Source organism: Oncorhynchus masou, chromosome 32 (genome assembly GCF_036934945.1).
Source record: "Oncorhynchus masou masou isolate Uvic2021 chromosome 32, UVic_Omas_1.1, whole genome shotgun sequence".
Lineage (NCBI taxonomy): Eukaryota > Metazoa > Chordata > Actinopteri > Salmoniformes > Salmonidae > Oncorhynchus > Oncorhynchus masou.
Window position 1 is genome coordinate 62,237,666 of NC_088243.1, and position 142,161 is coordinate 62,379,826.

The 142,161-nt window shown below is 43.8% G+C and overlaps 8 protein-coding genes and 2 pseudogenes across 20 annotated transcripts in view; 2 read left to right on the top strand and 8 right to left on the bottom strand.

Annotated features, from left to right (window-relative positions):
* Positions 1 to 25,013: 25,013 nt before the first annotated feature.
* LOC135526396 (E3 ubiquitin-protein ligase RNF38-like) lies at positions 25,014 to 32,802 on the bottom strand (annotated as a pseudogene).
* A 4,948-nt stretch (positions 32,803 to 37,750) lies between these two features.
* On the bottom strand, positions 37,751 to 39,232 carry LOC135527064 (uncharacterized). Its single transcript, XM_064955715.1, has 4 exons — positions 38,836 to 39,232; positions 38,578 to 38,635; positions 38,316 to 38,398; positions 37,751 to 38,147 (listed from the first exon to the last, which is right to left on the bottom strand). The coding sequence occupies exons 1-4, from the start codon at positions 39,097 to 39,099 to the stop codon at positions 37,872 to 37,874; spliced, it is 681 nt and encodes a 226-aa protein (XP_064811787.1). The 5' UTR covers positions 39,100 to 39,232; the 3' UTR covers positions 37,751 to 37,871.
* A 4,584-nt stretch (positions 39,233 to 43,816) lies between these two features.
* On the top strand, positions 43,817 to 55,721 carry LOC135526399 (signal-transducing adaptor protein 1-like). Of its 3 annotated transcripts, XM_064954742.1 has the most exons (10): positions 43,818 to 44,193; positions 53,374 to 53,445; positions 53,546 to 53,656; positions 53,785 to 53,841; positions 53,996 to 54,168; positions 54,259 to 54,390; positions 54,594 to 54,663; positions 54,848 to 54,950; positions 55,077 to 55,249; positions 55,360 to 55,721. In XM_064954742.1, exons 1-9 carry the CDS (start codon positions 44,092 to 44,094, stop codon positions 55,241 to 55,243), a joined length of 987 nt encoding a protein of 328 aa, XP_064810814.1. In that variant the 5' UTR covers positions 43,818 to 44,091; the 3' UTR covers positions 55,244 to 55,249; positions 55,360 to 55,721. The 3 variants fall into 3 exon arrangements, with proteins under 3 accessions (XP_064810815.1, XP_064810816.1, XP_064810814.1); XM_064954743.1 differs by lacking the exon at positions 55,077 to 55,249 and having other exon boundaries at positions 43,817 to 44,193; XM_064954744.1 differs by lacking the exons at positions 53,374 to 53,445; positions 53,546 to 53,656; positions 53,785 to 53,841 and having other exon boundaries at positions 43,817 to 44,193.
* An 85-nt stretch (positions 55,722 to 55,806) lies between these two features.
* On the bottom strand, positions 55,807 to 65,713 carry LOC135526398 (ankyrin repeat domain-containing protein 13D-like). Its single transcript, XM_064954741.1, has 16 exons — positions 64,577 to 65,713; positions 64,328 to 64,463; positions 60,078 to 60,202; positions 59,927 to 59,972; positions 59,646 to 59,789; positions 59,372 to 59,561; positions 59,213 to 59,279; positions 59,011 to 59,092; positions 58,868 to 58,929; positions 58,625 to 58,755; positions 58,320 to 58,477; positions 58,020 to 58,133; positions 57,186 to 57,358; positions 56,972 to 57,060; positions 56,630 to 56,863; positions 55,807 to 56,421 (listed from the first exon to the last, which is right to left on the bottom strand). Exons 1-16 carry the CDS (start codon positions 64,658 to 64,660, stop codon positions 56,358 to 56,360), a joined length of 1,899 nt encoding a protein of 632 aa, XP_064810813.1. The 5' UTR covers positions 64,661 to 65,713; the 3' UTR covers positions 55,807 to 56,357.
* An 84-nt stretch (positions 65,714 to 65,797) lies between these two features.
* Positions 65,798 to 77,327, bottom strand: kdm2ab (lysine (K)-specific demethylase 2Ab). Of its 2 annotated transcripts, none has more exons than XM_064954740.1 (23): positions 77,149 to 77,327; positions 76,264 to 76,302; positions 74,009 to 74,109; positions 73,704 to 73,782; positions 73,505 to 73,551; positions 73,210 to 73,388; positions 72,921 to 73,027; positions 72,639 to 72,732; positions 72,284 to 72,437; positions 72,078 to 72,193; positions 71,768 to 71,894; positions 71,383 to 71,693; positions 70,769 to 70,846; positions 70,381 to 70,632; positions 70,161 to 70,301; positions 69,850 to 69,939; positions 69,466 to 69,708; positions 69,307 to 69,339; positions 68,144 to 69,201; positions 67,859 to 68,022; positions 67,623 to 67,769; positions 67,161 to 67,376; positions 65,798 to 67,035 (listed from the first exon to the last, which is right to left on the bottom strand). In XM_064954740.1, the coding sequence occupies exons 3-23, from the start codon at positions 74,079 to 74,081 to the stop codon at positions 66,854 to 66,856; spliced, it is 3,891 nt and encodes a 1,296-aa protein (XP_064810812.1). In that variant the 5' UTR covers positions 74,082 to 74,109; positions 76,264 to 76,302; positions 77,149 to 77,327; the 3' UTR covers positions 65,798 to 66,853. The 2 variants fall into 2 exon arrangements, with proteins under 2 accessions (XP_064810812.1, XP_064810811.1); XM_064954739.1 differs by having other exon boundaries at positions 73,971 to 74,109.
* Positions 77,328 to 78,161: 834 nt separating this feature from the next.
* Positions 78,162 to 104,117, bottom strand: stx3b (syntaxin 3b). Of its 7 annotated transcripts, none has more exons than XM_064954752.1 (11): positions 103,694 to 104,113; positions 89,102 to 89,176; positions 88,927 to 89,026; positions 88,770 to 88,844; positions 88,594 to 88,664; positions 88,359 to 88,467; positions 88,194 to 88,267; positions 87,989 to 88,123; positions 87,283 to 87,393; positions 86,836 to 86,946; positions 78,162 to 79,063 (listed from the first exon to the last, which is right to left on the bottom strand). In XM_064954752.1, the coding sequence occupies exons 1-11, from the start codon at positions 103,721 to 103,723 to the stop codon at positions 78,986 to 78,988; spliced, it is 969 nt and encodes a 322-aa protein (XP_064810824.1). In that variant the 5' UTR covers positions 103,724 to 104,113; the 3' UTR covers positions 78,162 to 78,985. The 7 variants fall into 7 exon arrangements, with proteins under 7 accessions (XP_064810824.1, XP_064810822.1, XP_064810821.1 ...); XM_064954750.1 differs by lacking the exon at positions 86,836 to 86,946 and having other exon boundaries at positions 78,162 to 78,855; positions 78,973 to 79,063; positions 103,694 to 104,109; XM_064954746.1 differs by lacking the exons at positions 78,162 to 79,063; positions 86,836 to 86,946 and adding exons at positions 85,340 to 85,429; positions 86,076 to 86,187 and having other exon boundaries at positions 103,694 to 104,107.
* A 13,667-nt stretch (positions 104,118 to 117,784) lies between these two features.
* Positions 117,785 to 122,637, bottom strand: ran (RAN, member RAS oncogene family). Of its 2 annotated transcripts, none has more exons than XM_064954753.1 (7): positions 122,556 to 122,637; positions 121,569 to 121,635; positions 121,366 to 121,450; positions 120,811 to 120,936; positions 118,670 to 118,857; positions 118,328 to 118,498; positions 117,785 to 118,163 (listed from the first exon to the last, which is right to left on the bottom strand). In XM_064954753.1, exons 2-7 carry the CDS (start codon positions 121,599 to 121,601, stop codon positions 118,119 to 118,121), a joined length of 648 nt encoding a protein of 215 aa, XP_064810825.1. In that variant the 5' UTR covers positions 121,602 to 121,635; positions 122,556 to 122,637; the 3' UTR covers positions 117,785 to 118,118. The 2 variants fall into 2 exon arrangements, with proteins under 2 accessions (XP_064810825.1, XP_064810826.1); XM_064954754.1 differs by lacking the exon at positions 122,556 to 122,637 and adding an exon at positions 122,008 to 122,031.
* A 279-nt stretch (positions 122,638 to 122,916) lies between these two features.
* LOC135527065 (NADH dehydrogenase [ubiquinone] iron-sulfur protein 8, mitochondrial-like) lies at positions 122,917 to 125,464 on the bottom strand (annotated as a pseudogene).
* A 3,925-nt stretch (positions 125,465 to 129,389) lies between these two features.
* On the top strand, positions 129,390 to 138,773 carry LOC135526403 (ecotropic viral integration site 5 ortholog-like). Of its 2 annotated transcripts, none has more exons than XM_064954755.1 (10): positions 129,390 to 129,757; positions 131,691 to 131,836; positions 132,442 to 132,541; positions 132,639 to 132,746; positions 132,885 to 132,991; positions 133,143 to 133,257; positions 133,364 to 133,429; positions 133,597 to 133,786; positions 133,978 to 134,135; positions 135,893 to 138,773. In XM_064954755.1, exons 2-10 carry the CDS (start codon positions 131,697 to 131,699, stop codon positions 138,647 to 138,649), a joined length of 3,741 nt encoding a protein of 1,246 aa, XP_064810827.1. In that variant the 5' UTR covers positions 129,390 to 129,757; positions 131,691 to 131,696; the 3' UTR covers positions 138,650 to 138,773. The 2 variants fall into 2 exon arrangements, with proteins under 2 accessions (XP_064810827.1, XP_064810828.1); XM_064954756.1 differs by having other exon boundaries at positions 133,367 to 133,429.
* The window catches only part of rad9a (RAD9 checkpoint clamp component A), a 4,526-nt gene continuing 1,136 nt past the window's right edge, over positions 138,772 to 142,161 (bottom strand). Inside the window, exons 2-13 of one of the 2 annotated variants that reach the window (XM_064954757.1) lie at positions 142,019 to 142,161; positions 141,670 to 141,740; positions 141,440 to 141,513; positions 141,245 to 141,293; positions 140,815 to 140,929; positions 140,586 to 140,685; positions 140,386 to 140,492; positions 140,126 to 140,232; positions 139,935 to 139,999; positions 139,739 to 139,843; positions 139,414 to 139,645; positions 138,772 to 139,314 (exon numbers count right to left, since the gene is read on the bottom strand). The exon at positions 142,019 to 142,161 is cut by the window's right edge and continues 92 nt beyond it. In XM_064954757.1, the coding sequence (XP_064810829.1) occupies positions 139,192 to 139,314; positions 139,414 to 139,645; positions 139,739 to 139,843; positions 139,935 to 139,999; positions 140,126 to 140,232; positions 140,386 to 140,492; positions 140,586 to 140,685; positions 140,815 to 140,929; positions 141,245 to 141,293; positions 141,440 to 141,513; positions 141,670 to 141,740; positions 142,019 to 142,073 (1,203 nt within the window). In that variant the 5' untranslated portion in view covers positions 142,074 to 142,161 and the 3' untranslated portion in view covers positions 138,772 to 139,191. The remainder of the gene's footprint in view (positions 139,315 to 139,413; positions 139,646 to 139,738; positions 139,844 to 139,934; positions 140,000 to 140,125; positions 140,233 to 140,385; positions 140,493 to 140,585; positions 140,686 to 140,814; positions 140,930 to 141,244; positions 141,294 to 141,439; positions 141,514 to 141,669; positions 141,741 to 142,018) is intronic. The other variant, XM_064954758.1, reaches the window with a different exon arrangement.

Here is a 142,161-nt window from a genome sequence, read left to right on the forward strand (position 1 = left end):
TTTCCTGTTTCCCCGCTCTTTCGCTCCCGCTGTGAAAAGGAAAAATAATACCAGAGACAGCACACACCAGCGCGTAATAAGAGGGTAACTTAAGGTGTCATTTTAAGTCATTGGTATCCGACGATCCCGTTAGTTTGATAAAGGGGGAGGCTTCAAATCTCGTTACTAGGCGAGGGTTGTTGAGTCTTCCCAGATGAGGAGGCTTGTTTCTGTCACAGCGCGTCTGAGCGTGTCCAATCCCCGCCAGTCATGGAACTGCAAGAACTGCAAGAGCACGGCAAACCGGGGGTGCAGAAACGGAGTCCATAATTACACTTGAGTATTAAAATGTTATTTTTCCCAAAATTTTGCGGCTATGAAGATGGATGGCGAGTTACGGGAGATAAGGTAATCCCGTTGACGGTAGACTGTCCAGCCATTGCCTACTGTAGATAAAATATTAAAGCGGTCGTCCTCACTTTGCGCATGCCAGTCTGGTGCGCTCTCCGTCGGGCGGCGGAAGGTTCCGGTCTCTATCGCTCAGTTTTGATCTAGCCTACACAGTTGCTATTTGTGACAACAAATAGAAAGCAATTACAGTAGAGATCCCCGAGGCGATCGGCTATTCTAATAGACTGCATTTACTTATTTTAATGGAATGGGGATTAATCCTTCGAAAAACACATTTTGTTTTTAAGTAAAACCCCATGGGTCTCCACTCAAAAACAAAAACAAAACAAAAAACGATTTTAATGTGAAAAATAAAATAATAAACTTGTACTTTTCAGGCTTCACAAGCAGTCATCGCCATAACACATGATCATGGCAGAGAAAAACACCTCGTGCCCTTAAAGATCTAAGTAGAGAGAGATTGATTGCGCATGCAGAATTTAACCATGCTGGCGCCATGATTGCCTGATATCAAAGTTATCAGCATTAAACACATTAGACCCGGGTGCACCACATGGAGCAGTCCCATCCCTCTAGCCTGAAGAGAGATGCTGGTTGGGGAGAGGTGTGCATCATGGGGCAGGGCTTTGGGTGTGGAATAATCTTCAACCCATAACAGAGATGTCTGATAAATGAATGGTTATCTAAGAAAAATGAGCAGGTTAAATGTTTGGGCGCTTCACTGAAGGTGGATATTCAAGGGCCCAAAACGGGGCCATTTAGAGTCCTTGTTGAAAAGTTGACTCACTGTGTTCTGGTCCCAGTCTGGTTGAAATGTCAACCCCCACTCTGGTTGAAGGTCAACCCTTACTCTGGACAATGTCTGTAGTGTAGTATATCCCAAAAGTGAATGTGGCCCTTAGCACTGAGCATAGGCCTACAGTGACACATACATATGTAATATATAATTTTACACAGAAAGAGCAGGCCCACTTGAGTCAAGCCAATTGTGAGTGTAGTGAACATCTCTATAACACGAAGCTCAGACCCATACATGGCTCTGACTGTATGAGTATGCAGTATGCTGGATAGGGAAATAAGGAAATAGGTCAATGCTGAAACCATGCAAGGTGTTTCATTTCATTACCTGAGAATAAACACAACTACCTCAGCCTCGCGTTGCAGCCCCAGCTGGTAACCATGGGCTCCGTAATAATTACAGAGGGAGATTATGCAATTAACTCTGTGTGAACTTAATTAACAGTTCAAATCCCCCCCCCCTCCCTCCCAATGCGCTACACTCTGAGACCCATGCTAACTACCCAGGGATACTTCTGTAAAGTTGACAGAAGGGAAGAGGGGGGAGGGATGGAGGGTTTGGGGGGATGGTCAAAGGAAGAGGAGGAAGGTGGGGTAGAAAGGGGGTGGTAAATAGAGAGAGGAGGAGAGGGATGAGAGGGAGGAGACACAGCTACCCACTCCCCTCTCATCAACTCCAACCCTGAGTCCACACTTGCCAACATAACACATACATTCACAGGATAACAGTATAGATATCCAGTTCCCTTAACAGCAGGATATCTCAGTTCCACCTTGCCCGTTAATGTGGGTATGTCATAACAGAGCCACATCTCTGCTGATGACCTAATCAAATTAACATCCATCACCCCATACACGCCCCCCTGGGCCCCGCTCACCCCACCCCTCAGACCAGTAGGCCTGCTTGTAAAAGCTGTGGTGTGTGTGTGTGTGTGTGTGTGTGTGTGTGTGTGTGTGTGTGTGTGTGTGTGTGTGTGTGTGTGTGTGTGTGTGTGTGTGTGTGTGTGTGTGTGTGTGTGTGTGTGTGTGTGTGTGTGTGTGTGTGTGTGTGTGGAGGGAGGTGGAGGGCCGAGGGTGGAGGGAGAGTGGAAACAGCATAAATCTAATCAGAGCTACTTAGAGCTCACTGACGGCTGTGCCAAGAGAGACTGAGACCAGGCCCCTGAGATGAGCAGCCTCCGACAGCAAGCAAACAAACAAGCAAGCAAAAAAAAATGGAATATCCATGGCACTTTGTCCTCCTCTCTCCAAACACTGGCATTAATGACACAGGATGGAAACGATGACTTTTCTCCCCGACGTGTGGCAATGACAGTTTAATTACTACTTATCCACTCACCGCCTGCAGTAGTATTTCAACACCAGTGCCAACTCTCTCCTCAGCCTCGTCAACACATTCCCCACCAACCTACCCTGGCAATATCTACCTTCCTGTCTCTTGCCACACTCCTAAACCCCTAACTCTCACACCTCTCCTGGCTTCAGATAACTCTTTTCTCCCCAGACTCCATTCTGGGGAGAATCCCATGCTTCTCTACTCATTCCTTTGTCACACTATTGGCCTGTTTGTAGGTTTAAATCCTGTTTCTTTACCTTCAAGTGCTCATCGACCATGCCATTATGTAGGAGGCATTTCCCATTGAAATTCAGTTGGTGAAAGTGTAATATAATCAGTTCATATGACTGTGGGACATTTGTGCTCCCATATGATAGGCAGGGACAGGGATTTCCCTAATTCCAGAATGGTGGTCTGTCACAACCAGACACTGTCCTACTCTGATGACTACAACTCACCCTGATGGCTCAGTCTCTGGACGGGACCTCATACTGGTAGTCCCCCTCCCCTGACAGATCCTCTACTATTCTTTTCCTCTTTCCCTCCCTCTCCTCCTTTCTCTCTCCCCTTCTTTTATTATATCCCCCTCTCTCTTTTCTCCATCTCCTTTCCCCCCTCTCTCTCTCCTCTGTATATCTCCCTCTTGCCCTCTTCTCTAGTTCTCCCTACACCTTCCCTATAGGAGTTAATAATGGACACAGTCCTCCCTATAGGAGTCAACAATGGACACAGTCCTCCCTAATGAGTCAACAATAGACACACAGTCCTCCCTATAGGAGTCAACAATGGACACAGTCCTCCCTAAGGAGTCAACAACAGACACACAGTCCTCCCTATAGGAGTCAACAATGGACACAGTCCTCCCTAAGGAGTCAACAACAGACACACAGTCCTCCCTATAGGAGTCAACAATAGACACACAGTCCTCCCTAAGGAGTCAACAATAGACACACAGTCCTCCCTAAGGAGTCAACAATAGACACACAGTCCTCCCTATAGGAGTCAACAATAGGCACACAGTCCTCCCTAAGGAGTCAACAACAGACACACAGTCCTCCCTGTAGGAGTCAACAACAGACACACAGTTGTCATGACTGTCCTGTGAGGATCTAAATGCATCAGATCAGCTTGGCAATGAATGACAATAACCAGGCCCTCTCTCACCCACAGAGGGTTGACAGTTCACACCCTGTCATAAATTACAGGAGAAAGGCAATTTCTCTCCCCCTCCAGTATTTAACCCAAGGAATGTTCTTTGTTAACAGACTTCTCCCCGCCAAAACTCTAACACATTCAAATAGTGAATACTGGAACAATATTTCTAACATAAGACAGTGGGGAATGGTCAGAGATGATCTGTAGAAAACTAATGTCATATTGGTTTTTATTTTGTGATGTCATTAAAAAAGCTTATGAAGGAAATACTGTACCTTGAAAGGTATTTACACCACAGGTATGAAGTCTCCATTCTTAATGTTGTGTATGAAATATAAAAAATGATGAACACATTGTTGTTAAGATATTAATGTGATTTTAGAAGTTATAAGATAATCAATCTCCTATAAACTGTGCATAGTAAGTAGGCACGGCCCAATTGAGGTCAGAGAGTGTGTCAGACTGACGGAACCGTCCCCTTTGGCCAGAATGCATAAAAGGCTTGGTAAAGAGATTAACATGAGACCAGAAAAGTGTGGAGCGTAGCTACACGTTTGAAATGGTTGGAACTTTAAACCTCAACATGAGGTGAAGAAATAAACTCACCTCCCAGACTAGACCAGAAAGACGGCAAGCTGCAGCTCATGTCCAAAGTGTTCCGACTCCTGAATACCAACACCTGGGGGTAAATAAACTCCCCTCTCAGACAATCACTGGTACAGCTGATTAGCTGTCCTGAGTCAAATATCTAGAAAAGTGAACTCTTCAAACCATCCTACTATTCTTGTTAAATCACCATTGTACACTAGTCTCATCACCCCACTGGAGCCAACGGCACATCTGGCTAGCCTAGATTCAAATAAGCAGCTTCATGACAGAGTGGAACAGAGTGAACTCCGTAGTTCTGTTCAGGACACAATGGACAAAGACATTCACACATAAATACATTCATGATTTATTATTCCAAACAGGGGTGGTTTGTGTGCAAGTATATGATTACTGTGAGAATAGTTTCGGAATGTATAGAAGAAAAGTGTATTTTCCTCTCTCTCCCTTTCCATGTAGTTGTGTAAAAAGACACCACGTTGTCAGTCCGCTAGAGAACTTTTTATCATGTTTTAAGTGTGTATGTTTATTCTGTGTTATTTTTAAAACAAATCAAAAATGACTAGGCAAGTCAGTTAAGAACAAATTCTTATTTTCAATGACAGCCTAGGAACAGTGGGTTAACTGCCTGTTCAGGGGCAGAACAACAGATTTTGTACCTTGTCAGCTCGGGGATCTGAACTTGCAACCTTTTGGTTACTAGTCCAATGCTCTAACCACTAGGCTACCCTGCCACCCCTATTATTTAGTTAGATAGTAAATAAATAAATACATAAATATATTTGTGTAGTACTGAATCATGAGTAAGACTGTTTAGAATGATGATATGATGAGGTAAAGTTAATAAGAAGACTGCTTATCGACGTAATAGATTTTATAGAGTTTAATTCGGGAGATGGTAACTTTTAAACAACCTTTTCGTGGTGCCCCAAATTCCTAATGAGTTAATTGTCACATGATTAATTTAACAGGGTAACAATTAAACATAGTTAGTTGATTCGATAAATAACAGTCATCAGATTAATGAAAGTAAAGTCACGACACAGTTGTTGACTCCCATAAGGAGGACTCATGACTCATATAGGAAGGACTGTGTGTCTGTTGTTCACTCCTATATTGAGGACTGTGTGTCTGTTGTTGACTCCTTTAGGGAGGGCGGTGTCCGTTGAACACTCATATAGGGAGGACTGTGTGTCTGTTGGTGACTCATATAGGGAGGACTGTGTGTCTGTTGATGACTCCTATAGGGAGGACTGTGTGTCTGTTGTTGACTCCTTTAGGGAGGACGATGTCAGTTGATGACTCATGTAGGGAGAACTGTGTGTCTGTTGATGACTTCTATATGGAGGACCTTGTGTCAGTTTATGACTCATATAGGGAGGACTGTGTGTCTGTTGAGGACTCCTATAGGGAGGACTGTGTGTCTGTTGATGACTCCTATAGGGAGGACTGTGTGTCTGTTGATGACTCACATAGGGAGGATTGTGTGTCTGTTGATGACTCATATAGGGAGACTGTGTGTCTGTTTATGGCTCCTATAGGGAGGACTGTGCATCTGTTGTTGACTCCTATAGGGAGGACTGTGTGTCTGTTGATGACACATATAGGAAGGACTGTGTGTCTGTTGATGACTCATATAGGGAGGACTGTGTGTCTGTTGATGACTCATATAGGGAGGACTGTGTCTGTTGATGGCTCCTATAAGGAGGACTGTGTGTCTGTTGATGGCTCCTATAGGGATGGCTCCTATAGAGAGGACTGTGTGTCTGTTGATGACTCATATAGGGAGGACTGTGTGTCTGTTGATGACTCATATAGGGAGGACTGTGTGTCTGTTGATGGCTCCTATAGGGAGGACTGTGTGTCTGTTGATGGCTCCTATAGGGATGGCTCCTATAGAGAGGACTGTGTGTCTGTTGATGACTCCTATAGGGATGGCTCCTATAGAGAGGACTGTGCGTCTGTTGATGACTCCTATAGGGATGGCTCCTATAGAGAGGACTGTGCGTCTGTTGATGACTCCTATAGGGATGGCTCCTATAGAGAGGACTGTGTGTCTGTTGATGACTCATATAGGGAGGACTGTGTGTCTGTTGATGACTCATATAGGGAGGACTGTGTGTCTGTTGATGGCTCCTATAAGGGGGACTGTGTGTCTGTTGATGGCTCCTATAGGGATGGCTCCTATAGAGAGGACTGTGCGTCTGTTGATGACTCCTATAGGGATGGCTCCTATAGAGAGGACTGTGCGTCTGGAGCAGGATTATGTCATCATGATTCGTACTGTACTGTGTCCCCAGCCAGACAGTACACACCTGACTCAGACTGCACCACGGCGCCAACACTTCATCACACACACACACACACACACACACACACACACACACACACACACAACCACACATATCCACACAAACACACGCATGCATGGGCACACACGCAGGCGCATGCAGACACACACAAACCTTGTCCTTAATCACCATCTCAAACAAAACACAAACACAAGCTTTCTCTAACAGACTTTCTAATGCGCCAACAAACACCGATTTGCAGCTAGACACACACACACACACACACACACACACACACACACACACACACACACACACACACACACACACACACACACACACAGCGTGACCCGTCCTTACAGACTCTCTCAAACGAGTACACAGATGGTCATGATTTTTGAGGTCTCCTCTGAGACTTCTGCTTTTTCTTTCCTCACATTTTTACATTTTCCCATCATCCTTGCTGTTGTTTCTGTTTTTATCTCTCTAACAGACTATGAACAGTACAGGCCACTGGCATCCACAGATGCCTGTTTACTGTGGCCGGGATCAAACTGACCAATTAGAGCGAATCAAAGCCGACGGGACAAAAAGACAAACAAGGCTGCATCCTGTGACTCTGCTCCTACCTTCACAGTCACTCTTCAAACACCCTACTGCATCTACCAAGAACATCTTCACAGTCACTCTTCAAACACCCTACTGCATCTACCAAGAACATCTTCACAGTCACTCTTCAAACACCCTACTGCATCTACCAAGAACATCTTCACAGTCACTCTTCAAACACCCTACTGCATCTACCAAGAACATCTTCACAGTCACTCTTCAAACACCCTACTGCATCTACCAAGAACATCTTCACAGTCACTCTTCAAACACCCTACTGCATCTACCAAGAACATCTTCACAGTCACTCTTCAAACACCCTACTGCATCTACCAAGAACATCTTCACAGTCACTCTTCAAACACCCTACTGCATCTACCAAGAACATCTTCACAGTCACTCTTCAAACACCCTACTGCATCTACCAAGAACATCTTCACAGTCACTCTTCAAACACCCTACTGCATCTACCAAGAACATCTTCACAGTCACTCTTCAAACACCCTACTGCATCTACCAAGAACATCTTCACAGTCACTTTTCAAACACCCTACTGCATCTACCAAGAACATCTTCACAGTCACTCTTCAAACACCCTACTGCATCTAACAAGAACATCTTCACAGTCACTCTTCAAACACCCTACTGCATCTACCAAGAACATCTTCACAGTCACTCTTCAAACACCCTATTGCATCTACCAAGAACATCTTCACAGTCACTCTTCAAACACCCTACTGCATCTACCAAGAACATCTTCACAGTCACTTTTCAAACACCCTACTGCATCTACCAAGAACATCTTCACAGTCACTCTTCAAACACCCTACTGCATCTACCAAGAACATCTTCACAGTCACTCTTCAAACACCCTACTGCATCTACCAAGAACATCTTCACAGTCACTCTTCAAACACCCTACTGCATCTACCAAGAACATCTTCACAGTCACTCTTCAAACACCCTACTGCATCTACCAAGAACATCTTCACAGTCACTCTTCAAACACCCTACTGCATCTACCAAGAACATCTTCACAGTCACTCTTCAAACACCCTATTGCATCTACCAAGAACATCTTCACAGTCACTTTTCAAACACCCTACTGCATCTACCAAGAACATCTTCACAGTCACTCTTCAAACACCCTACTGCATCTACCAAGAACATCTTCACAGTCACTCTTCAAACACCCTACTGCATCTACCAAGAACATCTTCACAGTCACTCTTCAAACACCCTACTGCATCTACCAAGAACATCTTCACAGTCACTCTTCAAACACCCTACTGCATCTACCAAGAACATCTTCACAGTCACTCTTCAAACACCCTATTGCATCTACCAAGAACATCTTCACAGTCACTCTTCATACACCCTATTGCATCTACCAAGAACATCTTCACAGTCACTCTTCAAACACCCTACTGCATCTACCAAGAACATCTTCACAGTCACTCTTCAAACACCCTACTGCATCTACCAAGAACATCTTCACAGTCACTCTTCAAACACCCTACTGCATCTACCAAGAACATCTTCACAGTCACTCTTCAAACACCCTACTGCATCTACCAAGAACATCTTCACAGTCACTCTTCAAACACCCTACTGCATCTACCAAGAACATCTTCACAGTCACTCTTCAAACACCCTACTGCATCTACCAAGAACATCTTCACAGTCACTCTTCATACACCCTATTGCATCTACCAAGAACATCTTCACAGTCACTCTTCAAACACCCTATTGCATCTACCAAGAACATCTTCACAGTCACTCTTCATACACCCTATTGCATCTACCAAGAAAATCTTCACAGTCACTCTTCATACACCCTATTGCATCTACCAAGAACATCTTCACAGTCACTCTTCATACACCCTATTGCATCTACCAAGAACATCTTCACAGTCACTCTTCATACACCCTATTGCATCTACCAAGAACATCTTCACAGTCACTCTTCATACACCCTATTGCATCTACCAAGAACATCTCCCACTTTGCTCCTACCTTCAGTCACTCTTCATACACCCTACTGCATCTACCAAGAACACCTCCCTCTCTACTCTCAACAACCGCCTCCTTCTCTTATCTACATACACACTTGCACACGGACAGACACATAGACACAGAAACACACAGACAGAAACACACACACAAACATAGGATTAGGGCCAAAATAATCCGTGTCCTTGTTCCACCAGGCTTGTGTTCTGATGGTGTCCTTTCCTCTATCCATCTACTGGGAGACCCTGGAAGCTTCTTTTTAAAATTAAGACCATTTGAAATTACTAACAAAAGTTGGTCCTTTCAACATCAGAGCACTTGGGAGGGAGGCTAAAGCAGTTTCATTTAAATGTGAAAGAGAATTGATTAAGTTCATACAAGTTTTTGCCCTTAAAGTTAAAATTATGGCTATCTGGCTCAGAGTCTGAGATGGCCCTGCTGGACTTGAGTTGAGAAGTAAAGCTCAAGGCTTTAAGTTTTTTAAACCTATTATTGGTCCCACTGGACCAGTCTGATAATACTATGTCTATATGTCTATGCCCATTTCCCAGCACAGGCCCATTAAGAACAAGGAAACAGATGCTGATCAATATGATGAAAACAACCAGAGATCATAGAAATAGGAGTTCAGGAAGGGCACATAAAATAAACACATAAACACTTGAAACGAAGCCACAGAGAACAATAGCAATGAGACAGAGAAAAGATAGGAGAAAAAGAAAAGGGGATAAAAGGATGAAAGAGGAGACGGGTAGAAAAACGAGGGATTCTCAGGAGGAGAGAGTAGAGATGGTGGGAAAGTTATACAGATACAGGTTTAAAAGTAGAGAGAGAGAGAGAGAGAGAGAGAGAGAGAGAGACTGAAACATTACATGCTGAATCCTCACTGTGGAGCAAATCTTGCTCTCTCCACATATTATTTATTCATTCTGTTTCTCAAGAATTACCTCCATTAAATCTCCTATAAACTCACTCAGCCAGCTTACTGGCTATTGCATAGACTTTGAGTTTATCCTTCCAGTATGTACCTTGTGCAATTCGGGATTCTAGACTGTAATATTTCAGAATCTGCCTCCATTCCCCAGGTCAAGGTGATGAGCTTTATAAATTGATATTGTTGGTCTGGAAAAACATGAGGGAAGCCAACATTGTTGAAAGTTATTTAACTTATATAAGTGGTATCCCCTTTATTTTGATGTTGTCGTTATGCTATGAATATCTGCTCAGTGCTGATGAGCCCGGTTATAAGGATTGGCTCTACTCTTCATCCTCCTCCTCTTCATTTACACTCGATTACACCGGTGAATCAGCATTTTAACCCAACACACACACACAGATTTCGCTTCGTCCCCTGTCTACGGTATACTCTTCTGCTCCTCACGGATATCACTGGCAGAACATTCCAAATACCCAGAAAGAGGGTGAGAGTGGTCGGATATAAAGATAAAGCCAATTTGTTCTTCACTCAAATGAGTGAACATGAGCATACAGGCATACCCGGCTAACAGTTCTAGCGAGGGAGAGAGAACATTTTTGTAATGATCCCCTAACATTCCAGTGTCCAGTTTTCCATCAGTTGGGGAAGATTTTATGTACATTAGCAAAAACCTCCTGAGAACCTATGTAGCATGTTTTGGGGTTGAAGTTAAGAGAACATTGCCTTGTCAAACAGAACTTACACAGAACATGGTTGCCATGTTTTCAGAATATAAGATATACATGTTCTAGACATGTTTCATTGGAAGGTTTTAAGAATATTCCTGTTCCAAGGACGTTTAAAACACAGGACATTCTGCCATGGTTCCCGGGAGGTTTTTGTCTACTTCCCGGCTTTTTCCTGGGATGTCCCTAAAGACATTTTTAGGACGTCGCCTGATGTAATGTATTTCATTGCACATCACCCCGTGTTACTATTGACAAGTACTTCAAGGTCCTGATTGGTGAGCCACTCATCCTGTAACGTAGATGCTGAGAGTCGGGAAGCAAGTTCAGGGAGTGTATTTAATAACTAAATGAACATGGACAAAACAAGAAACACGAGCAGTGTACAGACAAGAAACAGAAAAAAGAATGCCTGGGGAAGGAACCAAAGGGAGTGACAGATATAGAGAAGGTCGTCGGGAAGGTGACGAAGTCCAGGTGAGTCTGATGAGGCGCTGGTGCGAGTAACGATGGTGACAGGTGTGCGTAATAACGAGCAGCCTGGTGACCTAGAGCACCGGAGAGGGAGTATACGTGACACATCCATTCAAAGCTCTTTGCCTGTTGGCAAGTTTAAGGACACTCACACACACAAACAGCGCTTTCAACATACAGTGTTTTCAAGTTATATATTTGAGAACATTTTGACACACATGATGACATTGTGTATGTTTATTTATACAGTAATTATTATTCAACATGTCCTCACCTGAGATTTGCCTCAGACAAGTCCAAAGGGGGAGGGGTGATCCTCTTCATAAACAACAACTGGTATGCTGCTTGCAGTGTGAAGGAAATCTCTAGCTTTTGCTCACCTGATATATAATACCTCATGGTAAGCTGCAGAATTTTTTATCTACCAAGAGAGATCTCATCCTTAAATATCACGGCTGTCTACATCCCATCACAAGCCAATACCACTTTGGCACTCAACGAACTGTATGGAGCCATAAACAGACAAGAGACCTCATACCCAGAGACAGCATTTCTTCTGGGCGGAGACTTTAACGCAGGGAGACTTAAATCCATTCTACGTCTTCTACCAACACGTCTCCTGCTCCACAAGGGACACTACAATTCGAGACTACTTTTATTGCACCCACAGAAATGCATACAAGGCCCTCCCTTGCTATCCATTTGGGTAGACTTACCATGACTCTATCCTCCTGCTTCCTGTTTACAAACAAAATCTCAAACAGGGAGAACCAGTGACTTGCTCAAAACAGAAGTGGTCCGATGAAGCAGGCGAGAGACTACAAGACTGTTTTGCTAGTACATATGTTCCGGGATTCACCCAATAACATTGAGGAGTTTACCACATCAGTCACTGGGTTCATCAATAAGTCCACTGAGAATGCATTGAGAATCCAGGTAGCTGTACTGACTCCGACAGTATATCCCGAGAGAGCCATGTTTCTGTGAAACAGAGTATGTTACAATCCCTGATGTCTCTTTGGAAAGCAACCCTTTCCCTGATTTGTCAACTTTGTTATCTAGGGACTGGACATTAGCGAGTAATATACTTGGAAGCGATGGGTGGTGTGCGCACCTCCGAAGTCTGACATACCGACGCCACATATACACACACTTTCACAATCATCATATGCTGTTTTTCATTTGACTCTTATTATTATCTATTCTGCTGCCTAGTCACTTTACCTTGCCTTTATGTACATACCTTGTCCTTCTGCACATTGATCTGGTACTGGTTGTATATAGCTTCATTCTTGTGTATTTTATTCATCTTGTGTTACTTTTGTGTTGTATTTTTCATAATTTATTCTTTTTAACTCTGCATCGTTGGGAAGGGCTCGTGAGCAAGCATTTCTCTGTAAAGTCTACACCCGTTGTATTCTGTGAATGTGACAAATACAATTTGATTTGAACTGACAACCTCTTATTTCACGGCATTACGATCTCCCTGCTGTGCTACCATGGCTGTGTCAATGACTGAATTCACCTGTATTGCTACACTTTGCACTTTGAAGTAAATCTCATGTCTGTTAAAAGTACCCTCAAGAAAATATTTTATTTATCACAGTAATTAAAGAGTAACATTAAAACAGATAAATATTCCCCACCAACATGAGACAACTATACAGAAAACCCTAAAATAGCTTAAATACCCTGCATAACCATAAGTATGTGAACACCTGCTTGTCGAACATCTCATTCCATTAATATCAAGTTGGTGTCCCCTTCGCTGCTATAACAATCTCTTCTCTTCTGGGAAGGCTTTCCACAATATGTTGGAACATTACTGCGGGGACTTGCTTCTATTCAGCCACAAGAGCATTAGTGAGTTCGGGCACTGATATGTTGGGCGATTAGGCCTGACTCGTAGTCGGCTTTCCAATTCATCCCAAAGGTGTTCGATAGGGTTGAGATCAGGGCTCTGTGCAGGCCAGATCGATTCTTCCAAATCGATCTCGACAAACCATTTCCATATGGACCTTGCTTTGTGCATGGTGGCATTGTCATGCTGAAACAGGAAAGTGCCCAAACTGTTGCCACAAAGTTGGAAGCACAGAATTGTCTAGAATGTCATTATATGCTGTAGCATTGAGATTTCCCTGAACTGGAAATAAGGGGTCTAACATAAACCATGAAAAAAGTACCAGACCATGATTCCTCCTCCACCAAACTTTACAGTTGGCACTATGCATTGGGGCAGGTAGCGTTCTCCTGGCATCCGCCAAACCTAGATTAGTTTATCGAACTGCCAGATGGTGAAGCGTAATTAATCACTCCAGAGAGCACGTTTCCACTGCTCCAGAGTCCAATGGCGGCAAACTTTACACCACTCCAGCCGACGCTTGGCATTGCACATGGTGATCTTAGGCTTGTGTGCAGCTGCTCAGCCATGCAAACCCTTTTCATTAAGCTCCTGACAAACGTTCCTTCCAGAGGCAGTTCGGAACTCGGTAGTGAGTGTTGCAACCAAGGACTGATGATTTTTACGAGTTGCTTCAACACTCAGCAGTCCCATTCTGTGAGCTTGTGTGGCCTACCACTTTTTGGCTGAGCCGTTGTTGCTACTAAGCATTTCTACTTCACAATTACAGCACTTACAGTTGACTGAGGTAGATCTAGCAGGGCAGACATTTTGACGAACTGACTTGTTGAAGGTGGCATCCTATGACAGTGAAAGTCACAGAGCTCTTCAGTAAGGCCATTCTACTGCCAATGTTTGTCTATGGAGATTGCATGGCTGTGTGCTCGATTTTAAACACCTGTCAGCAACGTGTGTGGCTGAAATAGCCGAATCCACTCATTTGAATGGGTGTCCACATGCTTTTGTATATACAGTGTGAGTAAATCCAATCAATTTTGAAAATAGTGAGATTGACCGATAACTGACACAGACATGGTGGCGTAGCAGGAAGATCGGAATGCCGTGACTTTAAATCCCAGGTGAAGACATGTTGAATAGTAATTACTGTATACATTAACATGAACAATGTAATCATGTATGTCTAAGTGTGTCAAATATAATAAGTTGAATATATTGTACGTTAAAAGCACTGTTCGTGTGTGTGGGAGTCCCTGGCATTGGGACAAAGACAAAGAGCTATAAATGGATCAGTGGTTCATTAATCAGGGCCTCGATGGACTCAGCAACAGTAATAAGGGTTGGTGAGTAAAAATAAAAAAAATCAACAACAACAAAAAAGTCTGGCAACGTCCTAAAAACACCTTTAAGGACATCCCAGGAACAAGCTGAGAACTAGACAAAAAACACCAGGGGACCATAACAGAATGTCCTATGTTTTAAACATCTTTGGACAATGGAATGTTCTTGCGAACATGGCAATCCTACTCTGGGGACGTTCTGTTTGACATTAAGGGAATGGTCTCTTGGAAACCGTCCTTGTACATCACAGGAACATTCTCATGAAAACGTTAGGTAATGACCCAATGAGACCCTGAAGGCAATGTTCTGGGAACGTTTGTTGCTCGCTGGATCTGCACTTCATTAGCAGAGAAGGAGAGAAAGGGAGGAAGAAAGAAAGAAAACAGAGTTTTTTTAATCCCCCCTCAGACTTATGCCCTGGGGTCAACTGAAAAACAGAAAGAGAATCATTCAGAAAGAGAATCAAGACAGATACTGTAGTTCACCACTCACACGTGTGCATGCCACATACAGACCCACAGGCTCACACACACACATTAGTTCTCAGACAAACCATTTCCAGTCATGGGAGACTACATCCTGTCAATGAGTTCACTGCAGATGCATTAAATTACTTCATTTGAATAGCAAACAGACAGACAAAGACTAAGAAGTTCACCTGGTATAGAGAGAAGAGAAATGTGTGTGTTTGTCAGGGGCAGATTGTAGGGCTGTATGGCCTTCTGTCACTTTGATCAGTTTACAGTTTCACCGCCTGAACCATGAAAACCCTCTGGCTGAGCAGAGATTCAGCATGACTAAGTGCACAAACACACACACACACACACACACACACACACACACACACACACACACACACACACAGACATGCCCCATATGACCATGCAGAGATGAGGTGTGACGATGGGCCTCATGCTTTTGGCTTCTGCTGCACCTGCTCTCCTGTGTGTGTGTGTGTGTGTGTGTGTGTGTGTGTGTGTGTGTGTGTGTGTGTGTGTGTGTGTGTGTGTGTGTGTGTGTGTGTGTGTGTGTGTGTGTGTGTGTGTGTGTGTGTGTGTGTGTGTGTGTGTGTGTGTGTGTGTGTGTGTGTGTGTGTGTGTGCGTGCGTGCGTGCGTGCGTGCGTGCGTGCGTTGGTGCGTGCGTGCGTGCGTGCGTGTGCGTGCGTGAGTGTGTGCGTGCGTGTGCGTGTCCTTGTTTGATATTATTCCAGAACAAACACATTCTGCCAAATATCGACCAAATAGCTGGGAGGGTTGGACATGGTTCATGGTGTCTTCACTGTAGCATGTGACTATCAACATATGTACATGTGTGTGTGTTAGTGTTATGTGTATTACAGTGAACAGGGAACGGGAAAACACACAGTACTCAAGTATTGTCCTGTCCCCAATGCAGAGCCTCTTGAACTTCTGTACCCTGACAGTAAGTGCAGCAAACTCTTAGCATTATATTGATGACTATATTTACACAACTACAAATGTGTTACAGAAAGCCAAACAGCCTCCTTAGCTGGACCTAAACACATTTTGCGTCATACTCTGGAGCCTCCAAATATAATATCAATAAATAAAATATTACATTGTTTTTTATTGCCCGAGGTGAGGAATAACAGCTTATGATCGAAGCTAGCAAAATGCCCTATCACACACACATACACAAATACAATTCACATATTCGCCAACTGTGTCACATGAAATACAGTGATGAAAAGTTGTGATGAATAGCTGTCGCCCAACTGTCTCTACCCTCTGTGGAGGGAGGGGGTGCAGAGGAGGACTGAGGGGTGCAGGGGGGGGGGGGGCAAGAGGGAAGCAGAGGGGATCATAGAAGGGTGGGATGAGTTTAGAATGCGGCCTCAATACCCTCCCTCAGAAAACACCGGAGGCGAGACATTGCCTGTATGCCAGCTGACCAATCATATCAGTCACTGTCAGAGGAAGTGGTCACGAAGCAAAGGGCACGGACAACACAAACACACTGTGAAATAATATCATACACTTCTATACCGTCTTAAACACAGTGTGCAATGAGTACAGATAAGATGCCACGAATAGCACACACACGATACAGAATCCTCACAAATAACACACACACAATACAGAATCCTCACAAATAACACACACACAATACAGAATCCTCACAAATAACACACACACAATACAGAATCCTCACAAATAACTCACACACAATACAGAATCCTCACAAATAACACACACACAATACAGAATCCTCACTAATAACACACACACAATACAGAATCCTCACAAATAACACACACACAATACAGAATCCTCACAAAAACGCACATGGTGAATAACAAAAAATAAAAATCACAAACCGCATGCACCCACACTCACAAAAACATGAAATGCACAACGATACAAAAGGAGAATAGGATTAGGAGAGCGAGTGAGAGAAAACAAAACCATCCCAGGACTGTTATCATTCTCCAGAAATACACATTCATCCAGTCATCAGAGGGATTGTATTGCTGTTTTGCACAGAAGTAACAGACTAAAGTGTTGAGGCAAAGCGGTAAAACCAAACAGGAACAAAGAAAAGCCGAGCTGGGCCCATTGTGGATCCCAGGGGGGAGCTGGTGCATCGTACCTCTGTACTCGTTCTCATTCTGGGGAGGTGGAGGTAGCACAAATATCTCTCCTGGCCACTTTGGGTTTGTTCAGGATTCACACCATGCCTGTGAATGGACACATCTTATCTTGTGGCAAAATATTCATAATAATGTTATATGGACACCACCTAAAAAAAAAACACAGTCCCCTACAGGCCCCCGCAGGCCCCCACAGTCCTCTACAGGGCCCTCGCAGGCCCCCACAGTCCCCTACAGGGCCCCCGCAGGCCCCCCGCAGGCCCCCACAGTCCCCTACAGGCCCCTGCAGGCCCCCACAGTCCCCTACAGGCCACTGCAGGCCCCCACAGTCCCCTACAGGCACCATGTGATAAGCTATATTTTAAAAAATGTTGCCTTGCTCCCTTCTGCTGCAGCAAAATGCATCAAATTGAGACTTCTCCTAACTTTCCTTCTCCCCTCCCTCTACAAACACACACACACATATACTCACCTCATGTCCTGGGGGTAACAGTGATGGCTTGTGACAGCTCAGAACATGATGACATGGACAGCAGTCACAGAGCATCCAGTGGGGGAAATCCCCCTGAAATAAATATTGCACACACACCCAAACACACGGTGAGATACACACACACTCACACACACATCATACACTCCTCACTCTGGGAGATGAACACACAGCTAAGACTGGCAGGGAATGAAGCATCATAGACCATAGACCACCATAGACCATGAAGCACCATAGACCTGCACCACTGACGGATGTACTGTTAACTCTGAAACTGGTGTGTGTGTGTGTGTGTGTGTGTGTGTGTGTGTGTGTGTGTGTGTGTGTGTGTGTGTGTGTGTGTGTGTGTGTGTGTGTGTGTGTGTGTGTGTGTGTGTGTGTGTGTGTGTGTGTGTGTGTGTGCGCGTACGTGCATGTGTGCGTGCATAACAATACTTCTGGGGACCAGAAGTCCCCACAAGAATAGTAAACAAACAAAGATTTGACCAAATGGGGACATTTTGTTGGTCCCAACAAGGTCAAATGTTATTTCTAGGAGCTTTAGGGTTAAGGTTAGAATTAGTGTTAGTGTTAGGATCAGAAATAGGTTTAGGGTTAGAAGCTAGGGTTAGTTTTAGGGTTAGGTTAGGTTTTTGGGTTAACTTTATGGTTAGGATATGGGTTAGGGTTAGGGTTAGGGTTAGCTTTTTGGGTTAAGGTTAGGTTTTCGGGTTAAGGTTAGGGTTAGGGTACAGGTTAGGGTTAGGGTTAGACTTAGGGGTTAAGGAAAATAGGATTTTGAATGGGACTGAATTGCATGTCCCCACAAGGTTGTATGAATTGTATGTCCCCACACACAACTGCACAAGACTGTGTCTTGTCTCTGAAAGCACGAACCACCGCATTTAACCATGGCAAGGTGAAGCGGAATATGGCAGAATACAGAGGAGTTATTCCCTCCGCAAGGCAATCAAACAGGCAAAACGTCAGTATCCAGACAAAGTGGAGTCGCAATTCAACGGCTCAGACACGAGACGTATTGTCACGCCCTGGTCTATATTTATTATGTTATCTTCATTTATTGGGTCAGGCCAGGGTGTGACATGGATTTGTTTGTAGTGTGTTTCGTCTTGGGGTTGTGTGGGGTGTACAGATTAGTCTATGGCTGCCTGAGGCGGTTCTTAATCAGAGTCAGGTGATTATCGTTGTCTCTGATTGGGAACCGTATTTAGGTAGCCTGGGTTTCACTGTGTGTTTGTGGGTGATTGTTCCTGTCTCTGTGTTTGTTGCACCAGTCAGGGCTGTTTCGGTTTTCGACGTTTGTTGTTTTGTATTGTTCGTGTTCTTCATCATTAAAGATGTATCGAACGAACCACGTTGCATTTTGGTCCGATCCTTGTTCCACCTCTTCGTCAGAGGAGGAGTTGGAAGAAACCCGTTACACGTATGTGGCAGGGAAAACCAGTCACGTCACGGACACTGACGTCTTGCTTCCAAATAACACAGTGCCACCGACGCGGCCAGCTACCAAGGACTGTGGGCTCTCCTTCTCCGTGGCCGACGTGAGTAAGACATTTAAATGTGTTAACTCCAGACGGCGTCCCTAGCCACGTCCTCAGAGCATGCCAGACCAGCTGGCTGGTGTGTTTACGGACATATTCAATCTCTCCCTATCCCAGTCTGCAGGGGCCCATACGCTTCACGATGGCTAGCATTGTTCCTGTACCCAAGAATGCAAAGGTGAACTGAACTAAATGACTATCACACCGTAGCACTCACTTCTGTCATCATGAATTGCTTTGAGAGACTAGTCAAGGATCATATCACCTCCACCTTACCTGTCAACCTCGACCCACTTCATTTTGCGTACCGCCCCAATTGGTCCACAGACGATGCAATCGCCATCACATTGCCCACTGCCCTAACCCATCTGGACAAGAGGAATACCTATGCAAGAATGCAGTTTATTGACTACAGCTCAGCATTCAACACCATAGTACCCTCCAAGCTAATCATTAAGCTCGAGGCCCTGGGTCTGAACCCAGCCCTATGCAATTGGGTGCTGGACTTCCTGAAGGGTGGCCCCCAGGTGGTGAAAGTAGGAAACAACATCTCCACTTTGCTGATCCTCAAAACTGGGGCCCCACAAAGGTGCGTGCTTAGCCCCTTTCTGTACTCCCTGTTCACCTATGACTGAGTGGCCATGTATGCCTCCAACTCAATCATCAAGTTTGCAGTCTGGGTATTGCAGTCTGCACAATGCATCACTGGGGGCAAACGTCCTCCCCTCCAGGACAGATCATCAAGGACAACGACCACCCAAGCCACTGCCTGTTCACCCCGCTATCATCCAGAAGGCGAAGTCAGTAAAGGTGCATCATAACTGGGACCAAAAGACTGAAAAACAGCTTCTATCTCAAGGCCATCAGACTGTTAAATAGCCATCACTAGCACAGAGAGGCTGCTGCCTACGCACAGACTTGAAATCGTTGGCCACTTTAATAAATGGAACACTTGTCACTTTAATAATGTCACTTTAATAATGTCACTTTAATAATGTTTACATATCTTGCATTACTCATCTCATATGTATATACTGTATTCTATACTATCTATTGCATCTTAGCCTTTGCCGCTCTGAAATTGCTCATCCATATATTTCTATTTTATTATTCCATTTCTTTACTTAGATGTGTATGTATTAGGTACTTGTTATGGAATTGTTAGATATTACTTGTTAGATACTGCTCCACTGTCAAAACTAGAAGCACAAGCATTTCACTACACTCACAATAACATCTGCTAAATACGTGTATGTGACCAATAACATTGTATGTGTGTGGGTGTTCATGCATGTAAGTGAATCGGGCAGAGCTTGGCGCTTCCTCTACTTTATAAAGAGGCAGGATGGAGATTCCCTGTAGCCTATCAACCTGAGACACCGCAGACAGAGGCACACACACTCACACACGCACACACACGCACACACACACACAATGAAGGCAGTAGGATGCATAAAGGAGAAAAATAAAACCGAAGAAGGGAGACGGAATGAGAAGGATGGAGAGAGGAATGGAGAGAGTTGAATGAAGAGAGTTGAATGGAGAGAGTTGAATGGAGAGAGTTGAATGGAGAGAGGTATGAGGGATAGAAGAGAGATAGAGAGAGAAAGGAGGAACACATCCGTTTGTCTAGCGTGACATAAACCATGAGTCATAGACCCACTCAGTGACATGCCATCCTCAGTGCACCCCTAACAGTGCCAGAGGGTCTGCCCTAAAGGGTACTGTGACATCATACCATGTGCATCACGCCCATAAATACAGCATGACATCACCAGTGACAGTATTTACTTTTAATCAACATTTCGATTCTTTGGGAAAGACTGCTGCACATGTGCACAAGCATGAACACATACGCATGCACACCAGTGGAGGCTGCAGAGGGGAGGACGGCTCATAATAATGGCTAAAATGGAGTGTAATGGCTGGAATGGAGTAAATGGAATGGGATCAAACACATGAAAACCCTCAAAAATGTATTTTATTCTCCATTCCGGCCATTATTATGAGCAGTCCTCCCCTCAGCAGCTTCCACTCATGCACACACACACACACTCATTCACTCCTATATTTACACACACAACCAAATCTAGAACATGACATAGACAGAACGACAGGAAAAGTGCTTGTGTGAGGGACTAGCCGAGGAATCCAAGGTCATTCCGTTCATGTGTCTTCATATGGTGGTATGCCACCAATCAGGAAGCAGCTAGAGGACATACAGCAAATCAGTGAACTGCTTGAGGAGAGCCAGCCAACCAAAATCTTATGAGGAGGATCAGTAATTGGAAGCTGCATGTTGCAAGTTAATGTTGATTTCTCTATGTGTAAAACAGAGATAATGTATCTGTGATAATGCTGCAACGGGGCAGTAGTTTGAAGGACAAAGTGACAACGTTTGAAGGTCTGGTCTGCACTGTTATTTGTGTCTATGTCTGTCAATGTGTTGATCTGCGTCTGAGTAACAGAGAGAGAGTGCTTCTGTCCCCAACCAAGGAGGGCCTACAGCAGCACCTAGATCTTCTGCATAGATTCTGTCAGACCGTGCATAGATGGGCCCTGACCGTAAATCTCAGTAAGACAACAATAATGGTCTTCCAAAGAAAGGTCCAGCTGCCAGGACCACAAATTCCATCTAGACACCGTTGCCCTAGAGCACACAAAAAACTGTACATATCTCGGCCTAAACATCAGCACCACGGGTAACTTCCACAAAGCTATGAACGATCTGAGAGACGAGACAAGAAGGGCTTTCTATGCCATCAACAGAAACATAAAATTCAACATACCAATTAGGATCTGGCTAAATATATTTCAATCCGTTCTAGAACCCATTGTCCTTTATGGTTATGTGAGGTCTGGGGTCCGCTCACCAACCAAGAGTTCACAAAACGGGACAAACAAAAGAATATCCTCTGTGTACAACATAGAACACCAAATAATACATACAGAGGAAAATTAGGCCAACACCCTCTAATTATCAAAATCCAGAAAAGAGACATTAAATTCTACAACCACCAAAACGGAAGCGATTCCCAAACCTTCCATAACAAAGTCATCCCCTACAGAGAGATGAACCTGGAGAAGAGTTCCGTAAGCAAGCTGGTCCTGGTGCTCTGTTCACAAACACTAACACACCCCACAGAGCCCCAGGACAGCAACACAATTAGACCCAAACAAATCATGAGAAAACAAAAATATAATTACTTGACACATTGGAAAGAATTTTAAAAACAAAGCAAACTAGAATGCTATTAGGCCCTAAACAGAGAGTACACAGTGGCAGAATACCTGACCACTGTGACTGACCGAAACTTAAGGAATGCTTTGACTATGTACAGACTCAATGAGCACAGCCTTGCTATTGAGAAAGGCCGCCATAGGCAGAACTGGCTCTCAAGGAAAGACAGGCTATGTGCACACTGCCCTCAAAAGGAGGTGGAAAATAAGCTGAGCGTCTAACCTCCTGCCAAATGTATGACCATATTAGAGACACCTATTTCCCTCAGATTACACAGACCCACAAAGACTATTAAAACAAATCCAATTTTGATAAACTCCCATATCTACTGGGTGAAATACCACAATGTTCAATCACAGCAGCAAGTGTTGGGATCTGTTGCCACAAGGGCAACCAGTGAAGAACAAACACCATCGTAGATACAACCTAAATTTACGTTTATTTTCCCTTTTGTACTTTAACTATCTGCACATAATTGCAACACTATATATAGACATATGACATTTGAAATGTCTTTATTCTTTTGGAACTTTTGTGAGTGTAATGTTTACTGTTCATTATTTATTGTTTATTTCACTTTTGTTTATCATCTATTTCACTTGCTTTGGCAATGTAAACATATGTTTCCCTTGCCTATAAAGCTGCCTTAAATTCCAAATGAATTGAGAGACAGACACAGAGATATAAGCGCGGAGAGTGACACAGAGAATGTGAAACCGTGCTCAGTGAATGCATTCGGCTTTAACTGGAGAGACAGTTTAGGCAGAAATCCCATATCTCTTCCATCTCATTACTCTGCGAGGGCTGGAGGATGGTTTGGACGGGAGGATGTAGGGATGGGCAGTGGTAACAGCGGAGGGAGGGATGGAAGGATATTTAGGGTGAAGGACGTGGGAAGGGTTGCATCTCCTCTGCTTATTGTTCTGAGTCATCAAAGTCGGGCCAAGAGGCCTCCGATTCCATTAAACATGAACTCAGATTCGCTCTCCTTTTGTCTCTCTTGCTGTCACACACACTCTCCCTTTGCTGTTTTGTAAGAAACTGTTTCTTATACCATTGTATAATTGGTGAAAGTTAATTAAAGATAGTTGATAGAATGCTAATTCATCTTTAGACCTGCTCCTGCTCAGAGCGGAGTTGCATTCCTCCGTTTTAAGAAATAAACCTGCAGTTACCGTTGACTATTTGTCTCCCCATCCCCTACCCCTCTTTTACCGACCACTCCCCCCCTCTCTCTCTCGTTCTCCTTCTGCACATCCCACGACACACACAAGTCAAATGCAACGGTCTCCTGTGTCCAGTGTGTATGTGTTTAGATCCGTCTGCATCTGGAGTTGACCCAGATGACCCCTGACAGTGTCTGTGACAGAGAGGTGTGGATCCGTGTCAGGGTGTCTCAGAGGAAGGCTTCTGTTCCACAACAGGCCAATAGGGACAATATGCTAAACAGATATTCACTCTCCATGCATCAGGCTACTTAGAGCCAGGGCATTCAGCTTGGAATAATAACCTCTCTCTCTTTAGCTGGTGAAACAAAATGAGAGGAAGCAAGGGTAGAGTAAGGGAAATGCCCGAAAGAGGGAGAATAGAGAGAGCGGAAGAGAACAATAAAATTAAAGAGTTTAAGGAGTCAAATGTGAGTAATCCTGTATGGTTACATTACGCAGGTCAGAGGTCACATTGCCTGGAGACAGCCTGTTGAAAGGCTCACCATGAACAGACAACCCCTTCCATGTGATGGAGCTAACAGCCGTGCACGAGGCAACAGGCCAGACGCATGGCTATGTCGATTCTCCATATGGGGTCAGAGTAGACGAGCATAAGTGGGTCACCGGCCAGGGTAAATAAGTTAATGTGTTGATCGTTGCATATATCATAGGTCAGACTGTGGAAAAATGTGTTGGTTAAAAAGTGTTAAAAACACATCATATGCTGCCTTGTAGAACCGGTTCATTCTTGTCTTTTGGGACTAATTTTATTATTTTGATCAAGTGCCTAGTCCTTAACCAAACCCTAATCTCTACCCTACAACAATCTGAAAGAACTGGATGGTTGTGTCATATTATTATAGCCTGCGTTTACACAGGGAGCCCAATTGTAATATTTTTTTTTCCCCAAATGGCAAAAGAACACATTGGGTTGGTCAAAAGACAAATAATTGAGCAAAAGATCAGAATTGGTCTCTCTGTGTAAATCACATCCTTCTGGCTTCCATCTGTACCCAGGAGTGAACCTTATGATGATATAAGGAGAGGAAGCCTCTGAAACATTGAGCCATTCCTCCCTCTCTAAAATAAACCACCATGCCTTAGAAAGAACTGTGACACCCTATGGCGGTTTGCAGTTATTACAGTTTAAAAGGTGCAAATAAACAAAGCCAGCCACCAACTGAGAAGAAACACAGCGGAAAGATTAACGGCTGAAAGCAGCAGGTGGCCGCGGCGTGCCAGCGATCACCTGGCGGGTGTTAACGGACACATGTAGAAGCGACAGGAAATTGATGGATCATGTTCTGTGGAGAGGCGATAGGATTGCCTGAGGGCGGGTGTCCTATACTCTGGTGCGTTTCCTCAACATGAAACAGACAGCAGACAGCTCAGTGTATAATGTCTTTTATTAACGAACCACCACCTAAAGTCTAACACATCCAGAACACCAATCAATTGAGCACAATCAAACCTAACTGCACCACAGCTCATTAAAAAAAAGAACCTGTACAAAATGTGATTTTTAAAAGTTAATATCAAGCCTTTTATTTGGTATACAGATATTCATATATTTATACAGTATATATATATATGTGCCACTGCAGTCAGACAAACTGATCATATTTAATAAGGAACAAAAATAAAGAGAAATAGAATAAGAGAAACTTCAGAGGAATACAGTGAAACATGTTGTCGTGGTAACAATGAGCAACAGGAATGACTAGGTAAACAGCCAGGCAGAGAAACTAAACAAAAACAAACAGAAGTTCTACAGAGAGGCAGCGCAGTGGCATGGACCTTTACGTGTCAACTACATGGAGAGGTCCGTGTGGACACCCAAGTCTAAACACACACACACCATCAGAAACACTAAAATACAGTATCACACACACACACACACACTCAACGCTGGTACATGCCAACGCCAGGAATCATACAGATAGACACGTTCCTGCGCACACACTACACACACACCAGCTGAAGGACATTCAGAGCTAGAGAAATGCAATGGGTGTGTGCTGGACCAGTGGGAATGGAGTATAAAGAGAGGACAGAAGGGCAAGAGCGCTAAAGGAGAGATGGAGGGCAGTGCTACAACTGTCAGCGTGGTTGTCCCCCCCTGCTGGTCACTCCGAGTCTCGCTGGACCTCGGAGGCATCAGCCCTACAGATGGGACACGTCCTGTTAGCCTGGAGAGAGACAACCAGAGGGAGGGAGAGTGACAATGTCAGTTAACCCGCAGGGATGACTTGATCATTACAGGGAAACAACTCCAGATTTGAGGGAACTAAGAATGAAGACGTTTCATAGCATCTAGGAAAGTACGTTTGCCAACTAGTTGATCCTGAATTGTGAAATACTGGAGCGAGAGAAACTCACCCTGAGCCACTTGTCCACACACTTCCCATGGAACTCGTGACTGCAGGGTAGAACCCGCAGCAGCTGACGAGACTCAAAGTCACTCATACACACCACACACCTGCAAATCAACAGTACAATTTTATTACAACAGAAACGCCAACACCAACAGTATGCTCCAATTGATAAATGCGGAGGATAATATCCTCATATTCCATTCTGATAGGGGAAGTACTCACAGCGTCTGTTCTGATTGGTGGTTGTTGGGGTTGAACCTATAGGAAGGCAGCTGTTCAATGTCTCCCTTGGTCAGTCCTCTGAGTTTGGCCTCTCCAAGACGCTCAGCCAGGTTGAGAAGGGCCTCATAGTTCTCCACCTCTCCGTCATCTACGTCCAGCTCCAGGCTGATGGCAGGGCCTGTTGGCTGGACTGGCAGCATGGAGCTGACAGAGGGAGAGAAACCCACTTACCTACAGACACTGTGTGCCTACACAGCGCATTAGAACTGAGGAGAGTGGCAGATACATGCTGTACATGAAAGCTCAGCAGTATTTACACAAATATGCTGTGCCACAAGGGTAGGTTTCTTCCACACAATATGGCAGCGTCTCCAGATTCTATAAACTACAACTCCCTGATGTGGAACTAGAAGAGGAGGGTGGACTTACAGGAAGTAAGGCAGGAAACTAGGGTGGTAAGGCGAGGGTGGCAGTGGCTGCTGGGAGCGGTAGCGTCGTCCTGGGATACGTCGTGGCATGAAGCTGGGATACGACTGAGAGAAGATATGTGGCATCGTCAACGTCGCTGGCAATACCAGATTTTAAAATAAAGCCAATAGGCTTTTAAAATGGCTTAAAAGATAATGATGTAACCATCACCCTGATGTGTGATAAAGGTGGTTTGAAGAGAATGGCAGAGAGAGACACTCACCACTCCAAAGAACTCCTGTGGTAGTGGATCATGGGAAAGGAAGTGGAGCTGTGTGGAGTGGGGGGGCAGCCCGGGGTGGGCTGCGGGGGGGTAGTGGAGACCCGCCCCTAAGGACAAGTGTTCCCCCAACAGCTCCACGTCATTCTCTATCCTCTGTAATGGCTAGGAGGGAAGGAGAGAGAAGGGGGGGGGGGTAGATTACATGAGAGCAAGTGGAGCTACCTAAATAGTTAAATGACTACCTACAACTTCAATTACTAACTGAAATTCTGCTTTAAGTCGCTAATGGAGGTTCAAATTGCTAATGCCACTCACCGATCTGGCCTGCTGTGTGGGGTAGGGTCCAAACTGTCCAGGCTGGGGGAGGTGAGGGGGATGGTGGGGGAGGTGAGACAGGTGGGGAGGGGGCAGGAGAAAGGTGGGGTCACTGGACAGCAGGGAGGGGAATGGGTAGGGCATGGGCAGGTGCTGCACAGAGCATGTCTGCAGAACCTGAGACCGAGGTGGAGCCATTTAAAATACACGATTCTATTACAATATAGATTACAGATAATGACGCATTATGTACACATGAAAATACATGCTGATGGAAAACAGAGGGAATTAGACCCATATGAAGTAGGCATACCGTGCGAACTATATCAGACAAACAGACAGGGTAGTTGAACTCACCGATGGAGGAACACTGCAGACAGGGTAGTGTTGTCCACTGAAGACCACCGAGCATGTTGGGAGCTGCGGGGGGGCAGAGCGGGGAGACAGGCCAGGGGGTGCGCGAGGCGGAGAGACCGGGTACGACACCTGAGAAGAACCCTGGGAGCAGAAGTCAAAAGGTCAGAATTCAAACCACCCGAAAGCCCACATAGAAGGATAGAGATGCCTCTAATCACATTCAATAATGTTTGATTGGCAACTATAGAAAGAAAATGGCTTCTTGTTTCCCCACTGACCTGGTCATGAAGGTCCAGCACCACACTGCTCTGCTGCTGAGGGGGTGCTGTGGGTGGGCGGCAGGGTGCATCAGCCTGGGGGACAGGCGTGGGGATAGGTTGGGGGGGTGGTAGGGGCGCTCCTCTGGCCCCCGGGGGGGTTGCTGGTTGTAGGGGTAACTCTGAGGGGGGACGGGGTGGCGGTAGTTCTCATCCTGAGGCCCTGCTGAGAGGCCGTGGTGGGGGTGAGAATGATGATGGTGCGGGTTGTGGTGATGGTGGTGGTAGTGGTGATGATGATGTTGTTGTTGTGGGTGAGAGTTGTGATGAGGGTGGGAGGTGAGACGGTCACGGCGGCCACGCTGGCGTCTCATTGGAGGACTGGGGAGAGAGGACGCTTGACATTATTACATCACAATTTATACCAAACATCCTCATCCTATCACAACAGATAATGCCCCAAGGAAAAATTACTACACACGGATTCTGTGTCATTGACACACACACACATACCTGCGGCGGTTGCGAACAGGAGTGTGGCATCGCTCTGGCAGGTAGTGGGGGTGTGGCCTGCGACTTGGTGGGGGTGTGGCCCAGGTAGTGGGGGTGTGGGGTAGCTCCCAGGGACGAATGGGAGAGGATGGGGTGGAGGGAGGGGCAGAGCTCAGATCTAACATAGACTGCTGGGAAAGACGCTGTCGCTTTGGGCTAGGACTGTCCTCCATCTATAGATGAGACAGAGAGAGAGATAAGGGAGTAAAAAGACAGCATGGTGTTAAATAAGGCTACAGCATTCCTACTGCTGTGTTGGTACAACAGGGAGAGGTTAATATCCTCACCTTGTCCCGCTCATCACTGCAGATGTTATCAGGGTGGAAGTGCAGGACACCTACAGGCCACAGAGAATAACAGGAGGGTCAAGCCAGGCTATAGGCCCCACAAAACCTCAAAGCTCAGACTTGGGTGGGCCTGGCTAACAGGTACACACCAGTAGTCATGCTCCTTTAAACCATGTCTGCAAGTACCATTTGTAGAAAAAGTAGCAGCCCAAATTGTGTCTACAAATATGCACGTATTATAGCTGGATAAAGTCTGCAGGGTTTCCCCAAACTCGTGTTTTTTTCTAGCACTACACAGATGCTTCAAATCTACACGTTTTGATCATTTGAATCAGCTGCGTAATGCTAGGGGGAAGAAAAAAAAAAGTGCACCCCTTGGGGACCCGAGGATGAGTATGGGAAACTGGTGTAGGGCTTCAAATTGCCTGGTTCAGTGTCTGCCACTGACAAGAGGGAGAACCACTAAGACGTAACAATAATCTTGCTGTTCTCAAATATAAAAAACTACCCCCTCTGCTGCCTCAATCTTACACAGACACAATCCCCTCCAATCGCCAACAGGCAGAGATGCCCTTGAACTATGCGGATGGTGTTTGCTTTAAAACAGTCCTCTGAAAACACCTCCCTCCCCAGCCTCCCATCTCCAAACTTAGCCCCCTCCCTCCCCAGCCTCCCATCTCCAAACTAGCCCCCTCCCTCCCTCAGTCGCTTCAGAAACAACAGATCTGAGATCTCCCATCGCTCCTCTCTGCTGCTCTGTGAAGTCAGGGGAGAGTGACAGCTCAAAGACGCCCCGCCAGCAGAACAGAACAGAGCAGCCAGGCGACTGGCGCTCAGCTCCGACAGGGAGGGACAGAGATCCAGACATTGGGCTGGGTGAGGATTGCCAGGTTATAAGGCGTAGTCCTAGTATCTGGGCCTCAGCACAGAGCCAGCAGCTGCATACAATCCTGGTTCCAGGATTGAGACACTAGTCTAAGCTGCTCTTCCACGAGCCCAAAACACACAGTTTATCTGTTTGAGCTCAGAGAGGGAGAGAAACCGTTGAAAAATGCACAGACATATTTTCAACACTTCCAAATCCAGTCCTAACACATTCCCCTGAAAGTGATGTTCAGAGGCGTGACATGCTGAGAGCTCTGCTCACAGAACACACAGACCAAAAATCACACACAGGGTATTCAAGTAGAGGCCTCTGCAGATGCTTAGAGCAGGGAGTGTGTGTGCCACACAATCATGTTCAAAAGTGTGCGTATGCGCAAGTGTTATTTTCGGTCTGGATGGCAAACATGCTATTACAAAAGCGCTCCATTAAAAGCTTGCATTCATAGGCCTTTCTGCCTCTAGGGAATCCACTCTTATAACTGTAACCTGTTTCTTCAGAGGTTAGTGGAAGCCACGATAGTCTACTGGGTAAACACAGACTGACGTCACTGTTGAAAGCATGACAGAGTAACCATTACTGTTGAACATGCCATTATGGCTCACATGGGAAACTCTTCAGTGTGTGTTCCATCCCACCATAGGTGGCAGTATTCTCATAGCTCATTGACATCTGCCTCAGTGGTTGGCGATATCCAGATGTTCACAGTCATACCATTTCTGTACCACACCAGTGTATATGGTATTACCGAATGTGCACACAAGGGGCGCCATTTAAAAAAAATGAAATGCAAATGCAGGCACAAAAGAATTTAGGCAACAGGGATGTTGATCCAGGTGGTGGTTGAATGTCTCTGCTGTAACCAAGAAGCTTGATCTAGACATCTAGCCACTTCGCTAGCAAACTAAATGCATAGCTGGAACCCTGAGCTGGATATCATCTGACACGTCTTAGATTTCTTGTATAATTACTGAAAATATAAAACGCAATAAGTAACAATTTCAAAGACTTTGCTGAGTTAAAGTTCATAAGGAAATCAGTCAATTGAAATATATTAATTAGGCCCTAATCTATGGATTTCACATGCCTGGGCAGGGGTGCAGGCATGGGTGGGCCTGGGAGGACATAGGCCCACCCACTGGGGGTAAAACATGGGACCAACACTATACATTGAACAAAAATATAAAACGCAACATCAGGGTATTTCATAATACTGCTTGTGTACAGTATATCTCCCAGGCCTACTGCCTCGGACGTATATTACTACAACATAGAAATTGTGTAGCACAAAACATGAGTATTTTCTTTTCTGGAAAACAATTTAGGTTATCAAGCCATAACACACATTCTGCACACCTCCATATGCTAATTTACCTTGTCCACAACCGTCTTGTCCAGCTCCCTCACTCACCATTTGTTCAAAGCTCCCTTAAATGCTCTGAGAAGGTGGCATGAGCAATCTTTCAATAACTGAAATGTGTTCATGTTGTTTGGAAATCTAAGCAATTTATAGGTCAGGCAGACTGGATGGACGGGCCATTCGCATAAGCAGTGAGGAAACGACTAACTGAGTCACAGCCCATTCCTTGCATAGCCACCTGACCACAGACAACACTGGGGGTCCAAATATGGTTGTTGGCATCTTATCTTTTTAGACAAAAATCTAGAACATTGCACTGACGAGGAGGAAGACTGCACTGTTTACATGTCAAGCCTGGCACATGCTAAATCACAAAAAGGTACACTAATATATGCACGGGGTGTGCTTCATCTAGATTCGTATGGAAAGGGAGCATTGAAGCTTACCGGTGCCGGGGTGTCTGTGTGCTCCGTGGGAAGGGTGGCGTTGCGCCCCACCGGACAGGTAGTTCCCCTGGGTGTGCTGGTTCTCCGAATAGCTACCGCGCGCTCCGTGCGGAACCCAGCCGGGATTGTTCTGTTGAGGGTAATTCACCCCGATCCCTCCGCTGGCATTCATCATGTTCCCATTGTTGATTGTGTTATTGCCGTTGCCACCACCGTTCATGCCATAATGAAAGAAACCTGAACGTGACCGAGTCCTCGGCGGATCCATGGCTGAAGGAGGCGGTGGTAGGTGGGCGTAATGGAGGTATATCTGGGAGAGATGGTTTGCCGTAGCCTCCCTCTCGCCTGGCCGCCACTCCTTGCTATCTTCCTAATCGGCCTGTTCTAGAGAGTATCTTCCTTCGCATGAACTGCTTGGTTTGGGGCGTAGGTAAAACGGAAAGCGGCGGGTGTACGAGTAGTCCTCTACTGTCGTTCGTACACCATCAGCAGCGATGGGGATTTCCTGTCAGCTCTCCCCTCTGCCGGTGTTGCGCGTCACTGTCAGTCAACACTCCAAAAACGGCTTTATTTGTATCCCTAGAGGTCGATTTGGTATGTTAGTTTGTTCTGTCATTGCAATACACAGTGTGCAATCGAAACAAAACAAACAATACAGATAGGTACATTATAACAAAAACTTTAGTGAATGTATCTGGGCTGTACCCCTTCGGGTTTTTTCTATTGTCTCATCAGCTATGAAGCTTGGTTGGCGACTAACGTTACTGGCTTTCTACTTTTCCTGGTGAAATGGCACGCAAGCTAGCCAGAGTTCACATTCAGTTAGCTAGTTAGAGTATTTGCTAGTTTGATAACGTTAACACACAGCTGGCGTTGTAATAATATTAACTGTCTGTCGCTAGCTAGCCAACAAACTTAGCTTGCTGCTGTTTAGCATATTATAGCTAGCTGGATCGCGGGCTAGCTTACGTAAGCTAACAAAACCACGGTTCAGAAGTGCTAAATTCCTACATAAAACCTTCGTGTAATATTTCTCTGATTCTACATTACTAACTACGCTTTGTTACTAACATTTTAACTCAACCCGTCGTTAACGAATTTATTGCTAACATGAAAGCTATCTTGGTTAGCAGGAGGAAAACAATTTCGCTGCCGACATTACCAAGCCTTACAGAGAGTTCGCAAGAATGTCTGCTCATTGGCATGCATGCTGCTAACCTTTTTAGACGATGTTGGTTGATCCGAGATAGGCGCGGTCGAATGCCTTGCCTGATCTTCAAATAATGTTGTTCTTCATACGATTTAAATCCCCACCACGAAATGTACATTCAAGGCTGAAGCTAGTGGTGTTTTCTCTGGAGATGTCAGTGGGGAGCGTAAACGGAGATCAATCATTGGGATTTTCAGATCTCTGGTCAGACCGATCTAATCGAGTACATAAATCTCTGACGACACATTTGTTACATTGTGCAAAAATCCTCAAAGACATACCACACCTAGAATATATTTATTAGTGCATATGTTTTATTTAAAACCAGTGGTGTCTTTTTCAGGCCATATTGTTGATTATCCCGATAACAAAATAATACTGCATTGATTCGCTTTGTCTGGTAAACGACTGGGAAGAATCAACCTAGTTAATAATTCAGTAGTCTTGTTTCAGTCCTAAAGTATTGGGTTTGGTATCAGCCAGTCAAAAGTTTGGACACACCTACTTTAAGGCTTTTTCTTTATTTTTGGAATTACTGAACAGTAATCCAGGTGCGACAAAACCAGGGCCTGTAAGACCTGCCTTGTTGACAGTGTTGTTAAGAAGGCAGACAGCGCTTTATTATGGACATACTTCTCCCCATCTTAGCTACTGTTGTATCAATATGTTTTGACCATGACAGTTTACAATCCAGGGTTACTCTAAACAATTTAGTCACCTCAACTTGCTCAATGTCTACATTATTCATCATTATGTTTACATACCCTACATTATTCATCTCATATGTATACGTATATACTGTACTCTATATCATCTACTGCATCTTTATGTAATACATGTATCACTAGCCACTTTAACTATGCCACTTTGTTTACATACTCATCTCATATGTATATACTGTACTCGATACCATCTACTGTATCTTGCCTATGCTGCTCTGTACCAACATTCATTCATATATCTTTTTGTACATATTCTTTATCCCCTGACACTTGTGTGTATAAGACAGTAGTTTTGGAATTGTTAGTTAGATTACTTGTTGGTTATTACTGCATTGTCGGAACTAGAAGCACAAGCATTTCGCTACACTCGCATTAACATCTGCTAACCATGTGTATGTGACAAATAAAATTTGATTTGATATGTATTTGAGGTTTAGGGATTAGTGAATAATTCGTCCCAAATACAATGCTTTTACTTTTGGAAATATTTAGGACTAACTTATTCCTTGCTACCCATTCCAGAACTAACTGCAGCTCTTTGTTAAGTGTTTTCGTCATTTCAACTGCTGTAGTAGCTGACATGTATAGTGTTGAGTCATCAGCATACATATACACACTGGCCTTACTCAAAGCCAGTGGCATGTCATTAAAGATTGAAAAAAGCAAGGGGCCTAAACAGCTACCCTGGGGAATTCCTGCTTCTACCTGGATTATGTTTGAGAGGTTTCCATTAAAGAACACCCTCTGTGTTCTGTTAGACAAGTACCTCTTTATCCACATTATAGCAGGGGGGTGTAAAGCCATAACACATACGTTTTTACAGCTGCAGACTATGACTGATAATGTCAAAACCTGCACTGAAGTCTCTAACAAGACAGCCCCCGCAATCATTTTATCATCAATTTCTCTCAGCCAAACATCAGTCATTTGTGTAAGTGCCATGCTTGTTGAGTGTCATTCCCTATATGTGTGCTGAAAGTCTGTGTTGAGCACTTGTTGGCTGCTTTTCCTTCACTCTAAGGTCCATCTCATCCCAAACCATCTCAATTGGGTTGAGCTCTGATGATTGTGGAGGTCTGGTCATCTGATACAGCACTACATCACTCTCCTTCTTGGTAAAATATCCCTTACACAGCCTGGAGGTGTGTTGGGTCATTGTCCTGTTGAAAAACAAATACTAGTCCCACTAAGAGCTAACCAGATGGGATGGTGTATTCCTGAAGAATGCTGGTTAAGTGTGCCTTGAATTCTAAATAAATCACAGACAGTGTCACCAGTAAAGCACCATCACACCTCCTCCTCTATGCTTCACAGTGGGAACCACATATGCAGAGATCATCCGTTCACCTACTCTGTGATATCTCACAAAAACATGTCGGTTAGGACACATTAGACCAAAGGACAGATTTCCACCGGTTTAATGTCCATTGTTCATGTTTCTAGACCCAAGCAAGTATCTTCTTCTTATTAGAGTCCTTTAGTAGTGGTTTCTTTGCTGCAATTTGACCATTAAGGCCTGATTCACGCAGTCTCTTCTGAACAGTTGATGTTAGATGTGTCTGTTACTTGAACTCTGTGAAGCATTTATTTGGGCTGCAATTTCTGAGACTGGTAACTCTAATGAACTTATCCTCTGCAGCAGAGGTAACTCTGGGTCTTCCTTTCTTGTGGGTGTCCTCATGAGAGCCAGTTTCATCATAGTGCTTGATGGTTTTTGCGACTGCACTTGAAGAAACTTTCAAAGTTCTTGAAATGTTCTGCATTAACTGACCTTCATGCCTTAAAGGAATGTTGGAATGTCATTCCTCTTTCCTTATTTGAGCTGTTCTTGCCATAATATGGTCTTGGTCTTTTACCAAACAGGGCTATCTTCTGTATACCACCCCTACCTTGTCACAACACAACTGATTGGCTCAAACACATTAAGAAGGAAAGAAATTCCACAAATGGACTTTTAACAAGGCACACCTGTTAATTGAAATGTATTCCAGAATCCTCATGAAGCTGGTTGAGAGAATGCCAAGAGTGTGCAAAGTTGTCATTAAGGCAAAGGGTGGCTACTTGGAAGAATCTCAAATATAAAATATATTTTGATTTATTTAACACTTTTTTGCTTACTACATGATTCAATGTGTTATTTCATAGTTTTGATGTGTTCACGTTTATTATACAATGTAGAAAACAACACAAATGAAGAAAAACCCTTGAATGAGTAGGTGTGTCCAAACTTTTGATTGATACTGTATAAATTATATATATATATATATTATTTATTTTTTATTATAATTTCTTTTTATGAAAACGTGACATGGATGTCAGCCCATAGGCCTGTGAAATAAAACATAATAATATCTGTTATACTAATCTATAATGAGCCTTGGCTGATCAGTGGGCAACGGCCGCCTCCTCCACCAAGATGGGGCAGCCCGATTTTACGATGGGCTGAGCTCCAGTCGTGTAAACTCACGTTCAAAATCAAACGCGGCATCAGCAAAGAGACCTGCTCCGACTGTCATCAGTTACGCAGCCAAGATCATGGATCTTAAAAAACGTAAACTGTTCCTATAAACATAGAAATAACACATTCTATATTGTTACCTCAATCAAAAGTGTACAACATTGGGCAGCTAAAACCATGATTTGGTAAACCAGTAAGTGCATTATTCTCATGATTCCTGTAATGAAAGTGTGTGCCTGCTGCTGTAATGAGCGAGCCACTCTCCTTTCCCCCATGCACTCAAGAGAAAAATGTGTTCTGATCGTATATAATTAAAATATGCAATTGTGGAAAAAAACACAGCTTTGGAGGCATCGTCCACTTGTCGCTGTTGAAGAGGAGGGACTTAGATTCATGTAGGTATTACACTGAACAAAAATATAAACAGGATTATGTAAAGTGTTTGTCTCATATTTCATGAACTGAAATGAAAAATCCCAGAAATGTTCCATATGCACAAAAATATAATTTCTCTCAAATTGTGCACACATTTGTTTACATCCCTGTTAGTGAGCATTTCTCCTTTGCCAAGATAATCATCCACCTGATAGGTGTGGAATATCAAGAAGCTCATTAAACAGCATGGTCTTTACACAGGTGCACCTTGTGCTGGGGACAATTAAAGCACACTCTAAAATGTGCAGTTTTGTCACTCAACAGCACAATGCCACAGATGTCTCAAGTTTTGAGGGAGCGTGCAATTGGCATGCTGACTGCAGGAATGTCCACTAGAGTTGATGCCTGAGAATTGAATGTTAATTTCTCTACCATAAGCTGCCTCCAACGTTGGTTCTCAATCAGAAACAACGATTGACAGCTGCCTCTGATTGGGAACCATACCAAACATAGAAACCCAACACCTAGACATACACCATAGAATACCCACCCACATCACACCCTGACCAAACGAAAAATATAAACATACAAAGCAATCTAGGGTCAGGGCGTGACAGGATCATTGAACAAGCATGGGAAACAGTGTTTAAACCCTTAACAATGAAGATCTGTGAAGTTATTTGGATTTTTACTAATTATCTTTGAAAAATAGGGTACTGAAAAAGGGACGTTTGTTTTTTTGCTGAGTTTATTCAGAACTCGTGACTTTTTCCACATTATGTTACAGTCTTATTCTAAAATTGATGGTGCAAGGTTTCCTCCAGATGTAAGACTTGGCATTCAGACCAGTGAGTTCAATCTTGGTTTCATCAGACCAGAGAATCTTGTTTCTCATGGTCAGAGTCCTTTAGGTGCATTTTGGCAAACTCCAAGTGGGCTGTCATGTGCCTTTTACTGAGGAGTGGCTTCTGTCTGGCCACTCTACCATAAAGGCCTGATTGGTGTTGTGTTGCAGAGATGGTTGTCCTTTTGGAAGGTTCTCCCGTCTCCATAGAGGAACTCTGGAGCTCTGTCAGAGTGACCATCGGGTTCTTAGTCACCTCCCTGACCAAGGCCCTTCTCCCCCGATTGATCAGTTTGGCCGAGTGGCCAGCTCTAGGATGAGTGTTTCCAAACTTCTTCCATTTAAGAATGATGGAGGCCACTGTGTTCTTGGGGACCTTCAATGCTGCCGACATTTTTGGTACCCTTCCCCAGATCTGTGCCTTGACACAATCCTTTCTCGGAACTCTACGGACAATTCCTTCGACCTCATGGCTTGGTTTTTGCACTGACATGCACTGTCAGCTGTGGGACCTTACATAGACAGATGTGTGCCTTTCAAAATCATGTCCAATCAAATTAATTTACCACAGGTGGACTCAAACCAAGTCATAGAAACATCTCAAGGATGATCAATGGAAACAGGATGCACCTGAGCTCAATTTCAAATCTCATAGTAAACAGTCTGAATACTTATGTAAATAAGGTATATCAGTTTTTGTAGTGTAGAAAAAAGTAAAAATAGTAAATATAAAGAAAAACCTGTGAATGAGTAGGTGTCCAAAGATTTGACTGGTACTGTATATATTTATTTATTTACACCTTTCAAAATCTTCCTTGACCCAAATTTTGGTCAGTAGTGGAGAATCGCTGGATGAAAGCATTCTGTGGGCTACTTTTCATGTTAGGATACTTCAGGTAGGCCTACCCTCCAAATTCAGAATGTAAACAATACCACAAACATACACAAGGACATTGAATGTAAAATATGTAGCATTGCATAACCAAACAAAAACCTGTAAGAGGCAAGACATGATAAACTCCACACACAAACATATCAGTGACAATAGTGTGGAGGCAAACCACCACAACACCCATAGGGGGAGCCAAAGGATCTGGAGGAGCAGGGAGAGTAGAGACACGAGTGTCCAGATCACTCTTGGCAGAAAGAGACCATCATGCTGGGTAACCTTGAAGAGAAACAAAGATAGGATTATGGAACAACCAAGACATACTTCCATTCTTTTGTTATTTTCGTTCTCTCTCAACCCAACACACACAGTGTAACACAACAACAAAAAAGGTGTTTTATACTGCTCTGGACTGAATGTGGTATGTTGCTGGAGAGGGGACCAAACCTGGTTTGGGAGGTCTGAAGGGCGGATTTCCAGCTGCATCCGATAATCTTCGTCTGCGATCTTCCAAAGGAAGTACACTTTTACTGGGGAAAGAGTAAGAAGAACAGATTGAAGAGCACAGTCAGTACTGTGCTCTTACATCTACATAATAATTGATCTATCTTTCCATTTGTATATTTCCCCCAACTGTTTAAATACTATTCTTCGCTGTGGGGAGTATTGGAAACTATCATATCTTTGGTATTGGTTATTGTGTACTCACAGAGGGCAATAATTGTTAGGAGTATGATCATCAGCTGTAACCAGCTCACACCAGACGTCTGATAGGAAAGAGGGAGAAGTTCAGCAAACTACTGTTGGATACCAACATTTAAGAATTATTCATTGGAATTTTCATACAAATAAAATAAACCTGACTTTCAAGGCAACTCTCTCTGTCACATAACACCAGATATTCTTGAGTCCCATATATAAAGAAAGAGCAACCAAAGGTTTGGTGTCACCTCAGACCCGGACTCACCTCAGAGGCCCCTGTAACACTTTTACCCTCAGTCCTCTGTTGATGTTTGCGGAATGTGTTGGCAATGTTAGCCAGCCTATAGTTTCTGACGATATCACTGTTGTCTGTGAATTCTCTTCGACATTCAGGACAGCTGTAATTGTTGTGGCACCTCATGCTGTGGATGCAGGACAGGCAGTAGCTATGTCCACATGGGAACTGGTGGGGATCATTTAGTATCTCATAGCAGATAAGACAAGTCAACTCCGGCAGAACACTGTCCATTTTGACAGAGTCAAGTATCTAATCCAACACCGACTTTAACACTTCACACAGCAATTTGACAGAGAAAAGACAAACATAAAGAAGCAAGAGCAACTACTGCAAGCAGTCTTAAAAAACGAAAGCAAAAGGAAAGTTATTGAGTTATTTCCTGTGTGGGAGTGGCCTGTGTGCGCCTGTGTGTATGTGTGTGTGTGTGTGTTTCGGATTTAAGCAGATTCCAAGTCAACCTAATACAGGGACGGGCAACTTTTATGAGGGTGCAATCATGTCATTTTCATGAGAAGGGAATGCAAAACGCAATAATTATTTATTAACTTTGTCCAATGAACGCTGAAATGTGTCACGTTCTGACCTTTATTTCCTTTGTTTTGTATTTATTTAGTATGGTCAGGGCGTGAGTTGGGTGGGCAGTCTATGTTTGATTTTCTATGATTTGGGATTTCTATGTTTCGGCCTAGTATGGTTCTCAATCAGAGGCAGGTATCATTAGTTGTCTCTGATTGAGAATCATACTTAGGTAGCCTGGGTTGCACTGTTTGTTTGTGGGTGATTGTCTATGTTGATGGCTTGTTTCAGCGCAGCTCGCATTAGCTTCACGGTTGTTATTTTGTTTACTGGTTTTTGTATAGTGTTTCTGTGTTCAGTTCTTTCTTTAATTAAAACATTCAACATGAACACATATCACGCCGCATTTTGGTCCTCCGATCCTTCTCGCCTCTCCTCTTCAGATGAAGAGGAGGACGACCGTGACAGAATGCTTAAGTTACAAATGTTTAACAAGCACTACAATGTATTATTCTAGACATGATCAGAGGGAGAGAGAAAGCATAGCCTGAAAGGCCATGCCCCAAGAGTCCCTGGGGAGGAGAGAGACAGAAAGAGAGAGAGAGTATATCTCACCAGTGTCAGGAGCCAAATAGAAAGAGAGAATTAATCTACGAGCATTTAATAGGCATCTGACCTGTTTGGATTCAAAATCTGACTTGTTGACTAATGGCATTACTACTGAGTTAATCCGTTTTGCATGGGCTGCATCTCAATCGGTGGAAAGTGGCAGAGCGACAGCACTGCTTGTCAGACGAGGAGACATCACAAAAATCGGTCTTCTCGCGAAAAAGTATGTAGCATCTGACCGGTTTGGCCTACAAAACTAATATAATTCTATGGAAAGATGAGACTCTCATGAACAAGATGATCTTCTCCGTTTTGCTCCACGTCCCCCACAAGCCCCACGGGACTTGTCGGTACCGCCAACGTGCCAACTTCTGTCTGTAGCGTCTGAACCGTTTGGGCTACCAAGTACACTGAACTAAAATATAAACACAACATGGAAAGTGTTGGTCCCATGTTTCATGAGCTGAAATGAATTCTCAGAAATGTTTTATACACACAAAAAGCTTATTTATGTCAAATTTGTGCACAAATTTGTTTACATCCTTATTGCACAGGTGCACCTTGTGCTGGGGACAATAAAGGGCCAGTTTAAAATGTGCAGTTTTGTCACACAACACAATACCACAGATGTCTCAGGTTGAGGGAGCATGCAATTGTCATGCTGACTGCAATAATGTCCACCAGAGCTATTGCCAGAGAATTTAATATTAATATCTCTACCATCATTTTAGAGAATTTGGCAGTACGACCAACCGGACTCACAATCGCAGACCACGTGTAACCACTCCAGCCCAGGACCTCCACATCCAGCTTCTTCATCTGGGGAATGGTCTGAGATCAGCCACCCGGACAGCTGATGAAACTGTGGGATTGCTCTACCAAAACATTTCTGCACAAACTGTCAGAAACCGTCTCATGGAAGCTCATCTGCGTGCTCGTTGTCCTCACCAGGGTCTTGACCTGACTGCAGTTTGGCGTCATAATCTATTTCAGTAGGCAAAAGTTCACCTTCAATGGCCACTGGCAACTGTACCAGGCAGATGGCATTGTGTAGGCGAGAGGTTTGCTGATATCAACGTTGTGAACAGAGTGCCCCATGGTGGCGGTGGGGTTATGGTATGGACAGGCTTAACCTATGAACAACAAACACAATTGCATTTTATCAATGGCAATTTGAATGCACAGAAATACAGGGATGAGCCCGAGGCCCATTGTCGTGCCATTCATCCGCCGCCGCCACCACCTCATGTTTCAGCATGATAATACATGTCACAAGGAAATGTACACAACTCCTGGAAGCTGAAAAGGTCGCAATTCCTCCATGGCCTGCATACTCACCAGACATGTCACGGATTGAGCATGTTTGGGGAGTTACATTTTTTTATTCCTTCCTATATATTTATATGAACAAAATTATGTGGACACCTGCTCGTCGAACATCTCATTCCAAAGTCATATGCATTCATATGGAGTTGGTCCCCCCTTTGCTGCTATTACAACCTCCACTCTTTTGGGAAGGCTTTCCACTAGATGTTGGAACATTGCTGCCGGGACTTGCATCCATTCAGTCACAAGAGCATTAGTGAGGTTGGGCGCTGATGTTGGGCGAATAGGCCTGGCTCGCAGTCGACGTTCCAATTCACCACAAAGGTGTTCGATGGGGATGAGGTCAGGGCTCTGTGCAAACCACAGAGCCCTGACTAAGGGGCCTAGCCCATGTTCTTTCACACCGATCACACAAAACATTTCTGTTTGGACCTCGCTTTGTGTACGGGGGAATTGTCATGCTGAAACAGGATAGGGCCTTCCCCAAACTGTTGTCACAAAGTTGGAAGCACAGAATTGTCTAGAATGTCATTGTATGCGGCAGCGTTAAGATTTCCCTGCACTGGAACTAAGGGGCCTAGCCCGAACCATGAAAAACAGCCCCAGACCATTATTCATCCTCCACCAAACATTACAGTTCGCACCAGGATTGAGGCAGGTAGCGTTCTTCTGGCATTCGTCAAACCCAGATTTGTCTGTCGGACTGCCAAGCCTGACGCTTGGCATTGCGCATGGTGATCTTAGGCTTTTGCGCGGCTGCTCGGCCATGGAAATCCATTTCATGAAGCTACGAGCTTCAGCACTCGTCGGTCCCGTTCTGTGATCTTGTGTGGCCTACCACTTTGCGCCCAAGCCGTTGTTGCTCCAAAATGTTTCCACTTCGCAATAACAGCACTTACAGTTGACAAGGGCAGCTCCAGCAGGACGAAAACTTTACGAACTAACTTGTTGGAAAGGTGGCATCCTATGACAGTGCTATATTGAAAGTCACTGAGCTCTTCAGTAAGGCCATTCTACTGCCAATGTTTGTGTATGGAGATTACATGGCTGTGTGCTCAATGTTATACACCTGTCAGCAATGGATGTGGCTGAAATAGCCGAATCCACTCATTTTAAGGGGTGTCCATATACTTTTGTTTATATAGTGTCTTTCCTTGATATGAGAGACAATTCAAAACCTTGTTCTTTATGAATACAATTTTTTTACTTGCGGTTTTGCCATTAATTAACGTGTTATTCAATTACATTTTTTATATATTTTATTTTATACCTACAGGTGTCCTAAAATTACAAATCAAATCGCTAAATGATACACGGTATGGCCATTTAAAAACAATTCCAAATGTTAGTTTAGTTGAACCCCCTCGCAAAGGCTAGACGGTGTGGCTAGATGGTATGGCTAGACGGTACACTGTCCCTCTCTCAGCACATATCAAAGCTGCAGGCTAAAGTTAAATCTAGACTTGGTTTCCTCTATCGTAATCGCTCCTCTTTCACCCCAGCTGCCAAACTAACCCTGATTCAGATGACCATCCTACCCGTGCTAGATTACGGAGACATAATTTATAGATCGGCAGGTAAAGGTGCTCTCGGAGTGCCAAGACGTTCTTTACCATTTGGCCATCAGATTTGCCACCAATGCTCCTTATAGGACACATCACTGCACTCTACACTCCTCTGTAAACTGGTCATCTCTGTATACCCGTCGCAATACCCTCTGGTTGATGCTTATTTATTAAACCCTCTTAGGTCTCAGTCTTCCCTGTCTGAGATATCTACTTCAGCCCTCATGCTCCACATACAACCCCCATTCTGCCAGTCACATTCTGCTAAAGGTCCCCAAAGCACACACATCCTTGGGTCGCTCCTCTTTTCAGTTCGCTGCAGCTAGCGACTGGAATGAGCTGCATCAAGCACTCAAACTGGACAGTTTTATCTCCATCTCTTCATTCAAAGACTCAATCATGGACACTCTTACTGACAGTTGTGTCTGCTTTGTGTGATGTACACACTGTACATAGGTTTTTCCATTTTTCTTTTCTATTGTGTTATTGACTCGACGTTTGTTTATGTGTAACTCTGTGTTGTTGTTTTTGTCGCACTGCTTTTCTTTATCTTGGACAGGTCGCAGTTGTAAATGAGAACTTGTTCTCAACTGGCCTACCTGGTTAAATTAAGGTTTAAGAAAATAAAAAATTAATTAAAAGGCTTAGACTTTTCGGGGTTAACTTCCAATCAGATACAGTATCAGACCTCCAGGATGTAAAGACAACAGGACCTCTGCTACCCAGACGTGTGACAAAAATGGATGTTGGAGAGATAATGCAGCATTCCTGAGACAACACAAAGGAAAACCTTCCATACAGTTGATAAGAGTCACTTCGGAGGTTGGTCACAGTATCTAGTCATGTGAAGGTTGCAGTTGTGCCAGTTCCAGGTCTAAAGTGCTAAAGGACGCCCTAGTACCTCGAGGTTCTACTTTACACTCTGTAAATCACTGCACTGCTTCCTCATTCCCTAAGTTCAACCAGCCTTATACTGACCAAGGACTGAGGGAGAGAGAAGACGATAAGCTAAGTCAATGACTCACACAGACAGATAAAACAACACTAAATGTTCTGAGGTAATTAGATCAAGTGGTGGACAGAGCCACAGGGATCTGGATCTATATGTATAGTGGTTTAAACTTAAGTCGAACTTAAAGTTTATGTGTACTGAACTGGGCTAAACAACACAGAGTTGAGCTAAGCAGGACCAGGACAAAGTGGAAACATGACAACAACCACTAGACGGGTTTACAAGAGGAGGGAGACCATCACAGCCCTTCCTCTGTATTACTCAGGACAGCTGCTGAAGAAATACACTGGAGAGAAGGTAACGAACAGGAGACAGAGAATGGGGGATAGGCCAATAAGGACTGGCAGAGAGAAAATTACAGAGTGACCCTTACGAAAATAAAGTCAAAAAATTGATATATTTAACATCACGTAATACATGTAAATGCAATTAGCATTTTTGTAATGCCTGACAATATTCCTGAAATGCAAGGCTATGGCATCTAGTCTACCTGGTGGCCAAAGTGGTTCCTAATGCAGCTTCTTCAATTACTCTTTACGTATTGATCAATGGAGATATGAATTTAAATGTTTTATTTAACCTTTATTTAACTATGCAATTCAGTTAAGAACAAAAATCTTATTTACAATGAGGCTACCAGAAAGCAAAAGGCCTCCTGCGGGTACGGGTGTCACGCCCTGACCTTAGAGAGCCGTTTTATTTCTCTATTTGGTTAGGTCAGGGTGTGAGTTGGGGTGGGCATTCTATGTTATCTGTTTCTTTGTTTTTGGCCGAGTGTGGTTCCCAATCAGAGGCAGCTGTCCATCGTTGTCTCGGATTGGGAATCATACTTAGGCAGTCTTTTTTCCCTCTTTCATTTGTAGGATCTTATTTTTGCATTGGTTGTTATTTTGCCCTGCAGAACGTCACGTTCGTATTTTGTTTTGTTGTTGTCGGCGTTCATTATAAAATAAATAGAATGAACACGTGTCACGCTGCGCTTTGGTCCACTTCTTCCCTTGATGATCGTGACAACGGGGGCTTGGATTAAAAAGAAAAAAGAAATAAAAAATATCGGACAAAACACACATCACGACAAGAGAGACTCTACAACACTACATAAAAAGAGACCTAAGACAACAACATAGCATGGCAGCAACACATGAAAACACAGCATGGTAGCAACACAACACGACAACAACATGGTAGCAACACAACATGTCAGCAGCACAACATGGTAGCAGCACAAAAATAATGTACAAACATTATTGGGCACAGACAACAATACATCACACAAAGCAGCCAGAACTGTCAGTAAGAGTGTCCATGATTAAATCGTTGAAGGAAGAGATTGAGATAAAACTGTCCAGTTTGAGTGTTTGTTGCAGCTCGTTCCTGCGCTAGCTGCAGAGAACTGAAAAGAGGAGCGACCCAGGGATGTGTGTGCTTTGGGGACCTTTAGCAGAATGTGACTGGCAGAACGGGTGTTGTATGTGGAGGATAAGGGCAGCAGTAGGTATCTTAGATAGGGGGGAATGAACCCTAAGAGTATTTTATAAATAAGCATCAACCAGTGGAGATAATTGTTTTGCCCACCAAACAAAACTTTGGCAGTGATATAATTTAAATTGTACATTTTGGGGGGGGATTTCAACTAATTTAAAGATTCTGTCATAAAGAGCACATGTTTAACTTCATAAAAAACATCTTGAGAGGAGAAAAAATACAATAGTAAGTGCCTCTCTTCAGCTTAACGAAGTAATGAAATTGGGCATTAGGCTGTTTAAAATATATATATAAATAAATATTTTTATGGATTTAAACATGAACTATACATTGTACAACACTTCACAATAAAGTGCCTTCAGAAAGTATTCACACCAGTTGACTTTTTCCACATTTTTCTTTGTTGCGAATTGGGATTAAAATGGATTTGATTGTTTCTTTTTTCAACGATATACACAAAGTACTCTGTCAAAGTGGGAAAAAAAATTGCATTTTTTGAAAAAGATTAATGAAAATTAAAACACAAATATATGCTGATTAGATAACTATTCAACCCCCTCGGTCAATACATGCAAGATCACCTTTTGCCAGTGATTACAGAAAAAAAAGTATTTCTCCAGAGCTTTGCACACCTGGATTGTACAATGCTTGTCAATTATCATTTTTACACTCTTCAAGCTCTATCAAGATGGTTGTTGATCATTACTAGACAGCCATTTTCAAGTCTTTCCATAGATTTTCAAGCCGATTTAAGTCCGAACTGTAACTAGGCCACACAGGAACATTTAATGTCGTCTTGGTAAGCAACTCCAGTGTATATTTGGCCCTGAATTTAACTTCTTGTCCTGCTGTCTCCCAGTGTTGGAAAGCAGACTGAACAAGGTTTTCCTCTAGAAATTTGCATGTGCTTAGCTCTATTCCATTTATTTTTATCAACAACAAAAAACTCCCTAGTCCTTGACGATGACGAGCATATCCATAACATCCTTGAAAATATGAAGACTGATACTCAGTGATGTGTTGTGTTGGATTTGCCCTAAACAACACTTTCTATTCAGGACAAAAAGTTAATTTCTTTGACATTTTTTGGCAGTATTACTTTAGTGCCTTATTGCAAACAGGATGCATGTTTTTGATTTTTTAAATTCTGTACAAACTTCCTCCTTTTCACTCTGTTGATTAGGTTAGTAGTGTGGAGTAGCTACAATATGGTTGAGCCATCCTCAGTTTTCTCTTATCACAGCCATTAAACTGTGTAACTGTTGGCCTAATGGTGAAATCACTGAGCGGTTTCCTTCTTCTCCGGCAACTGAGTTAGGAAGGACACCTGTATCTTTGTAGTGACTGGGTGTATTGATACACCATCCAGAGTGTAATTCATAACTTCACCATGCTCAACTGGATATTCAGTGTCTGTTTTTTTTACACATCTACCAGTAGGTGCCTTCTTCTTTGCGAAGCATTGGACAACCTCCCTGGTCTTTCTGGTGAATCTGTGCTTGAAATTCACTACCTGGCTGATGTGTGGGGTACAGAGATGGGGCAATGATTTAAAAAAAATGTTAATCGATATTATTGCACACAGAGTGAGTCCATGCAACTTATGTGACTTGTTAAGAAAATGTTTACGTTTGGATGTATTTAGTCTTCCATAACAAAGGAGTTAAATAGTTATTGTGGCAGGTAGCCTAGTGGTTAGAGCGTTGGGCCAGTAACCAAAAGAGTTGCCAGATCGAATCCCTGAGCTGACAAGGTATAAATCTGTCTTTCTGCCCTCAGCTGAACAAGGCAGTTAACCCACTGTTCCTAGGCTGTCATTGTAAACAAGAATTTGTTCTTAACTGAATTGCCTAGTTACATTTTTTTTATAGACTCAAGATATTTCAGCTTTAAATGTGTATAAATTTCAACAACAAAAAATATCAATTTAAATTCAGGCTGCAGGCTAAAGTTAAATAGCCACACCGTCTAACTTTTTCCACAACAAAGTGTGGAAAAAGTTAAGGGGTGCGAATACTTTCTGAAGGCACTGTATTTCAAAGTGTAGGTCTAGGTTTTGTGCATCCAATGAGCGGTATGATACGGCCCTACAGTGTTGGGTTAGCAGTGTTACGGTGCGTTAGTAACCAAGTGAGAAGTGGGAATTTACCACATCTGGGAAAAATCCACTTGGGCGGCCCTCCAACTGGTAATTACTAGTTAAATCAGCCATGAATCCTCATGACAGGGAGAATGGAAGGTTGTTGTGTATTACAGGGAGGGGCAATTGAATGCAAGTTTCACAAAAAAAATGAACAATTTCTAGCCTGTCTATCTATGCGTGACAGGTCACACATCCTGGGTGTTATGCTGTACCTGCTCAGTTTTTCCCCACAAAACACCAGAAAATGGCCTAAAAGAGTAGAACCAGCTTACCTGGTTTTATACTATGATTTCACTATTAGATGTTCAATGTTTCTTTTGAAATAAATGTTTAAAAAGGAATAGTTTCACCATATTAAAATGAGAGTTCAGTTCACATAACATAACAGGGTTGACCTTCAAATGAGGGACAGAAGTAAATGAATCATTAATCACCTAATCTTTCATAAATAACTTTGTCAAAGCAACAAAATAACTAGGGTTTTACAGTGATAGTGAAAACTTGGACACATATATTCATTCAATGTTTTTTCTTTATTCTTACTATTTTCTACATTGTGATTACATCGATACTATGAAATCATTTACAAATTTTAACCTGGCCAAGATAAAGCAAAGCAGTTTGACACATACAACAACACAGATTTACACATGGAATAAACAAACATGCAGACAATAATACAGTAGAAAAAGTCTATATACAGTGTGTGCAAATAAGGTAAGATAAGGGAGTTAAGGCAATAAATAGGCCATGGTGGTGAAGTAATTACAATATAGCAATTAAACACTGGAGTGATAGATGTGCAAAAGATGAATGTGCAAGTATAGATACTGGGATGTAAAGGAGATAGATAAATAAATAAAAATACAGTATGGGGATGCGGTAGTTGGATGGGCTATTTACAGATGGGCTATGTACAGGTGCATTGATCTGTGAGCTGCTCTGACAGCTGGTGCTTAAAGCTAGTGAGGGAGATACTCTCCAGCTTCAGTGATTTTTGCAGTTTGTTCCAGTCATTTGCAGTGGAGAACTGGAAGGAATGGTGGCCAAAGGAAGAATCGGCTTTGGGGGTGACCAGTGAGATATACCTGCTGGAGCGCGTGCTACGGGTGGGTGCTGCTATGGTAACCAGTGAGCTGAGAAAAGGTGGGGCTTTACCTAGCAGAGACCTGTAGATGACCTGGAGCCAGTGGGTTTGGCGACGAGTATGAAGCGAGGGCCAGCCAACGAGATTAGTGTATGGGGCTTTGGTGACAAAACGGATGGCACTGTGATAGACTGCATCCAGTTTGTTGAGTAGAGTGTCGGAGGCTATTTTGTAAATGACATCGCCGATATCGAGGATTGGTAGGATGGTCAGTTTTACGATGGTATGTTTGGCAGCATGAGTGAAGGATGCTTTGTTGCGAATTAGGAAGCCGATTCTAGATTTAATTTTGGATTGGAGATGCTTAATGTGAGTCTGGAAGGAGAGTTTACAGTCTAATCAGACACCTAGGTATTTGTAGTTGTCCACATATTCTATGTCAGAACTGTCCAAAGTAGTGATGCTGGACGGGTGGGCAGGTGTGGGCAGCGATCAGTTGAAGAGCATGCATTTCGTTTAACTTGCATTTAAGAGCAGTTGGAGGCCACGGAAGGAGAGCTGTATGGCATTGAAGCTCATCTGGAGGTCAGTTAACGCAGTGTCCAAAGAAGGGCCAGATATACACAGAATGGTGTCGTTTGCATAGAGGTGGATCAGAGAATCACCAGCAGCAAGAGCGACATCAATGATGTATACAGAGAAAAGTGTCGGCCCAAGAATTGAACCCTGTGGCACCCCCATAGAGACTGCCAGAGGTCCGGACAACAGGCCCTCCGATTTGACACACTGAACTCTATCAGAGAAGTAGTTGGTAAACCAGGCGAGGCAGTCATCTGAGAAACCAAAGCTGTTGAGCCTGCCGATAAGAATGTGGTGATTGACAGAGTCGAAAGCCTTGGCCAGGTCGATGAATATGGTTGCACAGTACTGTCTCTTATCAATGGTGGTTATGATATCGTTTAGGACCTTGAGCGTGGCTGAGGTACACCCATGACCAGCTCTGAAACCAGATTGCATAGTGGAGAAGGTACGGTGGGATTCAAAATGGTCGGTAATCTGTTTGTTAACTTGGCTTTCGAAGACCTTAGAAGGCAGGGTAGGATAGATACAGGTCTGTAGCAGTTTGGGTCTAGAGTGTCTCCCCCTTTGAAGAGGGGGATGACCGCAACAGCTTTCCAATCTCAGACGATACGAAAGAGAGGTTGAACAGGTTAGTAATAGGGGTTGCAACAATTTTGTCAGATAATTTTAGAAAGAGAATGTCCAGATTGTCTAGCATGGCTAATTTGTAGGGGTCCAGATTTTGCAGCTCTTTCAGAACATCAGCTATCTGGATTTGGGTGAAGGAAAAATGGGGAGGCTTGGGCGAGATGCTGTGGGTGGTGCAGGTCTGTTGACCGGGGTAGGGGTAACCAGGTGGAAAGCATGGCCAGCCGTTGAAAAATGCTTATTGAAATTCTCAATTATAATGGATTTATCAGTGGTGACAGTGTTGCCTAGCCTCAGTGCAGTGGGCAGCTGGGAGGAGGTGTTCTTATTCTTCATGGACTTTAATGTCCCAGAACCGTTTTGAGTTTGTGCTAGAGGATGCAAATTTCTGTTTGCAAAATATAGTCTTAGCTTTCCTAATTGCCTGTGTACTGTATATTGGTTCCTAACTTCCCTGAAAAGTTAATGCCAATGATGTACGCCACAGGATGTTTTTGTGCTGGTCAAGGGCAGTCAGGTCTGGAGTGAACCAAGGGCTATATCTGTTCCTGGTTCCTGTTCCTGGTTCTACATTTTTTGAATGGGGCATGCTTATTTAAGATGGTGAGGAAGGTCCTCTACTGACGGGATGAGATCAATATCCTTCCAGGATACCCGGAAGGAAAGGCCTGCTCGCTGAAGTGTTTTAGGGAGCGTTTGACAGTGCTGAGCACTGCGGTTTCCTTCACTCTGCGGTCTAGCTCATCCCAAACCATCTCAATTGGGTTGAGGTTGGGTGATTGTGAAAGGCAGGTCATCTGATGCAGCACCATCACTCTCCTTCTTGGTCAAATAGCCCTTACACCGCCTGGAGATGTGTTGGGTCATTGTCCTGTTGAAAAACAAATGGTAATCCCACTAAGCGCAAACCAGATGTGATGGCGTATCGCTGCTGAATGCTGTGGTAGCCTTGTTAAGTGTGCCTTGAATTCTAAATAAATCACAGACAGTGTCACCAGCAAAGCACCCCGCACCATCACACCTCCTCCTCCATGCTTCCCGGTATGAACCACACATGCGGAGATCATCCATTCACCTACTCTGCATCTCACAAAGACACAGTGGTTGGAACCAAAAAATCTCAAATTTGGACTCATCAGACCAAATGACAGATTTCCACCAGTCTAATGTCCATTGCTTGTGTTTCTTGACCCAAGCAAGTCTCTTCTTATTATTGGTGTCCTTTAGTAGTGGTTTCTTTTCAGCAATTCGACCATGAAGGCCTGATTCACTCATTCTTCTGAACAGTTGATGTTGAGATGTGTCTGTTACTTGAACACTGTGAAGCTGTATATAGACTTTTGTTTCTACTGTGTTATTAACTGTACGTTTGTTTATTCCATGTGTAACTCTATGTTGTTGTTTGTGTCGCACTGCTTTGCTTTATCTTGGCCAGGTCGCAGTTGTAAATGAGAGCTTGTTCTCAACTATCTTACCTGGTTAAATAAAGGTGAAATAAAAAATAAATACAAATAAATAAATAAAAGCATTTATTTGGACTGCAATCTGAGTTGCAGTTAACTCTAATGAACGTATCCTCTGTAGCAGAGGTAACTCTGGGTCTTCCTTTCCTGTGGCGGTCCCCGTGAGAGCCAGTTTCATCATAGCGCTTGATGGTTTTTGCGACTACACTTGAAGAAACTTCTTCAAAGTTCTTGAAATGTTCCTGATTGACTGACCTTCATGTCTTAAAGTAATGATGGACTATCCTTTCTCTTTGATTATTTGAGCTGTTCTTGCCATAATATGGACTTGGTCTTTCACCAAATAAGGCTATCTTCTGTACACCACCCCTACCTTGTCACAACATAGCTGATTGGCTCAAATGCATAAAAGAAGGAAATCAATTCCACAAATGAACTTTTAAACTTCTTAGGGCTGAAATCCCGTTAACGGGATCGATATGACAACAGCCAGTGAGAGTGCAGGGCGTAAAATTCAAAACAACAGAACTCTCATAATTAAAATTCCTCAAACATACAAGTACCTAATACCATTTTAAAGGTAATCTTGTTGTCAATCCCACCACAGTGTCCGATTTCAAATAGGCTTTACAGCAAAAGCACCACAAACAATTATGTTAGGTCAGAGCCAAGCCACAGAAAAACATAGCCATTTTTCCACCCAAAGATAGGAGTCACAAAAAGCAGAAATAGAGATAAAATGAATCACTAACCTTTGATGATCTTCATCAGATGACACTCATAGGACTTCATGTTACACAATGCATGTATGTTTTGTTTGATAAAGTTCATATATAAAAAAATCTCAGTATACATCGGGCGCTTTATGTTCAGTAGTTCCAAAAACATCCAGTGATTTTGCAGAGCCACATCAATTTACAAAAAAAACTCATTATAAATGTTGAGTGAAAAGTGTTCTGCATGGAATTAAATATATACTTCTCCTTAATGCAACCGCTGTGTCAGATTTCAAAAAAGCTTTACGGAAAAAGCAAACCATGCAATTATCTGAGTACGGCCCCCCGACAACAAATACATATATCCGTCATGTTGGAGTCAACAGAAGTCAGAAATAACATTATAAATATTCAGTTACCTTTGATGATCTTCATTAGAATGCACTCCCAGGAATCCCAGTTCCACAATAAATGTTTGATTTGTTCGATAATGTCCATCATTTATGTCCAAATAGCTACTTGTGTTAGCGCGTTTGGTAAACAAATCAAAACTCACGAAGCACGTTCACTAGTTGCAGACAAAATGTCAAAAATCTTCAGAAAAGCAAAGGAACGTGAGATACCTCTCATGTGAAATGTGCGTGACCAGCATGTGACTGCTGGCAGACCTCTGACTCATTCAGCCCCCCTTCATAGTAGAAGCATCAATCAAGTTTCTAAAGACGGTTGACATCTAGTGGAAGCCTTAGGAAGTGCAAGATGACCAATATCCCACTGTATCTTCTATAGGGGCTAAGTTGAAAATCGACCAACCTCAGATTTCCCACTTCCTGGTTGGACTTTTTCTCAGGTTTTTGCCTGCCATATGAGTTCTGTTCTACTCACAGACATAATTCAAATAGTTTAAGAAACTTCAGAGTGTTTTCTATTCAAATATACTAATAATATGCATATATTAGCAACTGGGACTGAGGAGCAGGCAGTTTACTCTGGGCACCTCAGTCATACTGCCCCCCAGCCATAAGAAGTGTTTAACAAGACACACCTGTTAATTGAAATGCATTCAAGGTGACTACCTTCTGCAGCTGGTTGAGAGAATGCCAAGAGCGTACAAAGCTGTCATAGACACAAAGTGTGGCAACTTTGAAGAATCTCAAAGATAAAATATATTTTGATTTGTTTAACACTTTTTTTTGGTTACAACATGATTCCATATGTGTCATTTCACAGTATTGATGTCTTCAGTATTATTCTACAATGTAGAACCTTTTGACTGGTAAAGTATACTTATCAAAGTAAATCAATTCATTTGGGCATGTTTCTGCAAGTGTAGAGCAATGGACTTCATGTTGAATCTGGTTTGGCCTTTTCCAGGAATTTAAGAACTTTTATGCAGAGCTCCGTGGATCAACACTCTTTCTGTACACAGACGAGATGCATGACACAGTAAGAGAATAGCTGCACTCATCTAATCTCTTGGTTGTATTGTATCAAGTTTTTTAATCTATCTATGGCTTGACTAATCAGATACGTAATTCCCTATCAGTATTCAGAGAAACTGGACCTTCAGATGTTGAAGTCGATGGATTCTCCTTATCAAAACAACAGGTCAACCATCTACACTCTCACCCTGACCAATGAGGAAGTGCAGCTAAAGGTCATTTATGTTACATTCAGTCAAGTTATTTCCACTCCTAATCAGAACGTGTTACTGGCAAATAGCCATAAAGTGGTTGCACAATCCTGCAGATTTACGAGACAGGTATCTGTTGATATCTGATCTAGGTGGATAACCCCAACACAGGAGAGGAGTGGAGAGGCTTCATCATGACTGTGGCCACTGTATGTAACACACACATACATATTGGGCTGTCAGGGTTAAATACTCATTCGGACTCATTTTTCTGAGAGTTAAGTAAGAACAGAGAACTTCTAGATTAAACTAAAGAGCAAAGTAAATATAAGCTTGCAATTTCTTTGACGATGTGCCCTGTAGAAGGAGATCCCCAGTAAACTGCAGCTGCTCCCAGGTCAGATGCTGAGGCTGGAAGAGGTTTTGTCTGAGGAGAAGAAGAGACAGGCCCCACGTCCTCCCCTGCCTTACACCACCTACCAGATCCATCCCTCCTCAGACGACACATATGACGATGCCCTCTCTGGAACCCCCCTGTGAGAATTGCCATTTCTATTCATTATCTTGATACAAAATGTATTTCTATCTCGTCTCCTCTCACCCTCCTTTTCTTCTCCTCTCTCCAGCTGTTTCTTTCCTGTGTCTCGACAGAAGGCAGAGATGATGTTGAAGGAGAACACAGAGTACGGCAGCATCATTCTCCGCCCCTCGACTGACAACACTAACTATGCCATCACCTTGAGACAGGACTACCCCAGGTCTTGAACTTAAACATCTCACCCCTGACCTTTAACACTGAACTCCAACACCCTGTAACTTACAGGCCTCAAGTTTCTCCCCCCTTCACTAAACAAGCCTTTATTGACAACAGCACCCTAGCCCTATCATACAACAGTGTCTCTGGTTGAGGGAGTAGAGAGGAACCGAGTACTCTTGAGATTTACCAGACTCTATCTTTCAGTGGCCCAGTGATGAAGAACTACAAAGTGCTTTCCATAGACACAGGCTTCGTCATTGAACTAGATGCCCCGGTGAGTCCTGCTCCTGCAGCCTGATTCCTGTACTGAATGTCTGACTCTCATCCCATGGGCTCAAAACACAGCACTGATATGAGACGACACTCTGTATATGCTTAGTGTCTTGACAGCCTTTCAAGTTAGTCTGATATCTGCTTTTGATAGGAGGTAACATCCTAATGTCTGTCCGTTTCATCAGGTGACTGTCCCTTCCCTGGGGGCAGTGCTAGATCACATCCTGAAGGCAACAGAGTTCCGTCTGCACCCATACCTGGTTCCCCAGACCTACGACACCTGCATTGGTGAGAGAGCGTCACAACACCACAAATAAGTTGGCTCACCACTGAAGGCTAAACGTATCCCCATAACAATCATATCATTACTCCTGTATCGTACAAGGTGTGTAACTTGTGACCTGTGCCAATCAGATTTGCCACTTGCATTGCCCTGTTTTCCACCCAAAACGGTCCCCCGGGCGAGAGTGGCACCGATGATCCACACAAAGTCCCCGAAAGGGAGCACCCCTCCCTCCTTTCCCAAACTCCCAATCAAAGACACAGATACAGGAAACGAATATCAAGACGCAGATGATTAAACCCAGGTGTGTGGGTCACAATCAACTTCAGAGCATCAGTGTGTTTACAATAGACGTGGGTGCAGTCTCAGGCTTGTAAGTTCTCTTCAGTCCGTCTACTCTGTTTGTCTCTCCAGACCCCAGACCTGAAGACCTGAATTAGGAGCTCCGCACAGCATTACCGAAAGGGGATGAAACAGACCTACACAGGGGAACAGTTCACACACTACACAAAAATCACACACACACACACAGAGCAACAATGTCATGAATGAACACACTTGATCTATAGCATCTAGCAAGTTTTTATTTCTCTGTGGTTTTGTACCCAAATGTGACGTTGGCGAGGAAACATCCTGTCAATCATCCTTGTAAAGATGTGTACACTATAGTAAATGCACTTTTATTTGAGCTCATGCTTGGCTCCAGTTAAAAATTTGCCAATGAGATGTAGATTTGAAATAATACAATGGTGCATAAAGATTACTACTGGCCTAGATATCTGAATTGTCCGCTTCTGACCTTTGCACACACACACACACACACACACACACACACACGGAAATAAACTACCACACAAATGCTTCAGGATCATTGAATACATTTATTTTCCAAGTCACACACAGGAGTCATCCAGCATAATATATTTTTTATCAATAATTATCTTATATATCAGTATTTTATAAATCATATCACTATTATCAGTTTGTATCATAGGTGAAAGGTTAAAGGACTTATCACTCAATGACAGCTGGGTTGTGAAAAATAAAGCAAAATAAAAGTGTTCTCTCCATCCATTCAGGGCCTGAAGAGCGCTCTTACAGCAGCACTGCTAGTTTGACCATCTTTCCCTCCCACTACCCCTCATCTCTCAAAACAACCCTTCCCACTGGACAGGTGACAGCAAATACAGCAGGTGCCCTCTGGTGAATGGAAAGTAGTTTCCACCATATTGCTTTTACCCACCTTGAGGCCAGTACCATCTCTTCCTCCCTCCCTGCAGTCTGGTCCCATACTCTAATGCCCCATTATTAAGACATCATAAATTAAAACTAAATAATAATAATTTAACATTGCAGGATAAAAAAACTAAAACAATAAGTTAACATGTTTGTTCCCCAATCAAGACACGTGGCTACTTCTCTAAAAGTGACAGCTGAAGGATCCTTTCCAGCTCATCCTCTTCCTCCTGCCTCGCCCTGTAACAGGAAACAGAATTAAGTCATTAGATCCCAGAAACTGGCAATCAAGCTCCCCAAATGCTTTCCTCATCCATCCTTATAATCCCACTCTGCATGGCTGTGTTCAAATACTCTAGAACGGGTTCCTCTCCTCATCCCTTTCCCTGGTCAGAAAACAATGGACGATCAGAGAAAGAAACCCTACAAGCACTCATCCCTCTCACACCTGTCCATCTCTTCCTGTTCCCTGCACGAGAGGTCCATGGCGATGCGTAGCTGCTCGTCAAAGCTGTTTCCCCCGGGAAATGGCCCCGGCAACCGCGGCTCAGCCACTGAGCTGTAGGAGGGAGGGGAGTAGGCTCCGGGGTGCGACGGCGAGACTGACAGGGGAGGGGCAGGATCTGCAGGCTCTCCTTCCTTACCACCAGCCAATGAGATCGACAAGGACTCATGGATGGCCCTATCAGAGAGGTAGCGGGATTACGGTTTAAAAGCTAATGCCAGAGAGTGAAAGCCTTATAATATATTATCCGACATAAACAAGGTGAAAAGGATAGACGCTTCTCACCTCTCCAGCTGAGAGTCGTCCTCATACAAGGGTGACTGTATTTGCCCAGAAACAGGACGACTGTTAGTCAGAGCCTCCCATATAGTCACCTACAGAGAGATAGATTTTACTGAACGTCCGTGGCAATCGTCATGAAAACCTAAAGCTGATAAATATTTAATTTGTGGATCAATGACTTCTATTAAGAGTAAACATTGATTATTTCCATTCTCACCTGGTCGCTCTCTGTCCCTGCGTCCAATAGGCTCTGCTGGATGGCAAACTGCAGCAAGTTATCATCCTCATCTCTCATTGGCTCGCTGCGGCCCGGACCAAGCGTGGTGTAGTCTGGGGGTGGTTCAAATACGGAGGGGTCCACCTCGCAGTTAAATGGATGCAGGGCCTGCCCTGGGAGCAGAGGGACAGGGAGATACGTTTCCACACCTTTTTTTTTTTAACAACGTGCACCTTTTGGTAACATGATACCTCACCCATCCAGACTCCCAAATAGCAACATTCATAAGGGGGCAACAGAAGTCCTTGTTGTCTTCATTTGTTGTGAAAGCAAAAGAAGAGTCTTGTCTTCCCTAGCTAGCAAGTTGGCTAAACACTGCAAGATAGCTAGCCTTTTAGCTTCCCACATTGTTTCACATGGCATTTGATTTAATAATAAATCTGATTGACCTGGCAAATACTCTCAAAACTTGCCGGTGTAACCTATAACATTATCGAAATGTCATATGCTGCTCCTATGTATTCACTCAGCTAAAAATAGAAAGTCATGTTTTGGTCACAGAGAAAATAGTTATTACTTCTAAACAAAATACATTCTAATTAAGGCTACAATGTTGTTTGGTTAATTGTCTGAACAGTTGCTGAGATTATATACACAACACTTCCCCCATGGCTACGCAAGGAATGGGGCACAGGACTACGTAGAATATCGGCGCGCACTACAAGGAGCTGCCCCTTTTGGGGACGAAAAACGTCACTGACACTGCACTACACTCCGTACGGTCCGTCTCCGTAGGGTATAAATAGCCCTTTAGTATGTGTTGCGTGTGGTTACCAGCCTCGGGGGCCTCCTCAGGTGTGTGTACAGTAACCGAGCTGACAGGCTCATCACAGCCACACAGGTTACTGAAGGTCACTCTGGCATTCAACACATGGAACAGAGGGATCTCTGAGAAAGAGAGAGAGAGAAAGGGGAGATCTTCAAACTCTTGTCACTTTGTTTAAGCTTAAATTGTAAAGCATGTCCTTTTTCTTCTGATAGCACCTGCTCCTCTCCATGTCTTCTCTTTGGGTCTCTGTTTCAGATCCTGCCTAGAAGGTAGGGACTAGGGGTCAGTTTGGGATTAAGCCTCACCTATTTTGACTGGGAAGCCGGGGGGCAGGCTCAGAGTGATGAAGTCACGTAGTTTGGCAAAATGGGCGTTGGAGATGGCCATGAGGTCAATGATGGGCGTGACCTGCTCAGCCAATGACAGAGGGTGAGCCTCACTCAACCACAGATGGGCCTTAAACCTAAAGAGAGAGAGACAGAGAGAGCAAGAGAGAAAAATAAAGACACTTGCATTGCATTAAACATGGCAGTGATCTTGTGCTTTTCCAAGCTTGACTGTGCGTTGCTACGGTGATCCCGGCGAGATGTTGCCATGGCAACGGCGGTACCTCTGGACTTTGCTGGTGAGCTCCACGGGGCGTCCGATGTCTCGCTCATTGAGTTGGAACTCTGGGTCAAAGTATTCCTCAGCGGTGATGGCTGTGGGGTTATGGGGGCTGGCACACTGAGAAACATTACTCTGAGAGACATGGAAAGAGAGACACATTATTGACCACATCCAGTCAGTCAGTCCATCAAAGCATCTATCCACCACATATAATATGAGGTGGAGGTGTCTTTCTGAAACTCACCCCATTAGGAGCAGTATGCTGCTCAGCTATCCCCAGGAAGGACTGAAGAGGAGTCTTGGTGCCTGGGTGGACAGGAGGGATTGAACCATGCTGTGCCTGTACGTACACTATGACCAGATAAAACATAAGTGTTCTGTGTGTACCTTTGCTCTTTGACTTGTCCTGGTCCGACAGGTGCTCTGTTCTTGATCGAGTCACCAGCTCCACATTAGTGGCGCTGTACACCTGAAAACAAACCAAAGGGAAAAAAACATGATTCAATAAAAAATAAAAAAAAATTATAAACGCCAAGAAACACTTTCTATTAGAAACATTTTTCAAGTCCGATGGTGCCTCTGGGCTCACCTTTGCTTCATAGCCACTGACTGCCTCACTCTTCTCAGAGCGCCAGCCCCAAATGCCAGACTTGTTCCTGTGCAGCAAAGAGCAGGAGAGAAGAATTAGAAGACAGACCAGGTAGGTGAGTGTGTTGAGGTGTGTGAAGACGATGCGTGTGTGGGTTACCTCTCGAAGGCGATGTTGCGTGTGTTGAGGTGTGTGGAGACGATAGGGGAGGTGAGTCTCTGGGCGGTGTTCTCCTGGGTGGGCAGCATGGCAGCCAGGAGAGACGGAGCGTCCCGCAGGGAGAGAGACAGAGGCTCTGTGTACACCACCTGCTTGTCATGGTCCACCTCCATCACCACAGCGCCATTCTCTATAGAAACACACACATTACCATGGAGACAACACACATTCACCATTCAACCACTCTATGGAAACCATACCACCAGTGTTATACCTTCGCCCTTAAAGATGTAGCTGCGACGGCCCTTGAGCCAGGTCATGTGCTCAAAGCCCAGTAGAGTGGTGTCCACCCGCAGACACGAGCCACTCTTCCACACACGGTACACATCACTGGGACACACCTTGGAGACCAGGGGGACTGAGAGTATGGGGGGGGGTTAACCACCATAAACACTTCAGTGCATCACAGTGACAGTATAACTGGGAGCTGTTCATCTGGTGCTGAAACCGACCACAGTGAGCAGATAAGAGCCCTTCACGATCACACACACTCACCCCAACTGGTGAACTCCCATTTCATCTCCACGTAAAAATCCCGGGCCTGAAAGAGGTGACACAGCATCGTGAGTTTCAGATATGTGATTGACAGGTGTGCTACCGGTGTTTGTTATATGGCTGAAGCGAAGGCTGCAAAGCGTTACCTTACCCGTCTTAGCTTGCTGAGCAGTTCTGGGATGCCGGCCAGTCTCTCTGTGGCTCGCTTGAAGTCTCTATACTGCAGCACCAGCTGACAAAGCTCAGGGTCCCCTGTGCTCACTGCCTCCTGCAAAACTGGACATAGACATGCCATCAACCCACACACAGTGCCTATAGAAAGTCTGCACTCAATTGAAATTCTCTCACATTGTTACATTACAAAGTGGGAGTGAAATATTTGAATTGTAATGGTTTGTCATTGACCGACACAAAATACTCCATAATAACAAAGTGAAAATACATTTGACAAAATAATAAATTTGTTATAAAATAATTAGTTGCACAAGTATTCGCCCGCTTTGTTTCGGGAAGTTGAGCCGCACACTCAGACGCAATAATGTAACAATGTTTCGACAGCCAAGCGGTCTTCATCAGGGTATAATGACAAACACGGTGGGTCACTCGTTTATACCGAGTTTGAAAGCCCTTGCTCCCTTTGGTCTCAACGTAGAGTTTGATCTGAAGTCCTTCTTTCGCTATCCATTGTAAATAATGCATGTAGGCCTACGTAGCCACATTGGATAGGATCATAGATACATTCATGCTTTTTTTCCATCCATCTATATATCTGGAAATCGACCAATGAAGTCAAGCCACAGCTGGCCATGATTACAGACACCTGTGAGTGTACTTTCAAACTCTATATCAACTAGTGACCCGCAATGTTTGTCATTATACCACAATGAAGACAGCTTGACTGTCGAAACATTATTAAATTACGTCTGAGCTCCGAGAGTGTGATGCTCTCCTTTTCATTTTCAAGTGTTCTACTCCGCTAGCCAGCACCTTGACAAACCAGGTGTGAGTTTTAACCGCCTCCAGATTGAACACAGAAGTCAAATTTGGCATAACAAATAAGATAAATTATATGGAAATAATAAGAGTTGGCATGATTTTTTAATGACTACCCCCTTCCTCTGTCGTCCATACATACAGTGCCTTCAGAAAGTTGTCACACCCCTAGACTTTATCCACATTTTGTTGTCAGACTGAATTTAAAATTGATTACATTTAGATTGTGTGTAGGCCATTGACACACAATAACCTATAATAACAGTGTAATTATGTTTTTAGTAATATCTTAATAATGAAAAGGCAAAATGTCTTGAATCAATAAGTATTCAATCCGTTTGTTACGGTACGCCTAAATATGTTCGGGAGTAAAAATGTGCTTAAAAACCCACATAAGTTACATGGACTCACTCAGTGCAATAATAGTGTTTAACATGATTTTTGAATGACTACCTCATCTCTTTACCCCACAAGTAAAATGATCTTTAAGTTCCTTCAGTCGAACAGTGAATTTCAAACACAAATTCAACCAAAGACCAGGGAGGTTTTCCAATGCCTCGCAAAGGGCGCCTATAGATAAATGGGTAAAAAAACAGACATTGAATATCCCTTTAAGCATGGTGTAGTTATTAATTACACTTTGGTGTATCATTACACCCAGTCACTACAAAGCTACAGGGGTCCTTCCTAACTCAGTTGCCGGAGAGGAAGGAAATCGCTCAGGGATTTCACCATGAGGCCAATGGCGACTTTAAAACAGTTACAGAGTTGAATGGCTGTGACAGGAGAAAATTGAGGATGGATCAACATTGTAGTTACTCCACAATACTAAGCTAAATGACGGCATGAAAGCAAGGAAGCCTGTACAGAATAACAAATATTCCAATTCATGCATCCTGTTTGCAATAAGGAACTAAAGTAAAACTGCAAATTATGTAGCAAGGAAATTAACTTTATGTCCTGAATACAAAAGTGATATGTTTGGGGCAAATTCAACACAACGTTACTGAGTACCACTCTTCACATTTTCAAGCATGGTGGTGGCTGCATCATGTTATGGGTATGCTTGTCATCAGCATGGACTAGGGAGTTTTTTAGGGTAGAAAGAAACAGAAGAGCTTAGCAGTCAAAATCCTAGAGGAAAACCTGGTTCAACTGCAGTCTGCTTTCCAACCGACACAGAGACAAAGTCACCTTTCAGCAGGAAAATAAGCTAAAACAAGGCCAAATAGTGGTTAGAGCGTTGGGTCGGTAACCGAAAGGTTGCTGGATCGAATCCCTGAGCTGACAAGGTAAAAATCTGTCGTTCTGCCTGAGCAAGGCAGTTAACTCACTGTTCTCTGGGAGCCGAAGACGCGGATGTCGATTAAGGCAGCCCCCCGCACCTCTCTAATTCAGAGGGGTTGGGTTAAATGTGGAAGGCACATTTCAATTGAAGACATTCAGTTGTACAGCTGACTAAGTATCCCCCTTTCCCTTATATACATTGGAGTTTCTTACCAAGACGACATTGAATGTTCCTTTAGTGGGCTCATTACAGTTTTGACCTTAATTGCCTTAAAAATCGATGGCAAGACTTGAAAATGGTATTGAACAACAACCAACTTGACATAGCTTGAAGAATTTTTTAAAGAATAATGTGCAAATATTGCACAATACAGTTGTGCAAAGCACTTATGAGATGTACCCAAGAAGACACCAAAGGTGTTTCTAACATGTATTGACTCGGGTGGGGTGAATACTAATCTAATCAAGGTTTACAATGCATTTGGAAAGTTTTCAGACCTTTTACCACATTTTGTTACGTTACAGCCTTATTCTAAAACGGATCAATTAAAAATGTTTCCTCATCAATCTACACACAATACCTCATAATGACGTAGTAAAAACAGGTTTACATTTTTGCAAATGTATATAAATAAATAACATTTACATAAGTATTCAGACTCTTTACTCAGTTGACAGTTCATGTCAGCTCAAAAACCAAGCCATGAGGTCGAAGGAATTGTTCGTAGAGCTCAGTGACAGGATTGTGTTGAGGCACAGATCTGCAGCATTGAAGGTCCCCAAGAAAACAGTGGCCTCCATCATTCTTAAATGGAGGAAGTTTGGAACCACCAACACTCTTCCTAGAGCTGGCAGGCTGGCCAAACTGAGCAATAGGGGGACAAGGGCATAGGTCAGGGAGGTGACCAAGAACCCGATGGTCACTCTGACAGAGCTCCAGAGTTCCTCTGTGGAGATGGGAAAACCTTCCAGAAGGACAAAAATCCTGCAGCACTCCACCAATCAGACCTCTAAAATAGTGGCAAGACGGAAGCCACTGCTCAGTAAAAAACACATGACAGCTAGCTTGGAGTTTTCCGAAAGGCACCTAAAGGACTCTGACCATGAGAGACAAGTTTCTCTAGTCTGATGAAACCAAGATTGAACTCTTAAACTGAATGCCAAGCATCACGTCTGGAGGAAACCTGGCACCATCACTACGTTGAGCCATGGTAATGTTAGCATCATGCTGTGGCAATGTTTTTCAGCAGCAGGGATTGGGAGACTCATCAGGATCGAGGGAAAGAGAAACAGAGCAAAGTAAAAAGTGATCCTTGATGAAAACCTGCTCCAGAGCGCACATGGACCTCAGACTGGGGCGAAGGTTCACCTTTCATCAGGACAAAGACCTTAAGCTCACAGCCAAGACAACACAGAAGTGCCTTCGGGACAAGTCTCTGAATGTCCTTGAGTGGCCCAGCCAGAGCCTGGACTTGAATCTGATCAAACATCTCAGGAAAGACCTGGAAATAGCTGTGCAGCAACGCTCCCCATCCAACCTGACAGAGTTTAAGAGGATTTGCAGAGAAGAGTGGGAGAAACTCCACCATAACGATAAAGTTGGGTATTGTGTGTAGATTGATGAGGGGGGGAAAACTATTTAAGCAATTTTAGAATAAGGCTGTAACATAACAAAATGTGGAAAAGGTCAAGGGGTCTGAATACTTTCCGAAATTTTTGTATTTTTAATTTTACCTTTATTTTACTAGGCAAGTCAGTTAAGAACAAATTCTTATTTTCAATGACGGCCTAGGAACAGTGGGTTAACTGCCTGTTCAGGGGCAGAACAACAGATTTGTACCCTGGAATGCTCCGTATTAGGAGTTTTATTCTTCATTAATCTTAACATTAAAAAACATTTTAAAAAACAAAATTAAAAAAAATCCACTGAGTTGTGTGTAGGTAGATCCTTGACAAAACAAATTAAAAATGCATTTGAATTCCACTTTGTAACTTGTGAAAATGTTCAAGGGGGTGTGGACTTTCTACAGGCACTGTATCCTTCAAAAACTGTACAGCAATAGGTTTTAGGAAACAGGTGATTTGTATTCTTCCCATACATTCCTCTGTGTATCCACTCACCAGTCCAGCTCTGAGCGTTGCAGTGCGTTGGGTCTGCGGAGTGTCTGAGCAGCACACGGGTTGATTCCAGGTGGCCCAGACACACAGCCAGCTCTAGCGGGGTGCGCCCCCGCGGGTCCAAGCGATCCACATTCTCCTGTGGAAGAACAGCACTGGTGTGTCATGAAAGCTGGGACGCAAAGCTGTCAAACTCAAAACGTGAACGGTTGAAAAGAGAGAAACGTATGTTGCTACCCCAGGTTGACCTACCTCGTTTTTTTGTAGTTGCCGTTCAAGCTCAAGGTATTGGTTGTTCCAAACCAGAAAATGAAAAGGAAACGCCTCTTGAGCCATTGTTTATCAAATGTAGCTAGCAACTTGCTTATACAGCTTTCACCGATTCTCTTCCAGCAGCAGCAAAAATGTTCTCTCTCAAGAGACGTGTGAGGACGCGTGCACAAAAAAATTCCCGCAAGCTACTACTTTATAAAACGGGTAAATATTTAGCAATAGGATAGGAGTAGGTGCCGATTAAAATACATAGCTAGCTAGCCCTCGTATACCCATTAGCCAGGAAAGCGGCTAACTGGCTAAGAACATATGACAGCACTTATTTTCCATTCCATCTTGCTTGTTAGCTAGCTGGCTAACATTGAATGTCTAACCATGTCCATTTCTAGTCTAGCAAGGCCGTTTGTTTGTAACAAACGACGGTATCATGTCCTGCTGATGCGCTAACAAGCAAGCAACTCCCTATCATCACCCACTCGCTTTCGCGATGGGTTTTTTTCTGATCCTGTGCAGTCAAAATAATAGACCGAGATACGGCCTATTTCGAATACACATCCAGGTCACTCGAGTATATAATACGTCCGATGATAGCGATGTCAATTCGGATGCTGTCAATATACCTTGTCGGTGTTCATATTCCAATCACCAACATTCTGGAAACAAACCACTATTGCACAGTCCGGTATTCTTAACAATAACAGACTGCAGCAGCTGAGACAATATACACACCCCAGTTTGCATTATTTATTTATATTTCACGTCATTTTCAGCGTCGCTTTAGTTCCAGGTTATTGCTAGCAGCTGGAGTGGGTGAGGAAGGAAGGGCGCGTAATGCATGTTGCCATACAATCATTGATGGGTAAACAACTGTTCTATCCCCACTTCTAATGCCAGATGTCAAGTAGAGTTGTGGGGCAATGGTGAGAATCTCCAGCTGATGACCACGGGCTCTTTGCGCCCAATACAAAAAAATTGGTATTACATGTACACAGCGAATCACCTGACACCGTAACAAAAGCCTGCACAACCTGTAGATAAGATCCCAACACAGGGCTAAGACAAGCCGAGTACCATATTACTCAAGTATTCTTTATCAATTAACCAATTGTGAAATTAGGTTCTGCAGAGTGCACATTTGTGGACCCGTTCTCACAATCTCAGCACTCAAAACAACCCAAAAAACACATACATCTGGAACAGTTAACCTTTAATTTTCTTTTTAATTTATTTAATAACAAATTAAGTGAAAAAAGCTTCTGAAAATAATTACAATGCTACAGGATTTTTTTTGTCATCTAACAGAGGGAAACACATTTACACAAAAGTATATATTTATATTATTTTTTAGATGTGGCAAGGTGGGAAGAAGAAGGATCCCTCAGAAGCACTAGACCGAAGGGTAACAGGACAGAATAATGACAGCAAATATTACATTTATACACTGAGTCTTATCAAGTAAAAATAAACTGTAAAGGGAACTCACATTTTATCCATGGGAAACAGAAAATGCATCAAAGTAGGCTGAAGGGTATTTCCTAGAATAGAGACGGTTGTCATAGATTGATATTTGTACAAAACTGAGTTTTGGGAGTGATAGCACCTGAATTCTAATGGTTGTTTGAGATCGCGCCATTTACCCTGTCTCCGCCCCTTCCACCCCATTTCATTCATACTCCATCCTTATTTAGGAGTGGTCTGGTCACCATGTCGATTGCCCTCGCACCTTCCCCGAATCCCTTGTCTGCGCCCCTCTGTCTCAGGGTGGGGCGACCTGACCAGAGTACTCCTGGAGGAGTTAGTTAGTCCACAGCCAACACCTTTGGTTAAAGACAGCCTTAGAACTCCCAGGGTGAAGAGAAGAACCCAATCTGGGATGACTGACTCACCCCACAATCTCCTGCCACCCTCACAAGAACCCGTCTAACCTCTCCCCTCCACATATCATGGAATCCACTTCCCACCCCAACTAAATCATGCAGCGTAGGCGCCTAAACTCAAACTCCTGAGTCTCTTGTCTGGTTTAGTAAAATATATATATATATATACACACACACACACACACACACACACACACACACGCAACTGGAAAGAAATCCTGCTCCCACTAAGTGCGCAGTAACTAAGTGCTTTCCATTCCTGCTCCCTTCAGAGGCAGCAGGTGCTTTTAAGCCTCCCTGTCCTACAGTCTTTTCTCTTGTCACACAGATGTCCCCAACCTCTCCCTGTATCCCCTGTCCCAGACAGAGGAGGCGGGCTCTAGGATATCCTCTGGATCAGTTTGTCTTCAGATAGGCAGTAGAGGGTGTTGACAGACAGCTCAGAGATGAAGGCCTCACAGGCTTTGCGGGACACACTCTTGCATTCCCGCAGGTCCAGCAGGGAGAGGCAGGAAAGCCGGCGGAGGTACCGCAGACACGAGTCTGTCAGCTTACTGCAGCCTGGGAGATAGAGAGACCGGGGCTCAACACTAACAACAACTCAATATCAAGTACTAGTCACAATCGTGTGTGCACACTGCTTCAAGTCTCAGCTATGGCTGTGTATGCGTGAGTCAAAGTCTTACCCCCCAGGTTGAGCTCGGTGAGTGTGTTGCGTGTGGAGGAGCCCACAGCAGTGAGCAGGTTGATGGACTGGTCAGTGAGGGCTCCACAGTGGGACAGGTCCAGACGGGTCAGCAGGGGCATGTGTCTGATCACCAGCCTCAGAGTAGAGTCACTGATCTCCAGCCCCGCCAGACGGAAAGACTGCATGTTCCTCAGCTGACTGCGGTTATCACAACCTAGAGAGAGATAGGGGGTAAACAGTAGGGGTAAACAGGAATTAGGGTGAGAAGGGGGGGGGGCAGTGGAGAAAGAGAGGTGACAGGAGGAAGGTGGTGGAAGGGGAAAAAAAGAGAAAATATCTGTCTGCTGTGGACTCCAGCGGGACGCAGCTAATTCATTTGGTATCACAAGGGATTTATCCAAACAGTATTTAACTTAAAACAGAAAACGGTGGAGGAAAGGGGCAGGATGTGTTGTCTCACCTGGTGGGTTGAGCAGGTCCCTGATCTGTCCGTCTTTGATCCCGTCGGCCCATCGAAGGTCCAGCGTGCGCAGGAGGGGGCAACCGGGCGAGCTAAGAGCCGAAATTGAAGACCAGGAACAGCCAGACAACATGAGATCCTTCAACCCTGAGAGAGAATAAGTTACATCTCCAGAGTGAATCCAAGTGTGTGAGGACATGTTTGGTGGCATGACTGTGTGTGTGTATTGTGTGTACCAGGCAGGCGGTTGATGAGCCAGGTGAGTTGTTTCTTGGAGATGGAGGTCCAGGAGAGGTCCAGAGTGACTGGTTGGCGTTTGATGATACCTGACAGAGCTTGAGGACTGATGGATTTAGACACGCTCAGATCGACCCGCATCCACAGCCTCTTATCCAAGCTCCTACACAAGAACACACACACGTTTTAATTGGTTATCGAGCTCCTATACACTCTTGTGCATGCAGACGCATTCATGGTGTGTGTGCGTATAAAATGCATTCTAAATAGTTTTTGTCTCTTACCATTTGTGCCAGTTCTTGCAGACGGCCATGCAGACACAGAGCTCGGCACGAGTCAGGTAACGGAAGACAGAAACCCACACCTCCCTCTCACAGCCCGGCTCGCTCCCTCCATTCGCCACTTCCCTCCCCCCATCCTGTAAAGCCGACAGAGGGAGGCGTAGAGGAGGAACAGGAGAGGAGGAGGAAGCGCTGTTGTCTGTTCTCTCTGGTCTGCCTGGCCTCATTCTCCTCTCGTCTGGATGGGAGCCCCGTGTGTGTGTGTCTGAGAGTGAGGGTGCAGCGTAGGGGTCTGGGGCGTGGTTCCTGAGGGGTGGTCGGGCCAGGTTCTTGCGTTGGATGCAACTCTGGCCGGGAGGGGCAGGGCGGGGGGCGACTGCAGCCTCCAGTTTCGGGACAATGGCCCCCGGATCACGTTTGGCCCTCGACGGCTGTAGGGTTACTGTGAGATACGAGCCCTTCATGAGCTCGTCGCTAAGGTCCGACACTACGAGGACTGGTGGCTCCGTCTGTGCCTGTCCTCCTTCCCCCCCGTCTTCATCCATCTCTTCTTCTCCGTTTTGGTTGGACTCCTCACTCTGTTCCTCTTCCTCATCTTCTTTGGCTGCTCCTCTTCCTCGTCTCTGTGGTCGGTTCTCTTTGTTCCGTCTGGCCCGCACGCCATTCTCCGTCTCCTCATCACTACCACTACTACTACTACTACTGCTGCTGGTGCTGCTGCTGCTGCTACTACTGCTGCTATCACTCTCTTCCTCTGCTCCTCCGTGTCTCTGTCCTCTTCTTCCTCTCCCTGCTGCTCCTCCTCTGAGCCGTACTCCTCTCCCACTCCCTCGCTCCCTGTTCCCCTCTCCCCTGCCTGCAGGGGCCAGGCTTAGGGAGAGTTGGTGGGGGTGGAGGCGAGCCCCTGTAGGGGAGCGGTAAGGGGAGCCTCTGAAGGACCCACGGCCCCGGGACAGTCTGCCAACAGGGGAGCGGAGGCGAGAGGACACCCCTCTCTGGAGGTGGGCTAGACCCTGGGAGCACAGGAGCTTAGGAGAACGCTCCAGAGACAACGTCTGCTTCTGTAGAGGATAATGGGTAAATGGATTAAACAGTGCTTTGGTTTGAATAATCATGCACTGGTTTGGGGAATTACTGTGCTTTAAAATAGGACTGCATGTGCTTACCGATTGTAAGATTTTGCTGCGCTCCAGTTTGATCTGCAACAAAGAGTAGAAAGAGATTTAAGAGATTAGTTTGTGGTGAGGAATGATTGTACAATAGATGTAGAGCTTTAACACAGACCTCTAACCAAAAAGCACTCTAGAAATCCCCCCCCCCCTCACCCTCTTCCTGAGTCGAAGCTCCAGCGCTCCGGCTCTCTTCCTGTTTTGTTGTTGCTGCAGTAACAGCCTCTGAGAGGGAGGGGGCACTCTCCGCTGGGACAGAGAGGATGTCAGGGGGGGTCTGCCACGTCGTCCCTTCCTCACCCCACTGCCTGCCTCCCCATCTCCTATCCCCTCTCGGTGGGCATGATTTGACGTAGAGAGAGAACCTGTAGACGCCGTGCTGTCCTCACTGCTGGACGACTGAGACCGAGAGGGAGAGTGAGACAGGGGGCATCATCATGATCACTAAACGGGTATCAATAGAGTAGATGGGTATTGTCTTATAGGGACATAGAGGAAGAGAGACACAGACTGAGAAATGGAGAGGAAGAGTTGGGGTACCTCCGATGAAGAGCCTTCTTTGCCCTGGTAACATTTGGGACACTCCCAGCAGCTGGGCAGGTCCTTGTTGATCCTGCCCTCCCCAGGAACCTGAGAGAGAATTAACAGTTATAACACCTGCCATACACACAGAGGACTATTATATACAGCCATAACACCTCAAATCATCACATCAGTAAGGGCCATTTGAGTTTTGTGGAATACATACATTGTTAAGAAAATGTGTAATGGAAGTATGTTGCACAAGAAGGATTTTCCATGTGGATTGTAGTACAGCTATACATGTATCTGCTAGTGCGAGGCCTGGTCACCTTGATGCAGTCGGGGTGGGCGATCTGAGCACAGTTGGAGCATTCCATGAGGGTTGTGGAGGAGGGGCTTTCGTCTGAACACTCCTGTTTCCCCTGGCCCGCTCCACACAGAGCACACACCGCTGAGTTAGGCAGGCCAGGCTGGAGACGGGGAGAGACCAGGGTCAATATACTACACACACCTCTCTCTGAGTAGGAAGGCACTGCACTGGCTACTCACAGCAAGACACTGCCTCATCATGCAGCCCTTCTTCATACGTCCGGGTCCTCCGAACCTCCTCATATCTTTGCAGAAGTTGCATTCGCCGCACTCCTTCCTCTGGCAGGCTGCACAGTGTTTGCAGCGCACGCGCCTCCGCCTCAGAGCCGAGATAGAGGTGGGCTTGGCAGGGCGCGGGACCACGGCCTTGTGGGGCATGGCGAGACGAGGACGGTATACCACTGAGGGGGGAGGGGGCTGGTACCACGAGGGCTGTGGAGGGGGGAGAGGAGACTGGAAAGTTAGTCTGTGTTGTTGAGACCTTGACTCTGGTGAGTAAATGTATGACACCTGTATGTTAGGTGGATATTTGAATGTGTGTATGAGAGGCATGTGCTCTCTGGCTCACCCTCTTGGGCCACTTGACAATGGGCTTTCCGGTATAAGACAGCTTGGGGTCATCGTTGCAGTGTTCCTCCAGAAGAGCCTGAAAACAGCAGAACATTAGCCATGTCAGGATCATGTCTCACTGTATCACAACCAGCCATGATCGGGAGTCCCATAGGATGGCGCACAATTGGCCCAGTGTCGTCCGGGTTAGGGGAGGGTTTGGCCGGGGTAGGCAGTCATTGTAAAATAAGAATTTATTCTTAACTGACTTGCCTAGTTAAATAAAAAAACATGCAAGACTTGACTGAGCAGATTACAAATGGATGCAGACAGCTGGATACTAATAGGTACCATTCCAAAATCTACAGTAGCATACCATTTAGAATTAAGCTATTGGCCATGCACGGGAAGTTGTATGCTAGTGTGGATATTGAACCGTAGCCAGAGACTGATGTAAATAGCTAGTGCAGCCATAGACATCCTGTGTAGCTCAGTTGCAACCTCAGGATCATGGGTTTGATTCCTGCTGGGGCTAACCATACAATGTATGCATGCACTACTAAAAGTGGCTATAGATGAAAGCAACTGCTAAATAATATATTATTATATTGTAGACGGGTGTACTGTACCCACCCGTATGTCATGGAGCAGGGCGGGGGCATTACGGATGCCTGCGGGGACACACTTTTTGTGGGTCGGCAGCTCCTCCAGCTTCCCCAGCAGGTTCCACAGCCCCTCCAACTCCAGGGGAGTCAGGTTTACTCTCACCCCCGGCTTAGTGGCACCAGGAAGGAGGAAGGAATCGTCATCAGACTCTTCCATTTTGACCTTGGTCTCACTTTCCTCCTCCTTTTCTTCCTTATCATTGTCTCCCTCTTTCTTTTCCTCTGTGCCATTTTTCACATGGCCGTTGAGTTTGTTCTCCGAGTCTTCACGGGTCAGACCTGACAGAAGGATAAACTCAGAGGAATTAATATTGAGAGAAAAGATAAGGAGGGGAAACAAATGGTGTACTCACCAACACCAAGTGAGTGCTTCTGGAAGTCGGGGGTGAGGTGGGAGGTGTTGGTCAGGCAGTAGAGGTATCTTTCCAACACGTACCAGCACATCTCATAGTAGAAGGGGTATCGGAACTTAGCCGGGACCTGGAGAGGGGACAAGGACAGCAGTACACATGAGATATTGGAAGTCAACAATTCATTTTCCCCCTAATCAAGTAGTACTCATCCAAACTCATTGATCTGCAGTACAGTAGTGCATTTCCGTACGGTAGTGCGTTACCATACGGTACAGTAGTGTTACATTGTGCAGTAGGGTACAGTACTCACTCGTGTGCGGTCCTCAATGTTGTAGATGTTGAGCTGCATGGGGATGTTGAAGCTGTGGAGGAAGTTTCCTCCAAACACCAGTGTGTCCTCGGGGGTGTACACAGCATGGATCCAGCCTAGGCAGTTGGGGAGGTGAGATTATTTTTGTGTTGGAATGTCTGTGTCCGGGTGTGTCTGAGGGTACGTCTCAGTGTGTGTGTACATACCGGAGGGGATCATGAAGGTGTATCCCTGCTTCAGTTCTATCCTCTGACAGTCCTGGGCCTTGTCCCCGAGGAAAATGTCTCCCTGTTTCCCTGACAACACCCAGTTCTCATACAGCTCCAAGTTCTGGGGTGTGGGCGGGATAAGCCAAAACACCTACAGAAGGTCAGGGTTGAAGAGTGAGATAGACAGAGATACAATAAGATACTAAATTGGCATATGTCTTAAACCTTCATAACTCTAGAATGTGCTGATAATGGCAGCCATCTTGGTCAGGGATAAATTATGTTCTATTAAATTCTGTGGTGATTCCAAGGTGACACATCAAGGCTCTACTTCTCCAGGGTGTTGTCTCACCTTTCCCCCCCGCAGGATGTGGTACCAGACTGACGTACCGCCAAAGTCAACGTGGAAGTCTGTGAAGCAGCCCTGAACACTCATCAGACAGTACCTGAAAGAGAGAGATCGAGGGAAGAAAATACATCTTTACATCCAACATCAACCAGCACTGAAACAATGTAATAAAGATATTATAGTCAATCAACTCATGCTTCCACCCACAAACACTGCATGGGGTAGAATTAATCAGTGTGGTTGAGTACATGAGGAAGGAAGGCCATGCAAAGGCACGGGACTCACTTCTGCACTTTGGGATACTGCATTTCTATTATGGAGTTGGTTGAGTCTCTCTGTCTCTCCTTTAGGTGCCTTGGCCACATGTTGTCCACCCAGTCTATCAAATCCACCTGGGGAGAAAAGGTCAGTAAAGACATACATCACTGACTGTCCAGGGCTCTGTGGAAGTGATAGCCCAGCGTTTACAATGGTCAGACTCCCAAGCTTGCCATGTGATAGTTTGGTGTTATGTGTGTATATCTTTCAAGCTGAGGTGTCTGACAAGGTTTTCTGGTTTGCGTGTGTGTCTTACCGAGGCGGGTCGTTTCACCAGGTTCTCCAGCTTGGTGTGACTGAACTCCAGGCTGATGACGTTATAGAGCTTATCTCGCTCCGAGGGCGGGGTCTCGTAGTACCGCCGCCATTGGGCCATGGACATCTCGATGCCCTTCTGAGTGGTCACATCCATAACGTCAACCATCCTCCGACTGCCTATGAGAGAGTGAGACAGGCAAGGGGCAGGGAATATTGTTCACAGGGCTGCCGCACTTTTAAATCAGTTGAAATCAGCAACTGTGAGTTCATAGTGTTCATAGTTTGGACCTTACCTACAAACAGCTTGACATCACTCACACTGAAATCAGAGTCTGGCATCCTGAAAGAATGAGAGCGAGAGGGCGTGAGAGAGCGAAAGAGAGGGGTTATTAAATACATCTGGAAAATCAGAGTGAACCAACTGTTATATTTCTATCCAGGCACAGATATGCAGTGAGGTCGGTTAGATAATTAGAAAGAAGCGTGACCTACTCTAAGCCGAGGCCATCTTTTTTCTCAAAGACGATAGGGTCTCTCAGCCCCTCCCTCTGGATGTACTCGAATGTGAAGTCTGCAGAGAAACATGTTAGACAATGCAGGGTACGTACACCAAGAGTAATCAAAAAAATAGAATACACCATAATTAGGGACATGATTTTTTGCCAGATAAAAAAACATTTTTCCAGATCAAGATCATCACAACATAAGAGAAACATGGTTAATGCCTCTAAGGGATATTACAGCGTGGTTTGACCCGACCTTTTCCATCCATGTGTTTAACCAGGTAAGAGTTGAACCTGTCACTCTGCAGCTTCTCATCCAGGTCAAACGTCCTCTTCCCCTCAATCTCATCGTCCGAGATCCCGTCATCCTGGTAGCGCCGCCGCGTCCCTGTACGCTAGTGACACAAGGCAGAAACCCAACTTGTTGTATCATTTTGAATGAGTTTTCTCCTGAGACCATGCATATGTAAAATCTGGCAGTTTTTTGACCGTTCACTCTTCGGTCTGCATGGTCAATGCAGCAGATGCAACAATATGCAGGGTTTTTTTCTGGATCAAAAAGGGGCTTAGGTGGTGGGCGAGCAATGGGCCCGATCAGTCCAGCTGGACTTTAGAGACAATTTTAGAGGTCCCCATCTTGGCGGTGTAGAGACATTTGTAATACTTATGCAAATGTCCTTAAATTCTACACATTTCTCCATGTAACAGAGAAATTGTTTCAGTTTGAAAGCGAATATCCTGTATTCTACTTATTTTGCCATAGAGCTGAGAGAAAATCTTGCAGTTTTTAAGCTAATATTCTGCAATTGTAAATATGTCATTGAAGCTGAGAAAAATTAGCTGTTTTTAAGCTAATTTCCAGCAATTCTATGCATGTGGCCATGGCTAATGCGGTGTTATTTTGCTGTGTTATAATGTTCAAACATTATTCAAACGAGACAACATTCCATTATTATCTATAATTCTATGGATTGTTTTTAATGACAGCAGATGTTATTTTGTTAAAACATAATAACAAACATACTGCTAAACTAATTGTTTTAGGAAGTTTTGATTCTCCCCGACTTTCCTAGCTTTTATTTAGCTGATTGTTCATTTCTCAAAGATGATATTTAAAAAAAAAATTAAAAAAAATAAAACCTGATATGACGACAACATTGATGCTGCTTTCCACTCTGTACTTAATATAAATCCACAAACGTTCTATAATTACACTATTAGTTTGTGTATCTTTCGGTCACCAAGTAGCTAGTTGACCTTTTCTTAGCAAGTTGTGACTAAAATAAAATGTGTTAGCTAGCTAATAAATTTAGAGTCAGTCAGAGCAAACATAGCTAGCCAATACACCCGATACCAGTGCTGGTGTAGGCCTATATCAGCATGTTGTTTGTACAACAGTATCTTCTAAATCTGATACGAATAAGTGAAGAGAAAACATTTAATGTAGCCAAAAATTATAGGGTGCCACCCCTCTGGTAAACACGTCGGTTCCTACCCTGTCACAATTACACCTCCATAGAGATCCTGATTGTATGATTAAGAATTATAATACTAACGCCTCCCTGGCTTTTTCATTTTTTGTCAAACACTGTATTCGAAGTGCCCACTATTACATTCTAACTATAGAATTAGAATAATCCTTCTATTTCCATGATTTCAACAGTTCACCCAAGTGTTTTGATTTATACAGCAATTCCAATATTTGGTTAAAAATAAGGCCTCATTTATTTTTTGCCCATATCATGCAGCCCAACATGGCAGTGTGGAAATTAACTCAAATGAGATCAACTTTTGGTTGAAGTTTGATTGAACAGCATAACCCAATCAGAATGGCGACAGCCCCATTGAAATCACTTACAATGTATGTGTTGCCAACCTAAGTAGGGTCATGCACAACTTCAAGCTACTTTTATTATTCAAAAACATAACAAAAAAATGTGTAAGATTGTGATAATTTTTGCCCATATCGCCCAGCCCTATATAGATTCATAACAGTAAGATTTGCAGATGAGTCATTCGGTCACTTAATGGTCAGTGTGGGCATCACAGGAGGGGCTTATCCTACTACGACCCCATTCCCCCTATGCTCTCATAGTTTGGCTTGACAGATGGGTCCAGCACAACAACCCCATTCACCCGACCCCATTTTACTGAATGATGTCCTCTGCTCTAAATTCTTCACTGCACGAGGACAAAGAAAGTTAAACGTAATGTAAGGTACACGAGTAAGCATTTTCAAGTAGGACAACACTAGTGAACTTCAACCTACTGACACACATTCAGTATTTCGTCATGCCAACAAATAAGCAACACTATCTAATGATTGAGCTCGTTAACGAGGCAAATGTAGTTTTGATTAAGGAAACTATCATTTTCTTATTGTACACTTGCAAAATAGTGCAACTTGGCCAACTCCAGGATGTCAGAAGGTGAATTCACCAATTTGTAAGTCGCTCTGGATAAGAGCGTCTGCTAAATGACCTAAATGTAAATATTGGTTAAGTTAGTATGCCTAAACATATCTGGTAAAACGAACGTTAACTACTTACCAAGCGCTTGCTGTAACGAGGGTTTTGGTCTTCCATAACCTAGGTATGCAATGAGACAGGTTTAGGAATATGAAGATAAAATACCGGTAAGAGTTCTGGCACTTAGATTGACAGTTTGCCAGATAATATAGGACCAATAATGATATAGTTCTATAGTTGGCGACAAAATTATCGATGAATAGCGTAACTACTAACTAGCTGGTTATCAGCTACTAACGTTCTTTTGGCTACATTGCTAATATAGATTAGCTAGGGGTTTTGTATTTCACTAGGCAAGTCAGTTAAAAACAAATTCTTATTTACAATGACGGCCTACTGGGGACCAGTGGGTTAACTGCCTTGTTTAAGGGCAGAACGACATATGTTTACCTTGTCAGCTCAGGGATTCGATCCAGCAAACTTTAGGTAACTGGCCCAAAGCACTAACCTACCTAACCCTAGGAACAATCGATAACGTTGATAGACAACTAACGTTATTCTTTTACCTAAAACAGCAAAAATATTTAGCAACAAATTCGAATTTTATTTGCAACAAAACCAGTGAGTTCGATGGTTGTGCTTGGCTTATGGTACAGAACTGACCGACTTGCAGCAGACGCTGTTGTTAGCTGGCTGGCTAGCTATTGTGAATCTTAGCTGCCAGAACATTGCTGGCTAACGTTAACTAGCTAACTTTCGCGAAGACATGTGTGTGTCTGGTTGTCTCCTGTTCGAACGCAATAGCCTTGTTAGGCTACATTTATGTGGGGCATTTATTTAAAATATGTACAATAACTAGCGACTTCATTCACGGAACGTTAGCCCGCTAGCTAGCTACCGTTAGCTAGCCATGTAACTTACATTATCTAGCTTACTATTGGGAAAAAGCTATTATTTTCACTGTACCACTGAAATAACTCCTGGGGTTGTTGTGGTCTATACGTTGTCCTGTAGAACTGCTTTTATGGGTTATCCTTGAAGTTGGTATCCATTTTATAAAATTTTAGCTGTGTAGTTTGTTATCCGTGTTATTGTGCGATAAGTTAAAGCGATCGCTTCGGGACGCCATTTTCATCTGAGCACAAAACACACAGGGCGGATTCTATTAATCTGAGCGGCTGGGCACCGTCTATGGCCGGTGACGTCAACGGGCAAAAGCGGTGAGGGAGGAGCGCAACTCAACTCGAACAGTAATCTGAGCTGCTCGGTCATGTTGTCAACCAGTCAGCATGGTGCTTCGTTCAGAAACATACCACATCTCCTTTCCATTAAATATATGTTAGAATGTTGTTTGGGAAAGAAGATGAAGCGTTTTTATCTAAATCAATCCTACTCCACGTCCTAATTACGTTACGTTTGTTTTGAGACGGTTTTGAACGGGGCTCCTGGCTCATGCCCGGTTCCAAAACGAATGGAATCAACGTTCATCCATTCAAAACACGTCCGGGACAAATTAATCGAATCCCCTCACACGCACACCCCTTCCCGATCGAGAACGATCCGCCTCCAATTTACACTGACCTCCAATAGTAAATTGATAAATCAACATACGAATGTTGTAATTGGGCAAACGTTATGTAATTCCGTGAAGCAGGAGGAGACCACGTGGTGTGTAAACCTATGGCGGTAGAGACCACTGACGTAGGCAAAACATCTATTCGCTGGAGTGTCCAAATTGGGTCAACAAAAGAGCCTATCATCATACCAGTATGGGGAACAATTTATGTACATAAACCAATCATATCGGACTCGGACTATATTGAGACTGAAGACTCAGTAAAGACCGATTGATTCAAGGACAAGGGGACAATAGTTGTCCCATTCAACTCGTCTGAATAGCACCTGCCAACGGAAAAAAGCCATATTATTTCAGATGAGTACAAAGAGAGAATCAAAGACAAAGACAAGAGGCGCACTAATACGATGCACACACAATATTTTATTACGTAACAGATTGTACTAGGCTGACCCACAACCACACTGACTGAAACCCCTCATCACCAACAATTCAGCACAATACATGACACAGCATACCGTGAAAATTGTATGACTGACAACAACATACAACCTTACGAAACAAATACACATTCAATAAAAGACATGCCTGGGGAAATTAAGGATTTTGACGATGAATCACGGCTATAACTGTATTTATAACTTGGAATTTGGTGCTAAAATATATAATCTATATTTTATTATGCACATATTTCATTGATACCTTTAATTGCATCATTGATACCTTTAACCAAATATACCCCCAACATATTTTGCATACAGATGATACTCCTACAACGTCCTACTGTCATGGCCAGGGGCGGAAATCTCAGTTCATAGGTCTACGGGATTTTCATTTGAGTCCTAGGATGGAATATCACACTGACCATATGTCATCTGAATGAGAAATTGAAGCAGTGAGCTAAATAAATACACATTTAAAAAACAATAAAACATTTTACTACAGCAAGAGGACAGAGAGAACCAGGTCAGGGAGCATGGGAGGCGGAGTTAAGTAAAGGTTATTTTTACATTTATTTTTCAATTTTGAGTAATAAGGAAGAAACGGACACCAGTCAAAAAGGTTCTATGGGAAACGCAGGCCATTCTTCTATTCATCTGAAAGCAAGGGAAAGGAAAAATATAAGGAAAAAAAAGTGGAAACAGTTTTCCATTGATAGTCATGTGGACCATAATCTAAATGATGCGAGATGGATAACCATGTGTGTCTTTTACCTGTTGTAAACCTCTATGAGAAGAAACTATACAAATAGGAAAACCCAACGATCCCGATAATGGCACAGCACAATGTGATCATCATCTTCTTCTGTAGATTAAAAAAACCAACAGAGCAAAATAAGTGAGAAAAAAAAGAGGATAGGAACCCATCATAGCACAGTTAAAATATAACAGAACGGATTGCTGGTCCCTATTGGACTTAATCAAAAACACTTAAAAGTATTTAACAAATTTGTTATGTACAACCTACAGTGTGCATTACCGGTCAAAAGTTTGACATCACCTACTCATTCAAGGGTTCCTCTTTATTTTTACTATTTTCTACATTGTAGAATAATAGTGAAGACATCAAAACTGTGAAATAACACTTATGGAATCATGTAGTAACCAAAAAAGGTGTTATGAAACAAATATATTTGAGATTCTTCAAATAGCCACACTTTGCCTTGATGACAGTTTTGCACACTCTTGGCATTCTCTCAACCAGCTTCACGAGGTAGTCACCTGGAATGCATTTCAATTAACAGGTGTGCCTTCTTAAAAGTTCATTTGTGGAATTTCTTTCCTTAATGCATTTGAGCCAATCAGTTGTGTTGTGACAAGTTAGGGGGGGGGGGGATATACAGAAGGTAGCCATACTTGGTACCTTCTGTATACCCCCCATACCCCCGTTTTCTCAAATAAGCAAAGAGAAACGACAGTCCATCATTACTAACACAAAGGTCAGTCAATGTGGAACATTTCTAGAACTTTGAAAGTTTCTTCAAGTGCAGTCGCAAAACCATCAAGCACTATGATTAAACTGGCTCTCATGAGGACCGCCACAGGAATGTGTTGGCGTGGCGGAGATCTTTGTGGGCTATACTCAGCCTTGTCTCAGGATGGTAAGTTGGTGGTTGAAGATATCCCTCTAGTGGTGTGGGGGCTGTGCTTTGGTAAAGTGGGTGGGGTTATATCCTTCCTGTTTGGCCCTGTCTGGGGGTGTCCTCGGATGGGGCCACAGTGTCTCCTGACCCCTCCTGTCTCAGTCTCCAGTATTTATGCTGCAGTAGTTTATGTGTCGGGGGCTAGGGTCAGTTTGTTATATTTGGAGTACTTCTCCTGTCCTATTCGGTGTCCTGTGTGAATCTAAGTGTGCGTTCTCTAATTCTCTCCTCTCTCTCTCTCTCGGAGGACCTGAGCCCTAGGACCATGCCCCAAGACTACCTGAATGATGACTCCTTGCTGTCCCCAGTCCACCTGGCCGTGCTGCTGCTCCAGTTTCAACTGTTCTGCCTTATTATTATTCGACCATGCTGGTCATTTATGAACATTTGAACATCTTGGCCATGTTCTGTTATAATCTCCACCCAGCACAGCCAGAAGAGGACTGGCCACCCCACATAGCCTGGTTCCTCTAGGTTTCTTCCTAGGTTTTGGCCTTTCTGGGGAGTTTTTCCTAGCCACTGTGCTTCTACACCTGCATTGCTTGCTGTTTGGGGTTTTAGGCTGGGTTTCTGTACAGCACTTTGAGATATCAGCTGATGTACGAAGGGCTATATAAATACATTTGATTTGGAAGACCCAGAGTTACCTCTGCTGCAGTTCATTAGAGTTACAAGCCTCAAATTGCAGCCCAAATAAATGCTTCACCGAGTTCAATTAACAGACACATCTCAACATCAACTGTTCAGAGGAGACTGTGTGAATCAGGCCTTCATGGTCAAATTGCCACTACTAAAAGGATACTAATAAGAAGAGACTTGCTTGGGCCAAGGAACACAAGCAATGGACATTAGACTGGTGGAAATTTGTCCTTTGGTCTGGATTCCAAATTGGAGATTTTTGGCTCCAATCGCCGTGTCTTTGTGAGACGCGGTGTGGGTGAACAGATGATCTCCGCATGTGTTTTTTCCACCGTTAAGCATGGAGGTGGTGTTATGGTGTGGGGGTGCCTTGCTGGTGACACGGACTGCGATTTATTTAGAATTCAAGGGACACTTAACCAGCATGGCTACCACAGCATTCTGCAGCGATACGCCATCCCATCTGGTTTGGGCTTAGCGGGACTTGAATTTGTTTTTCAACAGGACAATGACCCAACACACCTCCAGGCTGTGTAAGGGATATTTTACCAAGAAGGAGAGTGATGGAGTGCTGTATCAGATGACCAGACCTCCACAATCACCCAACCTCAACCAAATTGAGATGGTTTGGGATGAGTCTCACCACAGAGTGAAGGAAAAGCAGCCAACAAGTGCTCAGCATATGTGGGAACTCCTTCAAGACTGTTGGAAAAGCATTCCAGGTGAAGCTGGTTGAGAGAATGCCAAGAGTGTGCAACGCTGTCAAGGCAAAGGCTGGCTATTATAAGATTCTCAAATATAAAATATATTTTGATTTGTTTAACAATTCTTTGGTTAATACATGTCTTCTCTATTATTCTACAACACAAAAATAAAGTAAAACCCTTGAATGAGTAGGTGTTATAAAACTTTTGACTGGTAGTGTATCATTTTGAAAATGTGAAATTTTATCATCAGTAATAGACATTCTGTGCTAAACAAGGTAGATAGGACTGTAAACATCTCATCAAAACTCCAATGGAAGGAGACAGTAACCCATAGGAGGATACATACGAAGGACCATGTTAACATGGGAGAGCAGGGGGGAGGGCGTGTCTAGGTCAGTATGGCCTGTTTTTTTGTATGTGTGAGTGAGTGAGTGAGTGAGACAGAGAGAGAGAGAGAGAGACACACACATACCTGCTCTTGATTGCTTCGATCACGTGGACTGGGATATGTTCCGCATTGCGTCAAACATTGACGAATACGCTGAGTCGGTGAGCGAGTTTATTAGCAAGTGCATCGGCCATGTCGTACCCACAGCAACTATTAAAACATTCCCAAACCAGAAACCGTGGATTGATGGCAGCATTCGCGCGAACCACTGGTTTTAATCAGAGCAAGGTGACCGGAAACATGACCGAATACAAACAGTGTAGCTATTCCCTCTGCAAGGCAATCAAACCAGCTAAGCGTCAGTATAGAGACAAAGTAGAGTCGCAATTCAACGGCTTAGACACGAGGTATGTGGCAGGGTCTACAGTCAATCACGGATTACAAAAAGAAAAACAGCCCCGTCGCAGACCAGGGTGTCTTGCTCCCAGACAGACTAAACTTCTTTGCTCGCTTTGAGGACAATACAGTGCCACACGCGGCCTGCTACCACAACCTGCAGACTCTCCTTTACTGCAGCCGGCGTGAGTAAAACATTTAAACGTGCTAACCCTCGCAAGGCTGCAGGCCCAGACAGCATCCCCAGCCGCTTCCTCAGAGCATGCGCAGACCAGCTGGCTGGCTGGTGTTTACGGACATATTCAATCAATCCTTATCCCAGTCTGCTGTTCCCACATGCTTCAAGAGGGCCACCATTGTTCCTGTTCCCAAGAAAACTAAGGTAACTGAGCTAAACGACTACTGCCCCGTAGCACTCACTTCAGTCATCATGAAGTGCTTTGAGAGACTAGTCAAGGACCATATCACCTCCACCCGACCTGACACCCTAGACCCACTACAATTTGCTTACCGCCCCCAATAGGTCCACAGACGACGCAATCATGACGCAATCGCAACCACACTGCCCTAACCCATCTGGACAAGAGGAATACCTATGTGAGAATGCTGTTCATCAACTACAGCTCAGCATTTAACACCATAGTACCCTCCAAACTCATCATCAAGCTCAAGACCCTGGGTCTCGACCTCACCTTGTGCAACTGGGACTGGACTTCCTGACGGGTCGCCCCCAGGTGGTGAGGGTAGGTAACAACATCTCCACCCCGCTGATCCTCAACACTGGGGCATCACAAGGGTGCGTTCTGAGCCCTCTCCTGCACTCCCTGTTCACCCACGACTGCATGACCATGCACGCCTACAACTCAATCATAAAGTTTTCAGACGACACTACAATGGTAGGCTTGATTACCAACAACGAGGAGACGGCCTACAGGGAGGAGGTGAGGGCCCTCAGTGTGGTGTCAGGAAAATAACCTCACACTCAACAAAACAAAGGAGATGATTGTGGACTTCAGGAAACAGCAGAGGGAGCACCCCCCTATCCACATCAACGGGACAGTAGAGGGTAGTAAGTTAAGTTCCTCGGCGTACAATTCACGGACAAACTGAATTGGTCCACCCACACAGACAGAATGGTGAAGAAGGCGCAGCAGCGCCTCTTCAACCTCAGGAGGCTGAAGAAATTCAGCTTGTCACCAAAAGCACTCACAAACTTTTACAGATGCACAATCGAGAGCATCCTGTCAGGCTATATCACCGCCTGGTACGGCAACTGCTCCGCCCACAACCGTAAAGCTCTCTAGAGGGTAGTGAGGTCTGCACAACGCATCACCGGGGGCAAACTACCTGCCCTCCAGGACACCTACACCACCAATGTCACAGGAAGGCCATAAAGATCAACCACCCGAGCCACTGCCTGTTCACCCCGCCTTCATCCAGAAGGCGAGGTCAGTACAGGTGCATCAAAGCAGGGACAGAGAGACTGAAAAACAGCTTCTATCTCAAGGCCATCAGACTGTTTAACAGCCACCACTAACATTGAGTGGCTGCTGCCAACATACTGACTCAACTCCAGCCACTTTAAGAATGTAAAAATTGATGAAAAATGTATCACTAGCCACTTTAAACAATGCCACTTCATATGTTTACATACCCTACATGACTCATTTCATATGTATATACTGTACCCGATACCATCTACTGCATCTTGCCTATGCCAATCTGTACCATCACTCATTCATATATTTTTTTTGTACATATTCTTCATTCCTTTACACTTGTGTGTATAAGGTAGTTGTTGTGAAATTGTTAGGTTAGATTACTCGTTGGTTATTACTGCATTGTCGGAACTAGAAGCACAAGCATTTCGCTAGACTCGCATTAACATCTGCTAACCATGTGTATGTGACAAATCAAATTTAAATTTGACTTCACAGTACCTTTAACCCAGACTCTAGGTTAGGGTTCCCCAACTAGCAGCTCCCTGGCCAAATTTGGCCTGCAGGTGATTTTATTTGGCCCCCAATGTTCAGAGAAAAAAAAACCTGTTTGGGCTTCTTGCATTCCATTTGCAGTCTACAAATTATGTTACTGCTCCATGACCATTGGCTCAAGAAAAACAGCCCACAGCTAATTCTAGTTGATGATCCCTGCTCTAGGTGCAGCCATTGCCGTAAGAGATCTCATTCGCCACTTGCTGTATTACAATACAGCAGATTGATAATTACCTATCACCATAAATACACATTTCTTCAGAGAAACACATGCACTTAGTCAAACAAGATTCCCTCACACACGCCATGTCTGCTAACTCAGTATTGCGCAGCATAAATCACAAAACATAGAAAAACAAAGCAGTCTCAACCAAACCATTAAAAAACAAAATATTTTATTCCTTCATTAAAATCTCTGGAATCCATCATAATACTATAGTGAAGATTACATTTAAAATGTTCAGCTTGAAATTTCCAGACCCTCAATGTCCCATTTAGAGCCTCGTCATTGGCTACCGCATCTGAGGTGTGGGTTGCATGAAATGAATTTGATTGGACAGATTGTAAAGGAAGGCATAAGAAGCAAATCAGATGTTCGACGAAGATCTCTCCCAAACGCTCAGAGGTAAGGTGTACTTTAGGAATTTTTTTTAAACTATTCAAGTGGCATCAAACATGCACAGAGTCATTGCTTTCACATAGACTGAAGTGAAATCCACTCGTGTCCCTCAATACAAGAATCATAGGGGAGTTATACAATGCACCATTCCTCTGTGGGCTGGAGGAAGCTACTTTCAGCTTGGAGGTTCAGAATGGCAAGACAACAAGGCAAGGGTGGTGTTGGTGGTCATTAGGTTTTTGTAATGGGGAAAGGAGTGTCAGGTTCCCTTAAGTGCGGATCAAGATCAATCAAATTAACATTATTGGAAAAATAGAAAGCAGTTTAGAGAATTTAAATGAAATGTTGCACGGTGTCCATTTAGTTGTGTGTGAGGGTGAAGATTTCCACTTCTTCAGATTCCCTTTTTTTGTTTAGCTTTATCAGGGGCTAATAACCAGTCTCAGCTTTGGTCCCCATGTTTCTCTCCCACCTGGTGCTCATCCTCTCAGCCACCCCAAGGGGAACACCAGCCTGCTCCAACTAGGAAGTCCCACTGGCTGGGCCTTTTTCTATAGTTACAGTAAGAGAGGGGGAGTGTCCAAGGGCAAGGGAAGGGATAGGTTAAGTCTTCATCCCCCTCTTTGGCTTCACAGCTGGAGGAGGGCAAGATTGAGTGATGAAGATGAATGAAGAGGGTGAGGTTAGGGGGCGTGGTCCCTCTATTACCCTACTGTCTGTGATAGGATGATGGCGAGGATGAGGACAGCGAGCACAGTGCAGACCACTGCTATAATGATTGTCTTCTACAGAGGGGGAGAAAAAGGGGAGAACAAATACATCAGTATTTACGGTAACAAATGAGATGGTGTTAGACAGACAGAGGTACTGAGGGAAATGAAGCTCTTAACATGATGGGCGGGAATATCATGCACTGTCAGCCATCAGGTCATTCTGACCAATGGAGGCTCTTTGATGCAGAGTTTTTATTGTCCGATACGGGTCAGTGATTGACAGCAAATGAAGATCCCGCCCATCATAACAGTGAATCATCATCACATGTATAGTCAAACAGGACACACTACACAGCCCAAAGACCCCAATGAGAAACTGAAACCCACATATACAATCCCACACAGCCCAAAGACACCATTGAGACGGACACACACCGTGCCAATCAGTGACCAGGCCATAGAGCTAAATAATGTCATTTCTATGGACCCAGCCCTTAACAGAGGCAACAAGAGCACTTGTGTTGTGCTTAGCAGGAACTCCTGATAAGACATGCAGTACCCAGAGATAGTCCAAACGCACCCCATAAACAGACCAAGGAGCATGAACACATACACATTTTACCACCGTCACACACACAGCCGAAGGCAAGGAAAATGTAAAACGTTGCCAAAGTTCCAGATCCCACTAACACTCCAGAGTCCCTCCAACTTTACTCACCCTTTAACAACTCTTACATGTCTCATTTCTCCTTCAATCCCACCGACAACCCAATAATCAGAGCCACTATGGCCAGCACGATAACCAGAACTGCCACTATTATCACCATTTTCTGTGGGGAACAATTAAGTGTCTGCTATGAAAACCATTAATTGAGGGCAACAACCTTAATAACAATTGAAAAGGACAAAGCAACAACAAACATCTCTTTAAACATTTTTAAACACCCTAAAACATATATGCATGACTCAGAGCAAAATGTTACATAAAGTGACCATAAATCACTCTAAAACACGTAAATCTACAGTCAACCACCAAATTAAGGGCTCCCGAGTGGCGCAGCAATTTGAGGCACTGCATCTCAGTGCTAGAGGCGTCACTACAGACCCTGGCTCGATTCTAGGCTGTATCACACAACCGGCCGTGATTAGGAGTCCCATAGGTAAGTACACAATTGACCCAGCATCATTAGGGTTTGGCCAGGGTAGGCCGTCATTGTAAATAAGAATTTGTTCTTAACTGACTTAACTAGTTAAATAAAACTAGAAAGCTAGAAAGGAAACGGAAAATGAAGAGAGCGAAGGAGAAAGAGGTGTGTGTGTGTGTGTCCTCTGTTGAGGGGTATTATTGGTCCAGATCTGAAAAAGGAGGGTTCAAGGTTTGGGATGGGGATCGTTGGGTGCCAGCCCAATAGATGCTGGTCAACGGAGCAGAAGGAAAGGCCAGGGGGTGGGACTTGGGCCTTTTTATTGCCACTCACACGACGGGCCTCCTGCTGAAACTTGGCGGCTTTCTTAGTGTCAGCTACCGCCCGCTCCACGAAGCCCACCGATTGGTCCATGTTGCTCTCAATCCTTTCAATCATTCCACCCTGGCAGAGGGCAGGACATTGTAGGAAAGAGATGTGCAGAGGAAGTGACAGAGAGACGGGTGCAGAGAAAAGCAGAAAAGACGACAAACGTAGTTTGTTTTAAGGTGGTGTGTGTGTGATCAACAGTGTGTGAGGGGAGTGTATACGGTCCTTAGAGTGCACATGGTTTACTAATGTGAAGTTGTGTGAAAATGTTGATGTGCTTCAGAAATTGCTGCATACTGTACAGAAGCTTCCTAGAAACAGGGACAGTTACCTCAGTAGATTTAGGTTAAGGTAGTTAGTAGACGGGTGTACTTGATGATTCATATCAGGGTGTTGGATGGAGTGCAGTACCTTGCGTGCTTTGCTCTGGTACCTGATGGCTTTTTTGGTCTCAGTCTTAGCCACTGCTATGTGGTCCTGCGCTTTACACACTTGAGCTTCTATATTGTTTACAATGTCACCCTGAAACAAACAAAACACACACTGAGTATACAGACATAGAAAAAAACAATAAGAAAGCAGGAGTATCTATTCAACTCCATGGTAACAGAGAGAATCAGACAAAAAAAACAACGTCACAAAGAGGAATATGTTAGGAAGTGGTAAGATGCTTACCTTGCACACGACTTCCCCTCAGACAGCATAGGATAACCAACAAGATACATGTGGTTACATGGAGTATATGTAGCTGTGGTGACTATACAGTATGGGGTTGTGTCGATTCCAATGTGGCTACATTAAATGTGACTCTTACTAAGAATGGAGACTCGCACTGAAGATGAATGAGTTATGGGAGGGAGAGAGATGGACACAGAAACAAGGGGAACTCTGTCCCAAAACATGGGGAAAGGAAAGCACAGCAGAAGAAGGAACAGAGAACGACCAGGAGAAAGGGAGAGGTTACTGAGAAAGAGAAAAACAGCACGGTTGACAGACAAAGAGGGAGCGAACAGGAGAAAACAACGTTAGACACAGTGGGGTTAAAATGTAGGGTAGAGATCAGAGATAATGATGGATGGATGACTGAAAAGATGGCTGAGACAGAGGAGGAGTGTACCTGACTCTCCACTAGCATGGCGATGTCCACGAACATGTCATGTAGCTCTTTGATGCTGCTCTCCAGACGCACAATGTCTTTGTGTCGTGCCTCGATCTCACTGAGAGCCTGCTTCGAGATCCCAGAGTCCATGATCTAAAGAAAGGAGACCCTTAGTAAACGCACTCGCACGCGCGCACAAACACACACACACACAATTTCTTACCCCTGAAGTGAAAACGGCCGAGTTTCCACCCTCTAACATCTCTTCAAGCTCCTCGTCTGTCGTAGCTTTGCCAGCTGAGAAACAGAGGATCATTTTAGTACATAAATGAGGTTATGGTCCACTTGTGTGCATAGAAAACAGTGTGTAAGGCTGTGGGTAACTCACTGATCTCTAGTTGTCTCTGGATGCGTCCTTTACTCCTCTCCCTGAAGTCCAGCTGGGCCTCGTTGTACTTGGTCATCACGTCTACAAACTTCCTGGACAGCACTGCATGCTGGGAGGACATGAAACAGACAGGGGCCACAAGCTAACAATCCAATAGTTATTCATTTCTATGGTAACATTGACGGTTAGGCACCGGGTTACGTAAAGGGTTAGGGGAGAATTTTCGGAAGCTGACCTGTGATTTGCGTATCCGCATGTCGGCTGAAATCCTCTCCTCTTCCTCAGACTCCAGATTCCTCTCGATGGCTGAGAACCAATCAACATGATTCACCAATCAGTATTCACCCATACCCGAATTAACCAATCAGCATTTAGTCTGTCTGTGATTCGTATCATGTGTGAGGGTCTTACTTTTGAGTTTGTTGCGGGCGTTGTTAGCCATCTTCTTGATGTCGTTGGTGACAGCCTCCAAGTCATCCTGCGTTTCTGGAGGAAAAAACACAAATGAAAACAGACACACTGACAGTAACAGGCAAAAGGGTTCATAGAGAGAGGCAGTATATTTTACTCTGGTCTGATGTGGGGGCAGACAGAATGACTGAGTAGAGCTTCTTGACTTCAGAGACATTCTCATCAATCTTATCAATACTGTTCCTGATGTCCTCGATCTGAAACAGAATGAAAAATTGTTACACACACACACACACACAATACACCCCCCCCCCCCATTTCAAAACACTCACCTGAGAGAAGAACTCATCCATAAAAGCTGCATTGTCAATAGCAATTTCCACTTCCTCATCGTCATTGTCGCATGTCTATGAGGAAAAGCAGAAGGCAGCATGAGTAGATTACGTACTGTATTCAAACACAGTGGATCAACCGCATGTGCACATTGACGTCATAGCTGTAAATAGAGAGCATAAGTACAGAGACCACAAGGCTTGGTGATACCGACGCAGAAGGGCGAGGAGGGCCGAGGAGGAAACAGAACCAGTTTTTAGCTGGCCACTCCTGCATGAATAAACATCAGACAAAACGAGTAAAACAGACAACACCACCATGTCTATTGTCAGCTGACCTGAAGGGAGGGGGGGGGGCAAGACATAATATTTGAGTGCCTTTTTAACAGGGTGTGGTAGTAGGTGCCAGGAGCACTGGTTTGAGTGTGTCAAGAATTGCAACACTGCTGTTTTTTTGAACGCTCAACAATTCCCTGTGTCTATCTATCCCTGTGCCCATCACCCAAAGGGTCATCCAGTCAACTTGACACAAGAGTGGGAAGCATTGGAGTCAACACGGGCCAGCGTCCCTGTGGAACGCTTTCGACACCTTGTGGAGTCCATGCCCCAACAAATTGAGTCTTTTCTGAGGGCAAAAGGGGGTGCAATTCAATATTAGGAAGATGTTTTGTACATGCAGAGTATGTACACACACTTATTACATACATACACACTCAAAAGTTTGGGGTCACTTAGAAATGTCTTTGTTTTTGAAAGAAAAAAAAACACTTGTCAATTAAAATACCATCAAATTTATCAGAAAGAGTGTAGACATTGTTAATGTTGTAAATGACTATTGTAGCTGGAAACGGCTGATTTTTAATCAAATATCAACATAGGGGTACAAAGGCCCATTATCAGCAACCATCACTCCTGTGTTCCAATGGCATGTTGTGTTACTAATCCATTTTAAAAAGGCTAATTGATCATTAGAAAACCCTTTTGCAATTATGATAGCACAGCTGAAAACAGTTCTTATTAAATAAGCAATAAAACTGGCCTTCTTTAGACTAGTTGAGTATCTGGAGCATCAGCATTTGTGAGTTCGATTACAGGCTCAAAATAGCCTGGGAAAAAAAGCACTTTCTTCTGAAACTCGTCAGTCTATTCTTGTTCTGAGTAATGAAGGCTATTCCATGCGACAAATTGCCAAGAAACTGAAGATCTCGTACAACGCTGTGTACTACTCCCTTCACAGAACAGTGCAAACTGTCTCTAACCAGAATAGAAAGAGGAGTGGGAGGCCCTGGTGCACAACTGAACAAGAGGACAAGTACATTATTGTCTAGTATGAGAAACAGACGCTTCACAAGTCCTCAACTGGCAGCTTCATTAAATAGTACCCGCAAAACACCAGCCTCAACGTCAACAGGTAACTTCGGGATGCTGGCCTTCTAGGCAGAGTTGCAAAGAAAAATCCATATCTCAGACTGGCCAATAAAAATAAGAGATTAAGATAGACAAAAGAACAGACACTGGACAGAGGAACTCTGCCTAGAAGGCAAGCATCCCAGAGTTGCCTCGTCACTGTTGACATTGAGACTGGTGTTTTGCGGGTACTGTTGTGAGCATGCCTGCTCCATTCTGTGCTCTCGATGACAACAGGCCATGAAATGCATCAACATTGCTCGCTGCTCCAATATACACATTTAACAGAACAGAAGACTCATCAGGGTCAGGATCCCCGCTCGCCATCACGGCTAAATTAGATATTTTTTTTAACTGATGTTGGTAGTATCGTATGAGACGTTTTGGTACCAGTACACCGTGCAACACTACTCTGTACCGGACATTATTACTAAGTAGCATTAGTCTGAAGTCCACTCAGTGTTCTCATTGTTCAATTTAAAAGGGTTATCCATTTCATGTCAACCAACATCTGTTATGATGCATGGAAATGTAATTCAGAATGACTATATAGTCTTGTGATTCAGGAAGCATTACATTTACATTTAAGTCATTTAGCAGATGCTCTTATCCAGAGCGACTTACAAATTGGTGAATTCACCTTCTGACATCCAGTGGAACAGCCACTTTACAATAGTGCATCTAAATCATTTAAGGGGGGGGGATCACTTGCTATTAGCTTTTGCTCTATATTCCTTTGCCTTTAATCCAACATGCCTTTTAGGTTTTGCTCTTTAGCCACCATGCTTTCAGCCGCTGTTAGCCACTAGGGCTAAAACACCAGCATGTTTAGCCTCTGGTGCTATTAGCCTTTTCATTTTGACATGATTAGCTACCTGTAGCCTGGAAGCTCTTTTTACTTCAAATTTGAGTCTCTTCTTTACCTTTAAAAAGAGTAAACTTTGCCATTGCATAATTCAATCTACACCTCTCTGCATGTTCTTTTTTCCCCCTCAGCTAACAGCTAAAAAGTCAAACTGAACGTCAGTGTGTCTTCGAGTGCTACTGTATGACGAGAGTCCAAAGTCAGAGTGCTTTACATTCCTTGTCAAAAAGCAAGATCAAAGTCGAGACAAAGATGTGGCACCTCTTGTTTTTCTCCCTATTCCCAGTCCCTCCCTCCCCCTTGCTCATTCATTCCACAAATGCATCAGCTGAGTTCAAGGTCTCGGAGTCAGCTGATTCCCCTGTCAGTCACACTGCATACAGGTTGGACACACACCAAATACAGTACTTTTTAAATCATAAAACTGGAATAGAGAGCGCTTCCAAGATAAGGACATTTGGTGGGGAATTAAAAAAAAATATATCCTGGTGAATTTATCATGAGACAAAGGGGGGTATTAAGATTCACTCATGATTTACACTAACAAAAGCTCTATACATGTAAAGACATACCTATGGACACTCACATGACTAGTGAGACACAGACACACAAAGTCTCACTCTCTTACAGTGGTAATGCTGCGGCAGTGAGATAAGACTATGCGCTCTTGTCCTTCCTGTGTATTCACTCAGTCTCTCAAAAAAAACGAGGGAGGGGGAATAAAATATGTGAAAGAGTTGGGTTTGTGATGAAGTGTGTCAATTTAACACGGAGACCACTCTGTTACAAGGGTGGCTCAATGTCTCTCTTTAGTCATCTGTCGGTTAGAGAACCTTCTCAACCAGGCTCACAAATGTAGCTAACTCACCTTGTGATTTATGACTCCTCTGCCCTTGAGAGGATTCTGAACATGCAACTCGAGACATACAATACCAGTTAAAAGTTTGGACACACCTACTCATTCAAGGGTTTCTTTATTTTTACTATTTTCTACATTGTAGAATAATAGTGAAGACATCAAAACTATAAAATAACACATGTAATGTAGTAACCAAAAAAATAGTGTTAAACAAATCAAAATATATTTCATATGAGATTCTTCAAAGTAGCCACCCGTTGCCTTGACAGCTTTGCGCACGCTTGGCATTCTCTCAACCAGCTTCATGAGGTGGTCACCTGTAATGCATTTTAATTAACAGGTGTGCCTTCTTAAAAGTTCATTTGTGGAATTTCTTTCCTTCTTAATTAGTTTGAGCCAATCAGTTGTGTTGTGACAAGGTAGGGGTGCTATACAGAAGATAGCCCTATTTGGTAAAAGACCAGGTCCATATTATGACAAGAACAGCTCAAATAAGCAAAGGGAAATTACAGTTCACTACTTTAAGACATGGTCAGTCAATGCGGTAAATTTCAAGAACTTTGAAAGTTTCAAGTGAAGTCGCAAAAACCATCAAGTGCTATGATGAAATAGGCTGTCATGAGGACCCCCACAGGAAAGGAAGACCCAGAGTTACCTCTGCTGCAGAGGATATAGGGTTGTCTAACCCTATACTTCTATGATTTCAATAGGTTTCCTATGGAGGATTAATAGTATAATTTAAAAACAGATATTCCCATTCAAGTCAACACTGTTCTGAAAGGTGGACCTCCAACTATCTTTGTGATACCATTTGAACGTTGAAATGTCCATATTAGTACAGAGGCTTGCGAAAGTCTTCACCCCCTTGGCATTTTTCCTAATTTGTTGCCTTACAACATGAAATGAAAATAGATTTTGGAGGGAGGGTTGTATCATTTGATTTACACAACATGCCTACCACTTTGAAGATTCACAATAAAACATATTGCAACAAACAAGAAATAAGACTTTTTTTTTTACTTGAGTGTGCATAACTATTCAGCCCCCCAAAGTCAATACTTTGTGGAGACACCTTTTGCAGGAATTACAGCTGCGAGTCTCTTGGGGCATGTCTCTATAAACTTGGCACATCTAGCCACTGGAATGTTTTGCCCATTCTTCAAGGCAAAACTGCTCCAGCTCCTTCAAGTTGGATGGGTTCTGCTAGTGTACAGAAATCTTTAAGTCATACCACAGATTCTCAATTGGATTGAGGTCTAGGCTTTGACTAGGCCATTTCCAGACAAATGTTCCCCTTAAACCACTCTAGTGCTGTTTTAGCAGTATGCTTAGGGTCATTGTCCTGCTGGAAGGTGAACCTCTGTCCCAGTCTCAAATCTCTGGAAGACTAAAAAGGTTTCCCTCAAGAATATCCCTGTATTTAGAGCCTTCCATCATTCCTTCAATTCTGACCAGTTTTCCAGTCGCTGCCGATGAAAAACATCCCCACAGCATGATGCTGCCTCCACCATGTTTCATTATAGGGATGCTGTTCCAGGGTGTTGGGTTTGCGCCAGACATAGCGTTTTCCTTGATGGCCAAAAAGCTCAATTTTAGTCTCATCTGACTAGAGTACCTTCTTCCATATGTTTGGGGAGTCTCCCACATGCCTTTGGGCAAACACCAAACATGTTTGCTTATTTTGTCTTCAAGCAATGACTTTTTTTCTGGCCACTCTTCTGTAAAGCCTAGCTCTGTGGAGTGTACGGCTTAGTGGTCCTATGGACAGACACTCCAATCTCCGCTGTGGAGCTTCTTCAGGGTTATCTTTGGTCTCTTTGTTGCATCTCTGATTAATGCCCTCCTTGCCTGGTCCGTGAGTTTTGGTGGGCGGCCCTCTCTTGGCAAGTTTGTTGCAGCGACATTATTCTTTACATTTTTTAATAATGGATTTAAATGGTGCTCTGTGGGATGTTCAAAGTTTTTTTTTTTTTTTAATAACCCAACCCCGATCTGTACTTCTCCACAACTTTGTAGCTGACCTGTTTGGAGAGCTCCTTGGTCTTCATGGTGCCCCTTGCTTAGTGGTGCTGCAGACTCTGGGGCCTTTCAGAACAGGTGTATAAAAACTGAGATCATGTGACAGATAATTGGTTGCACCAGATGTTATTTAGGGGTTTCATACTAAAGGGGGTGAATACATATGCACGCACCACTTTTCCGTTTTACATGTCATTTTTTTCATTTCACCTCACAAATTTGGACTATTTGTCCATTACATGAAATCCAAAGAAAAATCCATTTAAAATTACAGGTTGTAATAACACAAAATAGGAAACCGCCAAGGGGATGAATACTTTTGCAAGGCACTGTACATTTATCTGCCAAAACATGACACCCACCCTTAGGTGACATACCTTTTATACCGTATTGCCACAAGGGAGGCTGCTGAGGGGCAAATGGCTCATAATAATGGGCGAAATGTAGTGAATAGAATTTTACCAAAGCAACTAAATTGGTAATACCGCTTGTCAGTCAGTGTAGTCCACCGAAACACATCGGTGAGAAAGCTGTTCATTTGGCTCCCACATTCTTTGGTGATTACCTGCAGATAAATTATAAAAACATTTGATGAAGATGGTGAATAATCACTGCCGGACGAATAGGTAGAGGAGAGCCTCATTCTGGTCCAAATATGAAAAATCAGGGCCCTCGAGAAAACCCGGCATTAAAACAAAATTCAACAATATTCAGAAACGTATTGACCTTAGCTGGGAATCAAATAAAAAAATTTTTTTAAATGAACAAATTTGCCCATATTTATCATATTTCCAGCAACGTTCTGTGGAGGCAATGAAAATACCAATCTGTGTGTGTGTGCGGTGCGCACGTGTAGCACTTTGTGTGGCCGTTAGCGATGATGCTTATTCTTCTGGTAGATGGAAAGGAGTCCCCAAAACCCAGCATGTTAACGACAAAGTAGCCTGTTTACCTGGCGGAATGATATCACGATTATTCATCAATCCAGTGGGTATTTGTTTTGCAAACTCTACCATCACATGTACGATACAAAAACACAGCTAAAGAGAAGCCTCTTGCTAGGTGTGCACAAAATATCTCCGATTTTTCCCAGACATCTAAAGTCGTCTCCTGATGTGGTTTAAGCATTGTGGACTTAGGAAAACAACAAAATCGGATTCAAATGTGTTTTATTCAAACTGTTCTATTTTTTTTAAACTATGATTTTGAGAGCAAATACCTGAATAAAAAATGATAATCTGGGCTATTTACTTCATGTTTCAGTTTAAATAAAACTGATCATTTGAAGAACAAACATGGCGGCATAGCAATTAATATATTGCAGTAAATCTGTAAATAAAACTTTAATATTCAAGAGTTAAAAGATGCTCAAAGTTTTCATACCTCACCATGAGACATCCATTTCTTTATCATTGGAAAAGATAAACGGTTGAGATATCATTTTAAAAGCTTAGAAACAGGGTTATCAAACTTTTATAATTTCAGGAATAAAATAAGTATAATATATTCTGTCTTTTTTTCCCCCATCTTAAACAGCAATTATTTAAAAACGCGTAATGTTGATATCATTTTCATAGCTTAGACCTTATTTTACATTATGTCGAGGTGTGCGTTGTGCCTGCCATCACCTGAGACACAACATGGTCTTGAATACAGACATGGTGGGTTGGGTTGGGCAATATCCAAAATGTGGGAGCCAAACTTTTATACAGTTACTGTACCACACACAAAAGGGGCCATACTAAAATATATATACACAGTGGGGCAGAAAAGTATTTAGTCAGCCACCAATTGTGCAATTTCTCCCACTTAAAAAGATGAGAGGCCTGTAATTTTCATCATAGGTACACTTCAACTATGACAGACAAAATGAGAAGAAAAAAAAAATTCCAGAAAATCACATTGTAGGATTTTTTATGAATTTATTTGCAAATTATGGTGGAAAATAAGCATTTGGTCACCTACAAACAAGCAACATTTCTGGCTGTCACCGACCTCTAACTTCTTCTTTAAGAGGCTCCTCTGTCCTCCACTCGTTACCTGTATTAATGGCACCTGTTTGAACTTGTTATCAGTATAAAAGACACCTGCCCACAACCGCAAATAGTCACACTCCAAACTCCACTATGGCCACGACCAAAGAGCTGTCAAAGGACACCAGAAACAAAATTGTAGACCTGCACCAGGCTGGGAAGACTGAATCTGCAATAGGTAAGCAGCTTGGTTTGAAGAAATCAACTGTGAGAGCAATTATTAGGAAATGGAAGACATCCAAGACCACTGATAATCTCCCTCGATCTGGGGCTCCACGCAAGATCTCACCCCGTGGGGTCAAAATGATCACAAGAACGGTGAGCAAAAATCCCAGAACCACACGGGGGGACCTAGTGAATGACCTGCAGAGAGCTGGGACCAAAGTAACAAAGCCTACCATCAGTAACACACTACACCGCCAAGGACTCAAATCCTGCAGTGCCAGACGTGTCCCCCTGCTTAAGCCAGTACATGTCCAGGCCTGTCTGAAGTTTGCTAGAGAGCATTTGGATGATCCAGAAGAAGATTGGGAGAATGTCATATGGTCAGATGAAACCAAATTATAACTTTTTGCTAAAAACTCAACTCGTCGTGTTTGGAGGACAAATAATGCTGAGTTGCATCCAAAGAACACCATACCTACTGTGAAGCATGGGGGTGGAAACATCATGCTTTGGGGCTGTTTTTCTGCAAAGGGACCAGGACGACTGATCCGTGTAAAGGAAAGAATGAATGGGGCCATGTATCGTGAGATTTTGAGTGAAAACCTCCTTCCATCAGCAAGGGCATTGAAGATGAAACGTGGCTGGGTCTTTCAGCATGACAATGATCCCAAACACACCGCCTGGGCAACGAAGGAGTGGCTTCGTGAGAAGCATTTCAAGGTCCTGGAGTGGCCTAGCCAGTCTCCAGATCTCAACCCCATAGAACATCTTTGGAGGGAGTTGAAAGTCTGCGTTGCCCAGGAACAGCCCCAAAACATCACTGCTCTAGAGGAGATCTGCATGGAGGAATGGGCCAAAATACCAGCAACAGTGTGTGAAAACCTTGTGAAGACTTCCAGAAAACGTTTGACCTGTCATTGCCAACAAAGGGTATATAACAAAGTATTGAAAGAAACTTTTGTTATTGACCAAATACTTATTTTCCAACCTTAATTTGCAAATAGATCCCTACAATGTGATTCTGGATTTTTTTCTCATTTTGTCTGTCATAGTTGAAGTGTACCTATGATGAAAATTACAGGCCTCTCATCTTTTTAAGGGAGAACTTGCACAATTGGTGGCTGACTAAATGCTTGTTTTGCCCCACTGTCCACACACACACACATCTTTTAGGTTATAGGTACAAAACAATTTGGGCAACAGGAATCTTGATCCAGGGGGCAATTCAATGTCTCTGCTGTAGAAGCTTGATTCTGACATATCGTCCCTTAGATAGCAAGTTAGCAAACCAATTGCATAGCTGGAGCCCTGAGCTGGATATCATTTATTTGACACATCTTAGATTTGATAGTTATACTTAACATGCAGTTAGTTATAAGCAGTGGCGTTGAACTTACCCACAAACACCTCCCATCAGTATTTTCAAAATACCCCGGTATACCACAGGAGGCTGGTGGTACCTTAATTGTGGAGGATGGGCTATAGTAATGGCTGGAGAGGAATAGGTGGATTGTTATCAAATACATCAAAGACATGGTTTCCATGTGTTTGGTGACATTCCATTCACTACATTTCAGCCATTATTCTGAGCCGTTCTTCCCTCAGCAGCCTCCTGTGCGTTAATACAGTATAAATTGTATATATCGCCTAAGTGTTGGTGTCATGTTTTGGCAGATAAATTTATTAAAATTGACATTTCAACTTTGAAATGGTATCACAAAGATGGTTGGAGGGTCCACACATCAGAACAATGTTGACTTGAATGGGAAATTATACTGCCAAGTCTCCATAGGAAACCTATTGAAATCATAGAGATAAACGGTTAGACAACCATTTAAGTTCACATTTGAAAAGGTGGTTGAACCGGTGGCCATATTTATGGTATTTCAATTCAGAATTGCAGTGGTCTGAAGGGATAGGCTAATTCTATGAATTATACTGAACAAAAATATAAAAATGCAATATGTAAAGTGTTGATCCCATATTTCCTGAGCTGAAATAAAAGATCCCAGATATGTTCCATATGCACAAAATGTTCGCTCAAATTTTGTGCACACATTTGTTTCCATCCCTGTTAGTGAGCATTTCTCCTTTGTTAAGATAATCCATCCACATGACAGATGTGGCATATCAAGAAGCTAATTAAACAGCATGATCATTACACAGGTGCACCTTGTGCTGGGGACTTTAAAAGGCCACTAAAATGTGCAGTTGTCACAACACAATGCCACAGATGTCTCAAGTTGAGGGAGCATGCAATTGGCATGCTGACTGCAGGAATGTCCACTAGACCTGTTACAAGGGAAATTAATGTTAATTTCTCTACCATAAGCTGCTTCCAATGTTGTTTTAGAGAATTTGTGTGGCGTTGTGTGGGTAAGCGATTGGCTGATATCAACGTTGTGAAAAGAGTGCCCGATGGTGGCAGTGGGGTTATGGTATGTGCATGCATAAGCAACGGACAACAAAGAGAATTGCATTTTATCAATGGCAATTTGAATGCACAGAGATACCGTGGCAAGATCCTGAGGGCCATTGTCGTGCGCCACCATAACCTCATGTTTCAGCATGATCATGCATGGCCCCATGTTACAAGGAAGCTTAAAAAATGTCCCAGTTCTTCCATGGTTTGCATACTCAGACATATCACCCATTAAAGCTGTTTGGGGGTGCTCTGGATTTACTTGTACGACAGCGTGTTCCAGTTCCCCCCAAATATCCGGCAACTTCGCACAGCCATTGAAGAGGAGTGGAACATCATTCCACAATCATCAGCCTGATCAACTATGTGAATGACATCGCTGCATGTGGCAAATGGTGGTCACACCAGATACTGACTAGTTTTCTTATCCACACCCTTACATTTTTATTTTAAAAGGGTACCTGTGACCAACTGATGCATATCTGTATTCCCAGTCATATGAAATCCATAGATTAGGGCCTAATGAATATTTCAATTGACTGATTTCCTTATATGAACTGTAAATTATTTCATGTTGCGTTTATATATATTTTTATATTTCTATGATTGAAATGACACCCACCCTGTATTCAAGAGCATGCGTCTCAACCGATGGCAACACAACACTAACACCTCATACACTCAGTGGCATGTTTATGTGTGCCAAGAAAACATTCCCCCACCAGCCTGTACTGTTGACGCGAGGCAGGATGGGGCCATTTTTAGATAATTGATGTTAAAGATATTTTTAAAAGTCAATCTTTAGAAATTTAAAATAATCAAGATGTTATCAAATAAAAACTCTAGTTTATATTTTCCAGTGATGAAGACAGATGTCTCATGGTATGTTGGGGTATGCAAAATGGGTCAGCTTTGAACACCTCCATCTCCTGAATGTTTTGTCATTCAGTTCCAAAAGGTCCACTTTCTGACCGCTTCTTCAATGGCCAAACATGTACGGAAAGTTGTTCAGGTTGAAAAGGATGCTTTCAAAAAAGTGATTGAATTCAAATGGATTTCCCCAATACTATGGGAGACATCCTAGTACTTTGAGTGTCACCGAGTACCCAAGGGATGCGTGTCTGAACCCTCTCTGGTCTTTACAGTTCAGTACAGAATGCTGTACAACAACAAAAAAGCCAATCTATGGAGAGATCAAGCTAGTTACTACAGAAACCAGACTGAATATAATATGGTGTTCTCAAGAGACATTATCCTCGGTTTCCTGTTGTAGTCTGTTCTCCTGTCTACTGCACCAGTCAGGTGGTCTGATTATGCACTGAGCATGAACAACAATACAGCCCCACCAATTTAACATTAAGGAAAACAGCAGAGAGAGATGGAAAACCATGCAGAGGTCTACTATTGCTTCCAGTCTTGTTTTATGTAAATAGCCGTCCCATAAAAAAACTGCCACACCATTTTGACTTTACTTCCCTTCCCAGTAGAAACCCATTGTACCTGCGAGATTGTCAATTGCTGCGCCGAGGCATTGGTAAACTAAACATGGCAAATATTTGGCCAACAGTAAGGGGTGGCCATGGTAACAGATCCTGACGCGGCTGGATTGGATCAGCAGCGCCTCACCCAAAGGGGAACCTTACATTCTTCAACAGGACAGAACATCCTGGTTCTCTAGTGTTAGAAACTAAGCTATTAAGAGAGATAATATCTTAAAATACCCAATAAAAACGTTTTAGGCTAGTAGTTCCATTCCAAGAGGAGTAGACAGACCAAAGACATAGTGGAAAGAGATCGGTGATGTACAACAATCACCATCATAGGCCTTGCATTACACTACTGACTAAATTAGTATACGTGTCAGTTACACCTGCAGTTTAATTACAGGAAACAGATGTATAAATAGATGTGGGAATTAAATAGCCTACAACCATGTCTGCCTAGGTGCAACAAAGGTGTATTTACATATACTAGCGTTGATTTCTCCAATCAAACCAAGTTTGTCATGTGCGCCGAATACAGGTGTAGATCTTGGTGAAATGCTTACTTGCAGGCCATAACCAACATTGCGATTTTTAAGTAAAAAAATAGGTATTAGGTGAACAATAGATCAGTAAAGAAATAAAAAACAACAGTAAAAAATATATTTTTCACTAACAGTAGCGAGGCTATATACAGGCACCGGTTAGTCGGGCTAATTGAGGTAGTCTGTGGGAAAACAGAAGTTAACGGGGGGAATTTTAAACAAAATATCTAAAGGATTGTATGATTAAAAAGACTTTCCAAACATGGGTCTGTTGTAGACCAACTTCCTGTCTGCTTACCTCATGTCAAAATAAAAGTTACTCTTTTTTTTGTGTCCATATATGGCGCACTTGCAGGACTTTTATTTTGGAATGAGGTAAGCAGAGAGAAAATGGGTTTATGGCAGACCTACGTTTGGAAAGTCTGTTAATAATACGATCCTTTAGATATGGTCTCAAATTCCCCTTGTCATAATAACCAACAGTCCTGCCCACCGGCACAATAAGTTGAAATGGAATTGTATTTAACTTCTGGATTCCCACTGTACAACCCAAAACCATTGAAAGCAGTGCTAGTGCATGTAAATAGTGTTGCTAGGACATTCTGTTTAATTCCATTAGATGTTTTCTTCTCAAAGCCCTCCTGCATAAGGACCAAGCCTACAAACAATTGACAGAGTAAGATGAAATTGAAGTTGATTTAACTTCTGGCTTCCAGCGGACTATTGTGTTTTTCTGCAAGCTAATTCCCAGCAACACTAGTGTGTAAACAGTTGTGTTGCTAAAAGCAGCTAGGTCACTTGACAGCACATCCCACCCTTGAACATCCCATTGGTTCCTGCTTGAACGCCACTGCGTATCCAAGTCCTCTTTGCTAGCTGGCGTCATTCGCTCCTTCCTGCCTGCCTAACACAGAACCCAAACCGGCTGCACGTGTGCACCATAGTGCATACATTTCTTTTTTTACCCCCACACCAAACGCGATCACGACACGCAGGTTAAAATATCAAAACAAACTCTGAAACAATTACATTAATTTTATAACAATTTAGCTAGCGAGCTTACACTTGCTAGCTAATTTGTCCTGGGATATAAAAATGAGTTGTTATTTTACCTGAAATACACAAGGTCCTCTACTCCGACAATTAATCCACATATAAAATGGTCAATCGAATCGTTTCTAGTCATCTCTCCTCCTAGGCCTTTTCTTCTCTTGACTTTATATTGAGATTGGCAACTTTCATAAATTAGGTGCATTACCGCCACTGACCTCATTCGTCTTTCAGTCACCCACGTTTGTATAACCAATGAGGAGATGGCACGTGGGTACCTGCTTCTATAAACCAATGATGAGATGGGAGAGGCAGGACTTGCAGCGTGATGTGCTTCAGGAATAGAACTTACTTCTATTTTACAGGCTGACTACACCGCTCGCGTCGCAAAATAAATTTATAAATATATATTATTCAATTATTGCGCACACCAGCGAGCATCTGCGTTGCCAAGGGCTGAAATAGAAGTCAGTTCTATTTGTGAATAGAACTGCACGCGTGCAGCCGGTTTGGGTTCCGTGTTAGCACTTGGCAACGTAGATGCTCGTTGGCGCACGTGAACAGCGTGGGTGCAATAATTGAATATAGATTTCTAAATTAATTTTGCGATGCGAGCGGTGTAGTCACCTGCCCTCAGCATTGTTAACAGAACTGTGGGAAAACAGTGACTAACAAGCAGGGCTAAGGACACTGTACCGTTCGCCTCCACCTCCTCCTAGCACAGCAGGCGGGAGCGACACCAGGTGCTAACGAGCTAGCTATCACACGGTCTCCCCAGCCTCCCGCGTACTGGAGAAAAATGCTAGCTACTCCAGTACACAGCAGGCGAGAGGCGGGAACGACACCATGTACTAGCGACACTGTGTTTGCTAGATAGCACACGTGTCACCCACACATTGCGCCTTCTGTGTATCGGAGTCCTCCTTAGCACTAGCTGGCTAAGCTAGCACAGTGTCCTTCGCTCCCTCCCGCCAAATACCTGCCCTCACCATCGTTAACAGAACTGCGGGAATATAGTGTCTTACAGGCGGGGGGGGGGGCAAAGGTCACTACTGGTGTGTACTACCTATAGCTAGCTACCATTGTCACCCTCACCTCTTCTTCTGTGGGGTTTATGGGCAGTTGGCATCCAACGTTATTGTGCATTGCCACCTACTGTTCTGTTGTGCCCCTGCCTATGCACTGGAGTCATAGTTTAAAAATGTGCCAATAGACGTATAAAGAGGGGTTCCTGTAGGTGCAAGAACGCCCCGAATTGCGGGATGCAGCTGCACCTTTCTCCCACATTCTCCAATCCCCTGAGCGTGCAAGGACACACTGTATGACACCTGTGGTCCCGTTACCTTGTCCTCAAACCCAACCCCCACTGTCTGACTGCCGCAGAGAACACAAACATGTCCCCAAGAGACACACCACAAAAACATATCCAAATTGATCCAGTTCATACAACCTTACACTATTCTCTTTGCATCGCCTCTCATTTAGGCAATCTCTTGATTTGTAAATTAAGGCGACTAACTGTGTAATCAAATAGCGTCAGTCGACCACAGGCCTTCGGATAGGATGTTGACTAGTTTGTACACTACCAAATAAGACCAATAATGAGGTAAAACATAGTTGTGTCGAATTATAGTAACTCGTTTTTTTTGCAGACCATTTGTAATTTGCTTGCTGCACCGGAGGTTATAACATCTGTCTAGCTCTGTGAAAGGTCCCTCTGTGTAACATATCCCAGACCCCACTTACAGCTTTGAGTTGTTCCAATCGGTCCTTCATCTTGCCGACTGTTAATAAAACAAGCTAAAAGTAAATATAGTATTCTCTAATTTTAAAAAAATATACGATCCACAATCTGTGAAATTCGTCAACCAGCTGGACTGCTGGCTAATGAACGGAATCCCACCGCCAGTGAGTTGAAAATCAACTATCTCAAAGTCTTGGCAAGGTTCTTCTTGAAAGTGTTTTTTTCCTTCTGCTTTTTCCACCAAATGTCCATACAATATGGCTGCGAGGGGAGAAACCCGTGTTTTTTTTTTGCTAAATCTCTTCGCTCTGCGGATTAAAACAACAGTTGTGTACAGCCCACATAATCTCTTTCGCTCGCCCCCAGTAATCATCCGAAAACGCACTTTCTCGCTCACGCATGCGTAAACGCCTTCTCGTATACGGGGCCACGCCCTGGTCAGTGTGATACCTGTGTGTGTTGGCCGACCTGCCATGCCATTTAAAGGGGACGCACAGTCGCTGTGAAGTTCATGAATTCATGTTGACAGGGTCAATATGATGAAGCCGACATTGTTCTCGAATAAACAACCGACCCGTATGAGAATGCGCACCAGTCTCCGCGTATTTACGCACGGGTATGTGCGTGTATTTGTTTGGTAAATACACAGGATCTATGTTTCTAGCATATTCTGCCTACCCTCCAATCCAGAGGGATTTAACATTCATTAACAAATCCCCCTCTCCATCGCCCTCCTCTCTCACACATTCATTCACAGTCTCACACAGATCATCTGTCATCTCTCTCTCTAATAGGAAACGGTTTATTACGGCGAACCTTGACCGATAGCTTGACAGCTGTTGTTGTTTGGCACCGCAACGAATGAGAGTCGGCAAAAAAAATAAGCAAGTCTCGGTCATAGACAGACACGCACGCACGCATGCATAGCCAATCAACACAAATCCTATTCAAGTGAATTTGAGGAACTGTGGAACATTCGTTTATGTTGACCATTGACTGTCATGAGTCCACACTATAGACCAGGGGTGTCAAACTCATTCCATGGAGGGCCGAGTGTGTTCTGGTTTTTGTTTTTTCATTTAACACTTTTTGAGATACTACATGATTCCATATGTGTTATTACATAGTTTTGATGTCTTCACTATTCTTTTACAATGTGGAAAATAGTCTTGAATGAGTAGGTGTGTCCCAACTTTTGAGTGGAACTGTATATACACTGCTCCAAAAAATAAAGGAAACACATCCTAGATCTGAATTAATGAAATATTCTTATTAAATACTTTTTTCTTCACGTAGTTGAATGTGCTGACAACAAAATCACACAAAAATTATCAATGGAAATCAAATTTATCAACCCATGGAGGTCTGGATTTGGAGTCACACTCAAAATTAAAGTGGAAAACCACACTACAGGCTGATCCAACTTTGATGTAATGTCCTTAAAACAAGTAAAAATGAGGCTCAGTAGTGTGTGTGGCCTCCACGTGCCTGTATGACCTCCCTACAATGCCTGGGCATGCTCCTGATGAGGTGGCGGATGGTCTCCTGAGGGATCTCCTCCCAGACCTGGACTAAAGCATCCGCAAACTCCTGGACAGTCTGTGGTGCAACATGGCGTTGGTGGATGGAGCGAGACATCATGTCCAAGATGTGCTCAATTGGATTCAGGTCTGGGGAACGGGCGGGTCAGTCCATAGCATCAATGCCTTCCTCTTGCAGGAACTGCTGACACACTCCAGCCACATAAGGTCTAGCATTGTCTTGCATTAGGAGGAACCCAGGGCCAACCACACCAGCATATGGTCTCACAAGGGGTCTGAGGACCTCATCTCGGTACCTAATGGCAGTCAGGCTACCTCTGGCGAGCACATGGAGGGCTGTGCGGCCCCCCAAAGAAATGCCACCCCACACCATGACTGACCCATCGCTAAACCGGTCATGCTGGAGGATGTTGCAGGCAGCAGAACGTTCTCCACGGCATCTCCAGACTGTCACGTCTGTCACATGTGCTCAGTGTGAACCTGCTTTCATCTGTGAAGAGCACAGGGCGCCAGTGCTGAATTTGCCAATCTTGGTGTTCTCTGGCAAATGCCAAACGTCCTGGACTGTGTTGGGCTGCAAGCACAACCCCCACCTGTGGACGTCAGGCCCTCATACCACCCTCATGGAGTCTGTTTCTGACCGTTTGAGCAGACACATGCACATTTGTGGCCTGCTGGAGGTCATTTTGCAAGGCTCTGGCAGTGCTCCTCCTGCTCCTCCTTGCACAAAGGCGGAGGTAGCGGTCCTGCTGCTGGGTTGTTGCCCTCCTACGGCCTCCTCCACGTCTCCTGATGTACTGGCCTGTCTCCTGGTAGCGCCTCCATGCTCTGGACAGTACGCTGACAGACACAGAAATCTTCTTGCCACAGCTCGCATTGATGTTCCATCCTGGATGAGCTGCACTACCTGAGCCACTTGTGTGGGTTGTAGACTCCGTCTCATGCTACCACTAGAGTGAAAGCACCACCAGCATTCAAAAGTGACCAAAACATTAGCCAGGAAACATAGGAACTGAGAAGTGGTCGGTGGTCACCACCTGCAGAACCACTCCTTTATTGAAGGTGTCTTGCTAATTGCCTATAATTTCCACCTGTTGTCTATTCCATTTGCACAACAGCATGTGAAATTTATTGTCAATCAGTGTTGCTTCCTAAGTGGACAGTTTGATTTCACAGAAGTGTGATTGACTTGGAGTTACATTGTGTTGTTTAAGTGTTCCCTTTATTTTTTTGAGCAGTGTATATATACTGAACAAAAATACAAATGTAACATTTAAAGTTTTGGTCCCATGGTTCATGAGCTGAAATAAAAGGTCCCAGAAATGTTCCATTCGCACATTTCTCTCAAATTTTGTGCACAAGACAATTTATATCCCTGTTAGGTGAGAATTTTTTCTTTGCCAAGAAAATTCATCCAACTGACAGGTGTGGCATATCAAGAAGCTGATTAATCAGCGTTACACAGGTGCACCTTCTTCTGGGGACAATAACAGGTCACTGTCAAATGTTGTCACACAACACAATGCCACAGATGTCTCAAGTTTTGAGAAAGTTTGCAATTGGCATGCTGACTGCAGGAATGTCCACCAGAGGTGTTGCCAGAGAATTTAATTTGAATTTCTCTATCATAAGCTGCTTCCAATTTGGCAGTACGTTCAACCTTTCTATTCCGCAACAAAGCCTCCTTCACTCACGCCGCCAAACTTACCCTAGTAAAACTGACTATCCTACCGATCCTCGACTTCGGCGATGTCATCTACAAAATTGCTTCCAACACTCTACTCAGCAAACTGGATGCAGTTTATCACAGTGCCATCCGTTTTGTCACTAAAGCACCGTATACCACCCACCACTGCGACCTGTATGCTCTAGTCGGCTGGTCCTCGCTACATATTCGTCGCCAGACCCACTGGCTCCAGGTCATCTACAAGTCCATGCTAGGTAAAGCTCCGCCTTATCTCAGTTCATTGGTCACGATGGCAACACCCACCCGTAGCACGCGCTCCAGCAGGTGTATCTCACTGATCATCCCTAAAGCCAACACCTCATTTGGCCACCTTTCGTTCCAGTTCTCTGCTGCCTGTGACTGGAATGAATTGCAAAAATCGCTGAAGTTGGAGACTTTTATCTCCCTCACCAACATCAAACATCTGCTATCTGAGCAGCTAACCGATCGCTGCAGCTGTACATAGCCTATCGGTAAATAGCCCACCCAATTTTACCTACCTCATCCCCATACTGTTTTTATTTATTTACTTTTCTGCTCTTTTGCACACCAATATCTCTACCTGTACATGACGATCTGATAATTTATCACTCCAGTGTGAATCTGCAAAATTGTAATTATACGCCTACCTCCTCATGCCTTTTGCACACAATGTATATAGACTCCCTTTTTTTCTACTGTGTTATTGACTTGTTAATTGTTTACTCCATGTGTAACTCTGTGTTGTCTGTTTACACTGCTATGCTTTAACTTGGCCAGGTCGCAGTTGCAAATGAGAACTTGTTCTCAACTAGCCTACCTGGTTAAATAAAGGTGAAATAAAAAAATAAAAAATAAAAAACCGTCCTCACAATCGCAGACCTTGATAACCACGCCAGCCCAGGCCTTCTGTATTCAGCTTCTTCACCTGCGGGATGGTCTGAGACGAGTCACCCAGACAGCTGATGAATTGGTGGGTTTGCACAACCTAAGAATTTTGGCACAAACTGTCAGAAACCGTCTGTGTGCTCATTGTACTTACCAGGGTCTTAACCTGACTGCAGTTCGGCCTCAAAACTGACTTCAGTGGGCAAATAGTCACCTTCAATGGCCACTGGCACGCTGGAGAAGTGTGCTCTTCACAGATGAAGTCGGGTATCAACTGTACCGTGCAGGTGGCAGACTTCATGTATTGCGTTGAGTGGGAGAGTGGTTTGCTGATGTCAACGTTGCAAAGAGCGTGCCCCTGGTGCAGTGGGGTTATGGTATGGGCAACTTGAATGCACAGAGATAACGTGACGAGATCCTGAGGCCCATTGTCGTGCCATTTCTGCCGCCATCACCTAATTTTTCAGCATGATAATGCACAGCCCCATGTCGTCAAGATCTGTACACAATTCATGGAAGCTAAAAATGTCTTAGTGCTTCCATGGCCTGCATACTCACCAGACATGTCAACCCTTGAGCATGTTTGGAATGCTCTGGATCTATGTGTGCAACAGCATGTTCCAGTTCCCGCCAATATCCAGAAACTTCACACAGCAGAAGAAGAGCGGGACAGCATTCTACAGGCCACAATCAACAGCCTGATCAACTCTATGCGAAGGAGATGTGTCACGCTCCATGAAGCAAATGGTGGTCCCACCAGATACTGACTGGTTATCTGATGCACGCCCCTACCTTTCTGTAGGGTCATGCATCAGATTTCTGTGACCAACAGATTAATATCTGTATTCCCAGTCGTGAAAGCTATAGATTAGGGCCTAATGAATGTATTTCAATTGACTGATTTCCTTATATGAACTATAACTCAGTAACATCTTTGAAATTGTTACATGTTGCATTTATATTTTTGTTCATATATCCACACTCAGAGCCTTGTGGGGATAGTTACATATGTTGATTACTCTGAGACGCAACAAGGCTGACACTAGGTGGTCTTTGAGACAAACTGCAACCTAATATAGTTGTGTGGCGACAACACAGCTTCAGGCCTGTGTTGGTAGTGGCACTAGCACGTCATACAGGGTGTCTCAAGAAAGACCTGCCAGGAGTCTGCAATGCAGCCATCCTCCACAAACTGGATGTGCTAAATGTCCTCACATATTTGAGTAGCACCATTTAATACAATCAGGCAGGTAGCCTAGTGGTTAGAGCGTTGGACTAGTAACCAAAAGGTTGCTCGATCAAATCCCCGAGCTGACAAGGTAAACATATGTCTTTCTGCCCCTGAACAAGGCAGTTAACCCACTGTTCCTAGGTCATCATTGAAAATAAGAATTTGTTCTTAACTGACATTCCTAGTAAAATGTTTTAGTTCACCTGCTTTTATCCTTAGCTTTATCTTACCAGATGGTAGATATTCCCACTAGGACTTGTACATCAGTATACAGTATTTCTTAGATCAGGGATATTCAACCGAGGGCCCACGGTCCCCTAGGGGTCCGTGGTGGCACTGCATGGGAAAGAAATATATATATATATTTACACTGAACAAAAATATAAACGCAACATCAAATCAAATGTTATTTGTCACATGCGCCGAATACAACAGGTGTGAAACCTTACCATGAAATGCTTACTTATAAGCCCTTAACCAACAATGCCGTTTTAAGAAAATAGTGTTAAGAAAACATTTACTAAATAAACAAAAGTTTTTTTTTTAAATGTTTTAAAAATTTAAATAATCATATATTCAAAAATAACACAATAGAATAACAATAACGAGCCTATATACAGGGGTACTGGTACCGAGTCAATGTGCGGGGATACATGTTAGTCAAGGTAATTTGTACATGTACGTAGGGGTAAAGTGACTATGCATAGATAATAAACAGAGAGTCGCAGCAGTGAAAAAACAATGGGGGGTGTCATTGCAAATAGTCCGGATGGCCATTTGATTAATTGTTCAGCAGTCTTATGGCTTGGGGGTAGATGCTGTTAAGTAGCCTTTTGGACCTAGAATTGACACTGGTTCCCGCTTGCCGTGTGGTAGCAGAGAGAAAAGTCCGGCGCCGACAGAGATGGCTGCCTCGCTTCGTGTTCCTAGGAAACTATACAGTTTTTTGTTTTTTTTTACATGTTACAAGCATTTCGCTACACTCGCATTAACATCTGCTAACCATGTGTATGTGACAAATAAAATTTGATTTGATTTGAAGTCTATGACTTGGGTGACTGGACTCATTGCCAATTTTTTAGGCCTTTCTCTGACACCATTTTGTATATAGCTCCTGGATGGCAGGAAGCTTGGCCCCAGTGATGTACTGGGCTGTACGCACTACCCTCTGTAGCGCCATACGGTCGGATGCCATACCGGTCAGGGTGCTCTCAATGATGCAGCTGTTGAAATTTTTTAGGATCTCGGGACCCATGCCAAATGTTTTCAGTCTCCTGAGGGGGAAAAGGCATTGTCGTGCCCTCTTCGCGACTTTCTTGGTGTGTTTGGACCATGATAGTTCGTTGGTGATGTGGACACCAAGGAACTTGAAACCCTTAACCCTATCCACTACTTCCCTGTCGATGTGAATGGGGGCGTGTTCGGCCCTCCTTTTCCTGTAGTCCATTATAATCTCCTTTGTCTTGCTCATGTTGAGGGAGAGTTTGCCGTCCTGGCACCACACTGCCAGGTCTCTGATCTCCTCCCTATAGGTTGTCTCATCGTTGTCGGTGATTAGGCCTACCACCATTGTGTCGTCAGCAAACTTAATGATGGTGTTGGAGTCGTGCTTGTCCACGCAGTCGTGCGTGAACAGCGGACTAAGCACGCTTATGGCCTTATATAGCTCGTTGGGTGCGATCTTAGTGCCAGCGTCGGTTTGTGGTGGTAAATAGAAGGCTACGAAAAATCTAGATGAGAACTCTCTTGGTAGATAGTGTGGTCTACAGCTTATCATGATTTACTCTACCGCAATACCTTGAGACTACCTTAATATTAGACATCGTATACCAGCTGTTATTGACAAATAGACACACACCCCCACCCATCGTCTTACCGGATGTCGCTGTTCTGTCCAGCCGATGCACGGAAAATCCAGCTAACTGTTTATTATCCGTGTTGTCGTTCAGCCACGACACAGTGGAACATAAGATATTACAGTTTTCAATATCCCGTTAGTTGAATAGTCTCGAATGGATCTCATCCAGTTTATTCTCTAGTGATTCTCACAAGGCACCCTGATCTCTGCCCCCTGCATTTTCTTCATGCGAATGACGGGGATTTGGGCCTTGTCTGAGAGCAACATTATATCCTTCGCGTCAGACTCATTAAAGAAAAAATCTTTGTCCAGTCCGAGATGAGTAATCACTGTTCTGATATCCATGAGCTCTTTTTGGTCATAAGAGACGGTAGCGTCAACATTACGTGCAAAATATGTTAAAACAATGTGAAAATACACACAAAATAGCACAATTGGTTAGGAGCCCGTAAAACGGCAGCCGTCCCCTCCGGCACCATTATCATGCATGCAACAATTTCATAGATTTTAGTTAAAGTTCACATAAGGAAAACAGTCAATTGAAATATATTCATTAGGCCCTCATCTATTGATATCACATGACTGTGAATACAGATATACATCTGTTGGTCACAGATAACTTAAAATAAAGGTAGGGGCGTGGATCAGAAAACCAGTCAGTATCTGGTGTGACCACCATTTGCCTCATGCAGCGCGACACCTCCTTCACAGAGTTGATAAGGCTGTTGATTGTGGCCTGTGGAATGTTGTCCCACTCCTCTTCAGTGGCTTTGCGAAGTTGCTGGATATTTGCAGGAACTGGAACATGCTGTCCTACACACTGATCCAGAGCATCCCAAAAATGCTCAATGGGTGAAATGTCTGGTGAGTATGCAGGCCATGGAAGAAATGGGAAATGTTCAGCTTCCAGGAATTGCGTACAGATCCTTGCAACATGGGGTCATGCATTATCATGTTGAAACATGAGGTGATGGTGGCACGACAATGGGCCTCAGGATCATGTCACTTTATCTTTGTACATTCAAATTGTCATTGATAAAATGCAATTGTCTTCATTGTCCATAGCTTATGCCTGCCCATACCATAACCCCACCGCCACCATGGGGCACTCTGTTCACAACGTTTACATCAGCAATCCGCTCGCCCACACAATACCATCTGCCCGGTACAGTTGAAATCAGGATTCATCCGTGAAGAGCACACTTCTCCAGTGTGCCAGTAGCCATCGAAGGTGAGCATATGCCCACTGAAGTCAGTTATGACGCCGAACTGCAGTCAGGTCAAGACCCTGGTGAGTACGGCGAGAACACAGAGGAGCTTCCCTGAGACATTTCTGACAGTTCTTTGCTTGTGCAAGCCCACAGTTTCATCAGCTGTCCGTGTGGCTGGTCTCAGGTGATCTCGCAGGTATAGAAGCTGGATGGTGAGGTCTTGGGCTGGTGTGATAACGCGTGGTCTACAGTTGTGAGGCCGGTTGGACATACTGCCAAATTCTCTAAAACAACGGCTTATGGTAGAGAAATAAACAAAAAAATCTCTGGCAACAGTGTGCCAGGCTGTATCACAACCGGCCGTGATTGGGATTCCAATAGGGCAGCGTACAATTGTCCCAGCGTCTTCCTTGTTCTGGCTGGTGTAGGCCGTCATTGTATATAAGAATTAGTTCTTAACTTGTCTAATTAAATAAAGTTTAAATTTAAAAAGCAGCTCTGCTGGACCTTCCTGCAGTCAGCATGCCAAATTCCACATCCCCTAAAAACTTGATAATACCCAATAATAGGTTTTGAGACTGGGTTGTCACCAAAGCTGTGTTGGCCAGGGCCAAAGACCCCTCAGCCACCAATACTCCTTAGCTGGCTCACAAGAATGGAATGTTCTACCGTATCAAAAGCTTCGGCCAAGTCAAAAATTGCAGCACAACACTGCTTAGAATCAAGGGCGATGGCAACATCATTGAGCACCTTTAAGGTTGCAGTGACACATCCATAACCTGAGCGGAAACCAGATAGCATACCCGAGAGAATACTATAGACATCAAGAAAGTCAGTCAGATAATTATTGACAAGTTTTCCAACACTTTTGATAAACAGGGCAAAATAGAAATAGGCCTATAACATTTAGGATCAGCTTGATCTTCCCCTTTAAAATAAAGGACGCACCGAGGCTGCCTTCCAAGCAATGGGAACCTCCCCAGAGAGGAGAGACAGGCTTGGCGATGAGGGACAGCAACCTTAAAGAATAAAGGATCTAAACCAGATGTTTTTTGGTGTCAAGTTTGAGCTCCTTTAGCACCTTGGACTCAGTGACCACCTGCAGGGAGAACCTTTGTAGAGGGGTAGGGGGGAGAGGGAGAAGCATCGGGGATAGTCATATTAGAAGACTTGGGAGATGAGGAAATACTGGATGGGCAAGGAGGCATGGCAGTCAAATAGGAATCCTGACTTTATGAAGTGGTGATTAGAGCTCAGCCATGTACTCCTTTTCAGTAACAATCATGACAACATTAAGGGACATAGGCAGCTTTGAGGGTTTATTCTCATGGTGGCAGCATCATGTTGTGTGGATTTTTTTTTCAGCGGCAGACTAGTCAGGATCAAGAGAAAGATGAACAGAGCAAAGTAGAAAGATCCTTGAGGAAAACCTGCTCCAGAGTGCTCAGGACCTCAGACTGGGGCGAAAGTTCACCTTTCAACAGGACAACAACCCTAAGCACACAGCCAAGACAACGCAGGAGTGGCATTGGAACAAGTGTTCTTGAGTGGCCCAGCCAGAGCACGGACATGAACCCAATCGAACATCTCTGGAGACCTAAAATAGCTTTGCAGCGACACTCCCCATCCAACCTGACAGCTTGAGAGGACCTGAAGAGAATGGGATCAACTCCCCAAATTGCGCCAAGCTTGTAGCGTCTTACCCAAGACCTGAGGATGTAATAGCTGCTTCAACAAATTACTGAGTTTTTTATTTTAATTTTATTTTAATTTCACCTTTATTTAACCAGGTAGGCTAGTTAAGAACAAGTTCTCATTTGCAACTGCGACCTGGCCAAGATAAAGCATAGCAGTGTGAACAGACAACACAGTTACACATGGAGTAAACAATTAACAAGTCAATAACACAGTAGAAAAAATGAAAAAAAATAGTTTATATACATTGTGTGCAAAAGGCATGAGGAGGTCGGCGAATAATTATGATTTTGCAGATTAACACTGGAGTGATAAATGATCAGATGGTCATGTACAGGTAGAGATATAGGTGTGCAAAAGAGCAGAAAAGTAAATAAATAAAAACAGTATTGGGATGAGGTAGGTAAAAATGGGTGGGCTATTTACCGATAGACTATGTACAGCTGCAGCGATCGGTTCGCTGCTCAGATAGTTGATGTTTGAAGTTGGTGAGGGAGATAAGTCTCCAACTTCAGCGATTTTTGCAATTCGTTCCAGTCTCAGGCAGCAGAGAACTGGAACGAAAGGCGGCCAAATGAGGTGTTGGCTTTAAGGATGATCAGTGAGATACACCTGCTGGAGCGCGTGCTACGGGTAGGGGTTGCCATCGTAACCAGTGAACTGAGATAAGGCAGCGCTGTACCTAGCATGGGCTTGTAGATGACCTGGAGCCAGTGGGTCTGGCGACGAATATGTAGCGAGGGCCAGCTGACTAGAGCATACAGGTCGCAGTGGTGGGTGGTATAAGGTGCTTTAGTAACAAAACGGATGGCACTGTGATAAACTGCATCCAGTTTGCTGAGTAGAGTATTGGAAGCAATTTTGTAGATGACATCGCCGAAAGTCGAGGATCGGTAGGATAGTCAGTTTTACTAGGGTAAGTTTGGCGGCGTGAGTGAAGGAGGCTTTGTTGCGGAATAGAAAGCCGACTCTAGATTTGATTTTCGATTGGAGATGTTTGATATGGGTCTGGAAGGAGAGTTTACAGTCTAGCCAGACACCTAGGTACGTATAGATGTCCACATATTCAAGGTCGGAACCATCCAGGGTGGTGATGCTAGTCGGGCGTGCGGGTGCAGGCAGCGAACGGTTGAAAAGCATGCATTTGGTTTTACTAGCGTTTAAGAGCAGTTGGAGGCCACGGAAGGAGTGTTGTATAGCATTGAAGCTTGTTTGGAGGTTAGATAGCACAGTGTCCAAGGACGGGCCGGAAGTATACAGAATGGTGACATCTGTGTAGAGGTGGATCAGGGAATCGCCCGCAGCAAGAGCAACATCATTGATATATACAGAGAAAAGAGTCGGCCCGAGAATTGAACCCTGTGGCACCCCCATAGACTGCCAGAGGACCGGACAGCATGCCCTTTGATTTGACACACTGAACTCTGTCTGCAAAATAGTTGGTGAACCAGGCAGGGCAGTCATCAGAAAAACCGAGGCTACTGAGTCTGCCGATAAGAATATGGTGATTGACAGAGTCGAAAGCTTTGGCAAGGTCGATGAAGACTGCTGCACAGTACTGTCTTTTATCGATGACGGTTATGATATGTTTAGTACCTTGAGCGTGGCTGAGGTGCACCCGTGACCGGCTCGGAAACCAGATTGCACAGCAGAGAAGGTCCAGTGGGATTCGAGATGGTCAGTGACCTGTTTGTTGACTTGGCTTTCGACGACCTTAGATAGGCAGGGCAGGATGGATATAGGTCTGTAACAGTTTGGGTCCAGGGTGTCTCCCCCTTTGAAGAGGGGGATGACTGCGGCAGCTTTACAATCCTTGGGGATCTCAGACGATATGAAAGAGAGGTTGAACAGGCTGGTGATAGGGGTTGCGACAATGGCGGCGGATAGTTTCAGAAATAGAGGGTCCAGATTGTCAGGCCCAGCTGATTTGTATGGGTCCAGGTTTTGCAGCTCTTTCAGAACATCTGCTATTTGGATTTGGGTAAAGGAGAACCTGGAGAGGCTTGGGCGAGAAGCTGCGGGTGGGGCGGAGCTGTTGGCCGAGGTTGGAGTAGCCAGGCGGAAGGCATGGCCAGCCGTTGAGAAATGCTTGTTGAAGTTTTCGATAATCATGGATTTATCGGTGGTGACCGTGTTACCTAGCCTCAGTGGAGTGGGCAGCTGGGAGGAGGTGCTCTTGTTCTCCATAGACTTCACAGTGTCCCAGAACTTTTGGAGTTGAAGCTACAGGATGCAAATTTCTGCCTGAAGAAGCTGGCCTTAGCTTTCCTGACTGACTGTGTGTATTGGTTCCTGACTTCCCTGAACAGTTGCATACCGCGGGGGACTATTCGATGCTATTGCAGTCCGCCACAGGATGTTTTTGTGCTGGTCGAGGGCAGTCAGGTCTGGAGTGAACCAAGAGCTATATCTGTTCTTAGTTCTGCATTTTTTGAATGGAGCATACTTATCTAAAATGGTGAGGAAGTTAATTTTAAAGAATGACCAGGCATCCTCAACTGATGGGATGAGGTCAATGTCCTTCCAGGATACCCGGGCCAGGTCGATTAGAAAGGCCTGCTCACAGAAGTGTTTTAGGGAGCGTTTGACAGTGATGAGGGGAGGTCGTTTGACTGCGGATCCAGGCAATGATCACTGAGATCCTGGTTGAAGACTGCAGAGGTGTATTTGGAGGGCCAGATGGTCAGGATGACGTCTATGAGGGTGCCCCTGTTTACAGATTTAGGGTTGTACCTGGTGGGTTCCTTGATTATTTGTGTGAGATTGAGGGCATCTAGCTTAGATTGTAGGACTGCCGGGGTGTTAAGCATATCCCAGTTTAGGTCACCTAACAGAACACCACGGCACAGCTGGGAGCTGAGGGGGGGTCGGTAGAAGGCGGCAACAGTGAGACATTTCTGGAGTCTCATTTTTAAAATTAGTTGTTCGAACTGTTTGGGTATGTACCTGGAAAGTATGACATTTCGCTGCAGGCTATCTCTGCAGTAGACTGCAACTCCTCCCCCTTTGGCAGTTCTATCTTGACGGAAAGTGTTATAGTTGGGTATGGAAATCTCAGAATTTTTGGTGGCCTTCCTGAGCCATGATTCAGACACGGCAAGGACATCAGGGTTAGAGTGTGCTAAAGCAGTGAGTAAAACAAACTTAGGGAGAAGGCTTCTGATGTTGACATGCATGAAACCAAGGCTTTTTCGATCACAGAAGTCAACAAATGAGGGTGCCTGGGGACATGCAGGGCCTGGGTTTACCTCCACATCAGTAAAGGGTCTGAATACTTAAATGTGATATACATTTAACATTTCTAAAAACCTGTTTTTGTTCTGTCATTATGGGGTATTGTCTAGATTGAGTGGAAAACTTTATTTTATAATTAGGCTTTAACAAAATTCTAATAGTCAATGGGTCTGAATACTTTCGGAATGCACTGTATTACTTAGGTATGTCGTAGTTGCAATGCATCTTGGAAAGACGGCGCCTGATGAATACAAGCACACTTTTTTTAAATGGTAATTATGACAACTGGTTATTTGCATGACAATGATCAGTTACCCATAATTCCATATAATCTTCACAGCCCCAGTTGAGGCTCCGTTTACACTACTTCCACTATGTGGGGAGGTCAAAATTAAGAAAAGTGTTTATCCATTTTAAAATGTTGATTACTTGTCCTTGCTATTATCATTCACCGGATGATTAAGACAAGGGAAATAAACATTTTGCCAACATGAGGGGGTCCCCGTGAAAGAAAAGGATTTAGACCGGTCTTGCATCAAATCACTTAACTCTCCAGTCTAATTGGTAAGTCATTTATGAAGGAACCTGCAGTAATTTACTCACTGACTTTAAAATGGAATTGACCCCAACCCTGGCCTCTTTTCAGCTACTTAAGATTTGCGCGTACCTAACGGCTACCCCCTAGCCACACGTTAAAACATTTAGCAAAACAATGAATCAAAACTGCATGTTATATTGAGAATGTTTTTATTCAAAGTTTATTCCCCCCCCAAGTGCTTCCGGTCAGTCGGCCTTAGCCCAGCGTGTGTGCCGGGGAAGGGCAGAGGGTGGTGCTTGATGATGGTGAGTAACATTGCCATGCCAACACTAGGGCGGTGTGTCTTACAGTGAAACTAGAGAACCACACGACTTCACCATGTTTGTATTTCTTTCCGTTTTAAAACACAAGCAAAACAAAAAAATAGAGTTCAAAAATAAATCTGCAACGGGATTTTACAGTAAAGGGGCCAAACTCAGACAACTTCCTGCCACGCGGGGGTAGGGGGGGGGTCATAGGTAACTGGTTAAAGGTCATCATCTTCATCTGGGAGCGCTGTTTCTGATGCAACCTGGAGGGCGGAGAAAGTGAATAACTTATGTAATACACCATTTACAATCAGCAACATAACAAAAGACATTTCCAGCAAATCTGATCCAATTTCATCTGATAACTAAAATGTTTGGTCTCTATGCAGTCCATATACCCGTGCTGGGCCACTATGGTTCTACTCACTTTGAGGTCGTGCTCGTACTGCGCGGCGAGGGAGGGGTCCATGAGGATCTCTGGGGGGGCGAGGGCGGGCATGGCCACAAACTCTAGGTTGGGGTCTCCAATCAGCTTCCGCGCTAGCCACAGGAAGGGCTTCTCAAAGTTGTAATTACTCTTAGCAGAGATGTCATAGTACTGAGAGAAGAGGTAAGAGAATGAGAAGAGAGGATTATCATCACCTTGCTGTGGTGCACAGTCACAAATGTTGCTTGTTTACCCATTATTTCCATCAGGGCCAGTCTTTCAGTTTGCACAGAAACACACTGCATATGAACAGTCTACTGTAATAAAGTGTGTAATAATTACCTGGAGGTTCTTCTTGCGATGGAATACGATGCTCTTGGCTTTGACTTTACGGTCTTTGATGTCCACCTTGTTGCCGCAGAGGACTATGGGAATGTTCTCACAGACGCGCACCAGGTCACGATGCCAGTTGGGTACGTTCTTGTAGGTGACTCGAGACGTGACGTCAAACATGATGATCGCACACTGGGCTGGAGAGTGGAAAGTGAGAGTACAAAATAGGAGTGGAGAGAAAAGCAGATGGAGTGAAGAGTCAAAGAAAGCGAGAGAAGGATGTAGAGGGAGAGTCACAACATGAATCTTCTCAACACAGCATCCTTAGAGGTGGAAGTGGTTACTAGAGATCAACCGATTAATCGGAATGGCCAATTAATTAGGGCCGATGTCCATGTTCTCAAATCGGTAATAAGCATTTTTGGACGCCGATTATATTGCAGTCCACGAGGAGACTGCGTGGCAGGCTGACCACCTGTTATGCAAGTGCAGGCAACGAGGAGCCATGGTAAGTTGCTTGCGAGCATTAAGCTTATATGAAAAACAATCAAACTACACATGTTGGTGATATTACTTGTTTAACTAGCTTGTCCTGCGTTGCATATAATCAATGCGGTGCCTGAAATTGTGTCACTTATCTTGTGTTCAGTCTAAGCAGTCGGGGTATTCGCAGCAGTTTGTGTCGCCTGGCTTGTTGCGAACTGTGTGAAGACCATTTCTTCCTAACAAAGACTAATTCATTTGCCAGAATTTTACATAATTGTAACGGATGTGAAATGGCTAGCTAGTTAGCGGTGGTGCGCGCTAATCGCATTTCAATTGGTAACGTCATTGAGACCTTGGTTCCCCTTGCCCTGCAAGGGCCGTGGCTTTTGTGGAGCGATGGGTAACAACGCTTCGAGGGTGACTTGATGTGTGCAGAGGGTCCCTGGTTCGCGCCCAGGTATGGGCGAGGGTACGGATTGAAGTTATACTGTTACATAATTATGACATAACATTGAAGGATGAGCAATGTAACAGAAATATTTAGACTTTGGGTTGCCACCCGTTCAATAAAATATGGAACGGTTCCGTATTTCACCAAAAGAATAAAAAAAAAAAAATTATTATTATACATTTCCGGGTTTGACCATATTAATAACTTACGGCTTGTATTTCTGTTTATTATAATTAAGTCTGATTTGATATTTGATAGAGCAGTCTGAGGTGGTAGGCAGCAGCAGGATCGTTAGCATTCATTTTTTTTAACCTTTATTTAACTAGGCAAGTCAGTTAAGAACAAATTCTTATTTTCAATGACTGCCTAGGAACAGTGGGTTAACTGCCTGTTCAGGGGCAGAACGACAGATTTGTACCTTGTCAGATCAGGGATTTGAACTTGCAACCTTCTGGTAACTAGTCCAACGCTCTAACCACTAGGCTACCCTGCCGCCCCAATTCAATCAGCACTTTCCTTCGTTTGCCAGCAGCTCTTCGCAATGCTTGAAGCACAGCTCTGCTTATGACTTCAAGTCCATCAACTCCCAAGATTAAGCTGGCAATACTAAAGTGCCTATAAGAACATCCAATAGTCTATGAAATACAAATGGTAGAGAGAAATAGTCCAATAACTACAACCTAAAACTTCTTCACTGGGAATATTGAAGACTTATGATAAAAGGAACCACCAGCTTTCATATGTTCTGAGCAAGGAACTTAAACTTTAGCTTTTTTACATGGCATATATTGCACTTTTACTTTCTTCTCCAACACTGTTTTTGCAGTATTTTAACCAAATTGAACACGTTCCATTATTTGAGACTAAATTGATTTTATTTAAGTATGTTTGTAATTGATTTTATTCATTATTGTTGTAACTATCATTACACACACAAAAAATATATATATATATATTTAAAAAGACTGATTAGTCTGTATATGCTTTTTTTAATCCTCCAATAATCGGTCGACCTCTAGTGGTTACCCATTATGAACTATTGTCATTCATTAGTTCCTGGTTGTAAGAACTGGCCAGTGACCTTCCATACAAAGCTCTGTATCCAAGTATTTTTTGTTGAGCAGGGAGTTATTTTTAGTAACTAGAGTTCGAGTTCTTCCTCCTGGTCCTGAAAAACTCTAGGATAAGCTAATAAGTACCGTTTATACCATACCTTGGATGTAGTAGCCGTCTCGGAGCCCTCCAAATTTTTCCTGCCCGGCTGTGTCCCACACGTTGTATTTGATGGCCCCTCTGTTAGTGTGGAAGACCAGCGGGTGCACCTCCACTCCCAGAGTGGCTAGAAGGAAGGAAAGGGGAGAATAGAGGGGAAACCCAAAGGAGAAAAGACAGGAGAGAAAGCAAGGAATAAGGGAGAGAAAGGTGGGGTGCAAAGGAGAAATGGTGAGAGGAGAAAGACAGTTTAGTCAAACTGGCGAGATTAGAAGATGCTAGAATGGTGGCTGTTTGTTTCATTCAGTGTCACACCCTTGCTGCACATTGCCATCTGGTGCCTCCATGTATCCTCTCATATTGGAGGCCTCTGCATTCTGACAGTTGAATCTGCCAACACAGCCCCCTCCCAATGACAAATTCTGATTAAGCATTCTACTATTACAGGCTGTGTGCAGAGGCCTAACACCCATTTATCATCCCATGTGGCTGTGTTCTCGCTTTAAAAACGGTTTGTTGTTGTTTAAGTAAATACATGCAGATGGGAGTGACTTACCAACATATTTCTTCTCAAACTCTCCCGTCAAATGTCTTTTGACGAAAGTAGTCTTTCCCGTGCCTCCATCGCCAACCAACACAAGCTGAGAGGGGAAGAGGGATAGAAGGTGAAAACAGCAGCTAACTACTCATGACCAAACATATAATCCAATTTCACGCTCCAAAACCGTTGACGTCTGAGATATAAGTAATAGCCCTCACCTTGAACTGGACCTGTGGCTCGCCTTCTGCCATTGTTAATAAATGTGTCGTGGATGTTGATGTTCTCCTAAAAACAGGACAAGGCGCCGAAATGGTTACGTTAACGAGTTACATAACCCGTGTAGATGGGTCAACTATCTACAGAGTTAACTGGTTTGCTAACTATTTTCTGATGATGGGATCGCAAAACTACAACAACCTAACTTTCGACATATCGAGACAAAAGCACGCGCCCAGGAACTAGCTGCTAGCTAACCAACAAGTAACCTCGCTAGCTAACGCTTGTGTTTGGGCGGTTTTAATTCTATCAACTTCTTCCAAATACATTGCATATTTTCAGACATCTGACAACACGATATTTAAACGTGTTAACAATCATTAGTATTACAACCTAATTGCAGGAATATATGCTTTCTAAATAAAATAGTTGTATTTGTACCTAGCACAGCATGCATCCTCAACGCAGAGAATGGCTAGCTAACAGTTAGCATTTGATGAGTACGCCATTGATTCAGCAGGCTGAGGCTGCCGCACTTTTCTAGTTTCGACTGGAACAATGTCTGTGCAGCGCTAAAATCGGTCCCCAGTTTAGCTAAAAGACTAACGTCAGTTTGCTAGACAACAAACTCCGTCTCAAAGCACACAACTAGACAAATGTTATTTGGATTGACAATAACAATAGTTCGCTTCAATTGCAGAAACAAATTAAGGAAAGTCTCGCAATCCGGTTAGCTAGCATTTCGCCAACAGAACCACATCACAAAGCTAACGTTCGCTACTAACATGGTAGCTAACGTTCGCTAGCATGGGCTTGGAAATCAATAAAATGGTCTAATAACTTCGCATACTATTAACAGAACTACGAAACTGAGTGTATAAGTACACCAACAACGTACTTTAGTGTCTCCGATTAAACCAATTTTTATTCACAATGATTAAAAGTTGAATGTAGACAAGCATCACATCAGGAAAAATGTTCAGACTCACCAGCGTTGAAACGAAGAGAAAAAGAGTAAATGGCTGCGTTCGCGGGAGATTCAGCGTGGAATTGAGTCAGTTTCCGCCCATGTCATGTGACCAATGCCAGCAATACAATGCTTTTTGTTACAACTACCGATGATATCATACAGGTACAGATGTAGGATCTTAATTTGAACCAGTATGCTAGAACAGAACAATAATCCTGCAGCAACAGGAAATGCATATTAGTATGTCGATTATAATTAATGGATATTTTTGTAGGGGTTGATACATTTTTCATTAGTGCAAATCAAGCTACAGTACCTACAGTGCCAAGATATCACTTTTAAACTTCTTCCAAAAGTGGATGAAAAGATACACAAAAAGAGGCCTTCAAAAACATTTATTTTCTTCATACAAATACATAACCTACAATTTCATCTACAGTTATAATACTTTAAAGTTTTTGTTAATGACAAAATGTGCATGAGGTATACACGGTCATCAAATAATGATTAATGTACAATTTGTGTGTGCACTTTCACACTTGTGTTTCTCCCCCCCCCCCCCTCCCCCTCTGACAATAGGCCTACTGGCTAATATTCATTGACATTAGATTGTCTCAGTGTTTACGGTATGCATAGTATATGTAGTTAGGTTGGTTTGCCAGTACGATGGTCTATCTATAGTCTGCCTGTATGTTGGCAGCAATCTCCAACTCCCACTGATCTCCAAAGCTTCTCTTTGTTGTACAGCAACTCCTCGTAGGTCTCTGTGGCAAACTCAAAGTTTGGACCCTGAGGGACATGATAAAGAGAAATAAGTCCAAAAACCCCTAGCCCTAGAATAATCCAGAAGTTCTGGAATAGGCTGCTGAATTTTCTGTTCTAGAATTTGACAAACTGAGAGAGAGTGATATTTCCCTCATATTAGAGACCCATAAAGAATTTGAAAACAAATCCAATTTCGATAAACTCCCATATCTATTAGGTGAAATACCACAGTGTGCCATCACAGCAGCAAGATTTGTGACCTGTTGCCACAAGAAAAGGGCAACCAGTGAAGAACAATCCCCATTGTAAATACAACCCATATTTATGTTTGTTTATTCTCCTTTTTTGCAATTTAACTGTATGTACATCATTACAACACAGTACATAGCCATAATATGACATTTGAAAAGTCTCTATTCCTTTGAAACTTTTGTGAGTGTAATGTTTACTGTACAATTGTATTATTTATTTAACTTTTGTTTATTATCTATTTCACTTGCTTTGGCAATGTAAACATGTTTCCCATGCCAATAAAGTCCATTGAATTGAAAAAAAAGAAAGATGGGTTGTCAGCGGTTTACCTCCACAATAGCATCAACAGGACAGGCCTCCTGGCAGAAGCCAAAGTAGATGCACTTGGTCATGTCGATGTCGTAGCGAGTGGTCCTCCTGCTGCCGTCTGCACGTGTCTCAGCCTCAATGGTAATGAACTGTGGCAGACACAAGGGGCAGCAGAGAGAGGACTTAATGAACAGGAGGAGGGAATGTAAACTCTATGGGGCTCTATTGAGCTGTGCAGGAGGGTAGGATATTACCTGGGGGGGGACTTACCTGTGCTTTATAGGGGTTACCTGGTTGGGGTAGCATTCCATAGTAAAGTATATGACGGTATCTATATCCTGGGTAATGTTGTGGACTGCAGGTACATACAACATACAATCAAGTATTACTGATATATAGGCCTATATACAGTAGTTTATTGTACCAGTGTGTATAGTGACCAGGGCATTGAAGGCAGTGTGTGTATAGGGTACAGTAGGTGTGTATAGGGTCACCTGGGCAGGGCAGACAGCCTCACACAGCTTGCAGGCGATACAACGCTCCTCTTCGTTGGGGTACCGGCGCAGAGCATGTTCACCACGGAAACAAGGAGACACGACCCTTCTCAAACGGGTAGTTGATGGTAGCGGGCTCGCGGAAAAGGTGACTCATAGTCACCCCCAAACCTGGAGGAGTGTGGGAAGACAGGTAAAGGAATGTAATAGAATTTACTAAACAATAGACAAAATTGACAAATGCTACAGCACAACAGCAGAGTCACGTCTTAAGTGTAAAACTAATTAATGCCTTCTGGGAGTGTTTGAAGTCCAAAAGTTATGGGCAGAGTTAGAAAGCTGGCTGTCAGTTTTACAATGTAAATGTAATTTTAAATCGGTCTATTGGCATACTTCAAGACATGGCAGGGATGCAGTGAGATACCCAATGGGATGGACAATATTATTTTCCTCACTTATATTGAAGAAGCTATTACTTAAATAATTATACTCCACCGTTAAGAGAATGGAAGAAGCAAATGCTTCATTATTTAAATATTGAAAAAAATCTGGCTACAGACAGAAACAACATAACACAATTTTAAGTCATATGGGGCAGTCTTACAAGTATTTGAAACAACATTGGGGATGGATATGGTGGAAACGTGGGTGTGAGCATGTGTGATGTCCTTAATGTTTGTGGAAATGTATGTAAACGTTAAGTTGTATATTGTTTTTGTCTATGTATGATTTTGTTGTAAAAAACAAATGTCACAAATTGTAAAATAAAATACAAAACAATAATTTTATTTGGCCTATGGTGTGGGTGTTTGTGTGCTCGGTCCACAGGAGAGTCTGAGCAGCTCGGTCTGTAATTGACCTCATATCAAGGGGCAGCTCTTTGGCAGTCACATACTCTACACAGACAGACAGAGAGAGAAAGAGAGAGAGAGATAAGAGACACAGAGGATGTGGAAGGGAAGGGGGATGCCTCGTCAGTTGCACAACTGAATGCATTCAACCGAAATGTGTCTTCCACATTTAACCCAACCCGTCTGAATCAGAGAGTTGCGGGGGGCTGCCTTAAATCAGAAGCACAATCAATTGTGTTATTGCTCTTAAATATCAACATTTGTGTTACTTACTGTACATCCCTCTCCCTTACACTGAGGCTGAAGTGTCGAACCAAGGCAGGGCTGTTGACTCCAAGGGCACCTAACAAAGAAACAGAGAAGACAGTGACACAGGTATCCATCACCCCCAAATTAAGACAGACTGTCATAAGGATGCAATACAAGTCCACAATTCACTAACATTGGAAGCTTCAGGGCAATTAGATTTAGAGGTGTCTCGTGTTACCTGGCCTGGAGCAGTAAAGCAAACACAATGCAGTAGACATCACAGAAAGACGAAACTGGAGAGAGAGAGAGAGTGAAAGAGAAAGTGCATTTGTTGAAAAATAAATGAGTCAAATAGACCAAATATTGGATTCTGACCGCAAATGTCCAGCAGCAGGAAAACCCCCTTTTATGTGACCTCCAGTGAGCACATCCTAAACATAGACGCTATTTGTGAGTGTGAAAAGCGGTGAACAGACTGCCAGGCAGCTGATTTACCCTGTACTTTCCTAATCTCCCGTCCCCAATCTGGCCCTTACATCCTACTGAATTTACAAATAAATGGCATAAAATAGTAGCCGCACGAACATTCAGGCCTGCCCCATAGGTTACTACTGTAGCATTAAATATGGTTAATGTCACTGGTAAACAAAGTTGAAAGAAAAAGCGTGCGGATCCTCGTAAATCACGCACAGTGGATATAACATTAACTGGCTATGAATTGATGGAAAAACGGTTATAGAAAAAAAACGTTGAATAATAAGGCACGGTTGTCTATATGAGCGGTCTGTAGCCTATGACAGGGGAAGCGGGTCCGGTCAATAAAAATGACATGCTGCGCACTTGAATATCGCTGTTCAAACCGGACAGATAACTTCCCAAGTATCCGACATGCGGCGCTCAGTATATCCTTATATTTTCTGAGCACTGATGGTAAATATCAGGAAATGCAGGAATACCGATTAAAAAAAACGAAATAAATAACTTCCCAAGTATCCGACAGGCGGCGCTCAGTATATCCTTATATTTTCTGAGCACTGATGGTAAATATCAGGAAATGCAGGAATACCGATTAAAAAAACGAAATAAACATGACAAATTACTACTTTGTAATATATAACTGCAAACAGCATCAATCATTGTAAATATATATAAATAAACCCACCTGCTCCGACAACCTGCCTGGGCTGTGCAGACTCGATCACACAGACATTGTTTTACGCGAAATATTATGCAGCATCATCTGTATGCAACAAAAGTTCCACATTCACCTTCAAGCTGTCTACTTAATACAGTATGACGCATACGTTCGATAAATCCAACATATGCACTGCAATGAATGCACTGCAGTGAATGTGGAACTTTTGTTGCACACACAGTACCAGTCAAAAGTTTGGACACACCTACTAATTCAAGGGTTTTTCTTTATTTTTACTATTTTCTACATTGTAGAATAATAGTGAAGTCATAAAAACTATTAAATAAACATTGGCAACCCATCATTCAGGGCAATTAGGGCAGAGCACTTTTTTTGCATGTTATTCTGGCATTAATATGTGTCGCATATATCAGTTTGCAAACTATGTAGAAAAAAATATATCATTGAATTAATAAAGCCGCATACGAACATGGTCTCTTTTTTTGGTTTTCTTGAGTAAGTCAAAATGCAGGTGTTTCAGCCTAGCTCAGTGCTTTCTGTGGTGGTGGGGCGAGCCAGCAGAAAATAGAACCATTGGCCCTGATTGGCTCAGCGTTCTGTCACTCATGGGGACACTACCTCACAGGCCAAGTCTAAGTGCCGAGTAAGAGCAGACATCCCAAAAAAATCACAAATAAAAATAATAATAAAAAATATAAAAAAATAATAAAAAGAGCAGACATCCGAAAATGTCAGCCCTTTGAGTCCTGCCATAGAGTTATATTATAAGTGCCCTTCCAAAAGAAGGCTCAATGTCATTGGCCACAGATAAAATGACATCAAATCACGTTATATGTACAGTAGCTTTGATTGGCAACTCAGTCATCCTTTCTACCCACTGTTCTTCAATATACTCTGTTCGTCTGCACACACTTGAAACATGGCAAAATCCTTTACAATTCTTACACTGCAGTGGTTTGGGGACGAAAGCTCTTACAGCGTATCTTACATAACTAAGCTGCGTAGGTATTTGCTCTTTATCAAAAAACAACAGGACCGACAGACTTTCTTCTTTTTCTCCATTCACCCAGTGGGTCAGACGCCGGGCACCAACCACACCCGGAATTATCTTCAGGAATTCAACTTGAACATCCGTCGTCACCCCTGTGATGACTCCTTTGACGGGTACTCCACTCTGAAGTTCAGAACACAAAACTTTTGTTGACTGCATTCTTTTAAGGCCCACTGCAATCTTTCTATGCTCTTCAGAAATACAATTAATCAAAATAAGACCACTCCTGGCCACTGTGACAGACTCCACTTTTCCAAGCGCATACTTCACCATTTTTGACACCTCAAACGGGTTTCCCACATATGGATCCTTACTCAACAAACGCATCCCAACAAAAAGAAATTCATTATCATTTACACCCGTATCCTCCACTCCAATTTTAGTCAATTTCCTTTTTGTTCCAGTTTTCGATACTACTGTTGTCCAATCAGAACATTCATCTTCACCAAATTTGCTCAACGCGCTGCTTAATTCGAACTCAGCATCCACCTCCTCCATCTTTCTCTCATTCGCGAGATCATCTCTGTCACCCGTCCAAAGCTTCGTTTGATCACGTGCTTTTTCAAACAGGGTGTCGCAAAATCCCACTGAATTCGCCGTGGGGACAATAAAAGGTAACTCTTAAAAGTCACTCAACAAAATGTTACACCACAATTGGCATGCTGACTGCTGGAATGTCCACCAGAGCTGTTGCCAGAGAATTAATATTAATTTCTCTACCATGAGCCACCTCCAACATAGTTTTTGACAATTTGGCAGTATGCCCAACGAGTCTCAAAACCACAGACCAAGTGTAACCACGCCAGCCCATGATTTTCTTAAAAGAACATTTCATTTTTTAGGAACTCGGTCCGGCTTTCAACTTACTCTTGAAAGTTGTAATAGTAGAATGCACAAGGTGAAATTTTGAAATTGGGTAGTGAATAATCAGTTTTCCTCTTGTCATGTCAGTCATTGCAGACCTTAGAGCTATTTATAACTTGCCAGAAATATCCAGATCAACTAGCCCATGACAGGTAACGTATTTTAGCTAGGTTTTTAAGCCCAAACATTATGTTATAATGTTTGAGTCACTTATATCACATGAATACACATTAGACATGGCAAAATATATACAATTGCAAGAACATTTGCTGTAAAACTGCAACATTTTCTCTGCACCCCATGACAAAATGTGTAGAAGTAACCATACAAAAAGTGTGGCGTGCAGAATGTTCCCCTGGATGCTGGAAGTGTGGCCTGAGTGAAAAGGTTTGGGAACCCCTGGTTTAGCAGGTTGAGTAGGGAATAATGGCATATTCAGGGACATGAGGGTAGGAGGTCGAAACCCATCGAATGTACATTTGTTTTTGTTTTATGTGAAACCACACTTTTTGCACTGTTGTTCAAATAATTTGTTGTATTTAGTATAGTATAGGCGTCTGTTTAAGCACCCTAAATCATGCAATAGATATCGTTTTGAAAAAGAGTAAACTTGAAGGCAAAAAAAAGGAGAATAATGTAAGATGCAAATCTGGTATTCCAATTGATTATAGGCTACGAAAGCCAACGATTTACCGCTGCGCCACGGTGGTTTGAAGAAAACAACAGAGGAAAAATGTTCATCTAATAATCACATACGTCTATGTATTACTGACCAGCAGATGTCACTCATGTGCATTTTGAACAGATAACGATAAAGCTCTGAAGATTGAACAGTTTTTTAGCACACTTTGGTGAAAGCTCCGAAGCATTCGGAAATCCTCGGCTTCCTATTACTATGCCCTGGCACTGTCGCTCCCAGAGGAACATAGAGAACTAGTGGGGAACAGCAGCATAGGTCTGGGTAGACGTTGTCGCCATTTTAAATGTGGCAAAGGTTCACTTACTTCATTTCTTATTCCTTACACAACATCACCCTCCTATAAAATGCTATTACACCGTAATTCGCACACGCGCATTATTGTAACGACTTCCTACGTGTGTGTGATAGAGAGAGCAAGTGACAGCATTAATAGCGGAAGTTTCTCGCGTCCTCTCCAATCTCGTTCTAACCAAACACTTCTCTCCAGCAAGCATCCCATCCAGTGATCAAAGAGGAGAGAGAACTCAAAGGTATTTGATTTTACATCGTTTTACATCATTACTACTTTATAACTACCAGGTGTGGTTACATTCACGGTTGATGGCATGGCAGGGAGTAGATAGGGTATCACTTCTGCTTCAAATGAAACAACTTCATCTGCTGATGCTGTGGCTAGATTCTGTAGCACCACACTAACTATGTATGTATGTATGTATGTATGTATGTATGTATGTATGTACAGTTGAAGTCGGTAGTTTACATACACTTAGGTTGGAGTCATTTAAACTCGTTTGGCAAGTCAGTTAGGACATCTACTTTGTGGATGGCACAAGTAAGTTTTCCAACAATTGTTTGTAGACAGATTATTTCACTTATAATTCACTGTAACACAATTCCAGTGGGTCAGACGTTTACATACACTAAGTTGACTGTGCCTTTAAACAGCTTGGAAATTCCAGAAAATTTGTCATGGCTTTAGAAGCTTCTGACAAATGATGTCAATTAGCCTGAGTCAATTGGAGGTGTACCTGTGGATGTATTTCAAGGCATACCTTCAAACTCAGTGCCTCTTTGCTTGACATCATGGGAAAATAAAAAGAAATAAGCCAAGACCTCAGAAATTTCTAAATGCCTGAAGATACCACGTTCATCTGTACAAACAATAGTATGCATGTATAAACACCATGTGACCACGCAGCCATCATACCGCTCAGGAAGGAGACGCGTTCTTTCTCCTAGAGATGAATGTACTTTGGTGTGAAAAGTGCAAATCAATCTCAGAACAACAGCAAAGGACCTTGTGAAGATGCTGGAGAAAACAGGTACAAAAGTATCTATATGCACAATAAAATGAGTCCTATATCAACAAAACCTGAAAGGCCACTCAGCAAGGAAGAAGCCACTGCTCCTAAACCGTCATAAAAAAAGCCAGACTACGGTTTGCAACTGCACATGGGGACAAAGATCATACATTTTGGAGTAATGTCCTCTGGTCTGATGAAACAAAAATAGAACTGTTTGGCCATAATGACCATCGCTATGTTTGGAGGAAAAAGGGGGAGGCTTGCAGAACACCATCCCAACCGTGAAGCACGGGGGTGGCAGCATCGTGTTGTGGGGGTGCTTTGCTGTCGGAGGGACCGGTGCACTTCACAAAATAAATGGCTTCATGAGGACAGAAAATTATGTGGATATGTTGAAGCAACATCTCAAGACATCAGTCAAAGCTTGGTCACAAATGGGTCATCCAAATGGACAATGACCCCAAGCATACTTCCAAAGTTGTGGCAAAATGGCTTAAGGACAACAAAGTCAAGGTATTAGAGTGGCCATCACTAAGCCCTGACCTCAATCCTATAGAAAATGTGTGGGCAGAACTGAAAAAGCTTGTGCGAGCAAGGAGGCCTACAAACCTGACTCAGTTAAACCAGCTCTGTCTGGAGGATGGGCCAAAATTCACCCAACTTATTGTGGGAAGCTTGTGGAAGGCTACCTGAAACATTTGACCCAAGTTAAACAATTTAAAGGCAATGCTACCAAATACTAATTGAATGTATGTAAACCTCTGACCCACTGGGAATGTGATGGAAGAAATAAAAGCTGACATAAATCATTCTCTCTACTATTATTCTGACATTTCACATTCTTAAAATAAAGTGGGGATCCTAACTGACCAAAGACAGGGCATTTTTATGAGGATTAAATAACAAGAATTGTGAAAAACTGAGTTTAAATGTATTAGGCTAAGGTGTATGTAAACTTCCGACTTCAACTGTATGTATGTATGCATGTATGTAGCCTAGATTGTAAAAGGTTTTAAACATCCTAATTTCTAATATACAGGATGAGTATTCTGTCACACTTGTACTTGCTTTCAATCTGAACACAAACAGTACAGACATACACACACACATGCACTATATTGTAACTGAGACCATTATCTCTCCTCTCTTTGTTCTGTAGGGTAAGATGCTGAGTGCGTCCACCCCGACCCAGACGCCCCCCAGCGGAGAGGACAGTTCTGACAGGGGGTCAGAGGTCAGTGTTGGAGCTCCAGCCACAGAGACAGACCGCTTCGGCTTCATCCTGGGGAATGGATCCACTGCTGGGTCAGTACTACGCAGAGCTTCTGGCTCAGCAGCACTGAAAACCTTTTTTTATTTTACCATTCTCTCTGTTATTTTTAAAATATTGATTAGTTACAAATAAGAGAAACAAACAGAGAGAATGCATTTCTGGTGAATAAAATCCACTAAAGACATCCTATAGCTTGAAACTGAATGCAAAAAAACACAGTTATGGCAGGAAAGATGACCGTTCAGCATCAGACATCTTTTTTTCAATAGATGCAAGTAGAAATGGGTCTTGACCCAGGTAGAATCGGAACACCAATATAACAATCACCCCCTACACGCTCTCACTCACTCTGTGTCGTTGAACATCCTGACCCGTTGCCATGGAGACAGTCGCACCGCCACCTTGTGGTTTTCCTGTTTCCTGTGGGTGTTTATGTTTTTTTCGTTCACTGTGACAAGAACTGAAGGTGCAGTTGACTCATCTCAGGAAATGTGCAGATAATTTTGTCCACAGAAACAGAATAGAGCGAGCCATAGTGAGGAGTTTGTTACCTACCTGAGAAATATACTGCCTTGGAAATGTTATGACAGTTTTGTTTAAAGTGTTCACCATATTCTGCTGATGATATGTTGGTTAGGAGTGAAGGCCCACCCCCTGAGCTCGTTAGACAGAGAGAGGCCAAGTGGATCAACATCATAAGCCAATGGGATCGTGTCTTACTAAAAAATTCCAGCAAGGTGTGTACTCTGCCTTTTAAATGTAACCTTTTCTGGAACACCAGACCCAGGTGTTTACTCTGGCATGACCATTACACACCCTCCACCCGTCTCTCAGGTCAAAGAGCAGTGTCAGAAAGGCATCCCAGCATCCCTCAGGGCTAAATGTTGGCCACTGCTGTGTGGCGCCACAGACAGAATGCGCCACAACAAGGACCTCTATCAGGTAAGAGAGCAACCACCTCTACAGATAGAACCAACAATTAGAAACTTACGGTTCCATTTGCATGATATACTTACTGTAAATCTACAAATATTGCAGAGTAAAACCTAGTCATCAGGTAAATCTCTCCCCCTCAATCAGACTCTGGACTCCAGACCCGCACTACAGAGCTGGGTGGACGTGATAGAGAGAGACTTAGACCGCCAGTTCCCCTTCCATGAGATGTTCCTCTCCAGAGACGGCCATGGGTAACAGAGCCTCATAATACTACACGTGGAATGATGACATACTAAACACATCTTTCTTCATCTCTCTTTCTTGTAGTTTTGTATAAATATTATCCAGTGTTACCCTGTCAATGTTTGATGCATCAGAGTGTTGTGTTGTTTGTGTGGGCAGACAGCGTGGTCTGTTCCGGGTGCTGAAGGCCTTCACTCAGCTGAAGCCTGAGGAGGGCTACTGCCAGGCCCAGGGACCTGTAGCAGCTGTACTGCTGATGAACATGCCTACTGAGGTACTGTTACAATCACCATGTTATCACCAGTGATCCTTCATCATCACCATGTTGAAAGGACTGGACCTTTCATCTCTCTTAATACCTTTGCTTTCCCCTCCTATAGCAGGCATTCTGGTGTCTGGTGCAGATCAGTGAACAGTACCTCCCTGGCTACTACAGTCCCCTTCTGGTAAGATGATGGCTCTACACAGTTACTTTACTACACATGATCAATTTGTGATACAGCGTGCTCAACAGTGGAACGTGCATATATTTTTCATCAGTAAAGGGTTTGGATGTTGTAACATAGCTGAATAGCAGCTCTCTGGACACTTGTCCCTCTAATGTTGTCGTTAGGAGGGGGTTCTCTTTGACGCAGCCATGCTGACCAGGGTACTGAAGAGGACGTGTCCCGCGGCTCACAAGCACCTGCAGAGACACGGCGTGGAGCCTCTGATGTTCGCCACCGATTGGTTGATGTGCCTGTTCACACGCCACCTACCCTTTAACACCCTGCTCAGGGTCTGGGACCTGTTCTTCTGCTATGGTCTGTACCTGAATAAGGGACTTTGTCAATCCATCATCTATGGTCATATTTATGCATTCTATCAATCCTCTATCTAATCTACCTATTCTTATTTCTTGGCCCTTCCATCCACACAAGATTGAAAGAATCTCTCTAAGAGGAGATTTGATTCCTCTGTTTCCCTCGTGTTGTTTTTATCCCCCCTCCATCAGGAGTGCGTGTGTTGTTCCAGGTGGCGGTGGTGTTGGTGCGCAGGGCTCTGGGCCGGGTGGAGCAGAGGGAGGAGTGCGAGGGCCAGATGGAGACTCTGGAGAGGCTGAGGGGTGTGAGGGAGCAGGTGCAGCAGGAGGACGATACCTTCATTGCAGAGGTCAGACACCTGGCCTCAGGACCGATACGCATGTACACAAGTTATACTTGAACTATCTTACCATGTATATAAATACACACACCTGTGTGATAGCAGATAAACCCCCACTTTTACCACCTCCCCCCGTATCTCCCTTTTCACCCCCACCTACAGTGGGGAGAACAAGTATTTGATAACCTGCAAAATCGGCAGTGTTTCCTACTTACAAAGCATGTAGAGGTCTGTAATTTTTTTTAGCATAGGTACACTTCAACTGTGAGACGGAATCTAAAACAAAAATCCAGAAAATCACATTGTATGATTTTTAAGTAATTAATTTCAATTTTATTGCATGACATAAGTATTTGATCACCTACCAACCAGTAATAATTCCAGCTCTCACAGACCTTAGTTTTTCTTTAAGAAGCCCTCCTGTTCTCCACTCTTTACCTGTATTAACTGCACCTGTTGGAACTTGTTACCTGTATAAAAGACACCTGTCCACACTCAATCAAACAGACTCCAACCTCTCCACAATGGCCAATACCAGAGAGCTGTGTAAGGACATCAGGGATAAAATTGTAGACCTGCACAAGGCTGGGATTGGCTACAGGACAATAAGCAAGCAGCTTGGTGAGAAGGCAACAACTGTTGGCGCAATTATTAGAAAATGGAAGAAGTTCAAGATGACGGTCAATCACCCTCGGTCTGGGGCTCCATGCAAGATCTCACCTCGTGGGGCATCAATGATCATGAGGAAGGTGAGGGATCAGCCCAGAACTCCACGGCAGGACCTGGTCAATGACCTGAAGAAAGCTGGGACCACAGTCTCAAAGAAAACCATTAGTAACACACTACGCCGTCATGGATTAAAATCCTGCAGCGCACGCAAGGTCCCCCTGCTCAAGCCAGCTCATGTCCAGGCCTGTCTGAAGTTTGCCAATGACCATCTGGATGATCCAGAGGAGGAATGGGAAAAGGTCATGTGGTCTGATGAGACAAAAATAGAGCTTTTTGGTCTAAACTCCACTCGCCGTGTTTGGAGGAAGAAGAAAGATGAGTACAACCCCAAGAACACCATCCCAACCGTGAAGCATAGAGGTGGAAACATCTTTCTTTGGGGATGCTTTTCTGTAAAGGGGACAGGACGACTGCACCGTATTGAGGGGAGGATGGATGGGGCCATGTATCGCGAGATCTTGGCAAACAACCTCCTTCCCTCAGTAAGAGCATTGAAGATGGGTTGTGGCTGGGTCTTCCAGCATGACAACGACCCGAAACACACAGCCAGGGCAACTAAAGAGTGGCTCCGTAAGAAGCATCTCAAGGTCCTGGAGTGGCCTAGCCAGTCTCCAGACCTGAACCCAATAGAAAATCTTTGGAGGGAGCTGAAAGTCTGTATTGCCCAGCAATAGCCCCGAAACTTGAAGGATCTGGAGAAGATCTGTATGGAGGAGTGGGCCAAAATCCCTGCTGCAGTGTGTGCAAACCTGGTCAAGAACTACAGGAAACGTATGATCTCTGTAATTGCAAACAAAGGTTTCTGTACCAAATATTAGGTTCTGCTTTTCTGATGTATCAAATACTTATGTCATGTATTAAAATGCTAATTAATTACTTAAAAATCATACAATGTGATTTTCTGGATTTTTGTTTTAGATTCCGTCTCTCACAGTTGAAGTGTACCTGTGATAAAAATTACAGACTCCTACATGCTCTGTAAGTAGGAAAACCTGCAAAATCGACAGTGTATCAAATACTTGTTCTCCCCACTGTAGGTGTGTTCTGTCCCCCTATCGAGTAAGGATTTGGAGAGGCAGACGGAGAGAGAGCTGGAGAAGTGGAGAATGGAACGGCCCGCCTCCACCTTTGATCCCCGGGGTCGTTGCCACGGATATCGGATGGCGTGGGCGAGGGTTCGAGAGAGGGAGGAGGAGAGGAACAGGAAGGAGAGGGAGAAAGGGAACCTGTCCCTCCCTCTGATTCGCTCTGTCTCCCTCCTCTCTCTCTCTCCCTCGCTCCTCCGCAAGAAGTGGATAAGAGGGAGTAGGACAGACATTGGGGAGTGGGAGGGAGAAGGCACAGAGGTGAGGAAGGTTTCAGAGGAGGTGTGGGAGGAGAGAAGCGAGGGAGGGAATCTGAGGAGAAGAAGTGAGATGGATGGTAGTCCAGTGAGGGCTCCGTGTCTTCCATGTCCAGCTACAGAGGACAGGGCCCCAGTGGAAACGGGAGAACCATTAGAACAGGAGGAGAGAAGACAGAAAACCCAGCTGACCCCAGATTCAGACAGAGAACCTTCCCAGCAGTGTCAGCTCACCTTGAACCACAGCGTCACCTTGAACCACAGCGTCACCTTACAGGGCCAGGGAGAGGAGCAGGGGGGTCTCAGCCAGACACCGGTCTCTGAGCAGCACAGCAACAGCCAGACACAGGAAACTGACCACAGTAAAGACACCATGCAAACACAGGAAGTACTGAACAAACAGTCAACAGCGAGTGCAAATTTCATCACAGTGCATATAGTGACAGAGACGAAGGGTGAGGCAGAGAAAAGCAAGGAGACAGAGACATGTGCAGGAGCAATGACAGAGGAGGAAACTGCTCCACACACAGACCTGAAGACATACACAGAGGAGGAAACTGCTCCAGACACAAAACTGAAGACATACACAGAGGAGGAAACTGCTCCAGACACAGAACTGAAGACATACACAGAGGAGGAAACTGCTCCACACACAGACCTGAAGACATACACAGAGGAGGAAACTGCTCCAGACACAGACCTGAAGACCTACATTGAAGCAAAGACAGAGAAGGAAAGAGTGACAGAGACCCACACAGATGTAGAGATTCAGATACGAGCAGAAGCCAAGACAGAGGAGGAAATGGAGGCAGAGGTACAGAAAGGACTACACACAGATAAAAGTGTAGAGACCAAGACGGACATGGGGTCAACAGAGACAGCGACTCAAACAGATGTGAATACAGACACGGAGACAGACACACAACAAGAAGCAGATGTAAACTTGGAGGCAGAAACAGACACGGGCTCACTGACCGAGAGAGACAAAGGCACTGGCACAGAGACACACACCGACAAGGAGATACAGGCTCATACAGAGATCCAGTCACACAAAGGGACGGAGACACACACAGATGAAAAATCTGAGGCAGAGAGAGAAACGGCGTTAGAGGCACATACAGAACCAGAGACGCAGGAAGAAAATGAGTCAGCGATGCACATAGAGGCAGACAGAAGAGTAGAGGCAGAGTTGGGGTCACAGATTGAGGCAGAAACACAGACGGACAAAGAATCAGAGATACGGGTAGCTGTATACATAGGGATTGAGACGCGCACGGAGAAAGCCACTGACACAAACACAGGGACAGAGACGACCATGGAGTCTCCACATGACATTCAGAGACGCACAGAGACAGCAAAGACAAAGGTACAGTACGCAGAGCCCTCTAGCACAATACCAGCCAATCAGAGCCAGGTTTCTCCAGAGTTGACATCCACTACTGAGCCTGCGGAGGAGAGGAACTCATCAGAACAGAAGCTTCCTGAAAGACCCCAGAGTCCAGTCACCATCCGTCCAGATCAGGAGACCCAGACAGTCAGGGAGAGTGAAGGAGAGAAAGAAAAGAAAGCCTCAACTGACATCCTTCCACCATTACATCAGGGGGAATCACTGACATGTGAATTCCCTCACATACCTGACAACCCAAAGTCACAAAGTCAGAGTGAGTCTCCCCCTCCTGCAGACTCAAAGGCTGACTCTGGCAACTCGGTGTCCACACAAATTGATGTCTCGTCCCAAAGGACTACGCCCTGTGATGGACCGTGGGCAACCCCTTCCGGAGACTTCCGGCTCTGCAAATCCTCCAGCTCCCGGAGGCTCACCCGCAGGCTCTCTGAGGATCTCTTCACTAAACCCAACCAATCACAACCCACCTTCACACAATCCAATCAATCAAATATAGGCTTCATTCAGTCCAATCAACCACAACCCACATCTCCCATTCAGGTACCAAAGCGCCCAGAATCACCCAAACGGGTGACAGGGAGCAACCCGGACACTGTCCCACCTCAGACTGGGCCTAAATCTGACAAAGGGCCGACCGACACCCCCAGGCTATTTGGTCTCTTCCGCAGGCTCAAATGGGAGCAACCAAGGCAGGACAGGGAGAAAGGGGAGCACAAAGTCCCCATTCCCCAAATCCTGATCCAGGACTTCAGTGATGGGACGGGTGAGGGGAGCACGGTCAGGGGGGAGGAAGAGGAGAACCTGAGCTCCAGAGAGAGGAGGAGGAGACGGAGGGAGCAGGAGAGGAGGGAGAAAGAGGAGGAGAAGTTACAGAAGAAGAGGGAGAAGGAGTTAGAGAAAGAGAGAAAGAGGGAGAGGAGGAAGCCTCAGACGAGGGGGAAGAGTTTTCAGGTGCTACACAGCAGTGTTCCCCTTCCTGGAAACAGTGGCTCACAGACATTTGGTTCCAAAAGAAACTCAACTCCATCTATGGAGACATACTTTTAACAAGCAAGGAAAGAAATCGACATTCTAAAAGTTTTTACAAACCACAAAAATTACCCATAAAACATCTCATCCAAGTGTAGACTTGAAAAAAAATGTAAATAAAAAAATTTATATTTTCAAACTCCGGGAGAAAAAAAAAGTGTTTTTTTTTATTCTAGAGCTTGTGTACATTGATCATTGACATGCCATCATAAACAGGAAGTACTTGTCCATTTCCTCATAATTCCAGAGTCCCCCAGTGTGATGATATAGTCCAATAAAAAGTCTGAATGTCCCATCACTGTCCCTCAGAGGACCTACTGAGTGCAGACTTTCTTCAAGGCTGCAACGGTCATTAGAACTAGAAAGGTCTGGATTTGTTCAAATCCATATTCTAAAAAATTATCCCAAGAGTAAGACTCCGCATCTAATGTGATTAGTCTTCAGATTAGATGCAGACCTTTTTTCATCTTTTTAAATATCTCTTCGCAGGGATTCTATAAGTGGGTTTCTCCAAAACACACACACACAAACACACGTGGCTTCAACTCCACCACCCCAGGTCACGGCAATGGTGCTTGGGTGTCGTCCTCGCTGTCACTGGCCAACACTTCCTGGCTCTTGATCGTCTGATTGGTCAGTTGAGAATCAGAGGGACAGACTGACCCGAAAAAGAGCGAGCGGAACTGAGTGGGAATAAAGAAAGAGAGGGGGAGAGGGGTTAGTTTTACATTGATCCCAGGAGTTGTGTAAGTAACAGCAAGCCCTTTGACAACAAAGCTCACCTTTTTATTTGGAGGTCTTTCAGTGTCCTCGGTATCTTCCTCCTCCTCTTCCTCTCCTCTCTCTAGCCTGCGCATGGCTACAGATGGCGGAGTTGTAAGTGTGTGATTGGGCGAGGGGGACCGGGGTGCAAGGGCATCGGAGGGACCCGCTAATTCACTGGTCTCCATGGCGATGAGATAAGAGTCAATGTCGTCAGTCATAAAGTCGTCAGGAGGTGGCGGTGAACGAGCTCTGGGGAGAACGGAGAGGATTCTGGGTAAAGAACAGGGTCCTGTACAAAGAGGCATGACTGTTCTGAATGTTTGACAGTTAATGTTCAATTACCGTTTTGTGTTGTTGTTATGGTTACAGAGGTTGGAGTCATCAGACAGAGTGGCAAGCACGAAGTTCACCTCCAGAACACTGTCTGTTACACTTAACACCACAGGACTGACAAAAACAGAAATGAATGCTACACGGGAAACAAAATATTCTTATACCTCCATATTGGTATGTGTGGGTGGTGAATATGTATCCTTACCTGCCTGGCTCATCAAAATACATTGAGACTGGGAGACCTGTGGATTCTGCAAACACCAGCAAGCCCTGAAAGACACCGCAACGCTTCATTAAGTGGCCTGCTATGATGCCTTCAAATCACTTATGACATATACCACGTCAGATTATAACAACAGTAATAACCTATTTGTCAAGTAACAGCACCCTACATACCCTCAGCTCCTTTAGACAGAATGTGATGCTGGTCTGAGCTCCGACAGCAAAGTGGTCAAACTCATCAGAACTCAAACACAATTCAGTCAGCATGGCTTTGGATTGCTCTACGAGAGAGAGAGAGAGCGAAAAGGAGAAGGGGGGTTAAAGATATTACTATCATTTTGCTATACAGGGTTAATGACTTATTGAAAAATAGCTAATAAACTACACCGCCAACACTTCAATAGTATAGAAAAACAAAACGGGTTTCTCCTCACCTGCCTCGTCGTCTACATGGTTCCTGAAGCACACTCGTTCTCCACTCACTGACACACTCACCTCTTCCAGAGAGGGAGGGAAGTGCAGCACCGTGTCAACCAGCAACCTGGAGGAAAGAAAAAAGGAAAAATCAAAGTGATGCATAGGAGGTAAGATGACAGGAGAGGAACACTGAAAGAGAGAGAGAGAATGTGCTGACCTGGGCTGGGCTCGAAGCATGTTGGCACAGCTCTCTTTATCAAACACGGCCTGCAGACTCTCACTGTCCTGGAATGACAGGTTGTGTGTCTTCAGCAGACCTACAGAACGCAAACACACACACTTGATATGCCTTGATTAGGGGAAGTTAAGGGTGCGAGGAGGTTTAAAGTGGTTAAAACAGATAAAACTCTTCTGTGGTTATTTTATGACACTTTAACAGTCTGTACCATGTTTGCAGTGCAGGGTGAAGGTGAGACGACTCTTCTCTCCATCCAGTTCAATGTGACACTTCTCTACTGTCTTCTCCAGAGATGACAGGGACCTGAACACGGCCTGCACACACTGAGAGAGAGAGGCAGAGAGGGACGAGAATAAGTAGACATTACAGATATAACAGAAGAGTTTTAAACTGTAGATAACAGAAATGTGTCAAATAGGGTTGGCTCAATTCAAATTGAAGGCAGTCAATTCAGGAAGTGGTTAGAATGAAAATTGAAGATTAAAACTATATATATTTTTTATAAATGGCATATACTTTTCAGTTTATTGTGAAAGTAATTAAAAATATATGCATTTTTTATGATTGAATGAACTGGATTGACTGCCTTCAATTTAAATTGCGCCCAACCCTGGGGTCAAAGCAATGTGTTTCTGTACCTTGATAGCCATCTTACAGCGAAAAGCATGTCCTAAGGGAATGGTGTACCTGTAAAAGAATGGAAGCAGCCATAGGTAGTGTACCCTTTCTTTCTTTCGCATTCTCTCTCTCTCACACACACACACACACACACACACACACACACACACACACACACACACACACACACACACACACACACACACACACCATACCTGCTGAAGAAGAGTGGGGAGAAAAGGAAGCACGCGTAGGCTGAGCGGGATGAGTTCACTGAACGCAGAGCCAGCTGTGAGACAGGAAAGAGTAACTTTACAACTGCAGCCCAATCCCTGGGCCTCAATGATGTTTTGGCAACAATATTGTAGAATTGAGTGAGAATGAGTGTCAATGTATTTTGGTATGCATATTAAATTGTGCTTGTGTGTGTATCATGGTAACTCACCCCATCCTCCTGTGGCTCCAGGTACAACTCATCACCTATCCTGGACAGAGAGTGGATGGCCTTGGCCAGCACTGTAAAACACAGACACACAAATCATCCCAATTTCATTCAATAAAAAGGCATGTAGCTAGCTAGCTACAGTACCAGTCAAAAGTTTGGACACACCTACTCATTCAAGGGTTTTTCTTCATTTTTACTATTTTCTACATTGTAAACTAATAGTGAAGACATCAGCCAGTGATTTATTTAGAATTCAATGTACACTTAACCAGCATGGCTACCACAGCATCCTGCAGCGCTTACTGGGACTATCATTTGTTTTTCAACAGGACAATGACCAAAAACACACCTCCAGGCTGTGTAAGGGCTATTTGACCAAGAAGGAGAGTGATGGAGTGCTGCATCAGATGACCTGGCTTCCACAATCACCCGACCCCAACCCAATTTAGATGGTTTGGGATAAGTTGGACCGCAGAGTGAAGCAAAAGCAGC

Coding starts and splice junctions, on each gene's coding strand:
- LOC135526398 (XM_064954741.1), bottom strand. CDS start 64,660: ATGGCTCAAGAGGCGTTTCCTTTTCATTTTCTGGTTTGGAACAACCAA. Junction 59,562..59,645: donor CTACATCTTTAAGGGCGAAG/GTATAACACTGG, acceptor GTGTTTCTATAG/AGAATGGCGCTGTGGTGATG. Junction 57,359..58,019: donor TGAGGAGGCCCCCGAGGCTG/GTAACCACACGC, acceptor CTCTGCTCCCAG/GGCAGGCCCTGCATCCATTT.
- LOC135526399 (XM_064954742.1), top strand. CDS start 44,092: ATGACAACAACCACTAGACGGGTTTACAAGAGGAGGGAGACCATCACA. Junction 53,446..53,545: donor CAGACGAGATGCATGACACA/GTAAGAGAATAG, acceptor ATTCCCTATCAG/TATTCAGAGAAACTGGACCT. Junction 53,842..53,995: donor TCATCATGACTGTGGCCACT/GTATGTAACACA, acceptor TGTGCCCTGTAG/AAGGAGATCCCCAGTAAACT.
- stx3b (XM_064954745.1), bottom strand. CDS start 103,723: ATGAAGGACCGATTGGAACAACTCAAAGCT. Junction 88,665..88,769: donor CGCCCGCAACAAACTCAAAA/GTAAGACCCTCA, acceptor ATTGGTTCTCAG/CCATCGAGAGGAATCTGGAG. Junction 88,468..88,593: donor TGCGGATACGCAAATCACAG/GTCAGCTTCCGA, acceptor ATGTCCTCCCAG/CATGCAGTGCTGTCCAGGAA.
- kdm2ab (XM_064954739.1), bottom strand. CDS start 76,299: ATGGAAGACCAAAACCCTCGTTACAGCAAGCGCTTG. Junction 72,438..72,638: donor ACATCCTGCGGGGGGGAAAG/GTGAGACAACAC, acceptor GACCTTCTGTAG/GTGTTTTGGCTTATCCCGCC. Junction 71,895..72,077: donor ACATTGAGGACCGCACACGA/GTGAGTACTGTA, acceptor TCCCCTCTCCAG/GTCCCGGCTAAGTTCCGATA.
- LOC135527064 (XM_064955715.1), bottom strand. CDS start 39,099: ATGGACAGTGTTCTGCCGGAGTTGACTTGTCTTATCTGCTATGAGATA. Junction 38,636..38,835: donor GTGTTACAGGGGCCTCTGAG/GTGAGTCCGGGT, acceptor CTTTCCTATCAG/ACGTCTGGTGTGAGCTGGTT. Junction 38,148..38,315: donor CTTCAGACCTCCCAAACCAG/GTTTGGTCCCCT, acceptor TTTCTCTTCAAG/GTTACCCAGCATGATGGTCT.
- LOC135526403 (XM_064954755.1), top strand. CDS start 131,697: ATGCTGAGTGCGTCCACCCCGACCCAGACGCCCCCCAGCGGAGAGGAC. Junction 132,992..133,142: donor CTCTCCAGAGACGGCCATGG/GTAACAGAGCCT, acceptor TTGTGTGGGCAG/ACAGCGTGGTCTGTTCCGGG. Junction 133,787..133,977: donor GGACCTGTTCTTCTGCTATG/GTCTGTACCTGA, acceptor CCCCTCCATCAG/GAGTGCGTGTGTTGTTCCAG.
- ran (XM_064954753.1), bottom strand. CDS start 121,601: ATGGCAGAAGGCGAGCCACAGGTCCAGTTCAAG. Junction 121,451..121,568: donor AGCCACAGGTCCAGTTCAAG/GTGAGGGCTATT, acceptor TTCCCCTCTCAG/CTTGTGTTGGTTGGCGATGG. Junction 118,164..118,327: donor AGTACGAGCACGACCTCAAA/GTGAGTAGAACC, acceptor TCCGCCCTCCAG/GTTGCATCAGAAACAGCGCT.